Below are 144,179 nucleotides of genomic sequence, written 5' to 3'. Positions count from 1 at the left end.
ATTTATGCACACCTCATTCACCCGCCAGTGGGGCTCACCCTTCCGATGCTGTGAGCTGCAGGCTCCCGTCGGTAGCTGTGTGGGCCCTCACAGTTGGGAATCAAACTTGCTTATGCCTGGATGGCCAGTGGGGCTCACCCATCTGATGCCGTAGGCTGCAGGCTCCTGTCGAATGGGGCTCTTAGCCCCATTCGGTGGCTGGCTTACTCTTTCAATGCTGTGAGCTGCAGGCTCCCATCAGATGCCGTGTGCACCTTCCCGGTCAGGTGGTTGGAACACTCACTCCCTGTTCGACTGCTGGCGTGGCTCGTCCATCCGATGTTGTGAACTGCAGGCTCCCATCGGATACTGAATGAGCCCTCCCGGTTAAGCGACCAAGCTCCTCCCCGCAAACACCATTTTGCCACTTTGTTGCACACATTTTTTTGTGGATTACTTAATAAATTCCTGGCTGCTGTCCCAAGTTCATTGGCTTTTTTGGGGAATACTCTTTTACTCTATCTAATTATTTGTAAGTGTGAACTCGTGAAGTGATGTTTTATTAACAAAGTTTGGGAGGAGAACATTCAAATGATCTTCCCAATCAGCATAAGAGGAGGCTTATAAATATGTAGCTGACTCACCTATGTTCCTCAACAGTTTTTTCTGCATCCCTCCACCATCCTGTCTTCTTACACTCACCTGGTTACTATCCTAAGCAGAAATACAGGGGAGTACTCTGGGTTCGGGCCACATTCCGAGCTTGGAGCCCTCCCCCGAACAGCACGCCAAATACGCATGCTGTTTTACTCTATCTAATCATTTGTGTATACTCGAGAATACTCAGAATATGCCATAACGAAGGCAGCATGAACAAATGCGTAGTCTTTAGAGGGAACATCGCAACAAAGGTAAATATAGATCAGTTATTTTGCTGAGAACTTTCTTCAAAACTGGTCCATCCACAATTCATCCACAGGTAATTCTCAAAAACAGAGCACAAAACATCACTTAGCTGGGTATCACACTGAAACATTTTCCTTAAAGGCCCCGATATACTTCAAACAAAAGTTATTTTTCGTTCTTTGTTTAGAGGCAAAAAGAAGTTCGAAAAGGCTGAGCGACGGTATACTGTTTTCGAACATTTTGACACTCCCCCGCTGGTGGAGGTGGGGTGTAGATTGAGTATGTAAATTTGTGTCGCATGTATCCAAGGCAGGCATCACCTGAACACAACAAAAATGGCAGCGGTGAGAGAAGAACAGTTTCGTAAACATCTGGCAGTAGCATTGATCTATTCAATGCAAAGAAAAAGAACAAGAACAAGCAACGTAGGTGGTATGTGCGTCCACTTAACGAAAACAGAAAGAAAGATGGTGAGTTTGCCCTTTTTATTCAGCAAATGCGGAGCACAGATGAGGAAGTGCATTTTTTGTACTTCAGAATGTGCGCTGCACGGTTTGACGATCTCCTGAAAAGAGTATCACCTTATGTGAAACATGCTCAAACACACAGGATACCAATTTCCACTACAGAGAGACTGGCCTTGACACTACGCTTACTAGCATGTGGAGCCACGCAAAAAAGCGTGGCCGAAACATTCAAGATTGGACTGTGCACGGCCCCCAAGATAGTCGTGGAGATGTGCGAGGCCATTTGGGTAGCCCTCAAAGATGAGTTTGTGTCTGCACCCTCACAAACGCAATGGAAAACCATCTCGCAGGACTTTTGGAGGCTGTGGAATTTTCCGAACTGCATCGGAGCCATTGATGGAAAATATGTCTTGGTGAGAGCGCCAGCACGGAGCAGGAGTCTGTACTTTAATTATAAAGGGACACATTCTATTGTGCTTCTAGCTGTATGCGACGTGCAATACAAATTCACTATGGTGGACATTGGTGCTTATGGCCGTGAAAGTGATGGAGGTGTCTTTCAAGAGAGTTGTTTTGGAAGGGCCTTGTTGCAAGGACAGCTGGATTTGCCCAGACCAAAGGCCCTACCTGGGACAGAAACTGTGTGCCCTCATGTAATAGTTGGAGATGCAGCTTTCTCCCTGAATGTGAACCTGATGCGGACCTATCCAGGTATTGTAACCATAGTGATTTCATCTTGTATTATTATTGTTTAATATTGTTATTATCAGCATTGCTCATTAGTTAATAATACTGTTGTGTCAGTAAATGTGCTTTCTGGTGTAACTGAGCATATTATGTGTTCTATTAACAGGGAAGAATCTCACATCTGCACAGAGGGTGTACAACTACAGACACTGCCGAGCACGTCGGATAATAGAGAATGCCTTTAGCATTATGGCTTCCCGGTTCCAGATTCTTGGTTGCCCCATCGAGAGTTCTGTTGAAAAGGCAGTGTGTATTGTTCGTGGGGGCCTGGACAACTACCTGATATCAACAGATGCAAAAGCTGCATCTGAATATGTAACGCGGGTATGATGCAATTGACAGGTGACTCCTCATACGTCCCGGAGCCTTGGTTGCAAACATTTGGCATGTTGTAAGTACTCAAGTGAACGGTAACACTTTAGTATAGGGAACACATATAAACTATTAACTACAACTTTTCCTTCAATAACTCCTAATTTACTGCTTATTAATAGTTAGTAAGGTAGTTGTTAAGTTTAGGTATTGGGTAGGATTAAGAATGTAGAATAAGGTCATGCAGAATAAGGCATTAATTTATGCTTAATAAGCACTAATAAATAGCCAATATTCTAGTAATATGCATGCTAATAAGCAACTAGTTAAACTACCCTAAAATAAAGTGTTACCAAGTGAACAAAATATATAACACTGGCCTAGTGGTTTTTTGATATTTTACTGCAAAATTCTTTACATATTGCACCTTCAACAGCATATAGAACCATTACTTTAAAATCATTTGTAGAACACAATTTTCATACAGCTTTAAAAAAATTCAGGTACCATCACAAGGTTTTCTCCAGTTGTTCAGAGTAAAGTATCACATTTGCAATACAAAAGAAACATGCCATTTCCATAATCAGTCCTCTATGGAAAGTGTGAATGGCTCGTTGTCTGACAACTTTGGCATGGTGTATAAAACAAAAGAATGATTGGAGCCATCTCAGTAACACAAATGTGTTTTAATTATATGCATTTGAGTAAATTGTATTTGAGTAAATCTCATTTCCTTTAAGAATTTTGGTGTTACAGATATGTCAAGTAAAAATTTATCAAATAATATCTCAGTAGTCAGAACCCGTTTGTTACTTTATTTTACTTTTTATATTTTATGTGGTGTCATGATTTAGCCTTGATGAAAATCAAGGTTTATTATTGTGCTCTTTTGGTATTGCATTTATTGCAAATCTTAAATTTGCTTATTGTTATGTGGTGTATTGATTTACACTTGATAAAATCAAAGGTTTATTATTATATGTTCTTTTGATATTTCTTTTATGGCACAACTTACATTTGCTTATTGAAAGATCAATAACAACAGCAGCAGTACGGTGTAACAACATATTTACTTAAAAGAAAAAAATACAGAAACACCAAAAGTAAAAAAAAATTTCACACAAGAGAACATACAAATAATATACAGCCTAATGTGTTGTACCAGTCTCTTTCTCTTCCAGTAGCTGCATCTCAATGTCAAACATAACGTCTTGTAGACGTTTTTTGAAGATGGCACCGTGCCGTGTCAGTAGTTTGCGCATGAAGTCTGCGACAATCTGTGCATGACTATCAAAACTATCTGTTTTGTCTTTCTCAACTAAAGTCAGTAGCTCTCCAATGCCATCATCTGCACTATCCCTTCTCCTTTTCGTTTTGCTGCATGGCACAGAAGGTGGTGAGGATAGAGTTGACTGCATCGTTGAATTTGTAGCAGCTTTGCATGGAGTATTTGACCTCTGCGATACTGAAGTGCCAAAGTCATCCAGGGAAATCATTGAGCACTGCTCCTCTTCCTCACTGTCACTGGTGGGACCAGAGGATGATGATGGTGGGGCTGTGGATGGAGATGATGTGCATGAAAACAATTCATCAGCCACCACTTCTTTTTGAGAGTCATCACTTCCAACCTATAATACATAGATGAATAACGTTTTAGTGAAAGTAAATCAGACAAAATGAGCACTGCATTACTCAAGCACCAACAAGTGTGGATTTCGCAGAAATATCTAATAATGAACTTATTTGCTTTTTAGAAAAATAGTCTGTTCAAAACATAACTTCTACAATTTGCAAACTAGAAACAAACTAGCAGCATATCATTGAACAGCGTTTAGTTTACCTTTTCAAAAGATGGTATGTTGCACACAGTTTGTCGGTGTTGAACAAAAGGTTTGAGCCAGGACATCTCCAAAAACAGCCTGGGTACTTTGGTACTCGCCGCCTCATCTCCACTCTTTCCTTTCATTCTTTTCATGGCTTTGGTAAACTTGTCTCGGATGTTTCTCCACATTGCTTTGCATAACTCTGGGTCGTCGACACCAAGCATCATTGCAATTTCTTTCCAGGAATTAAATGCGTTCTCCGAATCTTTAAAGCCTCTCCGTGAGTGATCGTACAGGTGCGGATACATCTGTACCAGCTCAGCTATTCTACACTCCAATGTATTCATGTTGCTTGTAATTTGGTGGTGTTGTTGTTTTGGATGTTGTTCTCCTGTCTGACCTCCATGGAATAATGAACTGGAAAAAAAATCTCATGTCAAAGAAGGTGGAGCTCAAATACACCCACCGATAATCACTCAGTGGTAGCTTAAACGTGTTTAGGAGCCAGAGCGAACTTTCCCAAAAAGTTCGCTTTGGCAAGCCGTTTCGAACTCCCAAAACGAACTCAAAACAAACTTTGTTTCGTCCTGAATTTGTTCAAAATTACGTCATATCAGTTTGTTCTTTGATTACGTTTGAAGTATATCGGGGCCTTAAGGTTGTCTTTCCACAAAGAATCCATGGAAAATCCACAAAGTCAGAGACTGGCAAGAGTTTAAGAGAATATCCAACACTGTAAGGACATGAGGAGAGCAGAAGGTGAGTCTGTTTAGCTTACATAAGGCCAGACCATGACTGACTGGTTGTGCTGTGCTTAAATGTGAGCCCACATGCTCAGTTAATGAGCAGCAAGTGTGTCTAATTAACACTCTGGTGAATGAGAGCAGTGAGAGCAGGGCAGAGTGCATGTGACACCCAGAGGATGGAGATGAGAATGGAGTGATGTCTGCAGATCATTTAATGTGAGTCAAGAGGCAGGCAGCAGGACTAATTACATTTTGGTTTAACTTATTTCAGTACACCTATAATGTAACTGGAAAGATTTTTATTTGTCATTTAATATTTTTAAATGAGGGAAATGTCACAACATAACAGGGTGAACGGAATGTGCAGGGCCAAGATTTTATTATGTTGTTGTGAAACATATCACAGCAAATCCGAAATGAAATGTCTGATTATTGGCACAACAAGGTAAAAGCTATTTCAAATTTGGAAAAAATCAAAGAAAAAAAACATACAAGGACAAATTAGGAAATGGTCAGAGGAAGTATTTTTTAGTAATAGTTTCTTCCTAATCATTTGGAGAGAAGTTTCTTCAGACGTTATGCCATCAATTGCACCTATGAGTCAGCCAAGTAGCAAATTTTCTACAGGATCACTTCTAATAAAGATGCTTAAAACCCTTCAAAATTGACCTGAGGAGACAGAACCAAAATCAATACAGCAAACCAATATAAGCAATTAAAATTCTTGCTCTAAGTTCTGAGAGATGCAAAAAGGTGCAGAGATCTCAGGTCATAAAAACCTAAAGAAGTGCTGGTGGTCTCAAATGCAGCTACACGTGGTCTTTTCATGATTGGAGTGTAAGTTTGACATTTTAGTTTTGAATTTGCAATCTATATTATTTCTTGGAATGAAATAATTGTACCTGAATGTACAAAAAATATTGTTAGTCTCACTATACACAAAATTGTGTAGTGTTTTTGGTAACACTTTACAATACGGGTGCACTAATATGCATTTACTCATGCTTAACTAATGCACAGATAATCATTATTATTTAATGTATGACTCATGAAGAACTAAACCATTAATTAATGATTACTGCATCAGCAACTAATAATGTTTCTATATGATTAATAGATTAAGTAATATATGAATTGTTATTAATTAAATGTGTCATAATGTATTAATTCCTTAACCCTTTAAGACCGGATGGAGCGCCTGCGCTCCCATTTGCGTGTCTCTCTTTAAGAGCCAATAAAAACTAAACCCATATAAGTAGCACAAAAATTCTTTTTGCATACAAAACCAGAGACGAGACTTTACTTGTTCAGATTAAGCCTCCCACATGCTCCTGTTGCGTTGTTTTCACCCTCTAATGAGTCTGAGTAATATGCATTTACAACAAAAACAGCACAGCCGCTAACTGAATACAAATATGTAGATTTCACGTGCTCATAACTTCATGAAAAATGCACAGATCATAGAAAATGCTTTAAATCATTATTTAAAGCAGATTCTCATGATTAAAATGAACCCAAAATTAACATACTATATTGCATTGGTCACAAGATATTACTCACGGAATGATGTAACATACTTTGCTAAAAACATGTCTCTCATCTTTCTGGTATTCAGTATGTATCCAGTGTTCCCTGAACCATCCATGTTCGTTTTCCAACGTGGAATAACACAAAATAGATATCATTTTAAAGCTTAGAAACTCAGCTTTTTAATGCATCTAATCATTTTGAAAAACTCCTAACGAGTGCTGAGAAGTGCCTCTAAACCGGAGTTTACCGCCCATGGGCACCATCTGGCTGCCATGCAGCTCACATATAGGAGAGCATCACCAAAAAAGAATTTTTCTCCGATCTTATTGCCTTCCTGAGTTATTCCATGTCAAATAAAAAAAAAAAAAAAAGTTATAAAAAAAATTATAGATATTTTTTTTGTCTTTTATTAGCGGTTTCTCAGCATGAAAATGTCCAAATGTAATGTAATTTATATTTTCTGAAAATTTAAAAAGTGTTCTATTAAATGATACCTACCTGTTGACTCTCCTTGCTACAGTTTTGGAGTTATGAGTCTTTACTTTTGTGTATGTAGCTCAGAAAAAAAAAAAAAAAAAAACTCTAAATAAACCTTCAGGTCTTAAAGGGTTTATAACATTTTTTATTAACTAATAGTGTAAGTCAATGTGTTAAACCACAATGGTTTGAAGCCATGTACTTCAAATTCCAGTTGTCTGCTTTAATTAATCATTAACTAATGATTTGAAAATGTATCATGACTTTACTTGTTGAGACACATGACTATCAACTAATTGTTAAGTAATATGTCATTATAGTTGTGACATCTACACTAAGCCATGGATTTCAATTTCCAACCATCTACAACCGTGATTCCACTGCACCAGATAAACTGCCACATTCAGAACCTTGTTGTTCATGGCACAGGAATGTGTCAGGTTAAGCTTGAGGTCTAGGATTCAAAAGCAGAACACTGAGAACATGTGGCCGGGCACTGCTATTTCGTAACACTATGTCAAGACCGGACAAAGATAATAGAACCCATTATAATCAGTGATAGTGATTCTACACTGGATGCAGCACGACGCAACACAACACATCAAAACTTCACTTCTGTTATGAAGGACAAATGGACTTGCAATGGTCTGTCATGTCCAGTGTAAACAGTTGTTGCAGCATGGCTCGATAATGGTTACATCCAGTTCAAACACAGTGCAACATCAATCTGTATTTCAGATTCTGGTGTGCTGATATTTGTGTGCTGCCCAACTTACCCATCCTTCAAACATTCTCTTACATTACACTCACTGCATGTGCAACTGTCAAAACCCATTAATTACATATTACTTAACAATTAGTTAATAGTCATGTGCCTCAACAAGTAAAGTCATAACATGATACATATACAAAAATCATTAGTTAATGATTAATTAAAGCAGACAACTGGAAGTTGAAGTACATGGCTTCAACCCATTGTGGTAGTTAACACATTAATTTACACTTTTAGTTAATAAAATATGTTATTAAGGAATTAATACATCATGGCGCATTTAATTAATAGCAATTCATATATTAATTAATCTATTAATCATATAGACTCTTTATTAGTTGCTGATGCAGTAATCATTAATTAATGGTTTAGTTCTTCATGAGTCATACATTAAAATATGATTATCTGTGCATTAGTAAAGCATGAATTAATGCATATTAGTGCACCCTTATTGTAAAGTGTTACCATGTTTTTCAACATACAGTAGTTTCTTATTACCACTGTTATCACAGATGGCACCTGTCCTCAACTATGATAGACGCTATTACTGCTGTCTCAGTTAAAGTGTTATAGGACAGATGGTGAGTGGAGAAAGGCCTTAAAACAGCTAGATCTGCTTATTTTTCAGATCTCTTAGAAGAAAACAAAAACAACCCTTGGTATTTATTTAATACAGTGGCTAAATTAACATGAAATAAAGCTTTAACTCCTGATGTTTCCAAACAGCACAGTAATAATTACTTTATGAAATTCTTTACTTGCAAGATTGATAATATTAGAGAGAAAATTATAGCCATGTAACTGTCTACTACAGCATCGTGTCAGACAGTGCATAGTGTCCCTAAGGAAAAATTCCATTCCAAACTCATTAAATCATCAAAATCAACAACATGTATGCTAGACTCTATACCGACTAAGCTATTGAAAGAGATCCAGAGGTCATAGATCATCTTCTAAATATCGTTAATTCATCTCTGTCACTAGGATATGTACCGAAAACTTTTTACCTGGCTATTATTAAACCTCTTATTTAAAAACCACAACTTTATCCTAGAGAATTAGTCAGTTACAGGCCGATCTTGAATCTACCTTTTCTGTCAAAAATGCTAGAAAAGGCAGTATTGTCACAACTGCCAAGAAATACTATCTCTGAGGATTTCCAGTCAGGATTTAGACCGTACCATAGTACTGAGACTGCTCTCATTAGAGTTACAAATGATTTACTTTTTCATCGGAGCATGGTTGTATCTCTCTATTAATGTTACTGGATCATAGTGCTGCATTTGACATTATCGACCACAACATTCTTCTGAATAGACTCATAATTTATGTTGGCATTAGTGGAATTGCATTGACATGGTTCAAATCATATTTATCTGATCATTATTAGTTTGTAGCAGTAAATTAATAGATGTCATGCCGATCACAAGTTCAGTGTGGAGTACCGCAAGGCTCAGTACTAGGACCATTGCTTTTCACTCTGTACATGCTACCCTTGGGATATATCATTAGGAAGCATGACATTAGTTTTCACTGTTACGCTGATGATACTCAGCTCTATATTTCTTCACACCCTGACGAAACTTACCAATTAACAAAATTAATGGAATGCATAGCTGATATAAAAAATTGGATGACTAGTAATTTCCTATTAATAAATTCAGAAAAAAACAAAAAAAAAAACAAAAAAAAAAAACAGAGATTCTAATTATTGGACCAAAAACCTCCGCAGGTAACCTAGAATAACCTAGAATTCTGTCTACCACTTGATGGCTGCTCTGTTAAGTCTTTGTCGTCACTTAGGAACCTGGGTGTGCTCTTTGATACCAATCTTTCATTTGAAAGCCACGTTTCTAGCATCTGTAAAACTGCATTCTTCCATCGTAAAATATATATCTACACTACAACATATGCTCTCAATGACAAATGCGGAACAGTTAGTTCATGCGTTCATGACCTCAAGGCTAAATTACTGTAATGCTATACTGGGTGATTGCCCTGCATGCTTAATAAACAATCTACAGCTGGTCCAAAATGCAGCAGATAGAGTTCTTACTAGAACAAGGAAGTATGACCATATTAGCCCGGTTCTGTCAACACTGCAATGGCTCCCTATTAAACATTGTGTAGATTTTATTTCTATTTACTTTCAAAGCAGTAAATGGTTTAGCTCTCAAGTACCTGAGCAAGTTCTTAACGCATTATAGTCCTCCATGTCTATTGCGACCTCAGAATTATGGCCAGTTGATAATACCTAGAATATCAAAATCAACTGCAGGTGGCAGATCCTTTTCCTATTTAGCACCTAAAATTTGGAACAGTCTTCCTAGCATTGTTCAGGAAGCAGACACACTCTGTCAATTTAAATCTAGACTAAAAACCTGGCATACACATTATCAATGTATATTTTCACATCCATTAAAGGATTATTAAGCTGCATAAATTAGGTCAGCCGGAACCGAGAACACTTCCTATAACACCCAATGTACTCGTTACATCAGAAGAATAATGGAATCTACGCTAATATTAGTCTCTCTGTTTATCAAGGTTTACTGTAGTCAGCCGGATCCGGGCTGTGTCCAGACCAGAACAAGGACCTGCGCTCAAACACGAGCACAACACATTCCTGAAATGTCAGCTAGATTGTGTCAACTAGACCATCCCCTGTGAAGGCCTCATCGACATGACAGCCGGTGGCACAGATCCCCAACAAAGCCATTTCCATACCGACGTGATGAATCCAATCTTCAACCAAATGGAACTGGATTAAATATTTTGACTTTCCTGATCCCAGTCTGACTTATGACCTGTAATGCTGCCTGAATCATAATCATGCACTGTTCGTTGTTGGCCAGAGGACAACTGGCACCCTGACTGAGCCTGGTTTCTCCCAAGGTTTTTTTCTCCATTTTTGCCACCTGATGGAGTTTGGGTTCCTTGCCGCTGTCGTCTCTGGCTTGCTTAGTTGGTGACACTTGATAGTCAACAATGTTTTTGATCTGCCTGCATTGACACCATTGTATGCGGACTGAACTGAGCTGGACCATGACATCACTGTTTTCTCCAGAGCTGCTATATAGATAAATTAACTAAATTAATAACTAATGATTTTTACAATGGAATGAATCAATACTGAACTACTTGTCTTTAACATTTGAATCAATCAATGAATGAATCAATACTGAAATACTGGCCTTTAACATTTATTTGGTAACACTTTAGAATACTGATCCTTCATTAATGAACAACTACACAGGAACAAATGAGTAATGCATTATTAACACTCTAGTAACTACTATTAACTAACTAGAAACTCTGATTAATGAATCAGTATTCTAAAGTGAAAAACATGATAACTCTAGTAACTACTGAAGTCATTGTAAACTTTTGAGGTTTTTGTAAAGTGATTGTAGTAGGGCAGTCTAGGTACCGCCCTATTAAACGTGGTTGTCACCTGAATGACAGGTGCGACAGTCTATTGGCTGCCGTTCCGGGTGTATTTAAGGTGTAGTTTGTCACCTGGGTGCGCATCGTACAATCATTGTGTGTGGGTGTGTGCTCGCAGCTCTGCGGGAGGTATGTATCTAGCTGTTTGGCTAACATTGCTGCGAGTGTGTATGCACTATTTAAGTGTGTATATTTGTCATAGCCAGGTTATGGTCAGGATTGGTGCGACGTTGCTGTTGGGTACAGGCTGTCTTTCACCTCAGGTATGTTAATTCCAATGGATTAATGCTTGTTGTGGTGTGACTCGTGGTAACTTATGCTTCGATCGTATTGCAGTTTGTGTGTGCTCTGATGGAACGCCTGCATATTTGTCGTTCGTTGATTACAGATAAAGCTGTGAGTAACTGAACCCGTCTGTTTAGCGATCTACTTCTGGGTATGTATATTTAGTCCCTTGAGCATTATTGGGTTGGGGGGGGCCTTGACTGATTTTACTAACCTCTGTCTATTTTAGTGGGGCAATTGCTCGTGAGCACTTCGTTACTGTGGACTGCAGGGCAAATGCTCCTTAGACAACGTTAAGACTGCACTGTTTGTTCTGCTGCTATTTTGATGACTGTGTGACCATTTGTATTTGATTTATTACTTTCTGTTTTTGTTTTGTTGCTTTACACTCATGCTGGTGGTTTAGGTGAAGGGTGGCTAGTTCGAGCCATCATTTGAAGTGAGATGTGCCGTTAACGGTGCACGTTTAGCTCTACCTGTTACTGCCACCAGCAGTGTATTCGTTTTGTGTATTTTTCTCTTGTTTCCCTTGATCTGCGCTCTTCCGGCGTGGAAAAATATCTAATATCTTGTACCTGGGAAAATTAAGTGTTTTTTTGTTTTGTTGTTGTTTTGTTTAATGTTTTGATTTGAGTATTACTGAAAGCCCCTTCAGCTTTAAGTTTTTGTTCTTTATTAAATTGTTTTTGTGTTATGTATTCCATGTGATTTAACTTGAAACCTGATTATTTGCTGTTTTCATTTGTATTGTTTGCTCTATTTTTCCTTTCTGGTTTTGTTCTTTTCTTTAACCCCTTGTTGCTCTATGGCATGTCTGTTTATGAGCCTTTGGTATGAACCTAGTTGAGCATCTATACCTCCCTGTCTGACCCGTGTGGCCAGTAAATTGTTTATTGTCCTCCTTTATGGTTTAAACTTATTCTAATGTAAATTGTTGAATTGAATGTGTGTCGGATTAATTGCGTTTTTACATTCTTTACTTTTTTTTGTTTGTTTCAGGAGCTGAAGGCCCCCAGTGAGGGAAGCTAGCTGTCTTGGCCCTGTGGTGGTGGTGTTTCTCTCACAGAGTGTTGTTTGCCATTGACCATTGCATCTCCCTCACTTAGAGTGTGTGTGGTGTGAGTGTGAGTATTTGTGCGGAGCATATTTGGGTGAGAGGTGTGTCTTAGGATACTCACTGTGCAGCTAGCCGCCCTACTGGTAAGCCTCAGCCTGAAAGTGCCTTGTTTTCTTTATTTCTTTTCTTTTTGTCTGGTCAACAGTTTTTTTTACATTTTAACTAATTATTATTATTGTTGTGAAATAAAAGCATTTTTGTATTTATATCCACGTCTCTTGTGTTCAGTGGTAACGAACCTGTGTGCTCTATTTTGGGTATAAATTTCCCCGTTCACAGAAACGGGGTGGCGTAGTCTGCTCTATTTTGTTCTAGTTGTACACTAGTGTCAATTCTTGCCCTTTACTGCCCCGACACATATTGGATAGTAATAACACAAGAGTTACCACATAATTCTAAAGGAACTACTACTTATTTGGATCAGTATTCTAAAGTGAAGATCGTAATAACCCACTAGTAATTATTTAAGTGTTAACAAATACATCAGAAGGAATTACTGCACAAAACTGTACAAAAATGTACAAAAACCTCAAAAGTTTACAATGACTTCAGTAGTTACTAGAGAGTTATCATGTTTTTCATTTTAGAATACTGATCCAAATAATTAGTAATTCCTTCTTAAGTATTTGGTAATACTTCAGTCATTATTAGTGGGTTACCATTACATTTACTTTAGAATTAATTATACATTATGCATCATTCATGTTAATTATGAACCTGTATATAGTAGTTCTTAGTAGTTCTCTAGGAGGAATGAAAAAACAGTTACTGATTAGCTAATAGTGAACTACCACCTTCAATTGAGCACTATTACTTATTTATTCATTAATCAGAGTTTCTTGTTAGTTAATAGTAGTTACTAGAGTGTTAATAATGCATTACTCATTTGTTCCTGTGTAGTTATTCATTAACGAAGGATCAGTATTCTAAAGTGTTACCATTTATTCTTGTTTTCACACAGGCCCGGTTGCTTACCTTGCTCTCCGCAGTCCGAAATCTTTTACTTTTTACCACAGTTGTCGATGATGATTGTTGTTTTGAACTTTCTGGATTACAAGACACCATCTCAAGTTTAAATACATTCCAGCTGCTGTAAGAAGAGGCTACAAATGATGCGCCACCAGCATCCACACACGCAATATAGCCTACTAGCCAGGATGAAGCAAAGATAAACGTCAGCAAACTTGTATTTCCCGCAAAATTCTACCAGTACCAGACACATTATAAAACATTATTACAAGCTTACCGTTGTGAATTGAGCTAAAATAAGGAGAAAGTTTTGAACACTGATTGGTTATGTACTTGCTCAATAATTGATTTTGAATAATTTTAACCAAAAAAAAAAAGTTACAGACAGCAGCTTTAAGCTGAACAATGACACCATTTTCTTCTAGAGCTGCTGTACAGCCAAAATTATGTTCCCTCTTTCACTATAAAGTTGCTTTGACACAATCTGCATTGTAAAAAGTGATATATAAATAAAGGTCACTTGACTTGATTGACTTGGACTTGCCTCTCCAACAGAGAACCTGGGCTATATTAGAAATCTCACACATATCTCTCTATATGAGCTATTGTGAAAGACATTCTCTGGTTGATCTCTGATATGTCACAATCCTGCCTGAGCACCATTTCTAAAAAATGTTAGAAGGTGTTAAACATCAAGAGGTTTTGTGAAATGGGATGGGTGGGAAATTTCTTTTCATTAAAAACTATTTATGTGGCAATAATCTGGTCTGTACTTGATTATGGCAGTGTAGTATATGGTTCAGCCTCAAAAACCCTGTTAGAAAAACTTAGTAAAGTACAAGCTCAAGTTCTGAGACAGTGTTGTGGAGCAGTAAAGACAACACCCATCACAGCCCTGCAAGGAAAGATGCCACTAGAAATTAGAAGAAAACAATTAATGATCAATTACTGGGCTAACCTCAAACAATATAAAGAGGAACATCCTCTTTTTCTTAGGAACATCCTACAAAAATTGTCCTAGAAGGCAGAGAGAGAATGTAGACTTGTCATCAGCATTTTCAGTGTGCATTAGACCCAGTACATACAAATATTTACAGACAGTTCAAAAGATCCAGAATACCAGACAACTGGAGCTGCTTTTTTTTTTTTTTTTTTTTGGTCCCAGACCAGAAAATCGTTAGAGTAAAGCAATCATCATTTGGGAGTCTATGCAGTAGAAACAATGCCAATATTCCTGGCCTTGCAGTGGGTAGAGGAACATAAACCAGGAAATATGTTAATCTGTTCTGACTCTGTATCAGTCCTAAAGGGCTTGGGATCTTTCAACTCTAGCTGCCAAAATATCTTCTTTAGAATAATACAAGTACATTTAAGAATTGTCCAAAATGATATATCAGTGAGGCTTATGTGGCACATATAGGCATAGAGGGAAATGAGGAAGTGGACAAATGAGCAAAACAAGCCTAGATAAATAATAGAGATACAAGTTCCATTAAGCAAATCAGAAGTCAATGTATTAATCTGGAATAAAGCAATAGAAGAATGGCAAGTTCTCAGATTCAGTCATAGTTTTAGTTTTATCCTCAAAGACATTTAGTTTGCTTCTCTTTGTTTTTCTGTTTCCTGTGTTCCCTCTTCTTTTTAGTTGTCATGGTTACTCATTATATGATTAGTTAGATATCATCTGATCTGTATTATGTTCATCAGCCTGTGTATTTAGAACCTTCAGTGTCTTCTGTTTATTGTCTGGTATTGTTTGTGTGTTACACATTGTTGGCCAAAGCAGAAGACGGAGGTGTCATGGCTGCTTGGGAGCTCGATGGATGACTTGCGTCATCTGAAGGACAAAGAATCTGAGACAGTGTCGCTGCTTTATATAGGAAGTGAGCCCGCCCCTATTTCGCACACTTAAACGCCATTGGTCATTGTAGAGCAATGCTGTTATTCCTATGAGGCTTCAGTATTTTCGGAGAAAGGCATTTCCCCATATTGTCAGCTACTGCCGCAATGTTGAGTAAACCAAAATCTAAAGAGAACTAAGATCTAAATCTAAATAAAAGCCTACATTTTTGTTATTTTATGATAAACAATTTTTGTACTTTGTTAGGTTGCTAGTTGAAGTTCAATGTGCAATATGGATTTAAGCATAATTTAAGCACAGAGATCAAGTGGCCTGCAGTGGACATTTTTCCCCATGGCTGACTGAGGGGACATGATGGTTCATAAATAGGCCTTGGCTGACTGTGGTTGCCATGCGAGACCAACCATCTTTTAAGGGAAAATCATCTTGTCATAAAGCTGAGAGGTCCAGAGCAAGATGGAATGATATTGATAGGCATCCATCACATCCAAATGCCCATGGTAGATCAATGCTGGAATACTGTTACCCAGCAACAGAGCACCTAGTGTTGGAGATCAGGTGGTAATCCAGCTCTGTTCCAAACCCTCTTGAGCCACCTGTCAAGACAGCAAGGCACAGATACAACAGTGGTATTAGACATTATACTGATGCAGTATCATGCAAAAGCATATGTTTCATTCAGTTACCCATGGTTTTGTCAAAAAAGCCAAATTATTTGTCAAAAGTATAAACCATTTCGGTAACACTTTCTATGAAGACCATGCTTATAATGATTTATAGGCCCATTTATACTTACTTATAAGTAAGTATTACTATTCTATAAATATATTTATATATGAAGCCTCATTAAGATCTATACCGCATTATATATTTTTTTATAATTACTTATAAGCCATGCATTTGCTTTTTCAGTGTGCATGCTCATAATCCATTATGCACTGATTTATAAATGATCATATATAAAATAGTTCCAGAGATATTTGTTTGCTGTACAAATTAGTTATTAATTATGTCTCTAATGGCTAATGTTTGCATTAGAGGTCATGAATTTTCAAATTTTGATTTGTTAAAATCTATATCTCCTCAGCCATATGCATGGTATTGCTTATAGCAGTTTGGAATTATACTTTAAAAATATTGTTGCAGTGTTTTGCAAGTATGTAACATTAAAAAAGATACATTTTTTTCTCAACTGTTTGTATTAATGATTTCTGATTTTTTTTATTTATTTATTTTTTTTTATTACAGGAATTATTGTAATTATTGTAACTATATTATTAGTTACATTTACAAGTAAGCACGTATAATGAGCACATCTTCATGATTTCTTAACATTTGATTTAGGAAAATTGCATCCTATGTACTCACTTTACTTAAAGCCATCAATGATGCATTTATAGAGAATAGTAACAGTATTATTACTCACAATAAGTATTTATAAGAACACAACACAGCTATTAACAATATATTCACTAATTTGACAGAAATAAATCTGCATAAAAATACATTCATGGAACCATATGACTGACTAATTAATACTTATAAATCAGTGTATAATGGATTATGAGCATGAGCAATGAAAAAGCAAATGCGTTACTTATAATTCATTATATAAATAATATAAATGCAACTATAACTGTTCTTATAATGTGGTATAGGTCTTAATAAGTCTTTATAAATATGTTTATAAAATAGTAATACTTGCTTATAAATAAGTATAAATGGAGCTGTAATTCATTATAAGCATGGTCTTTATAGAAAGTGTTACCACCATTTCTTTAGGTGTAAAACTCAGTCCCCAGTCAACACACCTGTCAGCTATCACACTCATCAGTACCCCTCTTTATAAGCCAGCACCAAACACACATGCATTGTCTGGTCTCGTCTATGCCTAGGACTATCATCTTGGAATAGGCTTTTTTTCTGTGTGGTCTAGGACTAAGGCTTCCTGCATCCATTTGTACTACTTACCTGACTACTTACCTACAAGAGATTTACCTTCCTCAATTCAAGCTACAATCCTCGTCTGTCTTCCGTCATCCTCATACCTTCTTCATTCAGTCTGCACCAGTCGGCACCTGCAAATAAGAGACTGTGTTGCTTAAAGCTAAGTGTTTGTTTCAAATTCATGAACTCAATGATTTACCTGCATTGCTTGTTTCCTGCTCAATCCTGTCAATAAACACTCGAGTATTTGAAGTTACCTATTTTGTCCTCTTCTGTGTGCTGACACCAAATGGTTCAAGAAGCATGCAATTTACTTTTGGTATGCCTTTTTTGGGTGTTTTAGGCAAATTTTACAGGAATGCTAAGGGTTTAAGGTTACTGATCAAAATGTGCATTTACAATATCCAACTTTATATAAATGGTTTTATATAACTTTATTTTGCAATAAAACAAAAAATCAAGCAGTTGAGATTTGCTATATAGTATACTGTATATTGCTTTATGTGAGTGTACTGAATTTATGTGGATGAAATTGAATTTAATATATATGCAACTTCATATACAGAGCGATGCAATTAGCGTCTTGGATACGTACACTATATTGCCAAAAGTATTGGGACACCCCTCCAAATCATTGAATTCAAGGTGTTTAAGTCACTTCCATGGCCACAGGTGTATAAAATCAAGCACCTAGGCATGCAGACTGCTTCTACAAACATTTGTGAGAGAATGGGTCGCTCTCAGGAGCTCAGTGAATTCAAGCGTGATACCGTGATAGGTTGCCAACTGTGCTATAAGTCCATTCGTGAAATTTCCTCACTACTAAATATTCCATGGTCAACTGTTAGTGGTATCATAACAAAGTGGAAGCAATTGGGAACAACAGCAACTCAGCCACGAAGTGGTAGGCCACATAAAATTACAGAGCGGGGTCAGCGCATGCTGAGGCGCACAGTGCGCAGAAGTCACCAACTTTCTGCAGAGTCAATAGCTACAGACCTCCAAACTTCGTGTGGCCTTCAGATTAGCTCAAGAACAGTGTGTAGAGAGCTTCATGAAATAGGTTTCCATGGCCGAGCAGCTGCATCCAAGCCTTACATCACCAAGTGCAATGCAAAGCGTCAGATGAAGTGGTGTAAAGCACGCCGCCACTGGACTGTAGAGCAGTGGAGATGTGTTCTCTGGAGTGACGAATCATGCTTCTCTGTCTGGCAATCCAATGGATGAGTCTGGGTTTGGCGGTTGCCAGGAGAACGGTACTTGCCTGACTGCATTGTGCCAAGTGTAAAGTTTGGTGGAGGGGGGATGATTATGGTGTGGGGTTGTTTTTCAGGGGTTGGGCTTGGCCCCTTAGTTCCAGTGAAAGGCACTCTTAATGCTTTAGCATACCAAGACATTTTGGACAATTTCATGCTCCCAGCTTTGTGGGAACAGTTTGGGGATGGCCACTTTCTGTTTCAACTTGACTGCGCACCAGTACACAAAGCAAGGTCCATAAAGACATGGATGAGCGAGTTTGGTGTGGAGGAACTTGACTGGCCTGCACAGAGTCCTGACCTCAACCTGATAGAACACCTTTGGGATGAATTAGAGTGGAGATTGCGAGCCAGGCCTTCTTGTCCAACATCAGTGCCTGACCTCACAAATGCGCTTCTAGAAGAATGGTCAAAAATTCCCATAAACACACTCTTAAACCTTGTGGAAAGCCTTTCCAGAAGAGTTGAGGCTGTTATAGCTGCAAAGGGTGGGCCAACTCCATATTAAACCCTACGGATTAAGAATGGGATGTCATTAAAGTTCATGTGAACGTAAAGGCAGGTGTCCCAAAGCTTTTGGCAATATGGTGTATGTAACCTTGGTTCCCTGCAAAGGGTACGATACGCTGCCTCAAAACGCTGTGTGAATGCCTCTGCGTGATTGCGTCCAATGGCGTGATGGATTCAGTCCAATGGCATGATGGAACGTCATAGGCGGGTGACATCATCAACCATGAAACAAAAAGCATACCCAGACCAAACAGTGTTGGCTTCTGATAGGCTGAAGCAAGTTGATCACAAGTATGTCGGGAGTATGGCAGGGCGACGCAGCGTCTTGTTGCCTCTTCACTCACTGGGCAGTTAACTGGGTGATTTCTGCACCAAGAAGTGAAAATCTCCACTTCAAGGCATACACGAGTTTACTCTTGGATGGAGCTCTGGAGTGGAGGATGGTCTCAATAACCTCAGTTGAGAGACCTGAACTTATGAGCTGGGCCCCCTTAGAGGCTAAGCCCACAGTTTCCAAAACTCTGGACGGGGGTGAAGTATCGACCCCTTCGCCTGAGAGAGAAGGTCTCTCCTCATCAGAATCTCCAGAGGAGAGTCTTCGAGGAGAGACACAAAGTCCGAGAACCATACTCGAGCCAGTATGGGGCTATTAGCAGAAGACTGACCCGGTCCTGGCGGACTCTCTCCAGAACTCCTGGGAGCAGAGCAATCAAGGGGGAAAGCATTCAGACATAGCCTTGGCCATGTCTGTACCATAGCGTCCAGCCCAAGAGGAGCCGGATGATTAAAGGAGAACCACAGTGGACCATGTAGATGCGAACAGATCTACTTCCGCTCATCAGAAATTCTTCCACAGGAGCTCCACCACCTCGGGGTGAAGTCTCCATTCCCTGGGCCTCAGCCCCTACCTCGACAGGATGTCTGCTCCCTGATTTAACCCTCTGGAGTCTGAGGGGATTTTGGGGACCTGGAGAAGTTTTGAGATGCCCTGACATTTGTGCTTGTTCAGTTGCTCTTAAACATGTTAATGGCTAAAGTCTTATTACACTGTAAATTCAGCACGAACTTGGCTATCATAATATGTGAGCAACATATATGTACATGTTTGTATTTTTCAGAGAATGTGTATGCGGATTATTGAAAAAAAGAAAAAAAAAAAGAAATGTAAGTCACAGACTTTTGACTAATGGATCTTGCAGACTAAAGTTTTTGCTTCAAAACTGTATGAAAATCATCCTGCCTACTCATTCACATAAAACAATATATTGATCTAAATTTTGTCAGACACTTTTTGTTTAGAAAGAAAATATGCGTGGAGATGTAAATAATCCTGAATAATGGTATGATTCACACCTGAGGAGACAATGACCCACATAATGAGCTGCATAATGAACCTTTCAGTCAGGTATGTGAGAGGGAACTACAAGAAAGTATGTGAGGACAAAGCAGTTTATTTTGTAGTTTATTTAAAATATAGTTAACAATATACATGAGAGTCAAAGGCACATTTTGAGTACACCGTTATATCTGGGGAAAATCCTGTTCAAAGATATAAGTGAACATCACATACCTGGCATTTCAAGGTGTTTGGTGCTTCTATGCACTGGAGAAAAAGGAAAAAAAAAAAAAAAAAGGGGGGGGGGGGGGGAGGGAAGAAAAGAAAAGAAAAGAAAAGAAATAAACCTTTCCTGCTTCCAGTCAGTGATCTCATCATCATATTAATGCAGAATTTGTCCAATGTAGGCCAATATCTGGTCACCTAAGATTCTCAAATGTGCAAGATAAAAAATAAAACAACAAAAAAACATCTGTGAGCATGCTGATAACAGGATCATAGCAACTATTGATGTTAATATATTGTCCACTCTTAACAGAAAACATGATTTTTTTGTTTTGGTAACACTTTACAATAAGGTTCATTAGTTAAACATTAGTTAATGTATTAACTAACATGAACTAACCATGAGCAATACATTTGTTACTGTATTTACTAATGTTCGTTAGCATTAGTTAATGAAAATACAGTTGTTCATTGTTTGTTCATGTTAGTTCACAGTGCATTAACTAATGTTAACAAGATTTTAATAATTATTAGTATAAGTATTAGTAAATGTTGAAATTAATATTAACAAAGATTAATAAATGCTGTATAAGTGCAGTTCATTATTAGTTCATGTTAACTAATGTAGTTAACTAATGAACCTTATTGTAAAGTGTTACCATTTTTTTTAGGTCATGCATGCACATATTACTGCATGTGAATTTGTATAAGCCTATTATATTTTAAATTATATACAGTACCGGTCAAAAGATTGTACACATTACTATTTTTATTGTTTTTGAAATAAATTTAATGCTTAATAAGCTTGCATTTATTTGATCAAAAATACAGAGAAAAAAAAAAAAAAAAAAAAAAAAACAATATTCTGAAATATTATCACAATTTAAAATAATGGTTTTCTATTTTAATATACTTTAAAATATAATTTATTTCTGTGATGCAAAGCTGAATTTTCACCATTCATTGTGAACAAATGATGTGGACACTTCATATAGTGGCTATTTTACAGAAAACACTTAATAATCTGTCCAAAACATTCCAAATAAATCTTGTCTAAATATTCATATTACTTCTATGACATTTTATGTATTGTAGTATGCAGTGGTCGCGCCGACAATACCACCTCGGTTTTTTTCTTACCAGTACGAAAGTGACTCAAAATACTCTGTCAATTTTGGACACACAAATAAGAGTTTTACATCATTAAAAATTGTGGAATGTCTTCTTTTATTTGTGTACACTCACAGTAAAAACAAAATGTTGTGCTTTTTGCAAAATAAAGAAAACTAACATGATGCACGAGCTGAAGTCTCTTTCTCAATTACGTCCATTCTGATACTCTTTAGAAAATGAACTGTAACTTACACCGTGTCCTAACCAGACACGATGCGATAAGATTCCAGCGACAAGCAATTTGACTGTCCGCACTAGATGTGATGCGACAATGAGAAGCAATAAAATCGGCTGGTTAGGACAAAAACTCTGATTAACATGGAAAAGATACCTTTTATCGCTTGTCGCGGCGTCGCGTCTGGTTAGGACATGGTGTTAGTGAATACTAATCATACAAACATGAGACATATGTCTAAAGAAACATTGAAATGTCAGGTTTTAACTCTCAGGGGTTGGAAAATGCGCCAGCGCATTTTGCTGGATTTTCTTCATATAGCAGCAAAATCAACTTAAAATACTCTGTCATTGTTTGTCATACAGCTAAAAGTAATACATCACTTGAAAATACAGAATGTCTACTTTTATTTGTGTGCACTCACAGTAAAAACAAAATGTTGTGCTTTTTGCAAAATAAAGAAAACTAACATGATGCGTGATCTGCCGTCTCTTTCTCAATAAAGTCCATTCTGATAGTCGTTAGAAAATGAACTGTAACTTAGTGAATACTTATCACACACACACGGGACATGTCTGAAGAAACATTGAAATGTCAAGTTTTAAATAATGTAAGTCAAATAGAAAAATATTTACTGTTTATGTAATATGTAAGAAAAGAGAGAGATGTCAGTTGTTCATGAGTCACCTCATTATCTGCTAATACAGCCACGCCCACGGAGAATGTGCAGCATTCAAACGCAAATTCTGAGGCGATCCATGCAAACAGAGCCAACAACGCCCACGTCAACTCAAAAAAATGCATCAAGCTTAGTCAGATTCATGTACTTTTCATTATTTTGAGATGCGGTGAGGAATAATTCTAAAAGGATTTACCTCAGAGGAAGAGCGTGACTGGTTTCAATTACATTTCGAGGATCAACTAGATCAAGCCAAGGATTGTGAATGGTACGTTTTTTTTTTTTTTATTGTTAAGTTCTTTATTCTAATCGCGATATAATGTCTGTGAATTTTAAACCGCGAAAAGACTATTTAAATATGAATCCTACATGTTCTGTGTGTCTCTGTGTGAATGTTTATTTGTTTACACAGTAATGCCCTATTGGCTTTTCCCATACTGAGATGAGTGAAATCGACTGAATAATGTAATAAATACTGAAATAAAATGTGTTAGCAATGTATGAAACTGAACATTAACATTTATAGGCTCTATAATAATATTACTGTGAAATATCCTATAGTGCCACATCAATGAAGCTTTTGTTCACAGTGAATGATGAAAATTCAGCTTTGCATCACACAAATAAATTATATTTTAAAGTATATTAAAATAGAAAACCATTATTTTAAATTGTAAGTTAAATTTCAATATTGCTGTTTTTTCTGTATTTTTGATCAAATAATTGCAGGCTTAATGAGCATGAGACTTCTTTCAAAAACATTAAAAATAGTAATGTGTCCAATCTTTTGACCGGTACTGTATATAATTTAAAATATATCCAAAGCATTTGGACCAATGCTTTGGATCATTGTCCCGGTGAAACAACCAAACCTGGCATAACTTCAACCTCTTGACTGATTCTTGAACATTGTTCTTAAGAATCTTCTAATACTGGGTGAAATCCATACGACCCTCAACTTTGACAAGGTTTCCAGTATCTGTGCTTGCCACAGCCCTATAACATGATGGATCCTCCACCAAACTTTACAGTAGGAAGCAGGTTCTTCTCTTGGAATGCTGCACCATGCAAACCACTTCTGGTTGTGACCAAATAATTTTATCTTAGTTTCATCTGTCCACAGCACATTATTCCAAAATAATTCTGGCTTGTCCAGATGAGTCTTTGCATAACTCAAACGACTCTGCTTGTTGAAATAGACAGAAAAGGCCTTTTCCTCTTCACCCTTTCTTGTGCAAAGTGCGCTGGACTGTGGAAAGGTGACACCATCAGATGTTTCTGGAGCTCTTTAGAGGTGGTCTGTCTGTGACCAATCTAACTATTCTTCGCCTTTGCCTTTCAAATAATTTTCTTGGCCTACCACATCTTTCCTGTGGCCTTCCATTTTCGAACTATATTTCTGTCTGTGGAGACAGAGACCTTAAATCATTTTAATATCTTTTTGTATCCTTCCCCTGATTCATATTGACAAATTGTCATAGTTTTTGGGTCATTAGGGAGTTGTTTTGAGGTTCCCATGTTGCATGATTGGTTGCAACTTTGTTTGCAGAGTAACACCGTGTCCTAACCAGGCATTTAAACATTATTTAAAGTACCTACGGAGTGACTGAACCAATCTTTATCATAGAATACACTTGTTTGTTCGCACTGAGTTGACAGTTTGAACGTTCTTGTGCCCATTTATTTATTTTCAAGATCTGAGGTGAATTAGCTAGAGTTGTTTTCATTACAGCTAAAAAGCTGAGAACACAGAATGATATTCAAACGCACACTAGACACTTTTAACATTAAATAAAGCTCATAAACAGTACCTTATATTATTATTGCCATACTTTGTGTTGCTGTTCCAGCTGCGACTTCGCAGAGAAATAGAAACTGTTTCGAAAATAGAATTGTCGCTTGTCGCCGTCACGGCTGGTTAGGACAAAAACTCAGATTAACATGGAAAAGATACCTTTTATCGCGTGTCACGGCATCTCGTCGCATCTAGTTAGGACACGGTGTAAGTTTCATTGAGCAAATCAAATCAATTTTGTGACTCTCAATCAATCTGCATTAAGTGACTACAGGTAGTCAACAAAATTGAAAGGGTGCAAAAACTTTTGCATAGCATTTTTTTTTTTTTTTTTTTACATTCGATTTTTTTCACAGAACTGAATACAGCTACAATCATATTTTCTGTCTGAAAATCATCACATTATCCATTTTTCTTTAAAAAGTGAATGGCATATCACTACAATCTTTTCTTATAAAGACAGAGCAAATTATTATGCAGCCTCAGAGGAATGCCCAAACTTTTGCATGCAACTATAGATAGACAGACAGACAGACAGACACTGACAGTCGCTGTTGTGATGGTGCCAGGATCACCTCCCAGAGTCAATCTCCATGCAGAGACAATGGACTTTTCTAGTGTGATATCAAACTGATGTAACTGTGTTCTGCTGTAAGCCTCAGGCCATTACCATGAGAAAACTCAATTCTCTCAGACAGACTCAACCACTTTGAACACCTCCTAAGGCTACTAGCCCAAACTCATCATCACTGTCATTAGCACTCTGCATTGTGTGGCAATGAAACTAATGATGTGGTACGACATAGACACAATGTGTGCTACCTGGTGAGCTTATCTAAGGGAACTTCTGAGATACACAATACTTCACGAAGCTGTTTGTGTGGTTTCTGTACTCCCATAGCATCTAATCTCCTCTAATGTGCACTGTCTATTATTGCTTTATCTATTTAATTTACCCTCAGTCTTCAGTCAGTCCTGTAGCATAAAGATATGAGGCGAAGGGGGTACTCTCAGGCAGAGATGAGCAGTATTTTAATTAAATGTATTTAAAATATGTATTTAATTACTTTTGAGTATTTTGTAATTAGTATTTTCCATAAAAATAAATAAATAAATAAATAAACAAACAAACAAACAAACAAATAAATTTAATTTGTAATTAAATACTTTGAGTGTCACCATTCTGTTTAATTTTGTTCATGGACGTTCAGTTTGTTTTCATTTGTCACATGCTTCTTTGTTCAGTTTCCCTCCACTCATTATTACTTGGTTACCGTCATTATTAGTTCATATGTGTCAACTGTGCCTAAGTAATTATCCTTGTTGTGTTCACTGCTTAAGTTGTTCCTTCACCTGTACTCCTTGTCCGGTCACCGTTTTCACTGCCTGCCTGTTGTGGATTATCATTAAACTTTGCTTTGTGGAACTTTATTCATTGCCTTCGTCTGTATTCCTCTAAGCACCCGTGACAGAGAGAGACTGTATTTTGTATTTAAAATACTTTCTTTTTATTCTTGCATATAATAACTTTCATCACCAGCCTTAAAAGTAGGGTATTAGGGGACAGTGCCCCCCCACCCCCCTCAGCAGCATTTAGCTCACAGGAACACTATCTCTACAATGATAACTTTAAATACATTATCTTCAGAAATGTGAATTAGAAAGCAGACAGAGTGTGAGATCTGAGAAATCTGAGAGATGTCTGTCTCTCCATTGACTGCCTTTACAACGAACACTTTGACGCTTCAAAAAGATCATTAAGAGTTTGGAAAACTCAGTGAGCATAAGCAGAAGCTTAACCAAACATGGTTACATTCAATTAACCTGTTTGGCCAATGAACACTCAGTGTTAATTGTTTATTAATTTTGAAAAAATGTTAATTTCCAGGTTATGGGAAATAACATTCTTATTGTACAGTACTACTCAGAGCATGTAGTCAAGATCCGCATGATAAGGGACTCCAGTATATGAGCATGAAACACTGACAACTTTGCGTGTGAAATGAACAAGACTTTATTAACTAGACTAAACACTTAAACTACTCTAACATTCACACACATACATGCATATAGTTTACCAAGGGAAAGAGAGCGCTGAAGCAGAATACAGGAAAGCAAGAAGTTACAGCATTGTTTGAAATTCAGCAGATCAACAGTGCACCAGTCTGTATAGAGGGCACGACATCAGACCCATCTGGGTGATTCAGATAGGAGACCACTGAACCCCTGAAGTATGGGAGGAAGCGCCTCAGAGCTTTGAAGAGTGCCATCATTTCTAGGCAATTTATGTGCCAAGAACGATGATGGTCTTGCCACAGACCTCTCGTAAAGTGGCTGTATATGACTGCGCCCCAGCCCATGAGAGATGCGTCTGTCGAGACAATTTACCGGCAAAACGGTGCTCCCAACACTGGGCCTTGGGACAAAAAACTAAAGTTTTTCCCTATGGACAGGGAATGAAGGCACCTGCACATAACCCTGATCATACGGAACAACTTTTCCCTAGAGGAGAACCCCTTGGTTTTCAAACCACCACTGTTGGGGCCTCATGTGCAGAAGGCCAAAAGGTATTATGTTGGACGCAGCTGCCATGAGCCCCAGCATTCTTTTAAACTGCTTTACAGTGATGTTGTGGCCTAGCTTCACCCTGGAGACCATATGCAGTATGGAATCAAACGTGCAGGAGACATTTGTGCCCGCATCGTAGCCGAGTCCCATACCACTCCCAGGAACATAGTTCACTGGGTAGGCGTCAACACGCTCTTATCCGTGTTACATCTCAACCCCAAGCTTTGAATTTGAAGCGGAATACCGGCAGGGAGAATTCGAAAACGATTTCCATTTGTGCAGATGTGAGCACTGCTTGGCCGCAAGCCTTTTGGGGCGGACACTGCATCGTGCGTTGGCCGGAAACCGATGAGTCCCTAAGCGTATTGAACAGCGGGAAGCAAACATCGATTTCCTGGGGACTCCCCGAAGGGAAACTTTCGTTCTCGATCCCCTGAAGCGGAATACCGGCAGGGAGAAATCAAAAACGATTTCAGGTGTGCGGATGCAAGCACTGCTTGGCCGCAAGCCTTTGGGGTGGACACTGTAGCGTGCATTCACTTGAAACTGATGTGTCCTGAAGCGCACTTGACGGCGGGATACAAACATCAATTTCCTGAGGGCCCCGTGAGGGAGCAGATCTCAATTGCTCTCTCCCAAGGGGGACGGCCCTCAGAGGCCCAACCAGAGTTAGCTGAGGGGGCCAAGCTTTCTGAGGGGGAGCTCTAGAGGCAACTCTCTCCTGAATGGCAGCTGCACACAATGCACTCAGGCAGCCCCCTCAAGAACTGCCCATGCATGCTTAGAAGAAAAGTCAACAGGCGCGAGGCTGAAACACCTGAAAGCGCATGGCTGTATGCATCGAGATATTTCTGAATGAACACAGCCAGCCCCCTCCCTGACTGTACATGCCCCGCACCCAAAGAGTAATATACACCGATCGCATGTGTCACCTCCCCTAATTTCATAGGCAAGGTTTCCCCCGCGGCAACACTGAGCATATCCACATCCTCAGATGCAAACAGCTCAGCATCGGGCTCCCGCACCGGGTGGAAGAAGCCGCAGAGCGGGCTTCCGCGTCGAGAACGGGAGCATAGGAGTTGGCCGATGAGGGCTGAGAAAGCGCCGAAGTGGTCTCAAGCTCCTCTGCGATCGTCACGGCAGCAGACGCCGCACCACCTCGGTGGACGCGGGACCGAGCCGCAGGGAGCACTAGCAGGAAGACACACACTTTCAAATGTGCTTATTACTAACATTTCAAGTTACTACAAGACAAACAACACCAAATAGGACAGACAGTTTGACACAGAGCGCTTAATGAAGAGCAAAAGCTGACTCTGTTGTGTGCCGGCATCCCTTTGTAGCTTCCGTGTATGCCGTCACATGTTATGTCAAGACGCAACACCAATCAGGATTGGAATAGTTTCATTCAAGCTTCAGACGCGCTATGCTGAGGGCGTTCCCCAAATTGTCGTTACCGACGCAGTGTGAGTTCCCTCAAAAAGGGAACACAACACTCCCTTAGTCATTGTCTGATGTCATCTGATGCTACAGACTATACTTACTTTGCTACTTACCTGCATTATGTTACCATATACCCTGCTAGCTACTTTTGCCCAAGTCATCTTCCAGTCATCAAGTCATCCCTCGTCTCAGCGTGGTTTTTGTTGTGTGTGTGCTCCAGCGGTTCTGTAAGACAGACTCAAAGTTAACAATACAAAAGTCTATCTCATCTGCTAATGATCTCAAGTATCATCTCTTAGCTGTTTATGCATTTTGTTTTATATCTGCAAATATACCTACCTGTTTGAGTTTTACCTCAGTTCTGGTCATTGCATCCAAGGCTGAGCATGACAACAATATGTTAGCATCTACTGATTTGTGCATATACATTTCTGCATATCAAAAATGACCTAATTTAAGCAGGGCACACATGGTACGATTTGATTGTCAAACTGCACAAACATGAACCCTGCTGTAAGCCATGTCACAATGTAGGATCTCAGTTGTCAGTTATGTCAGACTTAAGGCAGTCAAGACACTTTGAAGACGGATGCACGCAAGAAGATGACGCAAGAAGGTGACGAATGTGGAGCATGTGGTGGTTTGTTGTTGACTCACCAATTGTGTCAAGTTCTGCGCTCCTATTAGTTTTTGATTTGACGGTTGTCGTAGGTCTGTGCCACAAAACTTCTGACACTGCCAGAATTTCATTGAAGGTAAAATTTGATCGCAATGGTCATTAATTGGCTGTCAGTGAACATGTCACACTAGCGAGGTCAAAATAATTTTTTAGGATTCACAAAAATTGTCTCAGACAGCTAAATGGTCAAAATCATACAGTGTGCAACTGGTTTTACTTGGATTTACCCTATATTCTGGTTCAATAAAGTATTTATATAACCTCATATTTTTCAAAAGGACAATTAATTAATGATTAAAAAGACAGTTTTTTCACAAACAGTGCTTTCTAAAAAAAAAAAGAATTGCTTTTGCAAAACAGAATTGTGCAATTATGCCTGAGTAATAGATCATACTATGGTGTCATAAAGAAAGACAAACGACAGGCTGATAGATAGATGGATTTATGCATGAATGAATTTGATGGTAAAATTTATAGATAGATGCAGTAAAATAACAAAGGTGATTAAAAGGATGCATTTACTGGCCGCCTTCACTGCTTCATGACAGTTTGGGAAGAAAAAGGGATACAAATGATCTAATTTGCAAATGCAGCATATCATAATAACAGTCTATCAAAATAGCTGACATAAAATGTAGAAGAATATCAAGCCTTACAAGCATATTTATCGCATGTGCAAACACATATTTACACAAACCACCTGTTGTACCTTCCTCCACAGCCGTTCTGTCATTTTACCGTAAATCATTGCACCATTTGTTTTTATTGAACAGGGTGGAAGCAATACATGCCTTTAACACTGTGCTATTGGCTGTAATTTTGTTTAATTAGCGATGGGGAACAAATACAAGGCTTTCGCTTGCATGCAAAGCGATGTGATTAACCACCAGCTTTGTTTAACAAAGACCTGTCAATCATGCCTTCCTTTGTCTGTACTGCTAATCGCCATTTCATTGTTGAGCAAACACAATTTCCCCTTTCCTAAATAAATAGATTATAAATAAGATGAATAATTCATCAACTGTTCCATGGTCAATTGCCATTTTCCTTGAAGCAGATGCCACATCATTATTAAAAGAACAAATGGGTCATTGCTCGAGTTCAAATATTAGAGCTTTTAAACAGACATTCTTTGTTTTTGCTCTATTCTTACATGGAAATGAGGGATCATCTGATATTCGGTGCAGTAACATCATGTTCTGTGGTTGTTTCCTATAATTCTCCGGAGTTTTATTCAAAATTGCACTAAATAAAAATGTTTTTCTTTAAACAGCAGGGCTGTCAGTTTGAGGCAAAGTATTATTATTTTTATTTTATTTATTTATTTTTTTGCAAAATACAAGACAAATAGTCTTGTGGAAGAAGTAAGCAATATATATATATATATTAGAGCTGCCAAAGTGTGAACAATAGGACCTTTGAATTGTGAATAAAGAAACATAAGATAATTCTTTTAGCAAAGACTGTTGCAGCAAAGACTCAAGACAGTACTATGTTATTAAGAAATATCAAACTAGGTAGTAATTATTGTAATAACACTTTGTAATTAAGCTCATGTTTTTATTTTTTTTTATTATTTATTTATTTATTTATTTATTATTATTATTTTTTTTTTTATAATAGGCCTACTGTTTTGACCTGGCTTCACCAATCAGGCCATAGCACCAATCAGCCTGCAGGAGTCAATCAGACGTCATTCCTGGACACACACATAAAGGCACTCCAGAACAACAGAAATAAAACCATATAGGTTGTAACACCTGGCTCCTTCGTCACTACCCATTGACCTGGTCCCTTCGTCTTCTAGCTTTTTCATCTCTGCTGGCTCCACCCGGCTCAATGGCTCTGCCCCTCTTCTGTATTGTCTGTTCAACCCATCCAACAGTGATCAAGGGACATCGGGCTGCATGACCATCAGGCTCCACTGTGGCTCGTTGTTCCCATGACTCCACCGTGATCCTTCATTCCTTCAACTCCACAGGAGTCCCTTGTCCCTCCGGCTCCTTGGTCAGGTGTCATCCTGGTCGTGCCCTGGACTTCTGGGCCTCCGGCTTTGCCTCAGCCCTCCACTGCTTTAACTCTACCAGGCTTCTCCTTCCCTCTGGCTCCTCCTTTATCTTTACGCCTACTGGTTCTGCCTAGGTCATTTGGGCGTCCAGTCCCCTGATCCTCTGGTTCCGCTTGTGTCCTCCATGCCTGCACTGTTTCCCTGGGCCTTCATACCTCCAGCTCTGCCTTGGTTTGGGCCCACCCAACTCCTCCTTGGCCTTCAGTTCCCCTGGCTTCAGCCTGGTCCACAGTTCTATGTGCACAGTTCTATCTTCGACCATCAACTCTCCAGAGTCATCAGGGGATATATGTCCACCAGTGTCGCAGAGACCTCCTCTGTGGTTCCTCCCTCCGCCAGCTCCTCCTTGGTTTCTTCCTCCTCTGGTTCCTCCTTGGACTCTTTTGGCCAGGGGTCTTGGCCCTCCTGCCCACCACAGTATGGATTATGATTTCAAATAAATGTTGTTCTTCAAACTGTCTGTTCTTCAAAGAATACTAAAAGAAAATAATAATTTCAACTAATAATAATAACATAATTAAGAAGAAAGGTTTCTTCAGTACCAAATCAGAATATTAGAATGGTATGTTAAAGTCCCCCTGTAGTCAATAATTCTATCCCTTAAAACTCGTCTGTGATCACCAAAATTTCCTGTGAAAAAATTTCTTCATGTCTAAAAATAGCTTGCATGTAACTCTACACCTTTGCCTCATTTATTATACGTGGATCTATGAATATGCTAATTAGCCCCGCCTCCACTCACTCACACGAGCGATCCACTTGGTGAACGGGCTAAATGCTGCATAATGGTATCGCTTTTTACAATGTCGGACACATAACGGTAATTAATACGATTAGGATTTTGCTTGAGTACATTATCAATCAGCTAATAATGTGTTGCTAATGGACTTTATGATTAAAATGAGCCCAAAAACATGTCTCACGTCTTTCCGGGATGCAATGTGTTATCCAATGTTCCCGGAACCGTCCCTGCTTGTTTTCCAATGTAGAATAACACAAAATAGGTATCATTGTAAAACTTAGAAACTCAGCTTTTCAACTGGCTGATTTTACATATTAAAGCACGATCGTTTCATTTTTTTTTTTTTGGATAATTTTTTAACGAGGATTTGTTGTCCAATGCTTGCATTAATTACAAACAAAGACTATAGGGACTTTGGTACAAAGTGCTAATAAAGTGTTTAATGGCAAACTCATGTTTCCTGTGGGCCTATATAGTTGTCAGCGGATAGACGAGGAAAACAGAGGTAAGTGATGTAAACAACAGCAGGTTTATTGAGTGCAGATGAAACAACAACACAACAGAGAAAGCGATCCAGGCAAGTGGGTTTAGATAAGGAAAGTCTTAGTTCAGGATGCAGTCTTTGTGTCTTTTCCAGGTGATCCAGGAACCAACGAGCATGGAGACAACAGAGAGTAGGGGATGAGGAGAGCCTGGACTGCTGGTAGGAACAACTGGTGAGTAGATAACAGGTAAGACGGTCATGGAGCTTGACATAAGAGTAGACAAGGACGTAGTGCATATCCATAGACAAGACCCAACCTCAAGTGAAGTGAGTGAGGACCTTATGAATGGTGCAGAAGATGAGTGGCAGCTGGTAGTGATCAGTGATTGGAAATGGATTGCAGGTGAGGAACCAGAGGGATGCTGGGAAGTGGAGTTCGGGGAAAGTGAGACAGACAGTGACGGTGACAATAGTTTTTAAAGGTTCATATTTTATATTAGAGGCCTAAATAAGTGTCAACGGGTATTAAAAATCCAATTATTTATTTATCAACCCCCGCATTGTGTTATAATCTGCGTGTACGAGTGAAAATAGATTCAATTTAACACTCACTCTATAGCCATACAGCTGCAACTATAAAAAAAAATCACGTGCACGTGTAAATTTGTGCAATATAACGTGAGGACTTGAAAAATACCAAGCACAGAAGTGAACATTCATTGCTTAAATTGAGCACATACATAATATAGATCGACATAATAACATCTGTTTTAGTAAAACAAAACAATAACAACAACAACAAAAAACATCTTGCATACACAATAAATGCAAATATGCATTTTTTCAGCATTGCAAGGTTTTTATTGTACGCACAAAAAAATATGGCCAGTGTGGGCTGTTGGTAGCCTATTATTGACTTATTTGTCACCGTGGTTTTGCTTTAAAATGTAAAATCAAACACACTTTCGGGTTTATCCGATGTTTTACTGAAATACAGTGAATTATCATCATTTGTGTAAAAAACCTGAGTTTGTGCTTATCCGCCGATCCTAATATAAATATGAAGAAGCCTAAATGATGTAAAAATACAGAGCCCTGTGTGACATGCAAAAAATATAGTCTAAAAAATATATCGTCCTATAGAAATATATCTCTCCTTTGCAATGCCATAATTCTATGCAATCCTAAAAGTGGCACTGACTTAGGCTATCTGCTGGATAAAATAATAAATACAATATAGCTAAATCTCAAACAGTGTATCATCAGCAACATATTTCGTGATATCGCCCAGCCCTAAAACTGCTCAGTATTAAAGCTTATAGACAATAACTTTTTGTAAAGCTGCTTTGAAACGATGGGTATTGAGCGTTATATAAATAAATTTGACTTCACTTCACTTGATGTAGTCTTGGCTCTATATATATGGCCATGAAAATTCGTTCCCCAGTTTTAGCAGTACAGCCTATTACACGGCGATTTTCTGGGGCTAAACAAAAAGGCTACCTTGGTTCCAAATGCTGTAACTTTTGATTACGTTATATCACCACAAAATTTGATCCAGATGCAAGTCACATGTAGTAGAGCTTCATCCAAAAAAAAAAAAAAAAAAAAAAAAAAATTTCTTCCTATCCTATTTCCTTCCTGAATTATGACATGTCAAATAAGAAAGATTTCTCTTGTTTGGTGGGTGTGTCAGAAATGTCAGCCCAATCAGCGGCAACATGTATATAAACCACGCGGTATTAAAGAGACAGCTTGCACAATGGGTATTAATGTAACATAAAAATACTATACATAATTATATATTTTGCTATTGTATTGTGAAGTGACACTTTCATAAACTTTTCTATACTCCTTTGATTATATAATGGTAAATATTACAATATCATAGCACAACAACAGTGATCAGCAATAATGATAAGCCTAATACTAACAATAAAAATAATAAGGTCATATAGATCATAACACAGTCTCGGAGGTAAGAAGTGGATTATCCTTCACCTGAAATGTTTGTCTTTTCATCCTAAAATGCGAGGCAAATGTTGAATCACAATAATTAGAATTTTACACAAATCCCTTCACTTGATTGGGGCTCTTTTATTCTGGACGGCAAGGGCAGTGACTGTAACATCGAGTGTATTTTGTATTTATACTGATTTCATCAGGCTCTGAAAAATTCTTCAAAAAGAACACAAAGAATGGCCTTCTCAGCTGCCATAGTTGCAACTCATGCGTCATTAGAACAGGGTGCTCAACGCACCACCGTTTCCGTTTAAAAAACGTTTTGTTGGGGCTGAACGCAGCCCTGTTTATCTGAATCTGTTGATTGTCACCATTGTTGACATTCATATGTGTCACAGTCACTAGCACATGCACTCCAATTCCCAGCATTCCTCCTGTTCCACACCTACACTCACTCCTCAATTACCTGCACCTGCAAGCCATCACCATTGTTATCATTCATCAGCATACCCTACTTAAGCTCTCTGTTCACTCCACTACATTGTCTGGTCTCGTCAAAGAGAAGCACCACAGACCCTGCCTGGTTTTGTACTGGAGTGCTTACCAATTATGCTCACATGAGAAACCTACCTGTTTGTTTCTGATTCGTCTGCCAACTTCTGTTTTCCCATGTTGCCTGTCTGGATCTGCTGCTCACCTGTCACCTGCACAGAAAACACTGTATCACCACCAGCTAAGTCTTCAGTCGACTATCATCTGACATTCATCCATACCTGTTGCATTCCAGCTCTGTTCTCCTGTCTTTGCAATAAAGACTTGTTGTTTCACTTCCCTCCCTTGCCTGTCCTCTTCTGTGCGTGACAATGTGATGATTCTTGGTGTCTTTATGTGTCAAAATGATTCAAACTTATTGTGCACACTGTTTAAAAATTCTTCAGGACTTTGCTGGAAGTCTTGCTTTAGTATTACAGGGTTGGTAGTGAGTATTTAAGAGTATTAATGATAAAACGCTTCTGTAAAACACTTACATAGACTTTGGGTGAAATCTGTGAACTAAACTACTTTGTGATGATATCACCATAACAAAAATAGTCAACATCACTTATGATTTTAGCCTCCTTTGCAACAAATAATTTGTTTTTCAACAATAAACACATTTTTATAGAAAGACAGAGAAAGCTAACATTAAGTAAAGCAAAATGGTGACTTCAAACGAAACATTTTCAATGAAACATCTAAACCTCTGTTAATTCTCAGTAAGAACTTCTGTAGATGTTATAAAGAGAAATCAAGTCAAACTAGTTTGTAATAAGTGAACCTGGTAATGCTGTTTGTGGAGTTTTAATGATTTAATGATTAGATTTAATGTCTTTTATCTTCAGTTAATTTTAAGGCTGTTGCTGGAAGTCCGTTGTAGTTCTTGGTTCGCTTTCCTTCTGTACTTCTTGTTAACAGCAGGTGTTCTCCATTAATGACACTCAGGGTAGGTTTACACAACAACGATGTACTAAATATGGAAAAGGTTTTTTTTTTTTCTTCTTTGTACACTTGACAACGTTATCAAAATGATCCCTGTTCACACAGATCTGCAAAAACTACTAATAATGCTTTATTATGCATGCCAGACAAGTAGTTGTCGATGTCTTTGTAAATAAAGACTACGCATCTGCGCACATATGCGTTATTTTACTAGCACTCACTGATGCCTATAGACTATGCTCTGCATGCATGTTTTAAGCATTTGCATCTAACCTGAAGTATACTTTGTGAATAATGTGTGAAAATGTTGCACCATAAGTCTTAGTGTAAGTTTGTTAGCTAACAGTTTAAACCAGGTAGAAAATAGAAGGCAGTAATCAAATGAATGTGTAAATTGATGTGGAATGGTTCTTTGTAGTGTCTGACTGATCTGTTGTTGATGATTCATAGTGAGTTAACAAACAGGAAGACATCTTCATGGTCTCTCTCTGTACAGTAGATGAGCTTGCCTTTCTCTCTTCCTCCCTTCAAAGAGTCTCTTTGTATCTAATAGCTTATGAGGTGAGTTTAATCCTACAGCTTCTCTGTTTGTAATGGTATTTCTTCTTTTCTTTATATTTATTTGTCTGTGTTACCATCCACTGATGATAAAAGACACCAACTTTAATATCTAAAATGATTAACAAAACAAGTTTAATTATCAAAACAAACTATTCTTCCACTACATATTCATCATAGTTCATTAATCTAAAAATTAGTGTGTGCCATTTTGCTTACATTTGGGATGAGGAGAGCTTTGTTGTCTCTGTGCTTTGTTTACGGACACTTTCCATGGGGGAAAAAAAATCCCAAATTAAATCTTTCAAATATCTCAATTGTTTTTTATAGACTAGAGTGAAATTATATGGAAAACAAATGGAGACTTTGTTACGTCCTTTGCGTCACGCTTCGCTCCCAGTAATCTGTCTAGAGATCCTAGAAGAGATTACAGATCTCAACAGTGTCTCAGATTTTCCAACATACTGATGTCTGCGAAGTCACAGATCTCCATAAACATTTCTAACAAGATCACAAAAATCTGATCTGGTATACATTTTATACATTTGCTGTAGCCTATGTCAACAATTGTCTCAATGTGTGTCTATTATTTTTCCCCTAAAGAAATTTAGAGCAACATCTGAGATTTAAGTTGATCATTAAAACATTTAGGAAGTGAACAAATTTTATTAAGTCTCCAGATGTATGCAAAAGCAACCTCTGAACAATAAGACTTTCCTCTAGGTAATAACTGATGTCCTTGAATCCTGACCATCCCCTCCATGCACACCAGATAATTTTCAGCTGTCAACCCTGCCAATTTTGCATGCACATATGATTGACACACTGCAGAATGTGGAGATTGCCCATGGAGAATGTATCACCGCCAATGAGAGCTTCTAGAGCATACAACACTGATATAACATCAAATGCATTCACACATGCCACAAGACATTCACAGTTAGTAAGGCTTAAAGAAAAGAAGAAAGAAGAGCGCAAACACAAGAGGACCGGCGGGTAATCTATGTAACCAGCTGGCAGGATTATTTATGCACATAAACAGTGCATTTCTCTGCCTCATAATTACTTTTTAAGAAGTGCACTTAAATAAATATTGCTAATTAGTATCATGTTTACGCATTCTTCACTTTATTTTAAAACTTTTACTCTGTCATTTTGCTTTTGGCCAGCAGCGCAGGCGTGTGTGATTAACCAGAGAGTTTAATTAGCTAGGCACCACTAAACAAAAAGTGCTTTTGTGAGAGATGGCGGAGAGGTCTAAAGCAACTAGTTTTTGGGGCAAGAAAGCTGCCCCTCTTAAAAAACATCAGAGAGCTAGTGTGAAGTGTGTATGGAACACTTAACAGATGATATGCATTTTCAAAAGAGGTAGGGGAGCAGATTACAGTTTATCTCGCTCTGCTTTGTGATGCAATTACAGTTTCACATGGATCGTGCAGAGGAACTGAGGTAGTGTTTGCTTACCAGTTCATGGAGGTAATAGAGTTTAAAGATGAATAGAGATCAAATGGTGTAAAATGTCACTTATCTGTCATCTCTGTTTATTTCTTCTACACAGACATTGAGCTGCATTAACTATGGAAAGTAATATTAATTTACCCCAGTTCAAGGCTGTGCTTTTAAGTAATGCCACACAGTATACAGCATCTTAAACTGATAACGTCAGACTGGCTCAAGAATGGTAATAATTTTTAACCCTCTATTGCAAATTGAAATCAGAGGTGAAAAAATAAGATGGGAAGAAAAAGTATATTTCATTGTTTTTGCATTTGCTCAAAAAACTCTTGTGATGGAAATGGAGGAACGCAATACTTTTGCAAAAGAACACAAAAGCATTCACTTATATATATTTTTTTCTCCCATGTCATTTTTTTTTCTTCCATTTCCATGTTCCCTTAGGGGCTCCATAGAGATCGAAATCCTTATTATTATTATTTTGTTAACTAGATAAGTTATTTTAATATTTGTGAAATTAAGTGAATTAATTTTATTAGAAATAGAACACTAAAAATGTCAAAGGAAAATCAAAGGAAAATACTATTAAATAATTTTATTACACTAAATGTTAGTCTAATACACTTTAAGATACAGCAAAACACACAGCAGACTTTTATCACTCAATGGCTGGATGTCTAGGTAGTCTCTGTAGAATAACATAAGTTTCATAGACAATTGGACAAGCTTTTGGGGCAGACCTGACCTGTTAAAAAACATGGTCTTCATCCCTCATTGTGCTACACTTCTTTCTGGAAATAAGGCACATAGTCTTAGCACGTCATCATTTTTAACTAAAAATGGGAAACTTTTTATATGTTTTGGTTGTTCTTTTACACGACAATGGCATTGGCAAAATTTATTTGATACAATGGTTAAATTAATGAGAAATAAAGCTTAAACATTTCAGACTTTTCCCAACAGCACAGAAGCAATGAATTTCTTTACTTACAAGATTGACAGCAACCGTCTGCTACAGTATCGCATCAGAAAATGCACAGACCCCGAGAAGCAATTACATTCATTATTTGCTAAAGGAGAGGGTGAACTAACCCTTCAATAAACATTTGTAAGTAGTTTATAAATACAGCTTTATTTTTTATTTATAAGCATATCAATGTGTTTAATAATTGTATCTGTATACTTTATTAATGAATTAAGTGTTACATTATTTACAAACCAGTTATTTAGGTTCATACGATCATTTCGAGAGTGTAAGTAATTAATAAATGTACATTTATATATCATATTATTTAGACATATAGCAGTAGTTACTCAGTGTGTTAATAAATGATTTATTAGCATGTATTCCTACTGTAATTCATGATTAATTCAGGTAGTTATAAAACATTTGGGGCCAGATTTACTAACAGCTTGTGCCAGCGCAAACCCTCTTTTGGCATTAAAAAAATACTTTAATAAAGTATTTACTAAAGACACGCAGTGCAAAATTAGCACTGAAAAAGCGTGGACTGAGTTCTTTTTCCGGCTGACCTTATTGCATATGCCTTTATAGGAGTTTCCCTTTCAGACGCAAAATTTATGGGAGGAGAGTATTTAAATGAATCATGCAACGCGATTTACTAATGTTTACGCTAGTCAATTTACTGGTATGTGTGCCATTATTTAATGCCCCCCAAAAAGCATGTCTTAACCCATATTGCAACAAGGTTGCAATTGTTGCTGCTAGGAGGAGACACCGCAGAGAACAGAGAGCGCATGGTAAATGGGAGAAAATATTTTCCACTTTAAAGGCTCAGTTTTCTTTTAAACATAAAAAGAAACAAACACAACACAAAGTGATACAGAACATAGAAATATTTATTTCAAGATGCAAAAAATGAAACTGTACTCAGCCATGAAACTGAAACAAGAAAACCTTCTTACAGCACAAAAATATGTTGCTTATTTGTTGCTTTTTGTTGCTTATTTTGTTGATGTATATTCATTTTTTATTATTATTATTATTATTTACAGTCAATCCAAAAATTATTCAGACATTTTTTTTATATTTTTGATATATTTTTACTAGTGGGTGCAAGACACCACAGTTCATTTATGTAAGTGAGGATAGCAAAATAAAGTAAACTATGACATATAATACCGAAAAATTCTTCATACAGTGGACTACCAGTAAAATTGATAAAAAAATTATTCAGACACTTTTACCTGACTATGTTTTGCTTAAGTGTTAACTGATATAATTAAGATAATTTTTTTTCTGACACCCACCTTTGACTCCGCCCTGGGGCCTCGTCCTGGCTGGTCTCTGGACCACCACCTGGCTCCTCCTGCTCCTGGCTCCTCCCACCTTCCACACCACCATGGACAGTTTCTTATTCCCCAGACTTTTCTTTTGTCTCACGCCCTCCTCCAGAACCCCCACGCTCCCTCCTCAGTCGGACTCTCCTACGGCGCGAGGACACGCCTTCCCGGGAGGGGGCGATATGTTACATGTATAGTCGGTGTCTCCCTCCTTCACTGTGTTTTTGGTTTAGTCCGTGACCTAGTTTCTCCCCAGTCTGTCTAAATAGTATGTCATTCACCTGTGCCTTGTTAATCACTCCTCATGTGCTCTGGTATATATTCTCCCTGTGTCTTTCAGTTCTTTGTTCGATCTCATCAATGTATACATGTGTTATGGTGTTTATTAAGAGTTTCCTGAGATTCGTCATTAAAGTTCCTGTTTCCTGTTATTCCTCATCTTCGTGAGCTTCATCTAATACGTAACAGTGACAGTGTACAGTTGTACAATATTTTTTGCATCTTGAAATAAATATTTCTATGTTCTGTATCACTCTGTTGTGTTTGTTTTCTTATTCTGTTTAGAAGATAACTATGCCTTTAAATCTCCTTTGTAAAAGCTTTACGAGGCATAAATAGTCCTCACTTTAGATGAGCTCACAAAAATAGTTAATTGACAACTACTAAATGTTTTATAACTACCTGAATTAATCATGAATTAAAGTATGTGTTAATAAAGCATTTATTAACACACTGAGTAACTATTACTATATGTCTAAATAATAAGATATATAAATATACATTTAAATAGTTTATTAATCATTTACTTACACTTTCTAAATTATGAACCACTGATAACTCCTAAATAACTGGTTTGTAAATGTAATACTTAATTTATAAATGATAAATTGATCATTAATAAAGTGAAAATGAAAATACAGTTATTAAACACATTATAGATATGCTTATAGATAGAGCAAAGAATTTATAGCTGTTTTTAAAAACTGTTTACTAATGTCTATTAATGTAGGGACAATGCTTTATAAATTATGAATGGACTATTTACTAATGCTTAACTAATGATTCCTAGCATGCAGTTTTTATAAAGTGTTACCGAAAAATATGAGCATAGTGTGTGATGTTGTTGAGGTATTTTCTGAATCTTTAGAGGAGACAAATGTGAGACCACCAGAATCTCTAGGAGAAAAATTTGAGCACAGTGTGTGATGTTATTGAGATCTCTTGTAAAACTTTAAAGGAGACCATTGTGAGACTGTTTTTGTCTCAGGAGACAAGTGTGAGAAGCACGAGACTCAAGCAGAAGTCTCTATTTGATGTTAAAGTAACCTCATTTTTGTCTAGGAGAAACATTTGAGATGTTAAAGAGATCTCACTTTTGATTTTTCTTTCTTATGGGTACAGATGACAAATGCAAGTACCTGGATCTTGATTTTAATGTTCTTGATTTTGAGGATGCATCGAATGCTGACTTGAAAGAATTGAATCATTATAATCATTAAAGGGGGTGAAATCTTTATTTTCTGGTGAGTTGTAGGTTGTTTTGGTAACACTTTAGTATAAGGAACACATATTAACTATTAACTACGAATTTTCCTTCAATAAACTCCTAATTTAGAGCTTATTAATAGTTAGTAAGGTAGTTGTTAAGTTTAGGTATTGGGTAGGATTAAGAATGTAGAATAAGGTCATGCAGAATAAGGCATTAATATGTGCTTAATAAGTACTAATAAATAGCCAATATTCTAGTAATATGCATGCTAATAAGCAACTAGTTAAAAGACCTTAAAATAAAGTGTTACCATTGTTTTTTAGATGTAATGTTAAAGTTTTTTTACATTTTACATTTTAGTTGCAAAAGTTATTTTACATTGATGTTAGTGGCAATTGTGTTGTCAAATGAGTTGTATCTTTGTATCTCCAGAGTTCATTTTAGTTGCACCCTTGATGTGAATAGACCTTTTGGCTGAAGTTTGTTTTACTTTTTAGGGCCCGAGCACTGATGGTGTGAGGACCCTATTGTAATTGCTCGGTCAACAATTCTTCTTCTCCGAATTAATTGCATTTTTGAGGGCCTAAACATGCTCGAAAACTCATGAAATGCACACGCGTCAGAAGTAGTGAAAATTTTCGTCTGATATGGGTTTCAGAATAAGGTGTGGCAAAATGGCTCGATAGCATCACCTACAAAATTTCAATTAAGCGCACTTTGCGGTATGTTTCACGTACAAGTATGAAATTCGGTAGACACATGTAACAGCCCAATACAAAAAATTCCCTGGAAGCAAAATATGAAAACCCAACAGGAAGTTAAATATTTTAAGTTACATTTTTTTAATTTTCTCTGGAAAATTTTTGCAGTTTTTGTGATATTTCCAGACATTGTACTTTAACAAACTCCTCCTAGAGCTTTAATCAGATCAACATCATGTTTGGTCAGTCTAATCTAAACACCTTTGGGACATTAAATTGTGTTAAATTAAAGAGTTGAAGGGTGTGTCCGTGGCGGCCTGACAAAATTCGATGTTTCGCCATGAAACAGGAAGTTGTTTTAACTCGGGCATACAATGTCCAAACTGCCCAAAACTTCACATGTTTGATAAGAGTCCTGGCCGGAAGACATCTACATGCACATATTCAGTGAGTCATAGCGCCACCTGTTGGCAACAGGAAATGGCATGCTTTACACTGTAATTCACTCCCTGAAACGCATTTAAATATGCCATGAAGTACCAAACAAGCTAGAAACACATTAAATCATGCAACACTTGGCTAAGTGCTAATGTATGCTATTAACGCCAAGAAACAGGAAGTTGTTGTAACTCAGGCATACAATGTCCAATCTGCCCCAAACTTCACATGTTTGAGAAGAGTCCTTCCCTGAACACATCTACATGACAATATTCAGTTATAGTAATAGCACCACCCACTGGCAACAGGAAGTGACATGTTTAACACTGTGATGCACTACTAGCGACATACTAAAATATGCAACTGAGTTCTAAACATGCTACAAACATTCTAAAACATGCTAGCAACACTTGAGTGCTAAAGTATTCTATTATCATCATGAAACAGGACGTTGTTGTAACTCAAGCATACAATGTCCAAATCTGCCTCAAACTTCACATGTTTGATAAGTGCCCTGGCCTGAAGACATCTACATGCCACCAGCTGGTAGCAGGAAGTGTGGTTAATACAAATGACTGATGTTTTCCTCCTATATTTATGTAATTAAATGCATAATGCCCACAGTGCTCTGTTTTCCTAAAGCCACCAGCTAGTGGTGGCATGTGTTCGAGGGCCCTTTCATCGCTGCTTGCAGTTTTAATTTATTTTGTTTGTGGTATGCACAGGTTCTAAAACCACTGAGGAATACTGACTATAGCACAGCAGTAATGAAAGATGTAACTCAATCATAACTCTCATAAGGTCACGATTTGGGAAAACTATTTCCTTTTAGAAAATTTGAAAAGGACTATCTGGATATCAATGATACATTAGACTTTGGAGAAGCCTCAGGAATTCTGAGTCACCTCTGAATGTTCCTTGTTTGCTGTGTTTGAGTTTAGATTAACCTTCTGGTTCAGTGTTGTGGCCCATGGGATTTCCTGTCTGTCTAAGAGGGTTGATTTCATTTGAACTCTGTGATGACTGTTTGTATTCCATTTCTTTTTAGATATTGTTTATGAGAGACGTTGTTACTGCAAGGTCTGAAAGATTGGTGCAGTCTGAAAGGTCAGACTCATGTGTTATGACATCCACATCTAATTCTAAAACACAACATTATTCATTGTTGATGCAGATATGTTATGCTATATTCATTTTAAGACAGTCAGGGAACTTATGGAAAGAATAAACATAATATGTAAAAGAAACATGCTAAACCAAAAACCTTTGTCTATTCAGTGGAAAACCCACACACAAACTTTTTCAAATGGTACTAGAAAAAAAAAAGCTTCATTTTCTTGTGCTTATTATGTGTGAAACAGAGTACAACAGGGTATGTTGCAACCCAAATAATGAAATTCTTTGTACTTTAAACTCAAGGGGCAACTTACTCATGGCAAAATCCTTCAAGCTTCAAGATATTGCTGCGATAAGAAAACAGAGTCATTGGAATGATACAACATTTAGAATAATATGTTTAATGTTTCAGTTTAATGTAGATTGTTGGCAATTATTTTCCTGCTATCTAGATTGATGTGCAGCTAGTGTCATTGCATTTTTATCAGCAAACAGAATAACCAGGACAACCGGTATAACTTTAGTATAGGGAACACATATAAACTATTAACTACGACTTTTCCCTCAATAAACTCCTAATTTACTGCTTGCCCTGCATATTTGACCATATGCACGGTTACTTCCTGGTTTTCGTTAAGCCAGCTTGGGCATTTCCGGTGATCTGTTAGCTATCATTCTGTACTTGCTGTATATCGACACAAAACCATCAATGGTTGACTTTTTAATGTTGTATTTATATTTTAATGCAATTATCACATCTGCTTATTTTTCCAATAACCCAGTTTTGTTGATGCAATGAAGACAAAGCTAATGGGAACGTTTGAATAAGAAACGCGGTGTCTGTAATAGACATGCACACGCAACATTTTTCCAGCCCTTCAAATGTTATTTTTAATGTGATGACCACAAACATTATTTGTTCATCCTTCTGACATTTTCCCCATTTGTAAAACCGAATGTTTCAAAATGTAGGAAATCCAACATTTGATGGAAAACACTTTTATTTAAAAAAAATAAAAAAATAAAAATGAATTACCACTATAACCAGCAGATGGCGATAGAGTAGCATTTATTTGCGCTGTCCCCTGCTGCTGAGATAACACCGCTCCAACTCCGGTGGTGGAGGCGTCCACTTCCACAACGAAGGGCAGGTCGGGATCAGGGTGGACGAGGAGTGGAGCGGTGGTGAAGGCTTCCTTCAGGGTGTTAAACGCGACGGTGGCAGCTGGAGTCCAGGACAGAGACTTGGGCTTGTGGCGGAGTAGGTTGGTGAGTGGACCGGTGATGGAGCTGTAGTTTTGGATGAAGCGGCGGTAGAAATTGGCAAAGCCGAGGAAACATTGGAGTTCTTTGATGGTTGATGGGGTAGGCCAGGTCCGGATGGCATCCACCTTCCTCTCGTCCATCCGGATGCCACTGCTATCGATGTTGTAACCAAGGAACTGCACTGAGGGCTGGTGGAAGGAGCACTTTTCAGCTTTTAGGAAGAGATGGAACTCCCTCAGGCATTTTAGGACCTCCGCAACGTGGTGGCGATGTTCGGCCAAGCTCCGGGAGTAGATGAGGATATCATCGATGTACACCAAGACGAACTTGTGGAGGAACTCCCGGAGCACCTCGTGGATGAAGTCCTGGAATACGGAGGGGGCGTTGACCAGGCCATATGGCATAACAAGGTACTCGTAGTGGCCGGTGGGTGTCACGAAGGCGGTCTTCCACTTGTCCCCCTCACGTATCCGGATGAGGTTGTAGGCGCTGCGAGGTCCAACTTGGTGAAGACAGTGGCACCACGGAGATGTTCCAGGGCAGCTGGGACGAGAGGAAGGGGGTAACGGAATTTAACTGTTATGTTGTTAAGGGCTCTGTAGTCGATGCAAGGCCGCAAGCCTCCGTCCTTTTTTTCCACAAAGAAGAAACTCGAAGCAGTAGGGGAAGTAGACGGGCAGATGTAACCTTGTTTCAGGGCCTCCTTGATGTATTCCTCCATGGCCTTCTCCTCCAGGATTGACAAGGGATAGATCTTTCCCCTAGGCACTGACTCACCCGGAAGCAGGTCGATGGCGCAGTCCCATGGCCGGTGTGGAGGCAGCTTGGAAGCTCGCTGAGGGCAGAAGACGTCTCTGAAGGGAACGTAACACGGTGGTACATCCACAGAGCGTTTCTCGATGGGGCTCTCGATGGACGTGGCACAGACAGAGAGGTGTTCAGGACGAGGAGACGGAGGAACTGGGAGCTCTGAGAAACAGCTGGAGAAACAGGTGTCACCCCACTTTAGGATCTCGCCGGTCTTCCAGGAGATGACTGGGTTGTGCTGCTCCAACCAGGGACGCCCTAGTATCACGTCAGCGGTGGATTCCTCCAGAACCAGCAGATGTAATTGCTCCACGTGGAGGATTCACACTTGCAACTAGATGGGCCCGACGCACCAATGTACAGATTTCCTGCTGAGAGGCTTTCCGGTCACTGAGTGGATCTGGTAGGTAGACGGCGTGGCCGTGGTCTTGAGCTTGAGTTAACAGCGGAGGGCGCCGGAGATGAAGTTGCCTGCTGACCCAGAATCGAGGAGTGTGACCACTGGAAGGGAAATGTCAGCAGCAGTAAGGTTTACAACAATGGTGAGTGGTTCCATCTTATTTATTGAGGGAATGATGGCACTCACCATGGCAGAAGCAGTGAGCCAGGAGTTTTCCAAGAGCATGGGTTCGTGGGCTGATTCTGGAGGCCTGACGGATTCTGGTCGGCGGGGAGCGATGTTGAACAGTGGCTGGCCCTGGTGTTCTTCGAGACATGACTGCATACGAGTGGCGAAGCGCGCGCATTGCAGGAGGAATCCGCTGCAATCCTCCGCCGATCCAGAGTAGGGCGCTGGTTTGGCCATGGGACTGGCGTGCATGGGCAGTGAAGGAGTGGTGATTGTGTTGACGGACGTGATCGCTGGTGGAGGTAAAGGAGGGTTGACGGTGAGTGCTCGGCGCAAGGCGTCAACAAGCTCTTGAAACGGATCTGGATGACTCATGCTGTTGTCTTATGGTCTTGGTCCGGTCTTCTGTTACAGTACAGAAGGGACGGAGACAGAAGATGGCAGAGATGGTTGTTTATTTGACAAACAGCAGAGTAAACAGACGTGCAGGTGAGTATAACGTGACTTGGCAGGTGAATGGTGAGATGAGGATGAATGATACTGACCTTTTGTGTTGAATAGGTGGAGACCCTGGAAGACGATGGAGGATGAACAATGCTGGAGACTGGAGACACTCACACACAGACTGGGAACACGAGGAGAGACTTGAAGACGCTGGAGACAGGTAAGTAGATCGCTGGGAGTCCTTGAGGTAAGCATGAAGGTATGTCTAGATGCGAACGAGACTGGACAGTGACTGAGTGTGTGTGAGTGTCTTTAGTACTGGTGGTGATGAGCGTGCTGATGAGGTGCAGGTGCATGTGATCAATATTCCGGAGATGGAGTGCGCTGTGATTGGTGGGTGTTGGAGCCTGGCGTGTCTGTGACAGTTGTTTAAATAAATGTTTTTTTGTTTTTTTTTTCTTTGGGAGCTGTTTATCAGAAATGTTTTTTGTGGGTTTTGATTTTTTATTTAGCTGTGCATAAGACACAGTTGGGTGAGTTTGAAGGGAAAGAGAACAACACAAAACAGATAATGACCTTTTGAGATTAGTTAATAGTGTATTTAGTATTTTCTATGTTTGATGAGGAGAATCAATTAATTCTGTGCCATCCAGTAATGTTTATGACAAAGCTGCAGTCAAAAGTTCAAACTATGATAATATTATTTAAATTTGTTTCAAAGTCAGAGTACATCTTATTCATTCTTGAAGTGGTTTGATTTGGTTTAGGCATAAATGTTTATTAATGCATTAACTATCACACATGTACTAACTTGTAGTTAAGGCTGCTGTTATTCATGCATGAATCCATAATGACTCCAGCCATAGTTAAGGATAGTTCTTCATTGGTTCATGATGCTTTCAATAATCATTAGTTCATGCTGAATTAAGTATTAATTTGGGTATTAGTACATGATTATTCATGTACCCTTATTGTAAAGTGTTACCAATGAATGTATTTATTTTTAACATAAAGAGGGCTTTTGTCTATAGGACATGTTTTGTCCCTTATCTCAAGAATCAGTGATATCTATTTAAATTACTTAAAATATATATATTTATAAGAATGAAACAATGCGTCATGCATCATTATGAAGACATATGAACCATACTGAATTTTGTATCAGTTGCATTTAATAAAGCAAGCAGGCATTTTTAACTTGTAATATTTACTGCATGTGTTATGGGTGTACAAAGTGTCTCTCTGCAACCATTATAGGCTGACTCATCCTGTTGGCACTCTGTGTGAATCTCTCATGATAAACAAACACCCTGCTCAATGGCGAGGAAAAAAAAAAGTAAACAGAAAGATGGATGTGCTCATAAATTGAGTTGTAAAGAAAATATTACCAAAATAATAATTCCATATGGGTGTGGTAAACCCATCACCAAGATTTATCTTCCTGTGAGCCTGTATGAAACAAAGGATGACATTTGGAGAAGTCATTTATTTCAACCTCAAATACTGTGGATTATATCATATCATATCATATCATATCATATTATATGGACTCATAAATATAAGATTATATGGATACAGCATTATTATAACTAAATATTCTTTTTAATGACTAATTATAACTCTCTCTATTGTTTTTTGTCTAGTCCAAGAGCGCGTGGCAAAATTAGAACGTAATATTGGAGTTATCTGTGTATATGTACATATGTGTATTTTTTTTAAATTTGTAAACAATCAACTGACTGACTTTCTAGACTCTCTCAAAGAGAGTGGGTTTTTTGGTGATAACATTGTTTTTTTTCCCTGAGGGATCCACCTCATATAGAAAAGAAAAATGGCATAAATTCTTTGGAAAATGAAATTTTAAGTGCTAGATCAAGTAGCAGAACATGTACAGTTAATTATCACAGGTGATTTTAATGCTAGAACTGGTCATGAATGTGATTGAGTGCGATTACTCTGAATATATAGCATGTGGTAGATATTACACTAATGATTATTTTCAATGGCATAGAAAATCAAAAGATAAGGTTGTCAACACTTTTGGTTGATTTCTTTTGGATATGTTTCACAGATAAACTGTTCATTTTGTAAATGGAAGAGCTGGAAAAGATACTGATGGTGACTTTACATTTGTGTCTGCAGCTGGATGCAGCAAGATTGATTATTTCATCATATCCAGTGAACTCTTTGTACATGTTAGAGATTTTGAGATTTTACATGTGGATATTTCTGATAATTTCCCGTTATTATACACCATGAAAGTAAATAGGGTTGAATCAAGGATTGTAATAAAAAAAGTCAGTCTTGCAAGACCCTAGATAAGATTTAAATGGGGAACCGATGGTGAGAGGCAATTTCTGCACAGGCTATCTCATTTATTGAATAATCGTTTTAGTAACTTTTTTACTGCAGTGGAAGAAAATTTCAATAGAACAGCTTTGATCTTGACAGACTGTTTACATGAAGCAGGCAGATTTTTGATCAATAAATTTACATCTAAAAGTAAACAACTAAGGTGGTGGGATGCAGATTGTTCATCTCAGGAAGTTGTAAAATATACTTTAAATCAGGTAATGTGCGCAACTTGAACAGTTATATCCTTGAGAGGCAAATGTAAAAAGTTATGTAATAGCAAGAAAAAAACAGTAAGACTTGATTTTCCTGCTAAGACAAAAACTGAGATCAAGCACCCTGCAATAAAGCAATAAAACTCATCTGGAGAGAAGATCTCAAAGAAATAGCATAGGACAATGCCTTGCCCTCACACATCTACAGTATGCAAAGCAAAACTGGCGAATTTGTGTCGTGAGATCCATGCAAACCCGGGGCGTGTGACTCTAAGCGATATGAGTCCGTAATGAACGAATAATTGAAAGTATGGGATACCCAGAATAATCAAATATCTAAATTAATACATAACCAATGATTAATTTCTAATTGGCAACACAACCTAAGAGTAATAATCTTTTGAAATTGGAGTCAGATTAAACGAGTGAAATTAAGTGAACTTCACAGGGGCGCTGAAAAGGCATACACGCGTTAACCTTCGCCCAGGCCGTCGGATTCCGTTTTTGGGCCGATGGGGGGTTTCCTACAAACTCAAATGTTATATGTTGCAGGATAACTTAAAAAGTTATGGAAGGTCTAATGCAGTCTAATAATATCATGGACGACAAGTTGTTAGAATATTTTACAAAATTTAATATAGATGTTGACTTATTTTTGTTATAAATCATTTTTTCATAAATCAAATTTTGTTGTAAATCGTGTGAATGCCCATGAAGCTGCAGTCTTAATGAAGTTGAAGTTTTGGATAGTAATATTACTTATGATGAGATCTTTAAAATTATTATATCAATGTGCAATGGAAAAGCCCCTGGTCCTGATGGTATTATTATTGAAATGCTGAAAGCAGCATCACATATGTTATGTCATATCATGCTCCATCTATATAACAAAATATTAGACAGGTGACTTCCCTGAGGCTTGGAGCAAGGCTGTGATTTACCCGTTTTATAAAAATGATGATAAAAACAATGTAGACAATTATAGAGGAATCGCATTGCTTAATGTACTTGGTAAAATTTTTACAAAGATTTTGAACAGAAGACTAGTATCTAATGTAGAAGTAAATAATATGTTTTATGAAGAACAAGCAGGTTACAGGTTAGGTTATTCCACAGTAGACTGTAATGTAGATTTTTACATTACACTCAGTCGTTCAGAAATATATTATGAAGTGAAAAGGATGTATTGTATATTTATTGATTTCTCCAAAGCTTTTGATAGTGTTCAACATAGTCTTTTGTATTACACTCTCATTAAGAATGGTATTGGTGGAAAAGTTTAGTGTACTGAAATCCAAGTATTCCAATTAAAGGATTAGTTCACTTTGAAATGAAAATTAGCCCAACCTTTACTCACCCTCAAGCCATCCTAGGTGTATATGACTTTCTTCTTTCTGATGAACAAAATTGAAGAAATATTATATATTTAACCCTATCACTGCCATTATAAAGCTCGGATGTGTCAGGATATTTATTATTATTTCTCTGACTGTCTTCATTAGAAACAAGAAAGTCAAATACACCTAGGATGGCTTGAGGGTGAGTAAAGGTTGGATTAATTTTTTATTTCAAAGTGAACTAATCCTTTAAATCATATGTGAAAGGAACTGATTGTTTAACAGAATGTTTTTGCTGTAGCATTGGTGTACGACAGGGCTGCATGTTGAGTCCACTTTATTCTTTTCCTAAATGAATATATAACAATGTTGACGGAGAACTGTAAAGGTAAATGTATTCAGATTAAAAGTATCACAGAAGTACAGACCTTGTGTAACAGAAATCCACTGGAGGCAAGTTGTAGAGAACCCAAGTGCAGTTTATTTAAATGAATCCAAAACATGAACAAAAGACACAGAGGCATGGCATCGCTTAACAAGACACATGGAACTCACCAACCAGTGGTACAAGGACAATGCATGTCAAAGAACAAGGCAAACATTAGGGCATAAAGGCACAGAGACTAATGACTAACAAGGGACACCTGTGAACAATCAACCCAATGAACCAATGACAACATAGGACACATGACAAGGGAGCACATGACATGATCACATAAGGGCAAGGGAAACACATGATAAGGGAGCACATGGCAAACAGGAACAAAACAATAGGCTTGTTCGACTTGATGCAGCGCCGCACAGACCGATCGGCGGCTGACTTGAAGCAGTGCATGCCGGTAGGAAATTTTTGTCCGACTTGAGACAGCGCCGATGTCATGTGACTGTGACATATGGCTTCAAAGTACCGCGAGAGCGATTCAAGATCAGCCACCTGAGTCAGCCAACGCAGTTTCTCAAGAGGAGCTGCACGAGCTCTGATGATGACACAGCTGTTTCACGATTGGCCGGATTCACCGCATGACAACGATCACGTGTGTTTCGTGTTTATTGTCACGCCTTTAGTTCAACTAATGCTCACAAATCTGTATTTTTATAACAGTTAAAGCTCTTTTCATGTAGTCGCGATGTTATATTGTGTCATGTTTATCAAAATAATACTGATTAAAAACATTAGTAAACATTATAAAACTACATTAGTTTTTATATAGTATATGCTTATATTGAACTTTATTCTTGTAAAAACAGATGCTGTAAGCAGTACATAAATTATTGAATGAAAATCTCTCTGAAACATCGGTGTATTAGTCAAATATTGCATTTTTTTCACTTCAGCTGTGATAAAGTATGCTAACGTAGCGTGAGCGTCACTACGAGAAGCAGAAAGTGTCCGACTTCACGTCTCCGCTTTCAGCTCCTCCCCGCCTGCACGCGGCTACTCTCGCCGATCGGTTATATCCAGCCGCAGCCTATGTCAAACACACCTAATGAGACATGACTAGAACATAAACAAGGGAGACACATGGCAAGTGAGCACATGGCAAACCACTAACATAGCAAAGAACATTACAAAATAAGAGACATGAAACTATAAACATTAAACAAAACCCAACACCATCTGTGACACCTTGTTATACGCTGATGATATGGCTAATATATCAGATACAATTGGAGGGTTACAGAAGGAAATTGAACAGCGGGAAATATTTGTTAGCCTTTACGGTATTGGTGGATTTGAGTAAAACAAAAGTTACGGTTTTTAGAAGAGGGGACTCTTTAAATAAGAATGAAAATTTTGCTGGTGAGCAGATTGAAGTGGTTAATTGTTATATGTGGTTTACACCAAAACTGTCATGGTGGAACGCAGACAACATTTAGCAAGCCAAGATAAGAAAGCAATGCTTTCTTTACTAAGGTTTATCCGTAAGCATAAAATTAGCTGTAATCAAGCTTTGTATTTGTTCAACCTCATAGTTGCTCGCATATTGTATTATTGTTCTGAGATATTGGGGCTATGAGCCATTGGAGTGTATTGAAAACATTCAGTTCCCTTTCGAAGGAATTCGCGCTGCAACGATGACGCTTTGGGAACGCATCTGCGTTATTGCGCCTGAAGCACGTGTGTCAACTAGTCTAATGGCGAGAGTGAACCAGTGAGGTCATCCAGTGAGGTCATGACCAGGAAAGCATAAAAGCACTTCCGGAATAGCCCGGAATAGCTCGCATTAGCTTCTGTGCCTCAGTAAGCGTTCTGTGTCATACTGTTTGTCTTATTTATTGTTTTCTGTCCCGATCTAGTACAGCACAATCAGATTTGTAAGAATGGCGAATAAGCAAACATTCAAGCAGTGTGTTCCTCCCTGCCCTTGTTTCCTAATGCGTGGGGATACACACGACTTGTGTGTTATGTGTTTGGGAGTGGACCATGCCCTGTCAGCCTTTGAGGGGGCTGACTGTGAGCATTGTGAGAGGCTGCCGCTTCACACACTCCGCTCCCACCTGTCACTCTTTGAGGAGGGTATTCAGGTTAGTGTTCCTCACGGTTCTGGCCCTGCTGCTGCCAAGGCAGCACGGAAGCTGAGATTGTGGGGTTTTTTCAAAAGGATCTCGCGGAGGGGTTAGCGACGGGCTCTGCCTTTTCTCTACCTTTACCCACGGGATCCAACACTCTCTCGCTGGAATTGGAGCCTGCTCTGCAGCTTCTTCCGCCCAGGGGGAGAGCCAGGTACTTCGTTTATCTGACTATGAGGGGTTATATATTATGAGAATTGAGGACCAGTGTATGAGGAGCTGGTGAAGGTGATTACTCACGCTGTGTCTAAGTTAAATATTGAATGGCCAGCCGAGAATATTGGCGCTCATTCAAAAAGCAAACTAGATGAGCATTTCTTGTCACCAAGCACTACACCTCCACCACAGGGCCTTCCCTTTTCCCCAGATTTACACAGTGGAATATTTAGATCATGGAATAAAACTTTCTCATCATGTGTTTTCAGCCCCCAAGTGCAAATATATTCAGATATAAGGGGGTTGAAAGAGAACAGTTATGGGTCGTTGCCTAGGATTGAGCAGAGGCTTGCTAGCTATCTTTCACCTAGTTCAGGATCATCCCTGAAGGTCCTGATGCTTCCCACTAAGCCTCTAAAAACATCAACGCTAGTGGGTAAAGCGTATACGGCGGTAGGTCTGCCACACTATGCATACTATGTCTATCTTGCAGGCGTATCAGGCTAACCCGCTGAGGGACTTGGATGATGGCGAGGGGTGGGGCCTGACATGATTTGAGAACTGCGTCAGGCTACAGATTTGTCTCTCAGTGCTACAAAGGAGACCGCTAGAGCTATTGGGCGGTCTATGGCAGCCCTAGTGGCCACTGTGAGGCATCTCTGGCTGAACCTGTCAGATATTAAGGATAAAGACAAGTATATTCTCCTTGATGCTCTGCTTTCACCACCTGGCCTTTTCGGCGACGCAGTAAATAATTTTGTCGAGAGGTTTCAGTAAACAGGCGGAAGCGTTCAACCGTCCCCAACCCTCTGGGGCTACTGGGCATGAGCAGCCCCAGCCATATAGCTCCTCACACAGGGCTCACCAAAATCGTGCCCCCCCTTAAAAACCGTGGGGCACAGGACGACACTCTCCGCAGAAGCTTCCTAAGCAGAAGACGGATCTGTGGAACGTTCTTCTCGCGAAGAAGGCTTCGGCTTAAAAGAAGTCCTGACGCCATCAGTGTCAGACTTCTGAGGGCAGCCCCCTCTAGGGTGGAGTGGTGTACACCTCATTATACGGTGCCCTCGGGGGCCGTTCTGCCAACCCCGCCACCCTCTGTGCACCCTCTGAACCTCTGACTCAAAGTCAAACACAAGAAACTGCGTCAGCGGTGCACCCTCTGAGGAGGGTCAAAAAGCAGTCAATTTGGGTGTTTCCTGCCAGTTCGCTTCAGGTCACTGAAGTGGCTGCTCTGAGTACACCAGAGGCCAACCTTGAGAGGCTGGTACCCTTAGTAGATTTTCTGGCAGATATATCTCAATGGGTCCTGCACATTATAGAAAAGGTTACAGAATCCAGTTCTCATCCACCATGTTTCAATGGGGTGCTACATAGTTATTTTTCTTGAACCTTAATAGATAATTAATAGTAGTTCTTCAGGAGGTATGACAGAATTCATTAGTTATTGATTAGCTAACTGTTACTTAACAAAATCATAAAATTCTATTACATACTGATTAGTTAACACATCTTCCTTAGTAGTCAACAGTAGTGACTTAAGTGTTAATGAAGAATTAACAATTAGTTCTTCAGTAATTCCTTATTAGTCATACAGTAAGTAAGAAACAGTATTCTAAAGTGTTACCCAAAAGGATTGTAAATATTTACTACACCAACACCTGTTTTGGGGGGAGAGGACTGGGTTATCAGATATCTTGAAGAGACACCACCCAAAGGGAGTCTTCTAACTGAGCGGGGCTTCCACGGAGATGCCGCAGGGCTGTGGACATCTGGCAGCGGCGTGGCTGGAGGACTGGATGAGCTCTGGGGTGATGGAGGTGGTAAGGATCTCAACGGAATGACGGTGAGTAAGACAGTCCATACAGTCATTAGTATTGTTCAGAAACAGTGATGATGATGAAGATACCGGGTGGGATAGAGTGGGAGTTGGTAATTCCTCACTGAAGTTGATCAGCCAAGAGCAGAGGAGCAGGGAGCAGGAAAACAGAACAAAGGAACACGTGATGAGAATGACAGCAAACTAAAAGTCCATGATAATGAAACTAAACAGAACATAACTGTGACAGCATAAGTGTGAACACGAGCAAAAAGTTGCTGGCTGCAGTTCAATTATCTGCCACCGGTGTCACTAAAAACAAGGGTTTCTACATATAGCCTCTTTAAGAATTCTTGATGTTTTTTTTTTTTTTTTTTTTTTTTACTTACAAAAATTAATCTTCATAAAGGCAGGTGGATTTATTATATTGCAGTGTGCAATACTTTAAATACGAAATCTAGACATTCAAGAGGTAATGCCAGAGCACGGGGATGCTGATGCTGTCTGGTGTCATGACTAATTGGTGACAGAATCATTAAAACACAAAAATCTTGTAGGAGCTTGCCAAAGGCAGACAAGCTTATTACTGTCTTGCCATTTCCCACCCTTCAACCAGCCAGATACAAATCTGTAATCAATAAAAGACAAAAGCGGTGGGTTTCAGGTCTCAGAAGACCTGAGTCTATTTATCAGACCTGACTGTTTTTTGTAATTCACACATAATGACATCTGATTCTGCGAGGAACTTTAATTCATCTGATATGTTGGGATGGTATGTATCTCAATTTACTATGATATTAAGTTGTAATGAGATGTGTTTCATTGCACCTTACAAATAAATAAATAAGTAAAATGACATGGCATATTCATTATACTACATTATATTATTTTTTCTGGTATAATTGCCATTCACACTGTATTGATTGATGCACACACATAATTGCATAACAGTGACAACTTAGAGCACTGCAGTGATAATGTATTTTTTTAGGTCAGCCAGGAAGTTAGCATCACCCTGCTTCCTTCAGATAATATCATGCACGCCTACCATGGCTCCTTCAGCAAAAATCCAGTAGGATCTTTCCATTGGCTTTTGGATTTTTGTAGAAAATAAGCTCTGTGACCAACAAATGTTTATGATTGTTATGCATTTTGTTCATTATAATATCTTCACAAATGAACACAACTTTAATTTTGAAGCCTAAGTACAATTGTTAGAAGTAAAAAAGATAAACATACTGTAAGCTATAAACTAATTGCTCGTTTCCACCGAGCGGTACGGTTTAGTACAGTTCAGTACGGTATGCAATTTTTGCCGTTTCCATTGTCAAAAGTTGTGAATGGTACCCTAATTCCGAACCGTACCGTACCACTTTTTTGGGACCCTTCCGTTGGGGTACCAAGCCCAATAGTACCAATAGTACCGGTACTAAAAGGGTGGAGCTACACTCACTGCAGAATGCTGATTGGTTGACACAGAATCGTCACTTGCGTGTGCTACAAGGGGAATGATAACACAAGAGGCACCACATAAATGTGGTTCAGGGAACGCATGCATTCATAATCTTCACTTCATGTAGGCTATATAACAAAACAAAATATAAAACATAACCCTGCCTATTTTCGTTTTCATTAAAAAAAAAGAAAAAAAAGAAACCTATTAATGTGTGGTTCAGGCTATATGTGCATATGTACTCTGATTATTTCCACTATATATCTAGCCTATAATAAAATGAAATAAGACAAAGCAACCCTGTCTCTTTTTGTTAAAAGTCAGTTTTAATTATCAATAATAGCCATTATAAAAGTAAAAAGTATAAAGTATACAAAGCAATTCAATAAGAAATAAAGACAAGCAAACAATTCAGTCAATGGTACAAAGTCAGAGCTCTAGTACAACGGTAAAGTTAAATAAATATATAAAGTTATGAAACTTCACCTTGCCCTCAGCCAAAACAACTTGCCCGGGAACAAATTATAAATTAATGAGACCAAAGATTGCCATTAGATATACACAAGACAAATGATATCTCATGTTTAACCACTACAGAGACATCTGAGCCAGCGGCAAATGTCAGAAGGACTAGCCGAGGTACGGCTGTTCTCGGCTGGGTACATTAGCACTGAGCGCCCGGGGCCAGTTGTTCAAAAAGTTTAATCTGGATCAGAAATACCTGGATTTGGAAATCCCATGTTTTGCTATCCAGGATCAGGTAATCCATCTTACTTTTGTGCTGGTTTTTCAAAGCAAAATTGAATTGGATCACCCTGATCCAGATACACACTTTCTAATATTACCAAATCTGGATTACTTGTGCTCTACGGAGCCCCTTAAGGGACATGGTGATAGAAAGAATATGAGACAGGGAAAAAAAAAAAAAAACAATGCTTCAATGCTTTTGCATTCTCTCAGAAAAATTCCACGTAGCGTTCACCCGAGAAACTTTGCATTCGCTTGCAAAGAACTTTTGACTGGTTCATCTCTTATGAACGTGCCAGTGTAGTTTACAAACAGTGATTAAAAGACACTTTGAATTAAAAATAATATTTTTGTTTGATATTTACAGCTGTTTGGGGATTATTTTACTGCACCAAAATCTCTTTTTTATTTTACAGTAGGTTACTGAAAGACTAAATATGTAGCCTAATGTCTAATTCATTACTTTAAAAGTTAACTAATCAAGAGCACAATAAAAAAACATGTGTGTGTATTTATATTAAGTGATAAAAATGTTGTATTTTTTTACCAGTTTTATTACATTTTTGTTCTTGAAATCCACCCTTCTGACGGGATCAGTATAATCCAGATTTTTTTGGATCAAAGGTATCCCAATCTTACTAAAAAGTCTGAACAACACAAATTGATGATTTTATCCAGATCAAAACCAAGATTGGATTTTGTGATCTAATCTGATTTCAGAATCCTTTTTTGCTTTTGAAAAACCCATTTTCAAGATTTGATCCAATCCGATAGCCGAAATCCGATCAGATTACTTTTGAACAACTGGCCCCTGGGCCCAGTTTTTCAAAAAATGTACTCTGGATCAAATTTATCCGGATTTCGAAATCCCAAATCCGGATTCATGTTTTGCTATCCAGGATCACCTGATCCAGCTTACTTTTATGCCAGTTTTTTTAAAGGAACATTGGATTGGATCACCGCGATACAAATACCAAATTTCAGGATTACCAAATCCTGTTTACCAGAGCCTTAAATGGAACCAACAGTGTAGCCTACTGGCTTAGCAAAGAACACCAGGTAGGCAAAATACCGTGGCCACAAATAGCCATTGTTTGTTTTAATTGTAAGAAACAGAAACACTGTAATAAACAAACATTTTACATTCCTTATTTTGTTATAATGTTAAATAACAAAACAAAAACAATACTATCCAATAGTCAAAAATCATTTACAGGACAGACACCAGCTCTTTCCATCTCTGCCTTTAAAAGAGGTATCTCCATCTGCACTTTTTTCTGCTGTAGTTGGGTTAGCAAGATTTGTTCTTTACCCAGTTCAATTTGTACTTCTGCTCTTTCGATTTCCCGTTTCAGAAGCAACTCACAGCTGTCACCATCCTGGTTTGTAGCTGAGGAACGTTTGTGTTTTCTTGTAGGAACGTCTTGGACTGTCTTCATTACATCCACTGGGGATCTATCTTCCTCTCAATCACTATAGTTAAGTCCAGGACAAACATTTGCTCTGCAGGAGAATTTTGCTCACATTCTTCTGAAGTCCTAGTCTCTGTAATTGTGGCCTCTCCATCTGCTTCTATGCCTTAAATGCCATGCAGAGCCTCTGATTTTTCTCCTCCTATGATATCAAGGACCATATCAGTGAACTCACCCCTCTTATATGGTTTGTTACCTGTTTGGGGGTTCTTGGCTTCAGTTAGGTCTTTCGTTGCCTTGGTCCTAAGGTTCTTCCATTGCAACAAAACTTGTTTTATGGTCCTCTTTTGGCCAGACTCCATGGCATTGACATGATTGGTTATGTCCTCCCAAATGTTGTGTTTTCCTTTTTTGGTCACTTCTCCACCCTTTGCTGAGCTGAAACCTCCTACTATCGAGGCAAAATTGGCCCGAACACCCTCCAGCAGTGCACAGGTTTCTGCCACAGTGAAATTAGGCCCTTTTGAGTCTAGGGTTCCAACTCTTTGGTGTAGCCAACACTGATCTTAAAAGCCTTGAGCATCATTGCTTTGGCTTGTACTCAATTAGGCTTACACCAATCAGCTCATTGCTGGTTAATGGGTGACACCATTTAAACACATCATGTCTTTGCACTCATTTCTCTTAGCCTACAGAGGGATCCACATGGCGGGTATTGTTCATCGTTACCGTAGGAGAAGGTACCATCAAAGGGTACATGCTGAGCATGCCAAACCACTCGAGCAATACACATCAGAAGAACTGTATGCACGTTTTCGCTTTGGGAGAGATGACATTAAGTACATTGCACATCTTGTCAGGCCAACACTCCAACACCAAACCCAAAGGAGTCATGCTTTATCTGTGGAGGAACAGTGCTTAATCGCTCTGCGCTTTTACTCATGTGGGATTTTCTACCAAGTAATTGGTGACAATATGGGAGTGAGAAAAGCAACCGTGAGTAATGTGGTGAAGGCTATGTCAGTAGCACTGGGCAGTCTGATCAATCAATTTGTTTCCTTTCCCAAGGATGACCAGACAGTTCAGACTAAGCACAAGTTTTTTTTCAAATGGGGAACATGCCTAGCACTATTGGTGCTATTGATCGTACTCATGCACATATCCAAGCACCTTGTGAAAGGGAGTGGGAGTATGTCAATCGAAAGGGGAGGCACAGCATCAACATCCAACTTGTGGGCAACGCCAACCTCATAATAACCAACTGTGTTGTGAAATGGCCAGGGTCTGTTCATGATGCACGTATTCTAAGAGAAAGTGCACTATACAGAGAGCTTCAATCCCACCGACCAAATGGCATAGTATTGGGAGACAGCGCGTATCCACTCCTACCATGGCTAATGACCCCTTTTTCAGTTGCAAACACACCTGAGCAGGCACGTTTAAACTCCTCACATTGCAAAACAAGATGTGCCATTGAACGCTTAAATGGAGTCCTGAAGAGATGGTTTGCGTGTCTTACCTACTTGCGAGTAAAACCCAAGGTGGCATGCAACATAATCCTTGCCTGTATTGTTTTGCATAACATCGCCACCAGGCGTCATGTCCTTCTTGATGACAATTTTGATGGACCTGAGCCTGATGTAGAACCAGAACAGCCGCCAATGTTCTTACCTAATGAAGGACACACTGGACATGCAATTAGAGATGCAATTGTGATAAATTACTTTTAACTAGGCTACTGAATATATTTGTTGTTTGTCATTGCCATTAATATACTGTGGAATTATAGAGCTGTGAGCAACAGTGACATTTATTTGACAGCTGATAGCATTGAGATTTTTTTTGTTTGTTTTTGTTGTTTACCATATCTCATTAGATGTGACATGGTTCATATATGCTTCAAATATGAAGAAATGTATATATCATCAGTAAATATTGATTTTGTGATCATTGACTGTATAATTGACTTGATTTTATTTGGTTCGAAAAAAACTGAATCCACCCTTCTGATGGGATCAGGATGAACCTGTTTTTTTTTGTTTTTTTTTGGATCAAATAGATTCCAAACCGAGTTCAAAGTTTTGAAAAACCCAAAGGGCAGGTTTGATCCAGTCAAATGTACATCAAATGTAAGATCAGATTACATGCTCTGATCTTAGTTCGGAATCCCTCTTTTGCTTTTGAAAAACCCATTTCCAAGATTTGATCCAATCCGTGATCCGAAATCCCACTGGATTACTTTTAAAAAAACTGGGCGCTGGATCTCTCAACTCCGACAACTGCATTCTTGTCTGAAAAACTTTTAAAACTACATTTCAAGACACAGTACCATACTGTACTGTACTGAACCATACCGCTCCGTGGAAACGAGCCATATCTACACCGTGGTCACACAACTTCAGTGTCACCATCACAAGGCTTCTTTCCCTAAAAGTCTGAGTTAGTTTGCAAGAGCACAATTATAAACAGTGAAGCTGTAAATGGCAATCATGATGCCATGATGAATCATAATATCAGAGCTCCATTGATCATGGCTTTTCAGAGATTGTATATTATAGGGAGATGAGAGGGTCTGTATCTCTTACCATTGGAGAAAGCATAACGGGTAACTTAATCACGTGCGGAGCTCGTCGGTCCATCTGGCCATCTGATCATTCTGATTGGCTGTTCAGCTACTGCCACCTGCTGGTACGGAAAGGCATTTCATCTTACGCAGGCGCAGAACGGACGTGCTACTTGGCCGTCGGCTGTCGAGCGTCGGCTTGGTGTGTCAGGGCAACTTTGGACCCAGACGCTGCCGACGTGAGCCAACCCCGCACTCTGCTTTTGTCGCCACTAGTTCGTCGGCGTCGGCTTAGTGTGTTCCTGCCTTTAGTCAACTCATAGTTCAAGTTTTAACTCCGAGTTGGTTGAACCTCGTTATTGAAACGGGCCCCAGGTTGTCATTTCAGCATGTTTCCAATAACAACGTCTGATGTTTATGTTTTACATGGCATGAGAAAGTCACATAAACCATGTAAAATATGATCTGAGCAGTCAGACTGAAATGGATTTCCAGAACGTTTTAAATAGGATTTAAAACCACATATGAATGTATCTATAAAAAATAAATAAATAAATAAACAGGGGTCTTTCTTTCTTAAAAACGTGAGGTAAATCCCTGTGTTACCACTGCATGGCTTCATTTGTTAGGTGGTCTGAAGCAAAACATAATAGCAGACAACAGAGTTTATTAAAATGAGGGCCAAAAATTAGTATTTATTTACCGGTGCGAAAAACTCGTCCATTGTGGCTTGCAGGTAAGGCAACGGCTTATTTGTTTCCACTAGATTCTCTTGTGTATTAATTATCAATTGGTCGTCACCCTATACAAAGCCCACACAACAATAAAGCAACCAGTAGGTAAGGCAATATTCTTTAACTTTGTTGGTTTTTGCAGTGCTGTCATGCAAGATATGTCTACAAATGTTTTAACCAAATTTGAGTATCCAGAAATATGATTTATGGAGTATTTTGTATGCTTGTACTGCTGTGTCATATTTCCTAATCTTCTTAAGATTGCACCCCATGTCTTTTTCATAAGTGTTTCCTTTTTCTCTTGTTTTAGGACAATTCTGGAGAAAATGGGACTGCTGAGGAAGGTCACTCCGTTGCAGGCAAAAAAATAAAATAAAATAAAATAATAAAAAAAAAAGACAACGTAAAAAAAATACAAAGTATGCAAATTATTAAAATTATTATATAATTTAATTAATATATAATTATAATTTGTAAATCAAACAAAGAAGAACTTGTTTTACACATTATTTTATTTTTATATAATTTATAATTTTCAAATGAAACTAATTTCTGTGTATTATTTTTATTTTTATTTTATGTTAAAATTTGTAAATGAAACATTAAAATGTCAATGCATGTTAAAATTTGTAAATGAAACAGAAAATTTTTTTGAACATTATTTATTTTTTCTTATGTAAGGTATAATTTGTAAACGATACAAAATAAGTTAATATTTTTGAAAAAAATATATAATATCTAATACAAAATCTAATATCTATGTCTAAAAAGTCAGTTTTTCATAAAAAGTACAATATTTGCCTCTGAGTGAAAATCTAAAGTACTTGTTACATCTGTCAGCTGCAGATGCAATTATTTACCAGCAGATGGCCGCCTTCTTTATTGTCACACTCTGTTATTCCCGGACTCTTAGTTTATCAGTTTCAGCTGTGTCATGTTTAAACCATGTAATTAACTCTCTCTATTTATACTCCTCTAGGCTTTGTATCATTATCAAGTCTTGTTTTGTGTTACTGACAGTTTTCTGAGTAGTCTTGTTGTTCCTGGTTCTGATATCTTCCTTGTCTTGGATTTGGACTGATAACTTGTGTTTTGATCCTCTGCCTGGTTTTTGGACTATGACTGTGGATTATATTTTCTCATTAAACTGCACATGGATCCTCACTCTCTGTGCTCAGTGCTGTCCTTTTTCTAACAGAAGACTTCATCAAATATGGATCCAGCAGTTGAGTTAGTCCGCATGCGCCAAGGTAATCGCACCCTCAAAGAGCACATTCAGATCTTCCTGGACATTGCAAATGTTTCTGAACTGCCAGATTGTGTTCTCATTGACTTTTTCTGTTACGGGCTTAACTTTCCACTCAAAGACAAGTTAATCCATGCTGCTCCTCAAGGGTCGTTCAGTGAATTTCTGGATTATGCATTGTTAAGTGGGTCCCCTTTCACTGTGGGAGTGGCTGACGGGGACGCTTCGCTTGAATAAATTTTTTTTTTTTTTTTTTTTTTTTTTTTTTTTTCCTTTTGGGGAGGGGGCTATGTGAGAAGCTCCGATGGCCACGGAGCTTGGCCAGCACTGTCCATCTGTACCCACTCTAATGCTAACGACCCCAGTGATTACAACGCTCACCAGTGCAGTCACGTCAGAACCTCTAGCCATCAGCGCAGCGATGCCTGAGCTCCCAGCAGTCAGGATCTCCAACCCAAAGCCTCTAGTTAAGGATGAGACCTTTCAGTCTTCAGCAATCACAGACACCATCCCTGTGTTCCCGGGAGTCGTTGAGGATGCCAAAGCCTTCCATCCATGTTGGGGCTTGATAATTAAATTGGCTGATCCACCTCTAAGAACAGTCAGAAAACCTGTCTTCCCAAAGCTACAATCCTTAAATATTCCTGCTGACACTTCTCTGGTCCCCGAGATCATTCTGCCGCCTTCTGTGCTTTCAGAGATGGCAGTGGTGTTTTTGGTGCGTTTGGGCGACGCTCGTCGACGCGGCTTTGAACAAGACTGTGGTGTGTTTGGTTGTGTGTGTGTGTGTGTGTTTTTTTTTTTTTTTTTTTTTTTTTTTTTTTTTTTTTTTAAAATCAGTGCCAGAACATGCTCCAGTCCACAAATCCTCTCCTCAGTCAGCCTGTTTGAGTTTATGAATCTGCTCCTGAGTGTGTTCCTGAACCCAAGTCTGTTTCTGAGTCTAAGAGTTGGTTCCTGTCAATGAGTCTGTGCACTCTGAACCTGCACCTGTCCACAAACCTGATACCCAGTCTACTCCTGAGGTCAATTCAGGTCTTGTACTTCCTTTTGAATATTGCCTTGAGTCTACATTGGTTAACTCTGCCACTCCAGTCACTAATGTGGATGTCAAGTCTGTATGCCTTGTCATTTTGAGAAGTCTACCTGGTCCTGGTTTACTGCTGATCCACCTTGGGAGATTCTGGTTCCATCTGCCTGGCTCTGGTGGTCGTCGGCTTCACCCTGGAGACCTTCTGTCTAGCGTGCTCTGCCATGGTCATCCGCTGTCCAACGTTCTCCGCCTTGGCCAACTTCGGCTTTACGATTTCCCCACATCCTGCTTGCTGGTCTCTGGCTCTCAGCTCTGCTTCTTCTCTTGTGTCTGTTTCTGCGCCATGGTCCTGGCTCACCTTCCCGCCCCCAGATCCGCCTCCCCTCCACCTCCCACCAGTTCTGTGTTGGAGCATCTGGAAGCCACTCCTTCAAGGAGGGGCTATGTTACGTCTGTCAGCTGTGGATGCAGTTATTTACCAGCAGATGGCAGCCTTCCTTATTGTCACACTCTTATTCCCGGACCCCATTTCCCAGAACTCTCTGCTCATTAGTTGATCAGTTTCAGCTGTGTCTTGTTTAAACCATGTAATTAACTCATGTCTATTTATACTCCTAGGCTTTGTATCAGCATGAAGTTTTGTTACTGGCAGTTGAATAGTCTTGTTGTTCCTGGTTCTGATATCTGCCTTGTCTTGGATTTGGACTGAACTTGTGTCTTGACCCTCTGCCTGGTTTTTGGACTATGACCGTGGACTGCATGTGGATCCTCACTCTCTGTGCTCAGTGCTGTCTTTTCATAACCGTACTTAAATTATATTTAAATTCAGAATAAGTGTTTTGTTATGTTCTACCACTGGTTCTTTGGAAAATGAAACTAACAATTGTCACAATATTAAACATTTATTTTTTTATTTTTTTTAATTAAAGTAAATTGAAACCCTTTAATTGCATTTAAAAGTGTAATCCATCGGTCTCAACATGAGTGCCGGTAACTGAATATCAAAGTGTGGTTTGAACACCCTGCCCACCAGCTGAACTGGAAGTTTTGATTGGTTTTGCACCTGAGCCAGACCTGTCAGTTATTGCCTGAAGCCAGGGCTCCAGCCCAGTAGTTAAAGTGCCTGTCAAGTGTATGGGATAACTATTGCATTATTCCAAATAAACAAAGAATTCAACAAATGTAAAGAGTTTCACAAAAATGAATAAAATTCACAAAAATTGAGATTTGCAAGTAAGTGTTTTATGTCACAAATACAACTCTGCCTGACATTCATTTGTACATCGATTCCTGTGCATTTGTGAAGGACTAAACTACTCAATTCATATGGATTAGTTTTATGATCTCTCCATGAACTTTTTGAAGCGTCAAAGTGTCAGTTGCATAGCTGTCAATGGAGGGACAGGAAGCTCTCAAAAAAGATCTTCATTTGTGTTCCGAAGATGAACGAAAGTCTTACCGGTTCAGAACATGAGGGTGAGTAATTAATGAGAGTTTTCATTTTGGGGGGAACTATCCCTTTAATTAAGCTGGGTACTTGCTAAAACAGGTCACTCACTTTTGGGAACATGAATAAAAATGAGAAAGTGAGTTCATAACTGTGTAATTTAGTTAAGTTGGATTCAGATCATTCCCACCAGAATGACATATTCAGGTCAATATTTGTGATCATATAGTAATAATAGTGATCATAATAGTAATCAGCCAATGTGTAGGAATGGATTCCTCTCATGTGACTCTTTTTTTTTCACTAATGTTGCTCATGGAACACAATAGAGCCAGTATCTGTGACATTTCTACTTTAATTAGTTATTTTTTTATTGGACTGCTAAAAGTGAATTAAATTTTCTTCAAATCTGAATTAAAAATAACTACTAACTACTCATTAGGATTGTACTAATTTTAAAAAGTTAATTGCTCCATGCTGTTTCGCTATTTTTAAAGTTATATGCAGTATATCCTGCTCAATCAGCAGTTTGGTAGTAATGCATTCTAAACATAGCCTGAGATTCTTCCATCCTTTTTGTTGGGTGTTTGACAGAGATGAAGCCAATGAAAAGGTGATTACATTGTTTAATCATATAAGGCACTTTCTCATATCACTTTGCTGTTGGCTCTAGTAATCCATCTCTCATCCAAATGACTTTTTAATGAACAGTCAGTGGTTCTGAATAAGTCCTTTGTTCTTCTGTTAGGCAAACGTCACAGAATAATATATGAACGTCATGAATAATATATGAAAGGCGAATGTTAACTGAATGTGGTTCTTAATCTAAATTTTGTGCAGTTCAATAACAATAAAAATGGTAAAGGGGTTTTTGTCATGATTAGTCTTTTATTTTTATTTATTTATTTTTTTTATTGTTATTTTTTGTAAGCTCTTTGTTTGAGTTTGGTTACTTTACACCAGTGGTTCTCAACCTTTTTTACCCCAAGGCCCCCTTCTTCTCTGAATCAATACTGCAAGGATCCCCCCTCCCACACTCAATGTTATTACTTTTAACAAAATAAATTCAAGATAGATTTAAAACTTCTGTTTTTTTTGTTTTTTTTTGTTTGTTTGTTTGTTTGTTTTTTTGTGCAAACATACTTCGCAAAATGTCACTGCACACATTCTTTACAGCTTAAAAAGTACTTACTCTGCTCAGTTATACAGTAACTTAAACAAATAAGCACAAGTCAGCCTGCCACACCAAATAAGACCACAGAGAAACACCAGACTACATTTAGCTACTATATGAATCCATTCAGAATTATTAAACACACCAAAATACAAATTAAAAATAAAAACATTCTTACAGTTTTTTTCAACTGCTTACACACAAAATCGTTACTTGTCACACAATTTCTGAAACCTGACACTCAAACAGCAGAACCACACACCAAATCTGCAAAACCATACACTAATTCTCGGCCTTCGACTTCGTTTTCGATTTCATAAAACACTTTTTGTAAAACACAACACACAATTCTCTGTGTAACACACAAAATTCTAACAGGAAGTATCTTGATTTCCTTTTCAAACACAACCAATCAAAATGCCACACTAATTCATCAGTGCCTCACACTAACTCCTCACATGTTCAAACACTCATTGCTTTACTTAACACCAACTCTCTCACACACACACACACACACACACACACACACACACACACACACACACACACACACACACACACACACACACACACGCGCGCGCTGGGTTTCCATGTTTTATGGGGACATTCCATAGGTGTAATGGTTTTTATACTGTATATTCTGTATATAAATGTCCCCAAAAAGTCAAAATGCACTGGTATTACTATACTTGTGAAGACATATGGTCCCCTACCAGGACACAAATACACACCATTCCTTTGGAATATTCACCTTTTTCAAAATTATGGTAGTTTTTTTTTTTTTTTTTTTTGTCCAACTACACATGGTTGATGTATTATATTTTCTTACGTACTGTGCAATACTGTATTCACAGCCACAAATGCTTACAGTAAAATAAATAAATAAATAAAAAATAGTTTTGAATAACTGTGTGTATATCCAAAAATATAATATTACGGCAAATGTGTTGGAAAAGTAAAACAAAAATGTTTGCTTTTAAGATGTGTTTGTGATATTTTGAATACAGTGCTTAATTTTGCAAGAGATGTGAGGCATTTTGCATTTTGTGTGCGCAATTCTTGGATTTGTGTGTAAAGTTTTGAAAAAAAAGAGGCAAAGTTTTGAAAATGTGTGTAAGCAGTTAAAAAAAAACGGTAATGTGTAGAAACTCAGGGAGCTGAAGGCGGGTCGATGTGAACAGTTCCTCTGTCAGAACAAGCATCCGTGTCTGTGTTTGGAGCATCTGATGCCCATGTGTACATAAACATCACTGATCCTCACAAACTTCTCCAAAGCACACTTCCTCGGCAAGCATCCATTATAAATTAATTATTTGACAACTATGCAAATATACTGAACTGTGTTCATGCAGAAATACGATGTTATAGTGATCAGTGAGCCGAGAGCACACATACATTACATGGTTTGTTTGCGTATCAATAATAACGGACTTGCGCATGCCTAATGTATGACTCCTGTGTGTCACTGTAATCGTCTTTACTTCATTACAATTGTCATCCATCAAAACTTTATTAGCAACACTGTTTTTTTTTATCCAACTGAGAGAGTTTGCGTATTCTGTTGTTCATGAAGCGGTTGGGTGTTTTGAGCCGCCGTTCAGACTGTATTTTCACACAGTGTGGTGAGAAATGGCTTGGAATGCTCCAAAATATGTACAACAGAGGTGGTGCTTTGGTAATTTTTTAATTTAACGTATTAATAATATAATTAATTAATTATATTACAGTTTTTTTCTTGATTGCTTAAACACTATAACCAGGCTTTTGAACTAAAATTTCAAAACCATAACACCATTCATCAAAAAGCACACCCATTTCCCTAAACAATAAACACTATTCCCTTGTTTTGACACATTGGGGTTGTCAGATTTGTTGAACTGTCACTGCAAACCTCTACACACAAATCCCTTCATTTCTCATTGCCTACACGATGTTGTCATTTAGAAAGCACTAGCATTCAATACTGTTCACTCAAGTCAGCACAACTTCAGCTCAATTAGCACACAATTACCCAGGTGGAAACACAGTAAAATTTATCACACACCAATCAGAACCTTCAATAGATTTGAAGAACAATGGATCCAGATTTTAGAACAATGGATCCAGAAAGACATGAAGGAAGAGGTCGAAGACACCGGAGAGGAGGCGGAGGAAGAGCAGTAGGGAGTGGAGGAAGAGGTGAAAGAAGAGGTGGAGGGGGAGGAGGAGAACAACGAGGAAGAGGAAAAGCAAGGTCAAGGGCAAGGAGACAAGCAGTCTCAGATGAAATTCGTGCCACTCTAGTTGACCATGTCTTTGTCCATGGTATGAGTATGAGGGAGGCTGGGCAATGAGTACAGCCTAATTTGAGTCGCTTCACTATTACTTTGATCACAAGAAGCTTCAGGGAGGAAAACAGGTAGGTGTACTTCAGACTGATCTCTACTGTAACCTGAGTGCTGTACTCTGTGCTGTTACAGCACATACATGTACTGTAGCTGATGCACTATACTACTGTAATAAAAAGAAATGCCTCACAAATAGACAGAGTTTCTGTATGCTTCCATTTTGTAAAAAGGATCTGTTACAGTTACAGTAATCAGTACTTCTGTTTCTGTAGGACACAAAAACAACCACCTGGTGGAGGCAGGCTAAGACTCTTGTCGGAGGAGCAAGAGAGGGAGCTGGTAAATATGGTCATTGCCATCAATGTAATCTGCATGCAAGAGATTCAAAAGGAGAGTGTCTGAAGATAATCACCAATTTTGAGGGATAAATGCCATCAGCCTCTTCACAATTGATCATATCCTCCGAAAGCACAGGTTTCGGATAAAGCGGGCCTACCGTGTCCCTTTCAAATGAAACTCTGACAAAGTGAACCCTCTTGTTTCAGGTTAGTCATTATTGGCCATCGGGCTATTGTGAATGTTCCTGGCCAGCGAGGAGGGAATGTCACTATGTATGCGGCCATCAGCCAAAGAGGGGTACTGCACCGCCATGCCATTCTTTTCAATTCAATTCAATTCACATTTATTTGTATAGCGCTTTTCACGATACATATCGTTTCAAAGCAGCTTTACAGAGAAAGCATATCAACATTACAATTTGGAGACTGCAGTTAGCTAATAATGTAATAATTTAGGCGATTAACATACAATCACTGTTAGCAATGTAATTGGAGGTAGAAGCACAGAGCTCCTGGAAAAATGAATTACATATTAACAATAATTAGGATTTATAGAATGTGAATGTGCGTGTTGATCCAGATGTTGCATCTTCTGAAGTCATCGCAGGAGTTGGCGCCGTCTCTTCCAAAGTTTTAGTCATCTGAGGTCTTCTTAAGAGGCTGGATCCAAACTGAAACTGATGTACTCTCTAGTCACCTCGGGACGGGCGTCCCGAGGTAAAACAGAAAAGCAAATGGAGAATAATTAGCATAGCTGCTGTTCATAACATTAAGCAAAGATAGTCATGTGCAATTGATCTGATATGAGATGGATTATGTGAATGCTTGGCTGAAGAGATGTGTCTTTAATCTAGATTTAAACTGGGTGAGCGAGTCTTGGACCCTGTAATACTATGCTCCTCCTTGGTTTCCTTGATGGTCTAAGAGAGTGTGTGTTCCAGCTTGACCAGAGGGAGCCAGCACAACCAGAGCAGCCTCACTACGTTGTTGTTTGGGATAACGTCAGCTTCCATTGCACTGTTCTGGTTTGTGACTGGTTTACCAATAACCTTACATCCGCGTTTACCTCCTCCAGGCCATGGAAGAAGCCTGCCTAGACATTTCAATTGATGCATGCCAGGGGTGGATCAGGCATGTAAGAGGATTTTACCCCCGCTGCTTTGCTAGGGCCAATATAGCCTGTGACTTTGATGAGATTCTCTGGCCTGTCCCACACCAAAGACGGGATGCTGGGGCAGATTATTTTTTTTATTTTTTTTTTTTTTTGTGTGTGTGTGTGTGTGTGTGTGTGTATTGTTCTGTACTGTACTGTACTGCATACACACATTTTCAAAACTTTACCTCTTTTTTTTCAAAACTTTACACACAAAATTGCACACAAAATGCCTCACATCTCTGGCAAAATGAAGCACTGCATTCAAAATATCACAAACACATCTCAAAAGCAAACATTTGTCTTACGTTGCAAACACCTTTGCCAGAATATTTTATTTTTGAATATATCGTATGCACAGAAGACACTTAAATGCTTGCCAGAAGACAAATTAAGTACAATATTCCTTGATCTTCAAATTCAAAAAGTCCCCCTTTATAAATTCAGCTTTTTTTTTTTTTTTTTTTATTGTCTTGTGGACTTTATGTAAACATCGTTTATGTAAAAAATCTTATTCAGGACAGTACTAAATAAAAAATAACATGTATATTGTATGATCACTTTATTTTGTTAAAATTATTCACATATTCAGATTCTGCAAGTGGTTCACAAACTTTCAAGCAGCACTGTATATAGGCAAGCAGAGACTTGGGCATGTAAACTCATATGTAGTCATTTTTAAAGTTTAATCTACTGATTCCAAATTTATATTTCATATTTTCTGTATACATTTATGTTCAATTTAGGCCCCGTCCACATGCAGCCAGATCTTTTCCTATTCAATCTTTTTTTTTCCTCGTCTCAAGAAATATCTGCGTACACACGAAACCGGCTCAAAACGATGTAGTATACATGCCAGACCTGTATGTGGCGCTGTAATTCTGCCACTGAGATACACTTAAAACAGAGAATAAGACTTGGAGCATGCGCATAAACCTTGCGTGCCCTATACAAACTTTAGTAAAGCTTAGAAATAACGCTTTATTTTGGCTCAGTAGCTTCTGCAGCACGAACACAAGCATCTAGAGTCTGCTATTGTTGTTGTTGTTGTTGTTGCTGTTTTGTGCTGTTAGCGGTGTCTGATTAGGGTCGACACGTGGGGTGATGACATCATCGTTTCACAAAATATACAGATAGGCTGTACACACGAAAATGCAAGGGTGTGGTTTTCAGATTTATCCACTCTGGGACCCAGATTCACCTTCTGAAAACGCCGGATTCGTCTGGACGAAACGCCTATCCGATATAAATTTTTTGCGTATACACCTAAACACGTCTCCGTGTGGACAGGGCCTCAAACTAAATGTTTAATAATGACTGTTTTTGCTTAAAATGCTCATGTGAAATGGATTAGAGGTGTAATTATATTAATCATATAAAATAATTATAATAAATAATCATCGCTAAAAGCCAGACAATTTTGTATTTTAAATATATATATATATATATATATATATATATACAGTGGGTACGGAAAGTATTCAGACCCCCTACATTTTTAACTCTTTGTTATATTGCAGCCATTTGCTAAAATCATTTAAGTTCATTTTTTTCCCTCATTAATGTACACACAGCACCTCATATTGACAGAAAAACACAGAATTGTTGACATTTTTGCAGATTTATTAAAAAAGAAAAACTGAAATATCACATGGTCCTAAGTATTCAGACCCTTTGCTGTGACACTCATATATTTAACTTAGGTGCTGTCCATTTCTTCTGATCATCCTTGAGATGGTTCTACACCTTCATTTGAGTCCAGCTGTGTTTGATTATACTGATTGGATTTGATTAGGAAAGCCACACACCTGTCTATATAAGACCTTACAGCTCACAGTGCATGTCAGAGCAAATGAGAATCATGAGGTCAAAGGAACTGCCTGAAGAGCTCAGAGACAGAATTGTGGCAAGGCACAGATCTGGCCAAGGTTACAAAAAAATTTCTGCTGCAATTAAGGTTCCTAAGAGCACAGTGGCCTCCATAATCCTTAAATGGAAGACGTCTGGGACGACCAGAACCCTTCCTAGAGCCAGCCGTCCGGCCAAACTGAGCTATCGGGGGAGAAGAGCCTTGGTGAGAGAGGTAAAGAAGAACCCAAAGATCACTGTGGCTGAGCTCCAGAGATGCAGTTGGGCGATGGGAGAAAGTTGTAGAAAGTCAACCATCACTGCAGCCCTCCACCAGTCGGGGCTTTATGGCAAAGTGGCCCGACGGAAGCCTCTCCTCAGTGCAAGACACATGAAAAAACACCCGAAGGACTCCAAGATGGTGAGAAATAAGATTCTCTGGTCTGATGAGACCAAGATAGAACTTTTTGGCCTTAATTCTAAGCGGTATGTGTGGAGAAAACCAGGCACTGCTCATCACCTGTCCAATACAGTCCCAACAGTGAAGCATGGTGGTGGCAGCATCATGCTGTGGGGGTGTTTTTCAGCTGCAGGGACAGGACGACTGGTTGCAATTGAGGGAAAAATGAATGCGGCCAAGTACAGGGATATCCTGGACGAAAACCTTCTCCAGAGTGCTCAGGACCTCAGACTGGGCCGAAGGTTTACCTTCCAACAAGACAATGACCCTAAGCACACAGCTAAAATAACGAAGGAGTGGCTTCACAACAACTCCGTGACTGTTCTTGAATGGCCCAGCCAGAGCCCTGACTTAAACCCAATTGAGCATCTCTGGAGAGACCTAAAAATGGCTGTCCACCAACGTTTACCATCCAACCTGACAGAACTGGAGAGGATCTGCAAGGAGGAATTGCAGAGGATCCCCAAATCCAGGTGTGAAAAACTTGTTGCATCTTTCCCAAAAAAGACTCATGGCTGTATTAGATCAAAAGGGTGCTTCTACTAAATACTGAGCAAAGGGTCTGAATACTTAGGACCATGTGATATTTCAGTTTTTTTTTTTAATAAATCTGCAAAAATGTCAACAATTCTGTGTTTTTCTGTCAATATGGGGTGCTGTGTGTACATTAATGAGGAAAAAAAAATGAACTTAAATGATTTTAGCAAATGGCTGCAATATAACAAAGAGTGAAAAATTTAAGGGGGTCTGAATACTTTCCGTACCCACTGTATATATATATATATATATATTACTATGTATTGACCTTTCATTTGGAGCAAGAACAAAATGGGGGAGTGACTTTATTGCATCAGAGATGTCACTTTGCTCACAGCTGATTGGACCAATTTCATTTAGCCATGGAACGCAAGTTACTATGGTGATAAACACAGCTAAAAGCCAATCCACTATCATGGTGCCTAAAACCCAGGGTTGGTGCAAACTAAACTGAAGCATACCTGGCTATCCACCTAAACTGGCTTCATGGTATAGGTCCCTGCTCTGGAGCATGTTTTATTCTGGGTTAGACATTGCAAACCAATATATCAGCTGTGAGCAAAGTGACATACTGTATATCTGATGCACTAAGCCACTCCCACTCTGACTTCAAATTAAAGCTGTTTATAGTGGAGAAAAAATTTGAGACAAAATTGTCAGTCTTTATTGTATTTGTATTCTATTAATTAATTATAATTATGTATAATTCATTCATAATAGAATTATAATATATTCATACAATTATTACATAGATTTGCAGTTACCATTTTGTGTGAGATATGTTGAATTTTAGGATAAAATCATACCCTAGGTCACATATTGTATCGACAACATCAAATAAATATTTACCATCTTATATTCTGCGTAACTGTAAAGTTTTTGTCAGTGTTTATTAAAAAAATATATATATTATCTATTATGATGACCCTTGTGTTCTACAAAGGGGATGGTTAGATCACGTTTAACAAACCATTTTTTCCCCCTTACAAAGCAAGTATAGACAGATAGATAGATAGATAGATAGATAGATAGATAGATAGATATCCTGTTTCATTAGCCTCTCTAAGCTGTTGTAGTTGAGCATCGTTCTGGGTCTGATGGAGGCATGTTGTGATTGATTAAGAATAAGTCAATACTGCCCAGAGCTAAAAAAAAAAAAAAAAATGATGAAAAAAAAGCTTAATGTGCTTGCAATTTTGTTAGTGTCCGTGACCTTCACGTCACCCAATAAGTCTTGACATGTGGTATGGGTCGATAAATAAGAAGCTTGCAGTGAGAGAGTTGGGAAAGACAAAATTAGAGTTCACTGACTGAACTATAGTCAAGATTTGAAAGGGTTGAAAAACACACCATTTAATTTTGCAGACCTCATTGTCCCTCAGTTGAGGTGAAACTTTGTAAAATCACAAATACATTTTCATTTAATTTTAAAAGCAAAGGCCTTGAATCATTTAGATAGAACCGACTTATCTTCAATGACACAATTCTAGTATTTGAACTGATTTTTATCAAAGTCTTCTCCATTAAATAAAAAATTATGGTAAAATGATGGCACACTAACTAAAGCATGCAATATTGCTTGCCATCAAAATAAACAGAATCACTCAATCGTGAACAAAGATGAATGTAATTTCAGAATTTCTGCCCTGCAAAATGTGAGTGAATATGTAGCTTATGATGACTGACCCTAAAAAGCCTTTTAACATTTATATATAAAAAAAACCCCCAAAAAACAAACAAACAAAAAAACACCCACAGCTCGGGTGCATTTCCACTCTTTTTCATTCCTCAAAAGCCTTCCTGAAATCTCCAGAAAATGCAAACAAGGTCGGCCTTTTGGATTTTTAAGCCCCTTGACAAAAGAAAACTCATTTTTGATCTTTTGTTCGGAGCTAAAAAGCAAGCAGCGTTTTTTTTCCAAACTGATTTAAAGGGTGTCTGTCTCATCTCTGGATCACTTTGTAGTTGATGAGACATGTTTGAAAGATTTAGCTACCTGAATGGGACCCTCAAAAGGCAATTTATTTTCCTGTGATTCGCAATTCGTCTTTTTTATAGCATCAGAATGAGTTTCAATACTTGATGAATGGGAATCACATTCTAATTTGCCCAAAGCTTGTTAGAAAGAGATAAAACTGTGCTTTGTGCCTTTAACAAACAACAACCTCAATAACAGGGCCAGAGGAGAGTTACAAACAGCTTGTGTTAAACTATTTTTCCATTATGTTCTTAAAATTTCATTTAAAAATCCTCTTTTAATGTCCTTAAAAAAACATAAACATAACATGTATGCTGTTTGGATGTACCTTTTCTCACACATTTAAACCTAGAAATGTATATGTAGGCCTACTTTGTATGTTTTATTCACAAATAAAATAAAGAAATGTAGTAGGATATACTTCAATAATATGTTTGTTTTTATGTTTATTTAATTTTAATTTATCTTAAAGTCCCGAGTACAGAAAAGCTAACATTTCCACCATCATATCATATGGGGTTGATTGAACCTGCTATACAAAGGCTAATTGTTTCAATTTAGCAAAGAAATATAATCCCTTGGTTTCAAAGACAAGGCTTAAGCCTAGTACCAGACTAAAATGCATGTTTGAGCTGTTCAAGCTTTCAGTTAAAATCAAACTTTATTTATTTATATCTACCTTTATACTTGAAATGTATTATAATATTATTATTTTAGTTTTTCATCCTTACAAATTCTTCTTACACTGTCGATTTTGATATTTTTTTTTTTACAGATAAAATAGTTATTAAAACAGTTGCATGCTTGTCGTTCTGTACTGGTCAGTGTTATTAATGTTACTGATATTGTAAATATGCAAATATGAATTTAGTCAAAATGTAAAGCATGATGTCTAGAAACCTGACCACCAAAGGTTAATTACCATTGTCGTGTAAACGTACCCTAAGACTACTATGGTAAGAGCCGTTAATTGTTGCTAGTTTCAGAGCTATCCATTTTAAGTTTCAGTTTACACTTTGTATGCTTTGAGCTGCTAATTATTTAGGTGGACTCAGCTGTGAAGCAATCAGTAGCTAACATTAATGAAGCGGCAGCCCTCATGTGAAGACTTTGGTTAAATATTTGCAAGTCTACCTGCGCGAGTCCACCAAGCAAGGACATCGATAAGGCATCACACGCTGCATTAAGTATCCCTTTATTTTCTCCCTTTCTACTTTCTTGTTCCCTGTGTGACAGGGCGGTACAGATTTTAAACACAAGTCCAAGTTCTTTTACTTGTTAAAATTTTGAATATGCCACCCTTAGGAATTTCACCCTGGCAAAATGTTAACAATACCCTAAAATTGGTACTCGTTCACATCTCTAATGGTAGGCAAGAAACATGAGTATAGTACAAAATACAAAACTTTATTTATATGCATTTTTTTAAAGAGAAAATAGATGATTTTTTTTTTTTTTTTAAATACCCCCACTGATAAATATGCAGCATCGGACAGCTCTGTTTCCAACAAAACAATCCTACAATAACAAAAAAAAAAAAAAAGAATAAATACAACACATCAAGAAACAGCAATTGAAATTTATACAACTCACAAAAACAGATACAAACAATACAAAAATATATACCAAGTCACAGAGCTCACTAATGGATGTGCAGCAGCTTGCAACTCCTGTTTTAAATAACAATACAATAACAATAAAAAAAAGAAAAGAATACAAGCGTGCAAAGGAACAACACTTCAAATAAAGACTAAAGTTTACACAACTCACAAAAAACAAAAAACAAAAAAAAAAAACAGGGCTGAGGTTCCCCACAGAAGGAGTGATCACCAGAATTAGTTTTCCAAAAACACACTCCCTGACACACCACTGTGCGCTTAGATCATGCAACTAAACACTCCAAAGTGTCACACGGCACATGCTAAAGAAGCACCACTACAACATGGAGACAAAAGAGCATTCATCCCGTACGTGGGACCCCAGCTCCTCAAGTAAATAAATAAAAAATATACTAAAAGTAAATAGACTATCAAAACATAACTAATTCAATTGCAGTTAGTTGGGTTCATACAGCTCTCAATCACCAACTCAATCTCAATCTCAAACAGATAACACTGATGGGCTAATCACAAAATATTCTCAATAAATTATACACAAAATAAAGTAATATGAAAACGCATAATACACACATTCAAAGTATAATAATTAGGGGTATCTGAGTCACATCAGCTAATCACTGGGGTGCCTCAAGGTTCAGTGCTTGATCCACTTCTGTTCTCCATTCAATTTCACTGGGAATGATCATAAAGGCACTGCTATGCCGATTACTTGCAGCTCTGTCTGTCATTTCAACCTGATGTTCCCAGTTCTTGACTTATATCTCTGTCTGACTTTCAGACATTTCTGCCTGGATGAAGGAGTGTCATCTACAGCTTAACCTTGCAAAGACGGAGCTCGTAATTCCTGCAGACCTGTCAGTTGAACACATCATCGATGTGCAACTGGGGTCCACAACACTAATGCTAATTAGGACAGCAAGGAACCTTGGGGTTATGTTTGATGACCAACTGAGTTTTCCACCCATATTTTTCATTGGTCATACAGGTTTGGTCTTTACAGCATCAGGAAAATCAGACCCTTCCTGTCAGAGTATGCAACACAACTTCTTGTCCAGGCTCTTGTCAGTCAGTGCAACTTAAGCTAAATCACTGCAGATGATCCAGAATGCAGCAGCACATTGGCTTGTATGAGATTTGATGGTATGATAACCTTAAGCAAAAATATCACGGTATCACGGTATTGCGGTTACAGCTCTAAAACAACCTTTTTTTTTTTTTTTTTTTTTTCAACTGAACAAATATATATATATATAATTGAATTATTTTTTACAAGAAAAAAAAGTTGCAGTCAAGTTGAGCCATGCATGTGATCAGCTAAATACAAAAAAAGAAGGTTTAATAGAGTTAAACATTAAAAAGTATTAATATAGTTATTATGATATGATATAAATCATTATTATTATTACTTTGTATTTTACAGAACAACAGTAAAATTACAATACTAACATTTATGGATGTCTTTATTTCTTGCTTTCAAACATTAAATCATTGAGCTTTTATTTTGACGGAAAACCACAAGGAGATCCAGGAAGACGTTTCTCTTTGACAACAGATTCATAAACGATTGTCATTATGGATGGTTGGTGCATGTTGCTTTCCCAAATGCAAATCATTATCGGCTTAAACACAGCACTTGCAGAGCCGCATTTTCTGTGAATCAAAGTTGAAAGTTGCGTTTTACTCCATGCAGCACATCAGACTATATATTTATATAATTACTGTAGCAAATTAGCTCAAAGGGGAAATATTAATAATTTTTCATAACTTTTATGATTTATTATGAATATTTGAATCAGTTAATCGGATTAACTTGATGTAGCTACATTAAAATTTACAATCAAATAATCAGTTCATCCTGTGAACCCTCAGTATTGATTATTAATTAATTCTAAGAAAAGGGTATTTTCCATGGCCACAAAAAAATAATTCTTTCTTAGCATTTACAGCGCTTAGAGCGTGTAACAAGATTGATCATTTATTTGCAGGCAGGGAGTCAGAACCAAATATGTATTGTGCACAAATTTTATTAACTAAATCACAAACACAACTAATCTAACGAACACAATCGCAAGTACATAGGTAAGATGACAGAATGAAGCTGGAAATGGAAACAGGGAATGAAGCTATGGAAAAGAATCAATAAACCATGAAAAGAACCATCAGCTTATTTCAAAACACCTTGTTAAGAGGATTTTACTGCTTATGCTAAAACCTCTGTTTAGTTAAAATATTCTATACTTGCATTGCTTTGCAGTAGAAGCAGTCTGTTGTTCTGAACAGGTTCTTGGTGATTCCATGAATCGATGGTGTTGAAGTTGCAATCGATATCTCCTGCATATCCCTTGTAGTGGGGAAAGAGTTCTCTCTCTCTTCTAGGTAAGCACATGGCTGGAGTGCAGGTTAAAGCCTGGCAGCCCGGCAGGCCACCCAGCAACCAGGAGATGTCTAGAGTCAGTCGAAGAAGCAAGAGAGACAGGCGGAGCTCTGTGTGGCTCTTTAAAGTCTGGGAGAAGTCATACCTCTTAGGGTTGACCTGACCAATGAGAAAGGTGGAATTTCCGAACGGGAAATTTCCTCTGTGGAGATTTTTATGGCTCTTAGTGTTTGAGCATGATTAAAATAGGCCTGGTGGGATTGTGTCTATTTGTACGCCAATTAATACAACAAACACACACTGCATTCTATGAGGAGGTGGCATACATGAAAGTTCAGTCCACAGTTAGGCAAATTGTCTATAAATGGAGACGACATGGTAGAAGTGGGCGCCCAGCCAATATCACTCCAAATGCACAACGCAGAATGCTCAATGAGGTGAAAAAGAACCCTAGAGTAACAGCTAAAGACTTGAAGGATTCATTGAAGCTGGTTAACATCTCTGTTCATGAGTCAACTATACATAAAACATTGAACAGGCATGGTATCCATGGAAGGACACCACAAAAGAAGCCATTGCTCTCCAAATAAAACATTGCAGACCACCTAAAGTTTGCCAAAGAACACCTTGACACTCCACAACACTACTGGGAAAATGTCTTGTGGACAGATGAAACAAAAATAGAATTGTTTGGGAAGAACATGCAGCACTATGTGTGGCCTAAAAAGAAAACACCATACCAACATGAAAAACATCATCCCAACATTGAAGTATGGTGGAGGGAGCATCATTTTTTGGGGCTACTTTGCTACCTCTAGACCTGGACGGCTTGCCATTGTGGAGGGGAAGATGAATTCCCAAGTTTATCAGGACATCCTACAGGATAATCTCAATGTGGCTGTCCGCAAGCTGAAGCTCAGAAGAAGCTGGGTGACATTGAAGTAAATCTACTACAGAATGGCTTCAGAGATATAAAATACACCTTTTGGAGTGGTCTAGTCAAAGCCCAAACCTCAGTCCAATAGAGATGCTGTGGAATGACCTCGAGAGCCATTCACACCAGACGTCCTAAGAATATGGGTGAGCTGAAGCAGTTCTGTAAGGAAGAATGGTCCAAAATTACTCCTGGACATTGCACAGGTCTAATTCACAGCTACAGGAAGCACTTGCTTGAGGTTATTGCTGCCAAAGGTGGTTCAACTAGTTATTAAAGCACTCAAAGTTTCACTTTCTTTTCCCACCATCTTTGTATGTTTAATGGGTGTGTTCAATAAAGACATGAAAGATTATGACTAGTTTGTGTGTTATCAGCTTAGACATATTGTGTTCTTTCATATTTGTGACTTTGGTGAAGATCAGATCACATTTCATGACCAATTTAAGCCTGAAAACCAGGAAATTGTAAATGGATCACTTTTTTTTTTTTTTTTTTGCCTTGCAACTGTATATATGCACGTTTAGCAATTACATGACTGCTACTTTCTCTGCATTTTGGTTGGAATTGGCCTTTTCGTACTTTGCTCAATGACAAATAATTGAACTGAATGTAATATGATGGCTGTGGATTTTAACTGAAATAGATTAATTAGTTGATTTCAGGGCTACACTTTCAAGTAGTTGGAGCAAACTAATTTTTTGAAAATTTGAAAAAGTTAATGTGTGTTTGTTACAAATTATTACTCAAATCAACTAGTTTGTTGGTTGAACATAATTAAATTCAAAGTTTTTAGAGTGTAGCAAAAGCATTGTAACGATGTTCAAGATTCATGGAAGAAGGAAGTGGGAACTGGTGAATGTTCAACATAAATTTAATGACCAAAATAAATAATCACAACAAAATGAAAGTAAAGTGGCAGCCCCTCATGGACAATTGCTGCTTCAGCTAAAATAAAACACCAACATAAAGTCCTGGTCCTCTCTCATCTTGCACTGTCATCACTCCTCCTTTTATCCTTCTGGAGCTCCTCCGTGGGACTCAAGACCAGGGTGGCGGGCAGGTGATGCTTATTAGCTCTCGCGCCACCAGCCTTGCTCCGTTCCCATGGCTCTTGGCCCGACCTGCTTGCCACAAGCAAAAATTTTATTCATGCACCATAAGACACCCAAGTAGACTTTTTTCCTATATTTAAACATGCTCATGTTGTATTTTGAAACTGCATAACAACAACATTTTGTGTGTGTATGTTCTTTATGGGAAAATGCTTATGCAATTTAGCTTATTGGGTTCATATTCTGGTAGCATGCTGGTATATAATATGCATCATCAAATCTTTTATTTAAAAAAACAAAACAATACAACAACAACAGTGTAGTTTACGGCAGAAACGGTGACAAACGATCGTGGCAGCTGCCTGTGACTCTTGGCCTGAACTCTGGCAGCTGATACATAAAAAAAATTGATAATAATAATAATAATCCTGTGGGATTTAGCTTATTGGGTTCATATTCTGGTAGCATGCTGGTATATAATATGCATCATCAAATCTTTTATTTACAACAAAAACAAAAAAAACAGTGTAGTTTACGGCAGAAATGGCGACAAACGATCGTGGCAGCTGCCTGTGACTCCTGGCACGAACTCTGGCAGCTGATACATAAAAAAACCATTAATAATAGTAATAATAATCTTGTGGGAACTTTGCCTCATTATTTTAATACACCACCGCACGCCACTGTGAACAGTGTAGTTTTTACAGAGCAAACAGCAGAAACAGCGAAACCGAGACCGCGGCAGCTGTCACGAACTCTGGCAGCACTGGAAGTGGCCCTGCGACCTGCCGCTGCCAGGATTTGCGCTTGCTCTCTCTCTCATCGCGTCTCACGGGAGAGGCTACTCGCGCCACTTGCCTAACATCACGTGACTCATGCTCTGCGCTGCGACTGCAGCTCGTGCTGTATGGAACAGACGCGCGTCACTTCATAACTGTAGGGCCATTGTCCGACTTAACTAAATTTATTCTAGAAATGTCTTTTTCACACTAGGATACTTGAAGGGCCAGAACAAATTAGCTCGGGGGCCGGATTCGGCCCGTGGGCCGCCAGTTGAATAGCCCTGTACTACAGTATAGGCTCTAGAGGCCTCATGGATAGTAAAGTATCCATCGTATGCACACTTCAGAATCTCGATGGAAGCAGTATGTCATCTGGGTACTTTTTGCCTAATCTTTTATGAGTATGCATTCAGACATACTTCTTTTGTCACATACTGTTTTTCACCTACTATATAGTAGGAAAGTATGCGATTTTTGGATACAGCCTAAATGTAAATGCTTAACTTTTTAAAGCAGGGGACTAATAAGCCCTTAATTGTCAATTAAAGCCTTTACAGTGCAGTGCTTTTACATAAAAATGGCATCATTAAATTAACAGCTCACAGGATATCAGTATATTTAAAGTGTTTGTGCTCTGTCTCTTACAGCACTTTTTTCTTCTTCAAACAACCTTTCAGATACACAATAAGACCCACTAATATTTTGCTGTGATCTGAACTTGCACCTTTTCTTTTGTATGTATGAATTTATATCTGTATATATCAAAAACTTTAAAACAACTCTGACCATTTTTTCACCCAAGTGATCTATTGTGCTCTCACATACATAAATACAAAAAAGCTGCTATAGCACCAGTGAAGTTCTTTTAAAGAATGAAAAAACACACTCATTTCTCATCTAAGCTGTCTGAAAGACATTGCCACCCTTTTGTAAGTGCAATCAATATTTCTGCTCTCAGCATGCCTTTGTCACCTCTCTTTTGAGGAGTTCTGCAAAAATTTCTCTACCGAAAACATTTGCAATAATGTCAGTTTTGTTAGACAGCACTTCAAGTGATATTTCTTTCTCCAACTTCAGTGACAAATATTTGCGGTGCCATTTCTTCCTATTGTAGTGACATGCCAAGGTGAGATTGAAGCCGCAGCTGTGCTGCACCACATAATAGCTCAGTAAACAGACAGTGAGCTCCAACTTTGCCTTTCATGGTCCTTCAGACTTGGCTTATTAAAGCAAAGGGGATTTCATTTTTGTTGGCAACATCTTGACTCTAAGGCCACAAATACCAAAGAGGGTAATAAAACAGACTGCTCCTTGCCACCTAAAAGAACAAGGAAAGAAGAGTTTCGTCTTAAAAGAGCTGCAAATGTGAACCTAACCTGGCAAGGTTTCATCTTCGATTTTCACATTTTTTTAAACAGTTGATAACTGTTTTTCAGGGTTTTCTTAAATGTTTATGTTACATAAAACAAGTCTGAATCATGTATGCAATCACACCAATTCTATTGGCAGATGACAAGTCAGATGACCTCAAGTGTTACGTACACCATAAAACACCATAAAATGTCAGCTGCGTAATCATGTCCACAGATTTGATATATGTGGACGGAGAAAGTTAGGAACTAAGCAGTTTAGGAGATATGTGTCACCGTCTCTTTCACTTTATTTTGAGTGATGACATACACAGTCTTTGTGTAATGTGTCTCGGAGTGCAGCACGCACAGTCAGCTCTCGAGGGAGCTGCCTGTGTACACTGTGGGAACTTTAAGATGAAGAAACTCCGCTCCTGTTTGTCTCTCTTCTTGAAGGAAGAAAGTCAAGCACCCGCACCCGTGGCTCAGGTCCCGTGTTTGCTGAAGCAACACATAGACTGCGGTCATGGGGTTCGCAGGTTATTCGGCAGAACTAGAGTCGGAACAGACCCCTCTTTCTCTCTCTTTTCCCCGTTGAGAAGCAAATTAAGGTTGCTGAGTAATTTCTTTTGATCTGCATGAAGATCAGCATGTTACTGGCTGCATTTAGCTCTGAGAAGTTAGATGTAGAGCAATGTGATGTTTCCACAGATAAAGAAACACACACACTCCTTCATTTTGTCTCATATGGGGAGTTAAATGATGTTTTAACCTGTGCTTTGGCCAGACTGAGTTTGGATTGGCCCATGAATGAACAAAAGATATCTCACAATAAATTAGACAAGCACCCCCTACAGACAGCTTCCCTTCTTCTGGGATCTCCATGACAAGTTGTCTTGATAATGGATCTTGTCGACCATAGAAAAAAGTTGCAGAATTCAATTTTACAGGTATTCACCGTGCTTCAACGATGTGCTCCCCACCCTAGTGAATGCCAGGAGGCTCTTTTTTTTTAACACAAGAAAAGCAGTCTCTTTTCGACAAAGGGGCCATAGAGAGAATTCCCCTTCCCTTTTGAGTCCAGCTTTTACAGTTCCCAATATGGATGGGTGTTGTGTCTGATTTTGGATTTATGTTATCTGAACCATACTCTGAGTAGATAGAGGTTCAAGATATTACACACATAATGCTCCAAATCAGCCCAAGAGACAGGTTTGTCACAATAATTTTAAAACACACATATTTTCATATTCAAATTCTACTCAATCACAGAAGATTTCTTAGTTTTGCTTTGTGGGAGTGAAGCATACCTGTTCCTTTCTTGTAACCTGGCATTGTCAACTCGCACCTTAATGAAGTACATGGACGCAGCCCTGGCTCCATTGTGACCCCAGGGCATCTGTGTGGTGAATTATTTTGACGACTGGCTAATCTTAGCTCAGGCTTAAGTGGTCTAACACCGAGCTGCTGTTCTTGCTCACTTAAGGTATCTACTGTAGGTCTCAGATTAAATCTCAAGTAAAGTGTACTTTCTCTGAGACATAGGACACTTTTCTGGGAGTTTCAGTGGAGACAACCCCAAGTTTTGGCTCAGGGTATCCTACTGAGGATGTGTTGCTGTTGAACAATGATTGCAATGGACACCCCTCTTTATAGGCTGGGGTGCACTCTTTGAAGTTTACCTAGCCCATGGACTTGGAAATGATGGTGGTAATTCTGGCCCTGAAGTACTTTCTTCCAGACCTGAGGAGCTACCACATGATTGTTAGGACAGAAAACATGTTGGTGGTTTCATATATAAATCACCAAAGTGGGTTGTGTTCACGTTCCCTGTTCAGACTGGTGTAGAATGAGAGCGAAGTAGATCTGTTCGCCTTGGTCGAGTCGACACACTGTCTAGTCTGTTTCTCTCTCACAGTTCCAGCACCCTAGGGGTTGGATATGATGCACAGAAATGGCCGAGGCTGCATCTGTATGCCTTTCCCTAGATAACTCTGCTCCTGGGAGTTCTGGCAAGGGTACGGCAAGACACAGTGTGCCTGTTACTCGTAGCTCCGTTTTGGCCAATTTGAACTCGAACTTAGCATCTCTCCTGAAAGGCTCTTCTAGGGAGATTACAATCAGGAGTGACCTTCTTAGCTTCTGCTCAATATGGCACCCTCGACCCAAGATATGGGTCCCAAGAAGGGGACCCACTCCTGAATTTTGGTCTCCTAACGGAGGTTGTTAAGGCCATTTTGAATGCTAAAGCTCTCTCCACAAGGTAATTGTAAGGTCTGAAGTAGTGTGTCTTCACATTGTGGTGTGAACGGCACGACTTAGACAAGAGTGGCTTACAGCAGGGCTGGCCCCTGCAACACAAAGTGTAAGTGGCAGCTGTTGCTGCAGGGCATGTGCCAATTGATGGCACTTCATTAGAGAGGCATTCCCTAGTATCTGGTCATGCTGATGGTGTTCCCCAGTGACAACTCCATGACGCAACATTGAAGTTCCACTTTCGAAAAGGGGCTTGTCCAAGATGTAGGACCACAGTATGAAGTGGTGAAAAGAATTTTCATAAACAGGCAGAAGGTGTTGGAATAACTCTTCCCTATTTTGGATTAGGGCTGTCTGGTCGGAACAGTTGAGAAAATTGGGAAGTGAGACAGTGAGTTTATGCACACATTTAGACGTGAGTGAGAGACACCAGGTCCTTGGTACAGGCTGGTGTCTTAACGAAAGCCATCAGAGGCAGATGGTTGGTGATAACTTCACTCCGTTGAGGGGTCAGAGGAACACTAAAAGCCATCAGAGGCCGAAGGCGTTGAAATAACTCCTCCCTATTAAAGGGTAGGAGGTCAGTAGTAAGCCGAAGTTGCTACTAGTATGTCTCGCGAACCAAAAATCTATGACTCTTCTTTTCAGACAGGAGAGCCCTGAATTTAGTGATTCAGGTAGTCAGGAATAGTATTTTAGCCTTCAGTTAAATACGATTGTTATTTTTATTTCTTATGCATGGTATTTTGGTTTCTTCCGCACATGTTGTGATTATTTTATTGTTATTTTAATTCATTTTCAATGTAAAACACTTTGAATTACCATTGTGTATGAAATGTGCTATATAAACAAGCTAGCCTTGCCTTGCTTAAGCGAATGAATGGTAATAATCAGCAATATGCGTTCACATTAGGGATGTGCCTGAAGCAGAATACCTTGTTCTGAAAGACACAGATAATTCTACTGAATAATATAGAAAAATATCCGGCATAAACAGTCACTGCTTGTGTTTGCTGGATAACAGGTGAGCCAGCGGATAGCACAATATTATAGTTTACATAAATCTCTAACATCACTACACAATGATGAGTGTGTGAAGTGAATAAGCGTAAATGATATGAATTAATTAAACACGACCACAAATCAAATGGCCATGTTGCCATCTCCATGCATCTTTCAGAAATCAGAGCCTGCCAAGAGTAATATCAACTAAAATAGCCTATCTCATCATAGACATCTTCTACTTTTTGATATGTATTAAATTGTTTTAAACCTTGTACAATATGATACACAAATGAGTGTAAACTTTATGAATGAAATAATGAAAGCACAATCGCAAATCAATAGCCATTTTGCCGTCTCTGCAGAGCTTTGATTAGAGTAATATCAACTGAATCTGAATCATACACATTTTCTACTACTTGGTATGTCTAAATATTTTAAATCTTGTACAGTTTGATACATGATTTTTGGTCTCACTCTCTCCTGTATTCTTTATAATTTGTTCAGATTTGCATTTGAAAGCATAGTAAAAGCTATTTTCAACCACAGAATGTTTTCTTTCAACTTCCATCTTCTCTAAACAGCTATTTTATTTAGAGTTTTTGAGGTTGTGAAAGTTTGTCCTGACGTAACAGAAAGTTCCTCTGGAAAACAAAGAATAATTTTATTTAACATTCTGGGCCAGATTTACTAACAGCTTGAGCAATCACAAACCCTCTTTTGGCTACTGTCGGGATTTACTAAAGACATGCAGTGCAAAATTAGCACTGAAAAGGCGTGGACTGAGTTGTTTAACGTCCAGGCAGTGTGAGACTCCACAAATCTAATTACCAGTGTTGTGGCTAAACACCAAGGGCCCGTTCACGATGCATTCATTTTTCGGAATACAGCACACTTTTCCAGAAAATGAGGGATGGAGAGTATGGTGATGGCTGGCTATTACGTAAGTCCAACATGTTTTTGCTATTGTTTTTCTTACAACACATTAGGTGTTAATGTTTTATTAAGAGCCTCACTCTCTCTTATGCTGAAGGTGATCATGCTTTGAAGCAGTTGAAGAGCAGAGGGATGGAGATGCAGATGTTGGGCCAAACCCTGTACACATGCAGACTGGGGATGGACGACAGACTCGGGATGTCTTAATAAGAACCCATTTTTTTCCAAAAAGGATGTTAGTAAGATTTTTTTTATTTATTTTTTTTTTTATTCTTTATTCTTTTAGAATTGTTGTTTTCTCTGTAATGTGTGATGTTTGTGTTGACTTTTTGAAAATTTGTGCTGGTCTATTAATTTAGGTTAAGATTACTTAAGATTACTTACTTCATTTAATAAACTCTTACATTCACAGAAGCATCATGGCATGTCATCGTTTACACGCAAAAAAAAAAAAATAATGTTCAGATTTCCCCTTTGATTTTCCTGGTTCAGGACCAGGGACAGTACATGATGTTCCCCTCGATTGCGTTTTAAACACACAAACCGTAGAATAAATGTGGTCATGTTTGGCTAGAAAAACAGTGTTGTGGAAGCGAGATTTCAATTGTGTGCTATTTCATGAGTTCACACATACAAATAATCAGACAGAGTAAATAGTATGTGTATTTGGCATGTTGTCCGAGGAGAGGGCTCCGAGCTCGGTATTTGGCCCAAACCCAGAGTACTTTCCCCGTATTTCTGGTTGGGAAAGTGACCAGGCGAGTGTGAGGAGACGGGGTGGTGGATGGATGCTGAAAACTGTCGAGAAACATAGGTGAGTCGACTGCATATATATAGCAACGAGCAGGTTGGACATTGCAATTTTGAAGTATTTTACTAGAATTATTACATTTCTCTACTAACACCTCCAATTCTTCAGCAGAAAACTTCTCTTTCCGCTGCCTTTCCTTGGTCTGTGTTGCCATGCTGTTTCCTGAGAAAAAAAATATGTGTAATATCTGCATATATATGTCTACGTGTTTGTCAGATTACGTGTAACAAGCTGTCGACCTGCACCTGATGAGCATCAACTCTGCTTATTTGCGACCCAATGCTCATTTGCGCTGCTCTTGGTAGATTGTGTTGGTCATTATGTAAATGATTTGACTGCGTCTGTGTTCTTTTCTTTAATTTGCGCGTCAGCAGTAGATCATGCGCAAAACTTGCCACTCCCATTTGTGGAATTGTGCTCTCACGCTAATTTGCCCCGTTTAGTAAATCTTGCCCTTACTATTGTTTTAATTACGGAAAGGCCCCCCAAGCCGGGACTTGAACCTGGGTCGCCCAAAGCACAACCGCACTACATGTTGGACAACTGCCTATGAGGCTATCAGCTCCAACATTTAAAATATATTTAAAGAAATGTTATAATTGTTATAAAAATACTATTTTTTATGAGTTATACAAGGTGTATTTGTTAAATGATAACTATGAAGGAAACAGAATTACATTTAAAATGGGTTTCTCAAGTAATTTTGCTAACTTCCAGTTGAAGCCCAACCGGTTTTGTCTGCATGCAGATACAGATGAGAATAATTTTGAAATTGTTACAGATACAGATGCATATACAGATACTGGCACAGCTGCACACCCCTAGTTCACATATGGCTTTATTTTAGTGTTTCAGTGTGACATGCCACAAACTGAGTTGTTAGAGTGGCATTCTAGTGGCATAATTATGCAATAGCATAAACTGCTGATTTTTTTTTTTTTTTTTTTTTTTTTTTTTTATAAACAAACCGTCCAAATTTGTTAATTGAAACAAACCATCCGTAACAACCTGTTTGCGGAAATAAATCAAACTTCCATCCACTATTAGCTGTCCAGAGGCAAATTAATGAAGAGCGCTGTTGACTTGAAAAAGGCTCTTAAAGAGGAGTTGATTCCCCTTTGTCGATGGACAAGGGATGCACCGATGTATCGGCCAATAACTGGAATTGGCCTATAAAAGCAATTATCTTCACTATTGTAGTGGTTTTCAACCCTGGTCCTGGACTACCCACAACACTGCACATTTTTGATGTCTCTCTTATCTGACACACCCATCTGAAGTCTTGGGCTGCATCCAAAACAGCATACTTCCCTACTATATAGAAAAAAAACAGTAGGCAAAAGAATACCCAGATAGCATGCAATCATTGAAACAATGTTGAATCAGTGTTAATGCTTCAACACCAATTGCATTGAATTAATGTTACAAAGTGATGTTACTTCAGTATCACTCTTTCACCCTCAGTTAATGTTGAAGCAATGTTAAGATTTAAACCACAAATCAATGGTAATATTATTGATTTAACATTACAAAGTGATATATATATATATATATATATATATATATATATATATATTTTTTTTTTTTTTTTTGTTGTTTTTTTTTTTTTTTTACTGTTAAAACAATATTGAGATTTAAAAAAAAACAAAAAAAAAAAACAATGATAATATTGAATCAACATTATGAAGTGATATTGGTTCAATATCACATTTGCACCCACATTTAATGCTGAAACAATGGTAAACAAAAAAATAATAATAAGAAAAAATAAATGGTACTGCTATTGAATCAACATTACACTATGATTGATTCTATATCACTGATGTTGAATCAGTATTGAAATTAACAAAAATAATCAATGGTAATATTGTTGAATCCACATTGCACTATGATTGATTCTACATCGCTGATGTTGAAGCAATATTGAAATTAACAAAAAATAATCAATGGTAATATTGTTAAATCAACATTACAATATGATTGATTTTTACATCTCTGCTGTTGAATCAACACTGAAATTAAAAATAATTTGGTAATATTGTTTGATCAGTGTTACCATGTGATGTTGATTCTACACTTCAATGGTGAGTCAACAAATTCCTGACCATTTCAAAGTTTGGGGAAAACCTTTTAAAATATAAATGACACCTTTCCAGCAGTTGAGTATATATATATATATATGTATATATATTAGGGGTGTGACAAGACAGATAGCTCACAAGATGAGACATAAGATGGAGTTTACGAGAACGAGACGAGATGAGATTTTTTACACACTGTTTTTAAGAAAGCCTCTATGAAATATATGGATGGAAAAAATAGTCTGCATGTGCATTTTGAAATGTTTTATCTAATCAAATCGAATGAATGTCATTTCAGTTCTACTTCTGAGTATGAATTATCATATCCAGTAAAAGACAACAATACTCAAGCACTGTAAAAGGTTTTGCCACAAACTCAACTGACTGGCTTCTCTCCTGTATGATTTAATATGAGTCTCTGCAGACCTTACTGTAGGCTACATGATTTTTATCTTTTGACCTCCTAACTGAACTCCTTTCCACAAATTGATCATAGAAATAAAAACAGTATAAAAAAGGTAACACTTTACAATAAGAGCTCATTTGTTAATATTAGTTAATGTATTAACTAACATGAACTAACAATGAACAATATATTTGCTACAGTATTTATTAATCTTTGTTAATGTTAGTTAATAAAAATACAGTCATTCATTGTTAGTTCATGTTAGTTCACAGTGCATTAACTAATGCTAACAAATACAACTTTTGATTTTAAATGTATTAGTAAATGTTGAAATTAACATTAAGATTAATAAATGGTGTAGAAGTATTGCTCTTTCGTAGTTCATGTAACTAAAGTAGTTAACTAATGTTAACTAATGAAACCTTATTGTAAAGTGTTACCATTAAATTAATAACACTTTTCTCTTAATCTTATTAAGTGCAAACAATAAGTGCAACCATAATCAAAGTACTCAATATTCAAAGTGCAAATAGAGACCAAATATTTCTTCAAGCATTATACAGAGCTGAGAAATGGTTACAACATCATAGCCCAACCAAAGATAGCTTTCGTATTGGGAGATATTTGCATGCATCTGGGAGCCGCTTTCAAAATGCGGCGTATTGAAAACGCATTTGAATATGTGCTCACGTTTACGTTCATGATCACGCGTACTCTGTGAATAGGGAGCAGCGGCGACCGTTATCCACCTGAATTAAATTGTTTTTATTTCTATAAAAAAGCAAAATGACAGTGGAGGCATAATGTAAACGTAGCTTTGGCATATTCTATCCTAATTTCACCCTCACACTCAGTCTGGCAATATCACGAGACAGCGAACGCCTCGACGAGAAATCTCGTCACATTTTAATCTTGTGAGATCACACCCCTTATAAATAAATAAATTAATTAATTAATAAATTAATAAATAAATAAATAAATAATGGCGAGCAAACAACATTTCAAAAAGTGTGTTCATCCCTGCCCACGCTATATCATGGGTGGGGATACACATTTGATGTGTGTTGTTTGTTTGGGAGCACAGCATTCTCAGTCAGCCCTTTGAAGGGGCTGATTGTGAGCACTTTGAGTGGCTACCGTTGAGAATGCTGTGCTCCCGCCGGGCGCTCTTGGAGGAGGATGCCCTGGCTCAAGTTCCTCGTGGCAGTTCAGGTCGTGGGGTTCGCAAATGGATCTGACAGAGGTGTTAGAGACAGGCGCTGCCCTTTCACTGCCTCTACCTGTCAGGTCCAGTGCCTCATCTCAGTGTTTGGAAGGACGCTCTGCGGTTACTTCCTCCCTGAGTGAGGCACTGCTACTGCATATATCTAGTTCTGAGGAACTGGATGTTGTTAGTATCAAGGCAGGAGAAAGTGAAGACTCATCACTTCATTCTCCTGCAATTTAAGGAGCTTGTGGAGGTGATCACTCATGCGGTCGCTAAATTAAACATAGAGTGACCAGCTGATAAACAAGAGACTAGGCAGAGAATCAAGCTAGATGAACGCCTCCTGCCTTCACATGCTCAACCTCCACGCTGGTGGTTACTGTTCTTTCCCAACCTTCACACCGAGGCGTCAAGGTCATGGAAAAGACCAGTTTCATACCGTGTCTTTAGCCCTTAGACGTCCACTTATTCTAACATCCATGGATTTAAACATCACGGTTATGGAGCGATGTCCAAGGCTGAAGAGACGCTTGTGAGCCATCTCTCCCCTGAGCCAGCCTTGTCCCTTAACCCTCAGAGCCCAGTAAACGCGCCGGCACGTTCTGCTGGATTTTTTTCCTCATGACAGCAGAAACAACTGAAAAAAAAAACTCCATAATTTGTGGCCTTACAGATTAGTGTAAGACATCATTATAAAATATAAAGGGTCCACTTTTATTTGTGCACACTCACAATAACAACATAACCTTTTGTTTTTGTAAAGTAAAGAAAATAAACACTGCGCTTTCAGCTGTCTCTGTCTCTGTGAGAAACTTTCTGAAACACATCTGAATTATGAACTGAAACTCAGCCAATACTTATCACACAGACATGAGAGATATGTCATTAGAAAGCTTGAAGTGTCTAAACACTAGTTAAAAACAAATATTTTCTGTTTATGTAATCCGTATGAAACCAACGAGAGGTACAAAGCGTCAGCTTCATCATACCTTTGCTTTTCACAGAGTTTGGAAAACTTTCCAGACAGAAGAGTTTACCTTGAATTTACTTCAGAAGAAGAAGAACCCGATTAATATCCAGCGGAGGTAAGTCATATATTCCCACTTACATTAGTTAATGTGTTTACTGTGAAATACCGTGTTTGTGAATATCTGCTCAAACGTATATGTTTATATTGTGCTAAGTAAACAATAATGTTTCTTAGAGTAAATGGTCTCTGTTAGCGCTGTGAGTTTGAGTCACAATGTGCATTTAAAAAGCAAAATGTGATCACTTCATAAGTGTTTGAAATAATTTTCATGTGGGATCTGAAGTGGCTTCTTATTACAGAATGAGGCAGACAGTATATTATTTTGAAGTATTCTAATAAATTAATGCAATGTCAATTAGAGTTGCATAATAAATATACATTATTCTTATGAAAATATCCAAAATGGCTTGAAGAACACAGATAAACCATATACTCTCGCAGACTGTGTGTATTGTCTTCATATATGTAATCAGTCAAAGCATTTCTATCTTCTTTTTATTCAGCTACAGTGATAGTCATATTATGGATATCCTTGAATTTTATAATAAAATTATTATTATTATTATTATTATTATTATTATTATTATTATTATTTTATGCAGCCCTACAAGTAGGCACAACAAACCTGGTGTTCTTTACATTTTTGGTGAATTTTAAATCACAATTTTAACCAGAAAAATCACAATTAGATGCAGTGCTAGTTGCTTCTGATATCAGCATCTTCACAGTTGTTTTGTTGTTGTTGTTTTTTTTGGGTTTTTTTTTTACAGGAACCAGGTGCCACTGATGAGTCGTGCTGAAACTGATGAGAGCGCTGTACCAACATCAGCAAGCTGTACTACTGAAACATGGTAAAAAGAAACATGGGTAAAAAAAAAAAAGCCACCTTGGAAATGACAGGTATGTTGAACAGGAACTGTTTCAGGAATGGTACAAAGGTGTGTGACTGTTCAAGTCTCTGGCTGTGTCCGACCCCCTATACCCTTAAATAGGGCACTATTTGAGGGGACAGCCATTTGTAGTGGTGTCCGAAACCATAGTGGACGATGTTGAGTGCACTCATTCAATCCCACAATGCACCGCAATAACGAGTGTACAACCGATGGACGCTCAATGGCTAGAGAATACCCATAATGCACTGTGAGAGTCGCGCGCTGAATGAATTCCCGCGTCTCGCCAGGAGATGGCGCCCGCAGCTGACTCAATCATCCATTAATTTTCCAAACCGCGCTGGTCCAGCATTATCATACAGGTATAAATTCCTTTTTAATTGATCATTAAATCGTTTAAAAGGTTTGAACATGCTAGTACAACATAAATATTCATTACTACTGGAGCTGCCAGTTTGCTACATTTCAAAAGATTATTAAACAACAGCATAAACTATGCGAAATCGGCAGCCCTTCCGGTGCACTCAGTGTCCGAATTCACTCACTCGTTTCATTCACTCCTTCTAGTGGACTATATTATGTAGGGAATAGTGAATGAGGGTATAGGAGGCGATTTCGAACACAGCATCTGTCTTTAGATCAGTGTGCTCAATAATGTGCCTTTTTGGTCTTTGTTATGTATTTTTTGATTATGTTGTGCGGTAAATAAAATACAATCAAAGAGCCATTCTTTTAAATCTCCTCACATTCTTCGTTCTAGTTCCCTCACAGTCCCATTCAGCTGACAGGGCCATTAGAGGAGGGTTTTTGCCTTCCCAGGTGTGAAACACATCATTATTCATGATCGTTCACACTCTCGCCGCAAACAGCCTTCTGACACAAAACATATCTTGAATCTTGAATCGCTCTCTAGGGAAGCTCAAATTCAAAATGCTTACTCTCAAGCAAATCATGTCACAAATCAGGTCCGAGGACTGGTTTGTCACAGTAGATCTCAAGGACGCATACAGGGGCAAAGCGTACCAATATCAAGTTCTTCCTTTCGGCCTAGCTTTATCACCTCACACTTTCACGAAGTGTGTGGATGCAGCTCTAGCTCCGCTGTGACTCCAGGGCATCCACATACTAAACTATATCGAGGATTGGTTTATTCTAGCTCAATCGGAGCATCTGGTGGTTCAACATCTAGATGTCGTTCTTGCTCACATAGGAAAATTGGGGTTGAGGTTGAATGCAAAGAAAAGTGTGCTTTCTCCAGCTCAGAGGACAACTTTTCTCTGTGTGGTATGGGATTCAACGACGATGCAGGCATGCCTGTCTCCTGCTCATATCGCTTCAATTCTCTCAGCCGTAAAAGAGCTAAAGCTAGGCCAGTCACTCACTCTCAAACAGTTTGAGAGATTGTTAGGTCTGATGGAAGCTGTGTCCAATGTGATACCTTTTGGCCTGTTGAGACCTTTGCAGTGGTGGCTCAAGACCAAGGGGTTTTCCCAGAGGGGAAACCCACTACGCATGATCAAGGTCACGCGGCAATGCCTTTGTGCCTTTGTCATGTGGAAAGAACCTTGGTTTCTTTCCCAAGGACCAGTGCTGGGAGCTCCTTGTCGTCGCATCACGCTAATGACAGATGCATCCCTCATGGGCTGGGGGGCGATCATGAGTGGTGGCTCAGCTCAAGTTCTGTGGTGGGACTATCATCTCTCGTGGCACATAAATTGCCTAGAAATGCTGGCCATGTTTCAGGCACTGAAACACTTCCTTACAGACCTAAGAGGCCATCATGTGCTTCTATGTACAGACAACACTTCAGTGGTCTCTTACTTAAACCATCAGGGGGGTCTGCGGTCGCGCCCCTTATACAAGCTGGCTCACCAGATCCTCCTGTGGGCCCAATGAAAGCTGCTCTCTCTGAGGGCAGTTTACATCCCGGATATTTAAATCAGGAAGCAGGCATGCTGTCGAGACAGGGGCCCAGTTACAGTTTTTTTTACAGACGCTAGGACACATTTCTCAATACTTAGGTCACTTTTGCAAAACTCTTCACGCAGTGAGCACAACAGAAGTCTATGTGGGCTAAACTGAGGATCAATTATCATTGCTTTGGCACAAAATGTATTCAATGACTACATCTCTCAAATTTCATGAATTCTTTTCTCACTCAGACACAACAACTGCAAAAACTCTTTGTACATACAGGCCAATTTGCACATGCTTACATACTGTTTTCAAAACTGTTAAACTTAAGTTCAAAACAATAACATAATACAAAACTGAATAAGACAGAAATTTGCTACATTTCTACAGTAATATAGTTATGAAATATATTCTGAATCTAAAAAATCAAATACTATCAAAACAATTAGATGAAACTGAACACCTACACAAGCATTACAGTTTTTTACAATCGCTAGGACACATTTCTCAATACTTAGGTCACTTTTTCAAAACTCTTCACACAGTTCTCCTAACCAACTTTCATCTTGGCACAGAGGTTAACTTCACATTCAAAATGCACCAAATTTACCAAAACACTTCATACATGTCTCAAATCAACTCATTCTTCCAGAACACTAGCAAAGGTTTTCACTGAGCAAACACACTTTGTCACTCATAAAACATCGACCTAAAAACACTAACATCAGTTAGCATTATACAATGTTTTCTTTTTTAAAATTTCTTTACAAAACAAGAATGACACTCTCTACTGCTTATAATTCACTGCAGTTTATGTTACATAGTCCATGTTTACATTACAGAACAAAATTATTCCTAAGTTTCCCCTTTTGAATTGATGGTAATGAAATTGAAAGACTAATGCTTGTGTAGGTGTTCAGTTTCATCTAATTGTTTTGATAGTATTTGATTTTTTAGATTCAGAATATATTTCATAACTATATTACTGTAGAAATGTAGCAAATTTCTGTCTTATTCAGTTTTGTATTATGTTATTGTTTTAAACTTAAGTTTAACAGTTTTGAAAACAGTATGTAAGCATGTGCAAATTGGCCTGTACGTACAAAGAGTTTTGGCAGTTGTTGTGTCTGAGTGAGAAAAGAATTCATGAAATTTGAGAGATGTAGTCATTGAATGCATTTTGTGCCAAAGCAATGATAACTGATCCTCAGTTTAGCCCACATAGACTTCTGTTGTGCTCACTGTGTGAAGAGTTTTGCAAAAGTGACCTAAGTATTGAGAAATGTGTCCTAGCGTCTGTAAAAAAACTGTAGTCTTTCAATTTCATTACCATCAATTCAAAAGGGGAAACTTAGGAATAATTTTGTTCTGTAATGTAAACATGGACCATGTAACATAAACTGCAGTGAATTATAAGCACTAGAGAGTGTCATTCTTGTTTTGTAAAGAAATTTAAAAAAAGAAAACATTGTATAATGCTAACTGATGTTAGTGTTTTTAGGTCGATGTTTTATGAGTGACAAAGTGTGTTTGCTCAGTGAAAACCTTTGCTAGTGTTCTGGAAGAATAAGTTGATTTGAGACATGTATGAAGTGTTTTGGTAGATTTGGTGCATTTTGAATGTGAAGTTAACCTCTGTGCCAAGATGAAAGTTGGTTAGGAGAACTGTGTGAAGAGTTTTGAAAAAGTGACCTAAGTATTGAGAAATATGTCCTAGTGATTGTAAAAAAACTGTAATAGAGACGTCACCCAGAAGTGGTGGAGCTCCTGTGGACAAAGTTCGGACGAGCGGAAATAGAACTATTCAAATCTCTAGAGACATCCACTGTGGTTCTCCCTTTCTCATCCAGCTCTTCTTGGGCTGGAAGCTATGGTACAGACATGGCTGAGGCTACATCTGTACGCTTTCCCCCCAACCGCTCTGCTCTTGGGAGTTCTGGAAAGAGTTCGCTGGGACGGGGTCAGTCTTCTGCTAATAGTCCCGTACCGGCCAGCCCGAGTATGGTTTTCGGACTTGTGTCTCTCCTCGATGGCTCTTCTCTGGAGATTCCGATTAGGAGGGACCTTCTTTCTCAGGCAAAGAGGTCAATACTTCACCCCCATCCAGAGTTGTGGAAAACGTGGGCTTGGCCACTGAGGGGGCCCAGCTCATAAGTTTAGGTCTCATAACTGAGGTTGTTGAGACCATCCTCCACTCCAGAGCTCCATCCACGAGGAAACTCTATGCCTTGAAGTGGAGGTTATTCACTTCTTGGTGCAGAAATAACCAGTTGGACCAAGTAAACTGGCCAGTGGGTGCAGTGCTGGAGTTCCTGCAGGAGCGATTCTCTGCAGGGTTATCCCCCTCCACAATAAAGGTGTATGTCGCGGCCTTAGCAGCTTACCACACTCCTTTGGGTGGTGTATCTTTGGCGAGACAGCTTCTAATTACCTGTTTTTTTTTCATGGTACTTTGAGACTTACAGCTGCAGTCTGCATGAGGGTGCCGGCCTGGGACATGGCCATTGTATTAGAATGCCTTTTGTAGTGATCAGCAGGCAAACATGAAGGCAGACTCCCCTCATCACATCAGTAGTACCCTTTCATCTGCTATGATGAAAAGACAGGACTCTAAACCTCACACCTCTAAAAGAAGTTCCACAAACAAGGAACTAGGTGGGCTAGGAGATAAGCCTGCAAAGACAATTGCCAGGTACCATTCGTGGAAAGTAAGAATGATGACATTAGCATGTCATTGAGCATAGCCACAGACTAATCCTATCACCATTTTCCCCATTGTTCACCCCAGTCCCTCAGTCCTGAGACCTGAGGTGCGAACGGCCACTGACTCCACTCTCCAAACAGGTTTTGCCATGTGGCTTGAAGCCACAAAAGATGTATTTTCTATATAAATATGGAAAGCAATGGACAAAATTGAGCATATCTTCTCCATTTCTATTAACAGAACTGTATATACTGAGTGCTGTTTGTGTACATGCAAAATATACAAACTTACCTATTAAGGTATACGTGAATGCATAGGTAAAAGTTCAACATAAGCCAATGATGTTTGGTATTTATGTTTTCAGCACGATGCCTAGTGTAATCTGAAATTGGTTTGGAAAAGTGAATTATGCATAGAAAAAACAAACAAACAAAAAAAAACTTAAAGACTTTGTTCTAAACATGAACTTTAAGCTGTGCAAATGAACCTCATGCAAGAGAGGGGCCATCCAGTGGCCACCTCTGACAGCATCAGCCAATCAAAACACTGGATCAGAAAGGTGCCAATTTGCATTTCAAGAGAGATTGTTACAGTCCCAGTTCAAGGTTCCAGTCCAAAGATGAGCTAAGCTAAGTTCAACTCCACATAGTTGTGAAGTTGCTCTCTCAAAACTCTGAAGGTCTAAAGTGAGAAACCAGGAAGTTCTGCAAGAAGCAAATTTGGGAAGTTTGAAAACTGCAACAGAAACAATGACGACAAGCTTAGCCCCCATCTTCAAAATATCTTCAGCACCAACTTCAAAATCTTCTCATCAGAGATCCTCCAGATCTGCATGTTCAAGGCTGCCTGGATCTGCACTAACTTCAGAATCTAAATATCCTTCAGTCTGCATGTTCCAGATAATAAGGATCATCTGCACAGACATCAGAACCCTCAACTTCAAGGCTTCTTAGTCTGCGTGTTCCATGAAAAAGGACCTTCTTTGTGTTTCAGGAGTTCAACGTTCAAGTATCCCGTGTTCAAGGCTGTGAAACGGATTCCAACTCCTTTCGTCCCACTGCCCAGCTCAATCAGTGGAGATGTCACCCTTGGATTCAGCATGACCAAGCAGATGTAAATTTCACTTACCAAACCTCTTTCCAGAGACCTTGGCATTAGTGTATATTATCAGTATATGATTATCTAATTTGCATTAGATTTTGCATAGCTGATATCAGATAATAACAAATCATCTCTTGATTTATTTGTTCAATTCAGAATAAGGTTTACCTTATTTCTTCTAGAGAAACGCCTCAGGTTACGACTGTAACCATAGTTCCCTAAGAAGGGAAAGAGACGCTGCGTCAATGATGCTTTGGGAACGCCTCTGCGTGATTGTGTCTGAAGCACGTGTGTGAACTAGTCCAATGGCGAGAGTGAACGTCACATGCGGGTGACGTCACGACCAGGAAGGCATAAAAGCACATCTGGAATGACTGCCGTTAGCTTCAATTAGTCGAAGCAAATTGATCACAGGGATGAAGGAAGTATGGCAGGGCAACGCAGCTTCTCGTTCCCTTCTCAGGGAACTATGGTTACAGTCGTAACCTAAGACTTTCCCTTTCGAGGGAACTCGTGCTGCGTCAGTGACGCTTTGGGAATGATAATGCCAAAAGTGCCTGTCCGTATAACTACTGAGAGCAAAAACTAAGACACGAGCACCTGTGAACCCGGTGCAGCACCCAGGTACAGGTTGTAAAACCTTACGAATGTGAGCGGAGAGGACCAGCTTGCCGCATAGAAAATCCTATAGGGATGCCTCTTTATATATTAAGGCTTTCTAAGCCACCATACTCCTATCCTGGCCTTAAAGCACCACAGAGGAAACGTGACCAATGGGTTACAGTATGTAAGGGGATGACCCTGTGGGAAAACAAACAAGCAGTACCTCTAGCACTGTACCAATAAGGCAGTTAACTGGGTCCCACAGTCAAGATCTGCACCATAAAGTGAAACACTTCAATGCATACTGTTTCCTCATGGAGGGAGCTTTGCAGTGAAGTATGGTCTCCACAACCTCAGTTGAGAGACCAAAGTCTATGAGCTGGGCCCCCTCAGAGGCCAAACCCACAGGTTCCATATCTCTGGGTGGGGGTGAAGTGTCACGCCTCCCACTTGAGACAGAAGGACCCTCCTGAACAGAATCTCCAAGGGAGAGCTGTTGAGGAGGGACACTATGTCCGAGAACCATAGTCAGCTCGGCCAGTACGGTGCTACTAGTGGTAGACTTGTTCCATCCCGGTAGACCTTCTCCAGAAGAAGCCACAGCGCGGGCTTCCAATCCCAGAGAGAGTGCGCTGGATATCCCAGATGAAGGCAGAGAAAAGGCGGTGCCCGTCTCTAACTCCTCTGCGAGATCCATTTGCAAACCCCGGATGTGCTTTTATACTTTCCTGGTCGTGACGTTCACTCTCGCCATTTGACTAGTTGACACACATGCTTCAGACGCAATCACGCAGAGGCATTCCCAAAGCGTCATTGACGCAACGCGAGTTCCCTCGAAAGGGAACTACAGTTTATCTTTCGATAAGATTAACTTGTAACAGCCATAGTAACATCCAACTCATTCACTTGCATTAATCAAGCTTTTTGCACTTTACCCATCAGTATTTGTTAGTTACACTTGTCTATCCTTTGTTAATAAAATCCTATCATTACACTTGTGTCTTGCTTGTGTTGATAATACAGTAAGAGGCTCTAAAAGTTAACAATATCAAGTCAAGTCATCTTCATTTATATAGTGCTTTTTACAATACAGATTGTTTCAAAGCAGTTTCACAGTGATAACAGGAAAATAAATGGACAGAGATTATTATCGAGCTAAAGTAAGTTCCCTTTCGAAAGGGAACTCAACTCTGCGTTCCAAAACGCTATGGGGAACGCCTCCGTGTTAACCGGTGTCTGAAAACAATATCAACTCACGACAATCCTATTGGCCGGAGACAGCCTATGACGTCATCATAGCGCGACCCGGAAGTATATAAGGAGCGACTAGTGAGCGACTAGTGAACCAGTCAGTATCTTTTGCTCCACTCTCTTCTGGTCTTTTCCTCAAGAGGAGAAGGACCGGCAGCTGCACCTAATGGTTCGGGTCTTACTCTTGCTGAGGCAGAGTAGAGACTAGATCAAGGGGTTTTCAGCTGGAGCTTGTTGAAGAGTTGAAGGGGTGAAATTCCCCGCGACCTTCGACGGCTGATGGGAGAGAGCTGGGTGATTATGATGATGTGTTGTCTATGACATCGTTAGATTCAGCAGCAGTTGCTCTTCTTGTTCTAAGCCAAACAAGAGAGCAGGAGATGGCTGATGAGGATGAAGATGGTGAGCCTCCTGAATCCTCAAAGCCACCCTGCCCCCGCGTATGTACAGCTTTGTGAGACTATGGAACGCGCCTCTGGCAGAATGCAGCTGCCATTGGAGCAGGTTAAGAAAGAAACCGCTCGCGGATGGTTCGTCGAACGGTTCCTTTTTTGCCATAATTCTCCAGCCACCGTAAGCTTTCCATTCCTTCTTGATCTTCATACTGAGATCGAGAAGGCATGGAAGGACCTGTATTCAGCTCGCATTCATCAACATCAGTAGGTTAATTCGCTGATGTTGATGGAGTGAATATGGGTACACGTCGACGCTATCTCGCGATATAGGTAGGCTCCAATGCTCTATACGCGGCAGCAGGTCAGGCAGGTGTTGTTTACACACAATGTCTGTTTGTAAGCATATCAGTTAGACCTGCTGAAATTGGCTTGGTAGGTTTCTTTATATTTATAATCAGTTTCCTGTATAGGATGCGGACTAGGGCCCTGAAGTTCCATTAGGTTGGCTGGTACGATATATTATTAGAGTAATACTTTGTTTGTCCCCTTTTTTGGATGTGTTGGCTTCAGATAATTAACTCTCTGGAGTCGGGAAATGCCCGGCGCGTTTTGCAGGATTTTTTTCACATTGCAGCAAAACAGACTTAAAATACTCTGTCATTTTTTGTCATAGAGACATAAGTAATATATCAATTGAAACTATAGAATATCTTCTTTTATTTGTGTACACTCAGAGTAAAAACAAAATGTTGTGCTTTTTGCAAAATAAAGAAAACTAACATGATGCGTGATCTGTTGTCTCCCTCTGAACAAAGTCCAATCTGATAGTTCTCAGAAAATGAACTGTAACTTAGTGAATACTAATCACAAAAAAATTAGACTTATGTCTAAAGAAATGTTGGAATGTCAGGTTTTAAATCGTGTAAGTCAAATTGAAAACAAATATTCTCTGTTTATGTAATCTGTATGAAAACAGAGCCATGTCAGACACCCGTGATTCAGCTCATTATCCGCTAATGCGGCCATGCCCACGGAGTTAGCGCTATTCAGATGCAAATTCTGAGGCAATACATGTATACATCGTCGCAATCGTGTATTTATTGTTTTCAAAAGTGTTTATCAGCATGTTATAGGCATGGTTAGCAATCTCTGGAAGCCTCTGTTAGTTCCTGGAATGTCACATGGCCTGTTCTTCTTTAGAGTAATTTGTGGACTAAAGGTGCACAGAGCGCCCTCCGGCTGCAAGTATGAATTGAAAACACAGTATCCAGCGCTCATAGTGATGACAATAAATATTGAATAAATATTACTCCTCTGTATAGAAAATTGACATAAACATATGAGAATCCATCAATATTTCTCCAAATGTGCATGCTTTTAAGCTAAAAGCCTATATGAAATGCCATAGAGGTAACATGACTGTTCAGACGCTTTGCATCACAGAAATACATTATATTTTAAAGTATATAATAGAATACCATTATTTTAAATTGTAATAATATTTCAAAGGATTGGTGTTTTTTTCTGGATGTTTGATATACAGCATGATGAGCTTGAGACATGATCAAAGAGGGTTTTTTCACATAGCCTACCTGACTGAAAGAGCTCATTATTATGCAGGTTATTAGCTCATTATGTGGATCTTTTGTCTTCTCAGGTGTGAATCACAGCATTATTCATGAAGATTCACGCCTCCACGCATACTGTGTTTCTTGACAAAAAGTGTCTTCGAAAATGTAAATCTCTCTATTGTTTTATATGAACGAGTAGGCAGGATAATTTTTTACATCATTTTGAAGCAAAAATTCTATTCTGCAACCTCCAATACCCAGAAGTCTTGTGAACACAGATTTAATTTTTTTTTTTGGCCTTATTTCAGTGACTTAAGTTTTTTGTTTTTTCAATAACCACGCATAAACGTTATTCCTTCAGAAATACAAACATGTATATACATGTTGTTTACATATTATGGTAGCCAGTTCGTGCTGAATACAGTGTAATGACACTTTTGCCATTAATATGTTTATGAACAACTGAAAAAAGCACAAATGTCAGGGCATGTCAAAACTTCTCCAGGGCCCCAAAACAGCCTCAGACTCCAGAGGGTTAAGCCACCATTCATATGTATTCAGATATCGGCGGTAACTAAGCCGCACTGTTAGCCACCTTTTGGTTAATTAGCTTTCTCCTCTGGTAAATGCCAGAGTTTTGAGATTAGCTTTCACTAACTTCAGATAGATCTATGTTTAGAGTCGGCCTTACAGGCTGCCTGACATTGTGTGCTTTAGAGGCTGTTGTTTCTTAGCTCCAGGCAGATCTATGCTTATGTGTTGGTCTTATAGGCCCACAGCTATAGCTGGCCTAGGCTAGAACTAGGGTTTAGGCGGTCTGCTAGTAGCATTTACACCCTTTTTATACTACCCCTGTTATGTGAGTGTAGTTTTCCTAGTTCTGGCCTCCTCTTATCAGAGTTGTCAGGCCAAGGCCCATTGTCCCTTCGGTGTAGGTGCAAAATAGATAGCAGCTAAGGTAGTAGACTATTGTCTCCCTGTCTCCCTGGTGCCGTTGTCTCAGGCGGTGTAGGCCCCTTTTCACTATGTGAATAGAAACTTTATTGCTGTGGCCCTGCTCCCCCAGAACTATCTAGTGGTACTACTTTTAGTTCAGTTTTTCCCCTGAACCCCTTGAACTATGTTCAAGCTTGAGTGATTTAGTTGTTTGAAGTAGTCTTCAGACGAGAAGATACTGACTGGTTCTCTAGGTGCTTCTTATATACTTCCGCGTCGCACTATGATGACGTCATAAGCTGTCGCCGGCCAATAGGATTGTTGTGAGTTGATATTGTTTTCAGACACCGGTTCAGGCGGAGGCGTTCCCCATAGCGTTTTCGAAAGCAGAGTCTTGTTCTCTGTTCTCAGGGAACCATGGTTACATACGTAACCTGAGACGTTTTTGATTGAGTCATTTCCGTTGTAAAAATCGTTAATTATTAACTTAGGAGCCCCTTAAATGACACCTTTTTGATGTGTTCTTGCCGTTCATGTACGTGTTAATCTATAGGTATGCGTGTTTGAATGTGTATGTGCGCAGACACTTAGTCTTTCTTTACAAAGAAAGTCAATATCTCACAAATCCTTCAGACTGGTCAGATGACAAACCTCCTCCAATTTAGATAATTGTAATTCAGTCAACAATCTTCCATGATTGTTCTTTATTGTCAAGGTGAAATTCCTTGGCTGGTGCCCCATAATATAGGAAGAAATCATCTGACACTCTCACACTCACCAAAAACTCAATATTAATACTAAATATTAATATTAATATTTAAAACCATAAATCACTACATTTGTGGTGCCCTTGTGTGAGGCTAATCCAAAATCACTATTGAGGAAGTTTCTCACACTGAAAACTGCTTTTCTCCTCGCTTTCTCATCTCTCAAAAGAAATGGAGACATTCAAGCCCTCTCGGTTTCTCCATTGTGCCTGGAATTTGTGCCTGGTATGGTAAAGGAATTTCTTCACCTTAGACTGGACTATGTTCAGAAGGTTCCTACTAATAGTGTAAGACCAATCATACTGCCTTTCGTCCTCCTCCTTTCAGGATGTCAGACCAAGAGAAACTAAATCTGCTCTGCCCATTTAGGGCTTTAGATGCTTATGTCCACAGAGACACTGCACTGTGGAGAAAGTCTGAACAACTGTTCATTTGATTTGGTTCACCCAGGAAGTGGTTCTAAGCAAAAAATGAGCAAGTGGGTGGTCAAGGCCATCTTACTTGCTTATGAGGCCGGTCAGCCTTCACCTTTGGCTGTAATGGCCCAAAAAGGGGAAAAAAAGGGAAAACCTGAAACAAAAATATGAAGTAAGATAATTTTGTTACTTCTAATACAGAAATCAAATGATATTGTGCTATTAAAATGACTGCTTTTGTGTTATGTTTGTGCATTTTTGTAGGATCTGAAATGTCCGCAGACTGGTGGATGAGGAGCTCACAGCAGCATTCTGGAAATGACCATGGATGAGGTAATTGGGGGCAGACCATATATATATATATATATATATATATATATATATATAAACAAACAAACAGTTTCCTGACTCTCAGAAGCATCATCAAGTAATATTGTGAAGCTGAAGCTGCTGAAAGCTGGGCCGGGATTCATTGACTGATATTGTTTGAACAGAGGCCAGCAGGACAAACTTGACCAAAATCACTTTTTGTGTTCAGAAAAGAAAAAGAAAAAGAAAAAGAAAAAGAAAAAACACAGAGGGATCAAACAATATGAAGGCATGTAAATAATGACTGAATTTATATGTTTGGGTGACTAACCTTTTAAGACCCCAAACTGTTGACTAATGAGCTGATGAGTAGAATTAGGTGTGTTTGATTAGGGAGAAATCTAAACTTTGCTGTGCTTTGAGTACTCCAGGACCAGGGTTGGGAAACACTGCACTCGTCCGATTGTTTTAAGCTGATGATCAGGGCCAATTGTAATCTGGCAATCAAAAGCAGGCAGAAAAATGTGTCAGACTGCAACTCATACTGTGAGTGAAGAAAATGTCTCCTGTGTAGTATTTAGGTCTGTCAAAGTTAACATGATAACAACGCATTAACACAATCTCACTTTAAAGTGTAACTTTGCCGATTTTCAACCTGTTTGTTACAATGTTGGTAGTATGTAAATGAACAATGTTTACTCTTTCTCTGTTACTTGGACCAAGACATTCCTTTTTATTTGTCAGCAAAAGTCACCCGGATAATGCGTTTTGACAGCTCCAGGGCTTCCATGAAAACTAGATTGTACTTGGACTGTCAGATTGACAGAGGGTTATTAACAAAATGGTTATTGTAAGAGTAGGTTTGTCACTGAAAATTGTATCATATTTTGTCTACTCTTTAAACAGCATTATGGTAAAAATACTAGGGCAACTTCTTACCTGTTCGCGATGACGTTTTGATTTGGGGAGTTGGTTGGAACTGATGGAACATTTCTTTTAGTTTTTTTTCCCCTTCCATTTGGCCTAAAACACTGTTCTTTTTCATCCAATTTGAAAGGGTTGACTACAAACACAGAGGTTTTTCAATTTTCTCTTGCGGTGTCCTCTCCATATTTACGATTCTTTGCAGCCTTTAAACACTGCCTACAACACTGGAATCATTCACTGGATCATTCACTGAAAAGCGAACATAACTCACTCCCACTCTTTGAATTCTAGCACCCGGGATCAATACAAGTTGACACCATTATACTAAAAGTTTGCTAAGAAGTATTTCCTACTAAAGTAATGTGGTATTTGACTCTGGTCAAGACTATCCATAGCAGACTTGGAGTGGCATTATGGGTGTTGAAGTTTTCCTAACTTTTTGGCAAAAAGGAAGACCACAGGTTTGTTTTTTTTGTTTTTTTTGTTGTTGTTTTTTGTTTTTTTTCTCTAATCAGGTGGCACGATTAAATTTTTTTAAACGTGTTGTTGCAGCAAGATAAAATAAAGAGCTGGATTTAGTCACAGCAGTATGTCGATTTATTATCATACTTAAAAGAAACAAAATACTCAGGAATATCAAATGTTAAACACTTGAACAGAATAACCAACAATATAATGACAAGAATGGACAAAGTCTGAATGAAAACCAAGGCTATAAATACAAAGGCAAACTAATCAACAAAACTAACATCAGGTGCAACATATAATCAAATAAATGAAACATCAAATTAACTCAAACACAGGAAACAGAATTAAACGTGCAAAACCCACTTAAAACAAACAAAAGACCAGATCACCTGTGACATGCACAGGCAGCCAAGTTTTAATAGGGGCTTTCGCACCGGAGGAACCTTTTCATAGTTCCTAGAACTATTGGCTGAAGTACCCAGATTTTGCCTGTGTTCGCACTGCAGGAACTAGGAACGATTTTAGTTCTAGGAACTCCTTTTGGGGGAACTAAATTAGCTCTTACTTCAGAGTAGGGTCTAAACCAGCACTATAGGAACTATCAGTGACGTAAGTGTACGTTGATTGGTCAAACGCATGTCAAACACCGGTATTTTTAAAAAGCTGTGTAAACATATTTACTTCACGACAGAGATGGGCACTCAAGTTAGTGACTTGGACTCGAGTCGCACACGAGTCGCATTTTAACAGACTTCAGACTTGGACTCGGACTCAACCTGAAATGACTTCAGACTTGACTCGACTCGGCACAAAAGACTCGGAATATTTTAAAAACGACTGAAGTCTTTTACCCTTAACTACTGATATAATAAGTAAAGAATTTGTGTTGTGTTTAAATGGTTTTATAATATCTGCGTCACATATATTTCCTTACGTGTCGCGGTAGATTGGACTCTTGTCATAGAATTTGATTACATATGTCCGTGCGCGTAAACTCCAAAATGTCATAATAAGAGTCCCATGCAACATGACGGGAGCCACCGTGCCATATGTTCTTTTGTTTGGGTTTATTATCACGTCAGATCAGCTAGATGCACAGAATGTGGGAAAACAATTAAAGACACCGGAACAACCTCATCACATTTTATGAGACATCGCATCCACAAAGGTTAATCACATTAACTCACACAACTAGTTATTATACTGTGGTGTAGCTGCATGGCTTATTTGAATTGCCAGCCTGTTAAAATATGAAAAAAAAAAAAAAAAAAAAAATCTAGACTTTAACCTAGCACCACGTTTTATCAATCTTTTCGTATTATTTGCAGCTTTTCTATTTGTGTCCATAAGAGAGAGATAGAAAGAGATGTTAATCCATTTATTACTTAAAGCTCATATTTTAACATATCACAATCAGCATGTGTAGAGTTTTCAATTGACATTCTTAAACATTCCGAGGTTTGATATTTTCTGATAATGACTGTCGTCAATAACAACGAAGCTGTATAACAAACCGCTGTATAACAAACCGTGACTCACTGGCGCCATCTTGCGTCAACTTAGCGACTGTATTGAAAATGACTACTCGTGTTGCCAGGACGACTGTTTTGTACATTGTTACTTTACAATCCATTACAAACTGGATGTACATTATCCCTTACATCATAGGACCTTAATTTCAAATAAAACAGATTATAGAAAGTTCATATTATTTTGTCTATATAATACAACTAGGATAAAAAATAGGATTTGATTATGAGAATTTTTTTTTTTTAATGACTCGAGACTCGACTCGGACTCGTGACAAAAGACTCCAGACTTGACTCAGACTCCAGTGATAAAGACTGCAGACTTGACTCGGACTCCAGCTTAAACACTTCAGATTTGACTCAGACTCCAGATAAAAGACTCGTGAACATCTCTGCTTCACGACCATGAAAAACAGTGATAACGGCATTTACCTGTTGTCTGCAGGGTTGTGTTCTTTTCTCCACCTCGATGATATGTAATACTGAAAGCTGTCGTAAGAGATTTTGTCTCTTAGCCGCTTCAGAGGTCCTATTCCCGGTGCGAATGTAACCAAGGAAATAGCCCGGGGGAGAAATTAGTTCTCTGGGAACTATCCTAGTTGCTAGTTCCTAGAACAGAGTTCCTAGAACAGTTCGATGCGAAAGCACCTAATGATAGCCCATTTTGCTAGCAGTCTAGTACCCCTTTAATTCAGGTTCTATTTGACCCTATGAGTCACCCGTTATTTTTTTTTTTTTTTTTTGCTTTCCTACTTCTGTTAAGTCTCAGCTTTCAAATTTGGTCTATTTTATCACAAAATTTAAACAATAAATGCTGTTTTGACACTTAATTGTGACGTAACAGATCGCTGTAGTGCCTCAGAACAAGTGGCAGTGAAGAGCACAAGTCATCTCTTCTGATTTACTGCAAGTAATACTGAAAGAAACAGTACAACTTAGTAAAATGTATAATCTCTTATGCAATCACTCAGTCAGTGTTTCACCCACGGAAAGACATCAATAACACAGATTGTGAACATGTCACTTAAAGTTGCATTTAGCTCAGAAAAGTTATCCAATGTTCACAGGTCATTATTTAGTTAGGGAAAAAAAAAAAATAAATAAAAAATAAAAAAACACTACAGATGAGCTTATTTACTGTTTATGTAAATCTGTCATCAGTCAAGTTTTTATGACAACTACCTTAAGTGCAATTGAAATATTTTTATAATTTTTTTTAAATTATTATTATGCCTGAAAACAAATAGCAGCTGAATATAATAGTTTGGGCTCTGTTTTTATATTCCCTGTAGAGTTTACAGTATTAGTTTTAGTATTTTATTAGTTTTATTATTAGTATTTTATTTTAACAAAAATGATGTAGGCCTACCTGAAATATTTACAAATGAATGAATATTGGATAGACTAGATTATCGTACTATCTATACTGTAGCTTTAAAATTCAACAGCGTAAGTAAATTCAAATTGTAAAGTACAAAAGCAGCATTGGCAGATGTGATCTAGAATAATCAGTATCAGCATAAAAAAAATAGTATTGGTGCATCCCTAATTCCTAATTCCTTAATTTGGAATCGACTTTCAATTTCCAACAGCTCAGAATCAAAGAATTGATTCTTTCAAAATCAATTAAGCCTTTACATTCATTTAAGACATTTAAAATTGTGCTTACATTTACAAATACAGTCACTATCTGGGTTGCACGAGTTAGTGCACTCTCAGTGGTGGGTTGTGTCAGGAAGGACATCTGCCTAAAACCTCTGCAAGTGGCTATAAATACTTTTCTTACACCTAAAAGCAATTACTTGTTTTGTACACCAAAACAAAAATTTCAACTACAAAACAAACAATGGTTGATAATACTGTAAGTAATAAGTGTTTTACAGCGAAAATGCCATGACAGATCCAATATTTGATATGTGTTTTTTCTAATTAGTAATGCTAAAAAGTAGGCTTACATAGCTTTATAAATTACACAAAAAGTGCTGATCTTTTGACAAGCAATCATAGCAGCTCTCTGGTTCGTATGTGTGAACAATGACTAATCTACCACCAACCTTTGAGGTCATGGAGAACTATTCACCTGTTCAACAATGCACATTGATTACTTATTACTCAAAACCCCCTGAGCTCCAAACAACTGAAACAGTATTGTGCCATTACGAAACAGTATTTAAAACTTTGGAACAGCTGACTCCTGCTGTGGCAAAGAGAAAGCAATGATTGATGGGAGAATTAAACTTTTTTTTTTTTTTTTTTCTTCATATAATCTAAAAATGTGCTTCACATGGTAATATTAAAATGATTAAAACGAACTGGTTTCATTCAGCTCTAAAATATTATTTAATTTGACTGAATTAACTTGACTACATTGTTACCCATGATTTGTTATCATAATGGTCACATGATCAATTATGAAGGTGATAACTTGGTAACAACATTACTCATTAAAACAGCTCAGTCACTGTGTGCAGAATTAATTGACAAGTTGATTTTCTGATCATATTTTTGATCGCCGCATGTCCAAGAGAATGCTATACTGGCGGCAAATGCCCAGCGAAGCAGGACATTCTAAGCGCTTAACGTGAAAAATGCTTAATGTGGCTTAATGTACTACTAAGACAGTGATATTGGAGGAGCAAATTCAGTACACACCTTATAAATAAAGCATATAGGCTATATACAGATAAGCAGATGAACCCACGTTATGAACGCAATTAATTACACGTTAAGCATTTTCTTAGAAAATAACACACCGTTATAAAGAAAATGCTTAATGCATAAGACAGTAATATTAAAAGACCAATAAAGCTATGTAGACAAGCACGTTAAGTTGAATTTGAAGGCAACACGCTTACATGTTCAGCACGATTTCCACTTATAGAAAACAGTTAGCAACGCTTAACGTAAAAAAATTGTTCTTCCACTTTGTTAACGTTGGCGTTGTCTTAGCAATAGATGCAGTTGATGACAAGAAAATATGCGAGAAAATAGTTTCTCCCTGGTTGTTGTTTTAGTAGGATTAGGCCACGTTAAGCGTTAATGTCCCAGCGATGCGGCCGTAATGCATTGCTTTCAATGAGAATTGAGAAACATTTCATGTCAAACCTCCAATGAGGCAAAGGGCATGGGAATTTTGTCTTCATGAAAATTACATATTGGGATACAATTTTGTCATCATGTCATACAGTATGTTGGGGTATTTTCAATTTGATCAGCAGGACATCAGCGTAGGCTATAGCTTTTAAAGCAAATCCTATTCCTAAACGATTTCTCGATATAAAACAATATAAAACACCTAACAGCCAGACAAAAAAGTCACAGTCACATGTAGTTTTGGCCTTTATTCATATAAAACAGAGTGAAAAGCAAAGTGACAGGATCAAGCGGGAACTTGATAATGTGTTGGGGCACTAAACAAGAAAGGTTTAGAAATGGTCATGTTTAGGTTAAAATATAAATGTAAAAAAAAAATAATAATAATAATAATTAAACAAATTAGAATTAAAATTAATTAATGTTTAATTAATTACTCTTTTTTAGGCATTTTGATGCAAGTCATCGACACCAGAGGAACAAGCACCAGAGGGCAAAAACACTAGAAATTAAATTTAGCATTTTTACATATTAAAAAAACAAGTTGTATATCATTTATATTACTTTTAATAAAATAATAATCTTGCATAAGGACAATTAGCTTGTATCTGCTAATTCTATTCATCAGTGTTTAAAAAAAAAAAAAAAAAAGAAAAGAAACCACATTTTTCCTTTCTGGTTTAAAAAAGGAAAAAGAAATGGATGCAAAAGTACACGGACCTGGACCCTATACCTTTATTATTATTATTATTATTATTATTATTATTATTATTTTAATTACTATGGAAATATGAAATTATTTTTTAATGAAATTATACTCTAAATAAGAAACTAAATGAAATTATTTTTTAATGAAATTATACTCTAAATAAGAAACTAAAACTGCCAGTAGGTGGCAGTAAATGTTAATATAAATGTTAATTAATACATTTTAATTAATGCATTAACTATCAAACATGTAATAACATGTAGTTAAGGCTGCCATTATTCATGTGTGAATCCAAAATGACGGTCATAGCTATGGATAGCTCTTCATTGATGCATGATTAGTTCATGCTTTCAATAATCATTAGTTCATACTGAATTAAGTATCAATTCAGGTATTTATACATAATTATTCATGTGCACTTATTGTGAAGTGTTACAGATAAAACTTGCTCATTTTGTGGTCTTGTTGAAGACACAGATGCCCATTTATTTTGTGATTGTAGTATAACCAATACATTTGGGGTTGATTTAAGTTAACCCAAAAAATAACATATTTTTAACACTACTAATATGACCCACAGTTCTATCCTTAAAGAGATGCATTTTTAGTCTAGATTTAAACTGATAGAGTGTGTCTGCTTCCCGAACAATGCTAGGAAGACTGTTCCAAAGTTTAGGTGCCAAATAGGAAAAGGATCTACCACCTGCTGTTGATTTTGATATTCTAGGTATTATCAACTGGCCAGAATGCTAAGATCGCAATAGACATGTAAGACTATAATGTATTAAGAGCTTGCTCAAGTACTGGGGAGCTAAACCATTTAGTGCTTTGTAAGTAATTAGCAAGATTTTAAAATCTATACAATGTTTAATAGGGAGCCAATGCAGTGTTAACAGAACTGGGCTAATATGGTCATACTTCCTGGTTCTAGTAAGAACTCTAGCTGCTGCATTTTGGACCAGCTGTAGTTTGTTTATTAAGTGTGCAGGGCAACCACCCAGTAGAGCATTACAAGTCATGAACTTGTGTTCCGCATTTGTCATTGAGAGCATATGTTGTAGTTTAGATGTATTTTTAAGATAGAAGAATGTGGTTTTACAGATGCTAGAAATGTGGATTTTCAAATGAAAGATTGGTATCAAAGAGCACACCCAGGTTCCTAATTGATGACGAAGAGTTAACAGAGCATCCATCAAGTGTTAGACAGTATTCTCGGTTATTACATGCAGAGGTTTTTGTTCCAAGTATCTCTGTTTTTGTTTTTTTTGTTTTTCTCAATTTAGTAAAAGGAAATTACTAGTCATATTACTACTACATATTACTAATTACAGTTAATTTTGTGAATTGGTAGGCTTCGTAAGGGAGCAAAGAAATACAGAGTATCATCAACGTAATAGTGAAAACTAATGACATGCTTCCTAATGATAGCATGCACAGGGTGAAAAGCAACTAGTACTGAGCCTTGCGGTACTCCACACTGAACTTGTGATCGGTATGACATCTCTTCATTTACTGCTACAAACTAATAACGATCAGATAAATATGATTTGAACCATGCCAATGCAACTCCACTAATACCAACATAATGTTCGAGTCTATTCAAAAGAATGTTGTGATCGATAGTGTCAAATGCAGCACTAAGATCCAGTAACACTAACAGGGTGATACAACCACGATCTGATGATAAAAGCAGATCATTTGTAACTCTATTGAGAGCAGTCTTAGTACTATGGTACAGTCTAAATTCTGACTAGAAATCCTCGCAGATACCATTTACTTCTAAAAAGGAACATAGTTGTAATGATTCTGCCTATTCTAGTAAGGTAGATTCGAGATCAGCCTGTAATTGACTAATTCTCTAGGATCAAGTTTGAATAAAATGAAAACTAAAAGACTTTAAAATCACATGAGCCAATATTTTATTTACAATAGAACATAGATAACATAACAAATGTTTAAACTGAGAAATGTTATACTTTTATCCACTAAATGAGCACATTTCAAATTTGATGCCTGCTACAGGTTTCAAAAAAGTTGGCACATGGGCAACAAATGGCTGAAAAAGCAAGAAATTTGGAAAAGATTCAGCTAGGAGAACATCTAGCAAATAATTAAGTTCATTGATATCAGGTTTACTGGATGCCCATGGTCTTCGGGCCCTCAGACGACACTGCATCACTCATCGGCATGATTGTGTCAATTACATTACTAAATGTTGGAAATCACGGACGCCGTGTCCTCTGGGCTAAAGAGGAGGGAGAACTTCCAGCGTGTCATCAGGATTCAGTCCAGAAGCCAGCATCTCCGATGGTATGGGGGTGCATAAGTGCATACGATATGGGCAGTTTTCATGTTTTGGAAGGCACTATGAATGCTGAAAGGTATATAAAGGTTTCCAGATGATGTCTATTTCAGGGAAGGCCTTGTATATTTTAGCAGGACAATGCAAAACCACATGCTGCAGCTATTACAACAGCATGGCTTTGTCGTAGAAGAGTCCGGGTGCTGAATTGGCCTGCCTGCAGTCCAGATCTTTCACCTATAGAGAACATTTGGCGCATCATTAAATTAAAAATACAAACTCTACAAACTCAGACGACTACAAACTCTTCAGCAGCTGGACACCTATATCAGGCAAGAATGGGACCAAATTCCAACACCAAAACTCCAGAAACTCATTACCTTGATGCCCAAACGATGTTTTGAAAAGAAGAGATGCCACACCATGGTAAACATGCCCTCATCCCAACTATTTTGAGACATGTAGTAGGCATCAAATTTGAAATTAGCTTATTTTGTGCATAAAATTGTAAAATTTCTCTGTTTAAACATTTGTTATGTTATCTATGTTCTATTGTGAATAAAATATTGGCTCAAATGATTTGAAAGTCTTTTAGTTTTCATTTCATTCAAATTTAAAGGGGTGGTTCATTGCGATTTCACTTTTTTTAACTTTAGTTAGTGTGTAGTTAATGTTGCTGCTTGAGCATAAACCGTATCTGCAAAGTTACAGTGCTGAGAGTTCAATGCAAACGGAGATATTGTCTTTTAAAGTTATGGCAGTTTAATGCCTACAATTATGACCGGTTTGGACTACAACTAGCTTCTTCCCGGGTTGGTGAACCCTGCAATGAACATAAACCCTGCCCCCGGGAACACGCAACAAAGTGAGCGAGGCCATGTCGCGCGGCATTATTGAAGAGGATGAGTTGTCTACAATGGACGTGAGCAGCGCGACGTGGCGAGTCAAAAAATAATAGAACCATTATAATCAGTGATATTGTCTGCACTGGATGCAGCGCAGAAGACAGCTTACAGAATATACACGAGTTCAATGCTGGATTTGCACAAAGGCTATTACTGAAACATGAAGCAGTTCCCACTTTAAAAGCAGAAGCTGCTGTTTATGAGCCCCAAACTGTAAGTATGTCTTATTGTTTGTACACGTCTTTTAAATGTATAGTTCTGTTGATATTGTTTGGTTGCTTATAAAATGCTTATAAAAGTTATAGCAGTGATGTCCTCAATAAGCCACACGATTTGACACTTCATTCATGGGTCTACGACAAATGGTGCAGGACGAGTTACGCCCCAAAATTTATATGGAATAAAGAAGAAGAAGAAGAAGAATATGTGAGATAGTAATAGTATGCTTCGCCTTTCAGGCAAGCACCACTAATGAGTTTATATAGTAGATCAGCAAGTTGGCTTTTTCAAGCCACCTTAATTAAACATGCAAAAGTTCTGATATGATTTGTCTGTGTTTCCTTTTTTACATCACAAACACCAGTTGTTTTAACAGGGGTGTGTAGACTTTTATATATCCACTGTGTATATAAATAGGCAGCGGCTATTTACACTAAGTGCAAATAGAAAGATGTAAATAGAAAGATGTAAATAAAGTGTAAATAGATGGATGCTATTTACACTAAGTGAAAATAGCATATTTTCTTAGTGATAGACACTATTTACACTAAGTGCAAATAGCAGTATATTCTATTTACACTAGGTGAAAATAGTGATTCTGTTTACACCATGTAAAAGTACCACTTCTTTGCAATAAGAGTAAATAGTAATTAGATGCTATCTATACTTTATATTGGCAGATACTGTTTGTACCTCAATATTGTTGTACATTAACAGGATGCAATAATATCATAGAGTGTAAATGATTACATTTATTTATTAAAATTATTAAATGGATGATGCCTTATTGGGAGAATAAAAAACCCTCCCTACAACTTCCCCTAACCCTACCCAATAAACACTTTTAATATTTTTTTAACAATTGTTTTTTTTTTAACAAAAAAAAAAAATGAGTGGCCCAACCAGACACTGGTGGGCGGAGCTAGTGTAAATAGCATTTGCCAACAAGGGACGCTATTTGCACTTAGTATAAATAGACACTCCGCTCCAATATAAGCATACTATTATATACAATATATACAATTACATTATAACTTGTTTATTATTATATGTATTATTTTTCAATGATTTCATATAATTCAAATAATATATAAATTAATAATGAGATTTTGTTTGCATAGTACAATAAACTAAAAATGTGCTTAATTGTCAAAATAATGCAACATTTATTATTATAATAATTATTATTATTATGGTGTGAAATATAACTCAGACATTTCTTTTCATGAGTTTTCTAATTCTTTCTATCCCTTTATTATTCTCTAAGCTCTGTTTTGTGTGTCTACCAATCTGCCAAGAAGGCTTTGACAAAATCCTAAATCTTGTAAGGAATGGGAATGAGAAAAATGGTAATTTATAACATGGATGCAGAGCAGATGGGGAGAGAGAGAGAGAGAGAGAGAGAGAGAGAGAGAGAGAGAGAGAGAGAGAGAGAGAAAGAAATGGAGATGCAAGGTGTTTTGCCAAAGGAAACACCATTTGTTGTTGTTACTCAGCCTGAAAGCATTTAATAGGTCCTCATTTTGGAAATAAACCACTTAGACATATTTTAGGAAGCTATTTTGTGCAGGCAATAGCAGAAAAACAGCAGAAGAAAGATAAATATTTCAATATGTTATCATGCTAAGCTAACACCAAACCTTAGACTATTTTGAATCACTCTGCCCTTAAAGTACTGTATATCATTGACACTGATGCACTGCTCAAAAAAACTCCATGAGGAATTGGATTTTCCCCTTTCACTGATGTACTGCTACAGTTTCACTTTAAATTGTTATGTAATTTGACACCACTAAATTGTATGCAAATTACAGAGACACTTCAAAAAATATTTAAGGACTTTCATGTGACATTGTCCCCTTGGAATTATAAGGTTCTATCTGACATTTTTGTCAAAATTGAGTTATTCACACAATCTTATTCTGTGACAACTTATTTACATTATGTGAGGTTTTTGGTAATGTTGAGTACATTTAGGGACTTTTATTTAGAAAACAAAAAGGTTCTATCTACAAAGTCCAGTGGAATGCAAAAGCTTTTAAGCTCAATATCTCAGAACTGCTCAGAATGCAGGTAGAACCTTATAATTCCAAAGGGGACGATATTACATTTATAAATGCAACACAAATTGAGAACACTTAAAATTCACTTAATTCCTAAACTTAATGTTTCCAAGCTAAGGCCAATATTCACAAATCAATGAAAACTTAAACAAATAATGAGGACCCTAGAGAAAAAACAAAACAAACAAACAAACAAAAAAACAAACAAACAAACAAAAACCAGTAAAAGCGAAAAAAGACAAGTGGTGGAGGAGTGGGTAAGATGAGCGATAAACAAGAAAGGTGTGAAAATGGAGGCGGTAAGAAGAGATGATGGGAAGGAAATAACAGAGGATGTAGGAAGAGTTAGAGGAGGAGTGAGAGAAGCAATGAAAAAGTTCAGGAAAGAGCAAAAAGAGTTAAAATGTTGTGAGCAGAGAGGAAGAGGACAGCATGGTGGAACAAGAGAGTGGAGAGGACACAAATGAGATGAGAAGCTCTCACTCAATTAAGCATGTTATGAGTCAGTGCTTTTTGAACAAAGAGTACAGCCTAATGTGAGAAGATCTACAGCGGTATCAATAAAAAATAAATAAATAAATAAATAAAAAAGACAACCTGCCGTGAGAGGTTTGAAAATCACCAATGTGATGGCCTTTTTTTCTTAGATGCAAAGCTTGACAGTGGTTACAACAGCAAGTTGATTTCATACATTTGATAAACATGGTCTTTCAATAGTTATGTGTCTATAGATTCTTACCGTACATACTTACCGTATGTTGAACCAAAACATTTAAAGAGAAGTAATTTCTTGACAATTAGAAGTGTTATATAGCCCACTGAATCATTCTCAGACTTAATGCTGACAACAATGGAACCACTTGGGAGAGAACTGTCAGGAGACTTAGAGGACAGTGGCACAAGAAGATTACCAAATCATTGTTTTAAGTGTGAAAATACAGCAAAAGTAACACAGAAATTCAAAAACAATGGACTTGTGACAAGGCCCCTGAAATAATCAGGCCTTCATTTTAAGCTTTCATTTAGTGATGAGGATTTTTTTTGCTAGACAAAGAGCAGGAGAAATACCAAGCGAGTGTCTCAGAGCCAGCAAAAGCTATGAAAAGAGTGACTGTTTATCTCGATCCAGCCTACAGAAATTACATGCATGGTTGTTGTTCTCAATGGAACTACCTACTGTAGCCAAAGCACAATAAAGTCAGTTAGCCAAAGCCCATATTTACAAAATATAGATTCTGGGAATCAATACTCTAGTCTCATGAGACCAAATCAATCATTTTGGATCTAACAGCATCCAAAATGTTATGGTGTTGAAAGAGGAGGAGTACAGTGAGAAGTGCCTGGTTCCCACAGTAAAGTTCAGTGGTAGTAAAGCTCTTATATAGGGATGTATGAATGCTGAAGGTGTGAGGGAGTTGTGCTTTATCAATGCTGTCATAAATTCCCACACCACTGTGTAATTTAATACACAAACTTAAAACAGAAGACGTTACCCTTTCCTCATTCCCTGCGTTGTTGGGTATTTTTTTCAACATGACAATGAGGATATGCATTCTGCCAAGGTGAAAAACCTTCTGTGGACATGTATTGCACTCAATCTTAACATTCTTGAGCGCCTGTGGGGGATTCTGTAGAGACAAGTTGAGCAACACTCCCCATTAAAGATCAGGGCATTTAAAGAGCTCATCATCCAGGAGTTAAACAGGACAGATGTGACAATTTGTCATGAACTTGTACACTCCGTGCCAGAAGGGTCAGAGCAGTATATTCAAAATTATGGAGGGCATACTACATAATTATGGAGGGCAAGTACTAGAATATTATACATTTGTTGAATTAAATCTAGGGTGTACTCATTTCTGCAATCCTTAATTTAAACAAAATTGGCTAATTTACATATTTTATGGCTATTAATTACATATATTTCTCAGTTTTTATTATGTATATGTTTAATACATTTTAGTTTTGCCATCTTTCCATGAATTGTATTAGTGATCATAAAGAAAATACATCTTTTGTATTTCTTCAGAGCTGGTGTACTCATTTATGCTATGCACTGTAGGTATAAATGCCCTGTTTTTAATCTGGTTTTATCTAAACATTTTTTTTTTAACAACAGGAGACTGTCAATAACACAAGTTTAGTAAAAGTCAATGACTGGGAGACTTGGATATTTTATTGAAAATCAGCCACGGGTAAATTTTACCCTGTGGCAGTTCTAGTGTTAAATAACCCACGGTTGAGTTTGTCCATATTTGACCCAGCAGTGGCTTGCAAAACTACCCAAATTGGGTTATTTTTCAACCCAATAGTTTTTAGAGTTTAAAATGACTATTGAAATTTAAAAGTGACTTTTCTATTGGTTTATTAAATTTGTAACTTTAATTAAATCATTTCACAAGTTCACATAATCATTTAGGCTTTGTATTAAATGTACTTCAGGCAAGTCTTCTCTGGAACTACTGAGTTTCCTACAATAAAATAGAATAGAAATAGAGGTGGAAATGGGATGCTGGAGGGATGCTTACACTGAGGTAAGTTTAGCCTTCCATTGTGATTGACAGGTTTAGATGAACATGCTCCTTTATTAACTTAATTTAGAACTCCATTTTGGAGTCATAAAAATATAGTAATTTCCCAGCTGTGTATTTCCTGTAGTACTCTTTTGCTGCCCTTTACTTTGGTTCAGTCCAGTTCCAGACAGTGTTTGTCTATTATTATTATTATTATTATTATTATTATTAATAATAATAATATTTAAATAGAGACAGTTCGGTACAATTTTACATTCTGAAGTGTTGAATCGAAAGTGATTAAACACTTCATCAAATGTCCGTGTTAATATTCTGTCTGCCTTGTAAAATGCAACACAATTTGTCCTCGGAATGTTATGGTATCCACCAAAGTTTGTGAATATTGTGTTCACATTTCAATTAGTCACTTAAAATTATTATTTTACAATAATTTAAAAATGTATCATTTTGTTTTAAAACTTGTCATTATAACTTGTCATTATAACTTTAATAACTTTATAACTATAAATTATTAATTATGTTATTTTGGGTAATCAAGAATTCTTCCAATCACCAGTTAATGCTGCAGTGTCCTTTAACCTGCATTCCTGCTAGCATGTCAGCTGTTTCTCACTCAACACAATTGCTTATGGCAACTTCAAAGATGAACACCAGCTGCTACTGAATTGCTAAGCTTATAGCATGCACTCCAAATAAAAGGAGGAAGAATTCCAAAGAATATGAGGTGGTTTTTGATGCATACTAATGTTGCTTGAATAGAAAAACTGGGATGGAGCAAAAACTTAATGGAGAAAGGGACTTTTCAGTTTGTAAAACAAGTGCTGCTTCAAAATAACACCAGAAACACTCCCTGGGGTCCCAAAGCAGTGATACTGCCTGCCTTGGGTTTTCTTTAAACACTTCCAAAGAGCAGCTGGGCCAGTACGATAAGACTTCAGCCAATAAGAGAGAGATAGATATAAAGAAGTATAAAAAAGAGAAGTTAAATGAGAAATGCTAGCAGAGCTATGTGACATGTGAGACTCTCTTTTAAAGCTAGACAGTAGCAGTCAGAATGGGAAGTTGAGCTGTGTCATAGGGTGTTCAATTTACATGTGCCCAGTGGTAAGTGAATTAGGGAGGAAGGATGGGGAAACTTGAAGCACTGGGTGATTGGTATTTTGACTGGCAAAACGTTCTGGCTCTTTTATTTGACTTGACATCTTCAGATATTAGGCTCCAGTGTAGCCCCCTTATCCTATTACCAATGTACTCAAAGCAAAAGTGTTGATAAGGGCCTGTATTTGTTATACTAATTGATCCTATGTACAGCTTTCTTCTGACAAGAATGTACTCCTAACGGGTTAGCAGTTTTTGTATTATTCACACCTAGTACAGATCTAGTAATACCTTACAACATGGTATTAATGATTTTAAAAATTTCTTCAATGATAAAATTGAGACAATCAGAAAAAAAGAAAAAAAAAAAAAAAGAGAAAAACAATTACCATAGAATCTGACAAGATTTTGTCTAATAGTATCTCCTATGAACAACTTCAGTCATTTTATGTTATCAGAAAAGAAGAGATAACCCCAGAAAAGAGCAGGGATTAACATGGTTTAGGATGGGGGGAATCACATTATGAAATAAATGTTTTTCTCCAAAACACGGCCACAATTGTTGGCACCCTTTTATTCAACACTTTTTGCAACCTCCTTTTGCCAAGATAACAGCTTTGAGTTTTCACCTATAGGCCTTTATCACACTTCAGCGTTCAAAAAGCGGAAGCTTCAAGTATTAATTACAAATTACAAATGACTTATTTCTAGCTTCTGACCAAGGCTGTATCTCAATACTAGTGTTACTAGGCCCCACTGATTGCGAGATTGTGTCAGTTTTCACGTTCCTGCAGGAACTGCTGGATGGTGGGTGCGCCCCCTCCACGCTCAGAGTGTATGTGGCAGCCATTGTGGCGAATCATGCTCCAATGTTTGGCCAATCGATTGGGAAACACAACCTGGTCATCAGGTTTTTCAGAGAGCTCAGGAGGTTAAATCCCTGTCCTTGCTCGGTTCTGTCATGGGACCTCTCCACTGTGCTAAGGGCTCTCCGAGGCCCTCCCTTTCAGCCACTGAAGTCAGCTGACCTTCGGTCCCTCTCGCTCAAGACTGCCCTCCTGCTGGCTTAAGCATCAGTCAAACAAGTTGGGGAAGGCTCTATCTGTGGAAACTTCCTGCCTGGAATTCAGTCCTAACGACAGTAAAGTGGTCCTTAGGCCAAAAAAAAGTTATGTGCCAAAAGTGCTTTCTACCCCATCTAGAATGCAGGTGATTGTTTGTTTCGGCAATCAGAGCAGACAAGCCGAATTCCTTATTCGGAAGGCACGGATAATGGCTTCAAAACGAATAACGGAAAACGAATAATTCTACCAAATAATATTCGGCTGAGGCTGAAACAGTCACTCCTCATATTTGCTGGATAACTGTGGAGCCAGGAGATCATAGCGTGATACATAAACCTCTAAAATCACTAGGCAATAATGAGTGTGTGAAGTGAATGCGTGTAAACTTTATGAATAAAATGAGCGCAAATCAAATAGCCATGTTGCTGTTGCCTCTCCGTGCGTCTATCTGAAATCAGAGCTTGACAGGAGTAATATCGACTAAAATACTACATAATACACATGCTCTACTGTTTAATATGTATACATAATTGATGTAAACCTTGCACGATATGAATGCATGGAATTAGCATGGCACAATCGCAAATCAAATAGCCGTGCTCCGTCTTGCGCGTCTCTCAGAAACAGACCAGCTCTCTGTCAAGATAATCAACTAAGATACATAAAATTTTCTATAGGTCTACACGTTTGCTCCTTTATCTGTTGCTGGTTTGAGTGGCACAAGCACATTTGTTTAGTGAAGTTCAAAAGAGACTTGCTTATGGTAAAGAGAAAGTTTTGCCTAATCATGCGCATTGAATTCATTCTGTTGTGAATGACAATCACTAAATCACTAAACGTTTACCATGAAATCACTCTGCTTGTATAAATTTATTTATTTATAAGAAATTATTGGCTAGCTTTATGTTTTAGAAACTGAATAGGGGGGAAATAGTCTGGAAATCAGACTCTGTTTTCTTTTCCCCATACTTTCCAGACCTGTAAATTACTTAGATCAAATTTCATAAATGTATAAGCTGCGTAGGAACCGGTGAGTCAGGGGAAAGCACGATATTACATAAACCTCTAAAATCACTATGCATTGAGTGTGTGAAGTGAATGAGTGTAAATTCTATGAATGAACTGAGCGCAGATCAAGTAGCCGCGTTCCTGTTTTCTTTATCTGTTTATTTGTTGGATCACGAAAGGCCCCCGAGCTGGGATTCAAACTCATGTTGTCCAAAGCACAACTGCATTATACATCTAGAAACACTGCCATCGAGGCTATCAGCTCAGACAGTTAGAAGATATTTAAATAAATGTTATAATAATAATAATAATAATAAAGTATATTTTGTCAGTTATACAAGGCATATTTTAGTGATACCTACAAAGAAAAACAGATAGGCTGTAATACCAATGGTCTTCTTAAGTAATTGTACAAACTTCTGGGTAAAGTCCCGCCCACTTCCGGTTTTATCCGAATACAGATACAGATATAAATAATTTTGAAATTGTTACAAAAGTGTGAATATTGTACAGCTCCACTGCACACTTCTAGTGTGTGTGTGTTATATGTATTGGGGGTCTCCACAATGTGTCTGTTGCCACATTGCCCTTTGTGCATAGCATGAGGTCAATCTATTCTAGGAGATCTTTGAAGTCACTTAGGAACCATGAGGACGTTCCTGCTTAGCCTCTGCAAAGCAACTAAAATGACAATGGGGACAATTTGGTACAGACTCACTGGAACCAGGTCTGTGATTTACATGAAGTCAAAAGCCTCGCTGAGGCCTAGAGCTGACTCGATCTTCTAGATTCAGCCCAGACTCTACACCTATTTGTAACAATGTCATTGTAAAAAAAAAAAAAAAAAAAAAAAAAAAAAAGTAGCATCAATGTAGCTAGCTACTTTTTGATAGTAACTTGTAGTATAGCTAACTACTTTTTCAGAAGGGTAGCTTGAATGCAACTTAACTTTAACTTACAAGTAGCTTGTAGCTTGTCAAGCTACAGTTTCAGAGTAGCTTCCCTAATTCCCCAACACTGATTTTTGGAGCAGTTTGGATGACTTTTCTGTGTTGGTACTGGAAATAAAATTATTCAGTTGACATTTTAAAGTGCAAAATGAAATGTCGTGGTAATTTCACAAGTTTACAACATCTCAGTATTACCCGCAAAGAAACAATGCAAGCAGCAATCCATTGATTTTGTGCTGTTTAGGGGGGGAAAAAGTGCACTGTTGATATTATGCCTACAGATCACACCACAGGTGTAGCAAAAGACTCTTTGTTCATGCAATGCTAGTTCATTTAATAACTGGCTTTGTGTTAATCACAAAAAATAATATCTATGGAGGTTGTGCACACTAGAAGATCTGACAGTTCTATTCACAAAGGTTTGCAAGGTTGGTGGCATGTTTAAAATGTGTATTTACTGAATGAATACTGAACAAAGTATTATGCTTTTGCCTTTCTATTGTTAGATAGAACTGTTAAACAAAGACATTAAACTAAAAAGGACAGAGGATGGAAGCCCCTGAGCATCTGCGCTTCTCAATGCTGTCAAAATAAAAGTCCAGTTTCTGACACTTATTGGCTGATGCGATTAAAAACAAACTAATATTGGCTGACATATATAACGGTAGACCAAATATTGGCCTTGCTGATATATCAGTCAAACACTAATTTAAATTAGTTAAGAACTTACTCAAAACAAGTTTATTATTATTATTATTATTATTATTATTATTATTATTAAATTACTCTGTCTGTTGCTACTGAAACTAGAGGATTGAAGAGAATTGATTTGCATGTGTATAGATTTAAATGGCAAGGGTGAGTGCATTGTGCATTAACGTATTACCACTGTTACATTCATTGAGTGTTACAAGGACTCTAGTAATACATTATTTTATCAACTATTTTGTTACTGATTACATCACACACTCAGCAACAACGTAACAAAATCAACGACAGCATAAGTTGTCGGAAGAATTAACTTTACAATAAGTTTGGATGTGATTCTTCTAAGCATATGCTGACAGCAGATGGCTGCAATGATATTGGACAGCAAACAAACAATTTGTCATTCAGATGTCAGAATGCCAGTGGCTTTGCAATTCTTCTGAGGTTCCAACTTGTTTGTTCATTTTGTCAACACACACACACACACACACACACACACACACAGGAAAAACGGAAAAGGGAGTCTTATCTGAGTACTCTGTTCCCGTTCTCGTTTGAACCCAAGGGTAAATGAAAGTGCAAGACCAGCAAGCATGACATGACACACTGTCACACATGCCACATTCCTGCATTTACACTGAGTCAAACCCCTAAAGACACACCATAGCTTTTTTTTTCTTTTTCTTTTTTTTTTTTCCTAAAAAGGGAAATTAAGCTTTTGATCCAGGCATGCCAAAGGCCAGTCTAGTTTTCCAGATAATCCCAGATTCAAGTCTCTCAGAATCAATTAAACTTGGACATGCAACATTGCCTATATTTTCAAAGCATCATTTTAAAAAAAGTTGTATTTATTTTTATTTATTTATTTATTTTAACACAAGGAGCAGTGGGAAAACAAGAAGTTGATCATTAATGACTTTTCAAAATGAAATTTAATTCATAAACTGTTCTTGTATGTAATTTATTTCAGGATCATCAATCATTTAAATATTTAGAGCAATCAATTAGTTAAAAAATATTGAATTAATTATATAATCCAGTTAATCATAATTAATTGTATTTATCAATATTCACTGAGAAAAGCTCCTAAATGAAGATAATAAAGCTGCATGACATTATTGCAGCAGAAAAGTAAAGAATTGCACATACCAAAAAAAAAAGGGTTTTGTTAATATGTTAGTTTTATTTAACTATTAAACATATTGATATCATAATAATCATATAAAATCAGGCCACAAAAAAATCCATAAACTAATTACACATAAACATGCTTTTATTAAAGGTGGGATAAGTAGATTTTGAAAAACACTGTTGGACATTGTTGATATTTGAAATCAGCCCAAACAAACCCACCCTTCTCTTCATTGCTCCGCCTCCAAAACTCACACTCCAATCTTAACCACCCTGCTCCGAGTTGGTCTCGAACTCCAGCCTGATCGCTGCTGGCAGGCGAGGTGAGTCCACTAACAATGACGCTAAACACCGCTTTCTCTAGCGACCGTCGGTGTGCAGTAGTTTAACTGCAAAACTCTCATTATCTGGCCACTGTTACACACACAATGCGAGAGGATATCTGTTTATCACAGCTGACGCGTAACAAAATGCTTCACGAAAAATAAAGCGCAGTTGATGAACGAACGACAAGGAAGCACAAAAAATGAACATACAGTACACAAAAGTAAATACAAAGTGTTCGTTGTTAGTTGTCAACAGCACAGCAGCACCAGACAATCAAAACCCAGTGTTACCCACATGTGAAGCAGAATGAGAGCAGCCTCTGCATCTGTTTTCAGGCCTTCCCACTTAGCTCTCTCCAGCGCTAGAAAGCTTTTCTAATATAAACGCGGGTCCTAAAGCACTTGCCCAGTCATAAACCTATATTCCAGTGATATTCTTTTGAGCTCCTTTGTATTGTGTCTCATCTCTCGTTCTGCAGTTTTTTTTCTTTTTTCTTTTTTCAAATCTCCCTCTTGCACGTTCTCTCTCCTCGACCGTCATACGCCCCTTAATGCTGATTGGATTTTTGAAAATTACCTTTCATGCTGTGCATAATGTAGCTGTATGTGAATGTAAACAGTCTGCAAAGTTGTAAAGCTGAAAGTGCATCATAAATTAAGTTATTGTCTCTCAAAGAAGAGTCGACTCTGAACCGCTTAAACGAGTTGCTTGTAATTCAAATCCCATTTCCACGAAGTTCACACGTCACAAGTTAATACATTTGCATAATGCCTGCCTACGTTCTGCATGGACATCCCATGAAAACTTGAACCCCTCTAAAACGCTGTAGCGTTTGTTCAAAATACATAGTTTTGTTTTTTAGCTCTATTGTGTATGTCTCCGGCTAACCGGCTAACTCACGTTATTACTGTCTTACTGAAATGCTTCTGCTAATCAGCTGTGGGGCCACTATTACCTAAAATTGTGTCCATTATTTACATGAATTGTGGGTGTTCTAAAGCATAACTGGTCACATATAGCATGTGTAGACATGATATAAAATTTATGCAGTTCAAAGATGTTTGATAAGCCTGTTTAAAATTGTTTGGAACAATTTGATACAGTTTATTTGTGTCTCTGTGGTTTTTCTGTGTCATTCATAGGTCACTCAGAGAAACAGGCCTGCATTGTCTCTCTGTCTCTTTTGATCTGGAGATTTATTTTTATCTTCTGGTGGCTTAAATTGTGTTGTCTTTTCGACCATTTGGTTTCTACAAATGGCTTAAAGTTTGCCACCTTTCTCTCAGTCAGGAAGCATGTGTGCCATAAAAGTACTTTGCAGGGGGTTGTTGATAGAATCACTGGAGTCGCTTAGGGCCTGCAATGTTGATTTGGGTTTCTGGAATTATGATTTGAAAGAATCATCTGAATGATTCATTTGTCTGGTTCGTCCACGGTTCCCACAACTTCAACTAGTTAGCGAGGACTAGCATCTTAACATCCTATCACAATACAGATAGGGCTCCACTCCATTGTAATAATACAAATGCAGAGAGAAGAAGTTTGTTGTTACAGTTTGTTTTACAGTTATGTAAGCGAGCCAAGCCCACAACTATGTTGTAAACTCCTACGTTAGCCGAGCACAAACATGAATAGCTAATAATGCATTACACTTTGTAAACAAAAGTCGTGCTCCATCCTTGTTCATTACTCCAAGTAATAAGACAGACAAGCTGCATTAATCAACACATTTTTAGACCATATTGAACTCACATCTGAATAGCAGAACTACAGAAACGTGAGTTAGCCGGTTAGCAGAAGACAGGGTGTACATTACACAACATAACTTACAAAACTATGAATTTTGAACGATCGCTAGAAAATATAAACATCAGTTATTAATCATACTTACAGGTTGAGATTCAGAGGAGCAAGCAGGTCCAAATAAACTGGGCATTGATCCATATTTTAAGACCAAGCAATTTGTGAATCCTGTGTTAAACTCCCTGCGGTTTGAGAAGCAGTCATCAGTAAAATGACGGGAACACAATTTAGGATTGTACTGCTGTGGTATTGTTGAAAAAATGAATCTTCTCTGGTGTCTGCGCACGCAATAAAAATGAATCTTCCTTGGTGTCTGCGCATGCAATAAGTGGGCGGGCAATATGCTATTTTTTTGTTGTGACATCACAGGGAAACGGCTTGGGATTCGTTTTACAAAACGACTCGTTTAATTGACTCGGAGTCGACTCTTACTTTTGAGAGACAATAACTTTATATACTTTGCACTTTCAGATGTAAAACTTTGCAGGATGATTTCATTCACTTAGAGCTATGTTACACACTACATGAAAGGTAATTTAAAAAAAAAATAATCCATAATAGGGGCACTTTAACTTTTTCACATGAATGTATATCATGAAAAAATGAAAGTGTTTTTGACCTTCGATGTTTGTAAACCTGTTGTAGAAGACCTCCTAAACAAAATTAGGAACTTTTCAAATAGCATAATGGGGCACTTTAATACAAACATGTAATACTGACATTCAGATAGACTACCATTAGACCATGCGTTAATTTTGGAAAAGCTTTTCAGTGCAGGAGAGATGTTAGAGAGTGGGAAGGCATGTGCCCTCCAACATTTATCAATTTCTGTAATTCATCAGTTGGACTCTTGTCTTTAAATCTAGCACACAGTAAAATATTGAATTGATGCTTCCGGTACAAGGAAAACAGACATCATGGTTGCTTTTGTGTTCCATTAACTGTACAACTGTACTTTTTTTTATAATAAAATATTTAAAACTACAGGGACTCTTATGTCTGTGAAGTAATGTACAAGTGATTGGAATCCCTGGCAGTGTAAATCTTTATATGTAATAAATCTGCCTTTGTGCAGTGTGGGGCTGTCACAAGGAGCTGGGGGGAAATACAAAACCAAGTTTAATTTTACTTTTAAGAAGTTTGCATGACAAAGTCCAAGATGATTGACTTCCTCTTGGGAGTATCATGGTCAGTGTTCCTACTAGCAGGCTGGAGATACAAAATACAGATAAAGTCAATATGAAATTTGACTTTCTCGGTACACATTTCTGATCTTAATTTGCTTACAGTGCCTTCTGGAGAGGAAAAAAAAAAGTCTTTGAAATCTTTCATCAAAGACAAAAATACAGTGTGGGGACTGTCACTTGATGCACACACATAATGTATCACATATCTGATTTTTGCCAGTGTGGTGAACATTTTTTAATTGCTGGGGGAGGCACGGGGCGCCCGCGCAAGAAAAAAACAAAACAAATTTGTGATTGGGTTTTTAACCACTCATTTGCATGTAACGTCAATGATATCATGTCACTGTGTGGGTCAATTAACCTGGTCGGGAGGGACTCAGAGTGAGCGCCCGGAGAAGAACTCTCACTCAAAATGACGAGAAGAAGGCCTGGTTTAAGAGACGTCTGTAGGGAGAGTGGGATAAGTTCTAAATCAACACTAAATTATGGTAAGAAAAAAGGCCTAAGCCACCGGAGTCCAATTTAGGAAAAATAAAGAAAAAGGAAGAGGGGAAACGTGCAAAACATAAAGGCATGTATGCAGCTATTACTCGTCACGTTATAATATTAGGCAAATAATAAAACAGGTTAATATAGGGCCTATCTCTGTTAAACCATGTTGCTTGCTATGCTATTACACATTGGGCAACAATATCCCTTTTTCTGTCCAACTAGCTTAGATAATCAGACAGTAAAATGCGATTTTGTAACACAATGCAACTTTGTAAAAAATTTTTAATAATTTAATTATATACACAATATTGCCAAAAGTTTTGAGAAGCCTGCCTTTACGTGCACATGAACTTTAATGACATCCCATTCTTAATCCATAGGGTTTAATATGGAGTTGGCCCTCCCTTTGCAGCTATAACGGCTTCAGCTTTTCTATCTACAATTGGCTGTCTGTATTAAATGATAATCAAACAACAAAAGAAAAGCTTTAATAAGGTCTATATTTATAAATCTATATTTAATTTATACAGTTATGACTATGCAGAGTTATTTTATAGTTGATTATTCAAACTGAGACTCATCCATCGGATTGCCAGACAGAGAAGCGTGATTTGTCACTCCAGAGAACACGTCTCCACTGCTCTAGAGTCCAGTGGCGGGGGGCTTTACACCACTGCATCTGACACTTTGCATTGCACTTGATGATGTAAGGCTTGGATGCAGCTGCTCGGCCGTGGAAACCCATTCCATGAAGCTCTCTACGCACTGTTCTTGAGCTAATCTGAAGGCCACACGAAGTTTGGAGGTCTGTAGCTATTGACTCTGCAGAAAGTTGGCGACTTCTGCGCACTGTGCGCCTCAGCATGCGCTGAGGCTCTGTGATTTTATGTGGCCTACCACTTTGTGGCTGAGTTGCTGTTGTTCCCAATTGCTTCCACTTTGTTATAATACCACTAACAGTTCACCGTGGAATATTTAGTATTGAGTACATTTAAAAAATTGACTTATTGCACAGGTGGCAACCTATCACGGTACCACGCTTGAATTCACTGAGCTCCTGAGAGCGACCCATTCTTTCACAAATGTTTTTAGAAGCAGTCTGCATGCCTAGGTGCTTGATTTTATACACCTGTGGCCATGGAATTGATTGGAACACCTGAATTCAATGATTTGGAGGGGTGTCCCAATACTTTTGGCAATATAGTGTACATTTATATAAAATAGCAACATTTTATGCAAAATCCACTTTAAAAAAAAAAAAAAAAAAAATCTACATTTCTTAAATTCATTCATGGTGATAGACATGAAAAATGTGCCTTGGTTTAATGGACGATTGCTGCCATCTACTGGAAAGCAAACACTTTTAAAATTAAAATGACATGAATTTTTAACTGCAGTCACTAGATGGCTACAGAGGATTAATGGTTTTTCATTTAGGCCTAAATTTATGTTTAGACATTATAAAATCATTATTATAACAATAAAAATGACTCTATATCAAAGTTTAGCATTTTTCTAAAAAGTATAGTGTTCTAAAGTATAATTTGGTGGGGTGTCAGAAGGGATGGTTCGCCCAGGGTGCAATACAAGCAAGAACCGCCACTGGTTTCAGTAAAGGATTCAGTCTCTCCAAGCCCCTCCTTTCCGAGAGCATTCTCTGCACTGATTAGACTGGAATTGCTGACAACTTATTTAGACAGTTAAGAATCAATTCTTTCTTTTAGGAGACAATAACTTTATTTCTGTCATGATAACTCTCTTAGTGTTTGGCATGGCAATGAGTATGACAATGTTGATATGTTTGGTCTTGGCGGAATAAATCTGCTACGCTGCTGCTGCTGTAGGTGTAATGAATTGGTGGTGTTGGTTGTTGTGGCAAGCACTGAGCAACAACGAGAGAAGATCCAAGTGCAGTTTATTAACACAATCCAAAGTCGTAGTCCATTAAACAGGCGGAAGGTCAGAGCACAGTAAATCAGTCCAAACAAACAAACAAGACCAGAAGGCAAAACAGGAATGGGAAAACCAGGATATGGGCAGATATCAAAGACCAGGAACATAGAAACAAGGGAAATGCTCAGTAAAGCTGTGAAACATGAGACAATACTTCGCAAAGAGACAAACAATAGAACAAGGTTATATAGGGAGAGAGACACAGGGATAACGAGGTAATGGGAAACTGCTGCACATGATTACACAGATGACATACAAAGCATTGTGGTAACTGAGTCCATGATGTGTGTAGTGTCAATGGAAACAGTGCCCTCTGCTGGCGTGCAAGGGCACTTGCAGCTAGTGGATGTGACAGTAGGTTATTGCTGCTGCTGCTTTAGAGCAAGTACGAGACTTGCTACTACCAATACATACATGACACGCTGCTGTGAGCAAGTAAGACATGCTGCTGTTGTACTTTATAGCGTACATGAATTACCCATAGCAGATCTATACAGGTGGAGCTGGGGAAGGTGGAGGGATTCTGAAAGTGCACTGCTAAGGCAAATGCTACCCAAGTATTTCAAGGTTGAGCATGCGAGCACTTTGGCCACTGATACAGCAGGAACCAATCAGCTGTGCCCTATAGATAACGATGCAATCACGAGCAGGTTGAGTAAAAGGACCGATTAGCCTGTGCCATCTAGAGTTTCATGACAGAACTTTGCATTTCTGTTATGACAAATCTCAGAGTGTTTGGCATGATAATGGGTATGATAATGTTGATATGTTTGGTCTTGGCAGAATCTACTACGCTGCAGCTGCTTTTATTGCTGCAGCTGCTGTAGGTTATTGCTGCTGCTGCAGAGTAAGTATTGCCAATACATACACGCTGCTGCTGTACAATATAGCCTACATGAATTACCCCAACAGAGCAGGTGACATGATATTTGAACAATACAATCCAAGTGTACTGCACGTCAGAAAATTTACCCAAAAAAATATGGTAGCAACATTTTAGGTTTTATGGATTTAACTTAAATGTACAGTAAAATACCATATTTCATTGACTGATATAATGTTAATTTACCATTCTATTGAAGAACTAATATCTATTTTGTACCTTTATAATACATTGACAACCACCAAACACTGTGGTGATGAGAGTCACATTATGAATCAAAGTTCCCATTCAGTCGATCACGTTCAACGTACGTCGGACAGACCGACGAATAGGAATCTCGCTAGAGAGGCCAATCTACTTCAAGTGTAACTACGAGCCAATGCACATTGGCATGCAATCATATGCATCAGCTGCTCGCCTTGCAGCGCAGGTATATAATGAGCAGCAGGTGCGTTGCATCTTCAGCTTTTCGCTTCGGAGCCGAACCTTCATGGTGTCTACGGAATGTGTGACGGAAACGAGCCTCTTTTTTTCTCGACTGCTCTTTTGTTGGTGCAGGCGGACAGCACTGCAGCGGGGTCGATCTCTCTCTTTTTTTTTTCTTTTTTTCTTATTATTTGTTTGCCTGTTTGAGCAACACCTTCCAAGAAAGCCGTTCTCATGGCTGGTAAACGGTGCGCTGTTGAGCGCTGAAAAGCTGTTTTGACAGCTGGTAAGAGAGCGGCTTCAAAGAGAGAGTGCACACGACAGGCTGCACTTTCCCTATCTGTGCTGCAGCGGCCATTCCTCTGCGTGCTTCAGCACTTAAAAAGAGTTCAGTCCCTAAAAGAGCTTACACAAGTAGATTCGCGTCTTTTTAAAGATGTCGTTCTACTTGTGTGTTTCTGGATGCGGTCGTTACCTGTCACCGTGGGATGGTCACCAACGCTGTATCGCGTGCCTGGGCTTAAGCCATGCTGAGGCGGCGTTTGTGGACGAGTCATGTACCCATTGTGGGAAGATGACCGTCTCGGAGTTGCGATCTAGACTCCAGTTCCTGCAAGGGGCGGAATCCCGGTGCCGCTGCCTCGCTCCAATCCTCCTCAGAGGGTTGCTTCGGGCAGCGGTGCTGGTGATCTGAGGATCACGGTGAGCGCGCTTCCTTCGGGGAACCAACCCCCTAGGAACCCTCATCCCTCCTGCACTCCGCAGCCAGTAGAGCTGCCGGGGGAGTGCGGTGGACCACCCCAGAGGTGTGTACCATCCGTATCCTTCGGAGATCCCCAAGATGATAGGATGTCGATCGCTGCATCGGAGGGTGAGCCTGACACTTCGGAGGATGATGATTCGGCGCAGCTGCCTCCTTCGGGGGTGACAACTGTGCCCGATTCGGACCCAGAAATGATGGCTATGCTTGCCCGGGCCGCCAACAGGGTTGGGCTCGTGTGGAATCCTCCACCGTGTCCCGAACCCTCGAGGCTGGATGATTGGTTTCTCGGGGTGGCCAGGGCTGGTTCTCAGCCCCTCACCCCAGTTCCTTTGTTCCCGGAGGTGCATGAAGAGCTCACTGGCACGTGGACGGCACCTTTTACTGCCCGAAACCGTGTGGGTGGGTCCTCCTCCCTCACCACCCTTGATGGCGGGGCGGCTAAGGGTTATACGCACATACCCCCTGTCGAACGGGTCGTTGCTATGCAACTGTGCCCTAACTCCACCTGGCGGGGGGAGCCGTCTCTTCCTTCCCGGGCCTGTAAGTACTCATCGGATCTTACTGGCAAGGCTTATCAGGCCAGTGGGGAAGCCGCCTCTGCCCTGCACGCTATGGCGTTGCTGCAGGTCCATCAGGCCAAGGCACTGAAGGACCTGCACGAGCGTGGTCATGATCAACAAGTTCTCCAGGAACTTCGTGCCGCGATGGACCTCATGCTTCGTGCGACGAAGGTCACGGCGAGCTCAGTGGGTCGTGCGATGTCCACATTAGTGGCCCAGGAACTCCATCTCTGGCTGTGTCTTGTGGACATGAGGGATACCGACAAAGTCAGGTTCCTTAATTCCCCCGTGTCCCAGACCGGCCTCTTCGGCGACGCGGTCGAGAACTTCGCCCAGCAGTTCTCGGCTGTACAGAAGCAGTCTGAGGCCATCAGCCATATCCTGCCGAGGTGGTTAGCTGCTGCACCTCCACCGCCCGCAGCTCCTCAGGCTGCTCGTCGCTCCCGCGCCACAGCAGCAGCCTTCATCCAAGCGGTGCCGTGGAGCCGGTCGCGGGCAGGGTGCCCAGCCCGTCCAGCCCGCCCCCAAGAAGAAGGGTGGCAAGGCCAAGTCCAAGAGACCCTAGGACGGGCGACCCGGAGATGGATGGGACTGCTCTTCGGGAGATGGTGACCGCACCAGAGAATCTTTTGTTTCCTTTTGTTTCTGTTCCGCCGCTGGCCCAACAGACAGCGGTACCCAAATTCTCAATAAAAGAGCAGTTTCCTTCATCTCCGGGTCTGAAGAGGGCTCAGAGAGCAGTGGGAGGGCAAGAACCTCACCACTCTCATCCCCCTCATCTGTCGCCAGCGGACAGCAGCGAGCAGCGGGCAACCAAAGCCTTAACCCCTCCCTATGTCCATCCGTGGAACCAGGTAAGTGTTGCACACCACACTGTGACACTGCTTCGGGCCGCCTCGCAAAGAGAGCCCCCTGGGCCGCGTCCCTGGGTTCCACCTCGCTGCCCCACTGCGGGTACGCCTGTGGTCCCTTTGGTCCCGCTTGTACGGTCTCTGAGAGCCTGGTTAGCACTCCCCAGTCCGTCTCGCTGGCTCATTCGGACCATCAGGCTCGGCTATGCGATTCAGTTCTCCCGGCGTCCCTCCAAGTTCAGGGGCGTCCACTTCACTGCAGTGAAGGATGTCGATGCCCATGTCTTGCATGCGGAGATCGCGGTCCTACTGGCGAAGGACGCGATAGAGCCGGTCCCTCCAGCCGATATGAGGTCAGGGTTCTACAGTCCCTACTTCATTGTACCCAAGAAAAGCGGTGGGTTACGACCGATCTTGGACCTGCGAGTTTTGAATCGGAGCCTTCACAAGCTACCGTTCAAAATGCTCATGCAGAGCAAAGAGCAAACTCTCCCCTGTGCAGAGGATCTCTTTTCTCAGTATGGAGTTGGATTCAGTCGAACAGATAGCACGCCTCACAGAGGAACGTGCTCAGTCGGTGTTGAACTGCCTGAATACGTTCCACGGCAGGACAGCGGTTCCACTGAAATTTTTTCAGAGGCTCCTGGGGCATATGGCAGCCGCAGCGGCAGTAAACCCGGTCTGCTTCATATGAGACCGCTTCAACACTGGCTTCACGACCGAGTCCCTAGATGGGCGTGGCAACGCGGCACATTCCGGGTGGCAATCACTCAGGAGTGCCACCAAGCCTTCAGCCCGTGGTCGGACCCCTTGTTTCTTCGGGTTGGAGTGCCCCTAGAGCAAGTGTCCCGGCATGCTGTGGTATTCACAGATGCCTCTGCCACCGGCTGGGGTGCCACGTACAACGGGCATGCAGTGTCAGGGGTGTGGACGGGCCCCCATCTGCATTGGCACATCAACTGCCTCGAGTTGCTAGCGGTACGCCTTGCTCTGAGCCGCCTCAAAGGGCCGCTACGGGGCAAGCATGTACTGGTCCGTACGGACAACACTGCGACCGTTGCGTACATCAACCGTCAAGGTGGTCTACGCTCCCGTCGCATGTCGCAACTTGCCCGCCATCTCCTCCTCTGGAGTCAGAAGCATCTGAGGTCGCTTCATGCCATTCATGTCCCCGGTGTGCTCAACTGTGTGGCCGACGAGCTATCACGAGCTGCGCTGCCAGGAGAGTGGCGACTCCACCCCCAGGTGGTCCAGCTGATCTGGAGAGAGTTCGGAGAGGCTCAGGTAGACCTGTTTGCCTCACCAGAAACCTCCCATTGCCAGTTGTTTTACTCCCTGTCCGAGGGAACACTCGGAACAGATGCACTGGCACACAGCTGGCCCCGGGGCCTTTGCAAATATGCGTTTCTCCCAGTGAGCCTACTTGCACAGACCCTGTGCAAAGTCAGGGAGGACAAGGAGCAGGTCCTGCTAGTTGCGCCCTATTGGCCCAACCGGACCTGGTTCCCAGAACTCTCACTCCTCACGACAGCCCCTCCTTGGCTCATTCCTCTGAGGAAGGACCTTCTTTCTCAGAGACAGGGCACTCTGTGGCACCCGCGTCCAGACCTCTGGAAACTCCATGTCTGGTCCCTGGACAGGACGCGGAGGTTCTAGGTGACTTACCCCCCGAGGTACTTAACACCATCACTTCGGCACGTGCACCGTCTACGAGACGGGCTTACGCCTTGAAGTGGAACCTGTTCGTCGAGTGTTCTTCTTGTCGAGAAGATCCCCGAAGATGCTCGATCGGAGTCGTGCTTTCCTTCTTGCAGCAAGGGTTGGAGCGTAGGCTGTCCCCCTCCACCCTCAAAGTGCCCTGCCCGCTCAGGTTGCATGTGCACTCCACGAGAGGTGTCGCATCTTCCTGGGCGCTGGCTTGTGGCGCCTCGCTATCAGACATCTGTAGAGCTGCGGGCTGGGCGACACCTAACACTTTCGCTAGGTTCTATAGCCTTCGTGTCGAGCTGGTCTCCTCCTGTGTTCTCACCTCAGGTCAGAGGCACGGAGAGGCCCCGGCTTAGTGTCGGCTTGCTGCGCTTACATGCGCTTTTACTCCAGAGAGTCTCTACAAGGCAGACCCTGTTGAGTCCTCCGATCTCCCTTCGGCTGCCGACGTGGCGGAGCGTCTGGCGCTAGGCCTATACTCTGTTGTATCCTTGAGAACCAGGTTTAGGCTGGATACCATATGTGTGACCCTACAGGGATCCCATACGTCTAGCTCCACGGTTGCTCCTAAACGAAGCCTGTGTCTTTCCCTCTGGGAGAACCCACCTCTCATCGAGTTGGAGTCACCCCAGTTCTTCCATATGTAGCACAGCCCTATGGGTTAGTCCATATGTACTTCTCCACATAACTCCTTCGGGGAAGGATGTGGCTTCCGCAGCATTCCTTTCCCAGTGAAGGGGTACGTTTTCCCAGTGTTATCCAATAGTCTCACTGAATGGGTTTTGGGGAACGGCAGTGATCGACACTCTCTGTGTTAGCCCTGTCCCACCGTCCTTAGGCAAGGGGGTTCAGGTGGCTTACAACAGAGCGCTGGAAGGGGGCAGCCCCAGTGGCACTTTGGTAGGGATTCCTATTCATCGGTCTGTCCAACGTACGTCGAACGTGACTGACTGAATGGGAACGTCTCGGTTACAAAGGTAACCCTCGTTCCCTGAAGGATGGAACGGAGACGTACATCCCGTCGCCACAGTCACTGTACCCCGCTGATGCTGCCGCCTATCCGGTTCTTCTCCTCAGTGAAAACCTGAAGATGCAACGCACCTGCTGCTCATTATATACCCGCGCTGCGAGGCGAGCAGCAGATGCATATGATTGCATGCCAATGTGCATTGGCTCGTTGTGGTTACACTCGAAGTAGATTGGCCTCTCTAGCGAGATTCCTATTCGTCGGTCTGTCCGACGTACGTCTCTGTTCCCTCCTTCAGGGAACGAGGGTTACCTTTGTAACCGAGACATTCATCACAAGTAACTTTTTCACCAGCCGAGAAGGTATATACTAATATATAGAAGGTGCACAGTGTCATTCACACAAACACTAAACACCATCATGGTAACACACATGACATTTAAAAAAATGCAATAAACATTAATTTAACAACATTAACATAAAACCCTAATGTACATTACTGATTAGAAAAAAAAAAAAAAAAGAAAAAAGAAAATTAGAAAAACTAAGAAGAAATATACATATTTAAACAAAAAAAAAACAAAAAAACATCAAATGTGAAGTGTCACACAGGGGATTCTGGGAACGTCAACTTACTTTTTTTTACTGTAAATTATACAATGACTTATACAATGATTATACAATGTTTCACTTCCAGCAACTGTAAATTTAATTTAGTATTTTACTGTAAAATTACATTAAATGTACAGTTAGATCTATTACAGTTATTCACCATATAAAGTACAGAAATTTTCTGTTAACCAATTAACAGTTTTTCACAGCAGCATTTTTAGTCTTTTACCATTAAAATCATGATCATGTTTTACAGTGCAGAGTTAAAAGGCACTGTCAGTGTGACCGCCCTCTCTTGCTCCTCCGACTGACTTTCTTCTCCTGATTGCTCTGCGTGGCCTCTCTGGCCCAGAGCCGGCAGGCCTTAACCTGCACTCCAGCCATGTGCTTACCCAGGACAGAGAGAGAACGCTCTTCCAACTACAAGAGTCAAACTAACCATGCAAGTTCATCATCATTTCTTCATTCAACACAGAAGAAATCGACTGCAACTTCAACACCATCGTTCCCCAAAATCATCAAGACCCTGTTCAGAACAACAGACTGCTTCCACTGGAAAGGCTATGCAAGTATCGAATATTTTAACTAAACAGAGGTTTAAGATAAGCAATAAAATCCTCTTAACGAGGTGTTTTGAAATCAGAGACTGGTGGTTCTTTTCATGGATTAATGACTCTTTTCCATAGCTTCATTCCCTGTTCCCATTCCCGGCTTCATTCTGTCACTTTCATTTCATCCATGTATGTGTGATTGTGTGTCTGTGTTTGTTTAGGTTAGTTGTGTTCGTGATTTAGTTATTAAAACTTGTGCACAGTACATATTTTCTTTGGTCATGAAAAAAAATACCCTTTTCTTAGAATTCAATTTAATCCAATTAACTGTTCCAACTATTCATAATTAATCATAAGTTATGATTAATTATTAATATTTTTCCTTTCAGCTAATTTGCTACATGCGTTACTATTTGGCATATCATATCTCTGTCCCATACCAGAGGTGTAAAGAGTACCTGAAAACCATACTTGAGTAAAAGTACAGATACAGTGGGTACGGAAAGTATTCAGACCCCCTTAAATTTTTCACTCTTTGTTATATTGCAGCCATTTGCTAAAATCATTTAAGTTCATTTTTTTTTCCTCATTAATGTACACACAGCACCCCATATTAACAGAAAAACACAGAATTGTTGACATTTTTGCAGATTTATTAAAAAAGAAAAACTGAAATATCACATGGTCCTAAGTATTCAGACCCTTTGCTCAGTATTTAGTAGAAGCACCCTTTTGATCTAATACAGCCATGAGTCTTTTTGGGAAAAATGCAACAAGTTTTTCACACCTGGATTTGGGGATCCTCTGCCATTCCTCCTTGCAGATCCTTTCCAGTTCTGTCAGGTTGGATGGTAAACGTTGGTAGACAGCCATTTTTAGGTCTCTCCAGAGATGCTCAATTGGGTTTAAGTCAGGGCTCTGGCTGGGCCATTCAAGAACAGTCACGGAGTTGTTGTGAAGCCACTCCTTCGTTATTTTAGCTGTGTGCTTAGGGTCACTGTCTTGTTGGAAGGTAAACCTTCGGCCCAGTCTGAGGTCCTGAGCACTCTGGAGAAGGTTTTCGTCCAGGATATCCCTGTACTTGGCCGCAATTCATCTTTCCCTCGATTGCAACCAGTCATCCTGTCCCTGCAGCTGAAAAACACCCCCACAGTATGATGCTGCCACCACCATGCTTCACTGTTGGGACTGTATTGGACAGGTGATGAGCAGTGCCTGGTTTTCTCCACACATACCGAATTAAGGCCAAAAAGTTCTATCTTGGTCTCATCAGACCAGAGAATCTTATTTCTCACCATCTTAGCAAACTCCATGCGGGCTTTCATGTGTCTTGCACTGAGGAGAGGCTTCCGTCGGGCCACTCTGCCATAAAGCCCCAACTGGTGGAGGGCTGCAGTGATGGTTGACTTTCTACAACTTTCTCCCATCTCCCAACTGCATCTCTGGAGCTCAGCCACAGTGATCTTTGGGTTCTTCTTTACCTCTCTCACCAAGGCTCTTCTCCCCCGATAGCTCAGTTTGGCCGGACGGCCAGCTCTAGGAAGGGTTCTGGTCGTCCCAAACGTCTTCCATTTAAGGATTATGGAGGCCACTGTGCTCTTAGGAACCTTAAGTGCAGCAGAAATTTTTTTGTAACCTTGGCCAGATCTGTGCCTTGCCACAATTCTGTCTCTGAGCTCTTCAGGCAGTTCTTTTGACCTCATGATTCTCATTTGCTCTGACATGCACTGTGAGCTGTAAGGTCTTATATAGACAGGTGTGTGGCTTTCCTAATCAAGTCCAATCAGTATAATCAAACACTGCTGGACTCAAATGAAGGTGTAGAACCATCTCAAGGATGATCAGAAGAAATGGACAGCACCTGAGTTAAATATGAGTGTCACAGCAAAGGGTCTGTATACTTAGGACCATGTGATATTTCAGTTTTTCTTTTTTAATAAATCTGCAAAAATGTCAACAATTCTGTGTTTTTCTGTCAATATGGGGTGCTGTGTGTACATTAATGAGGGAAAAAAAATGAACTTAAATGATTTAACAAATGGCTGCAATATAACAAAGAGTGAAAAATTTAAGGGGGTCTGAATACTTTCCGTACCCACTGTACCTTACATTGAAAACGACTCCACTACAAGTTGCAAGTAACCAATTCCAATTCGACTTGAGTAAAAGTCTTACAGTATCTGATTTTAACAGTACTTAAGTATTTTACTCATGCTGAATGTAGGCTCAGAGATGCACTAGTCCTCAACACCTGAGAGACATGCCAGTGAAAATAAGAAACAATTGATTTGTAAGATGAGAAATCAAGTTTATTTTCTAAAATCGAAATAAAACTGAATGCCTCAATATTGCAATAAATCAAGGTCGACACAAAAACCTTTTAAACGTCTACAAACTCTCAAGTCTCAGTTAAGCTCAAGTGCACAAAAAGGTTATAAGTAAACCAATATCCTTAAAAAAGGTCTTGTCAATATAGCAGATAAATAAAACAATATTAAGTAAAATTAAAAAGTCAAAGTCTACTGTATGTGCTGATTTGAGCCTCATCACCAGCTGCAGTCATTTCCTCATCTAATAAATCAAACACCTGCGATCAGCAACTACCTGCTAATGCACTCATATTCACGTAAAGTAGCCTTGTTGACAAGTTTGGGTGAGTAAAGGCTATATAGTATAGATATAGTACCTTCAATGCCCTTAGATGGCGATATCGCTTCTTTATATCAGAAACAAACTGCTGCAGAAAAAGTTAGGTGCCATGAAAAATGTAATGTGTAATTGCATTACTCATCACAAATGTAGTGGAGTAAAAAGTGCATTTACTTGTTCAAAAATGTAGTCAAGTAGAGACTAAAAGTTGCCAATATCTTTGATACTCAGTACAACTACAAAGTAGCCAAAAAGATACGTAAGTACAGTAACTAATTACATTTACTCAAATACTTTACACCTCTGTCCCATACAATGATAATGTCAATCAATACAATTTGAGAGTGAAACCCACATTATGCCCCTTTCTAGTGTGCAACCGACTGTCTGTCCTTACGTCAGCTTAAACACTTATTCAATGAATAACATTTAGCCGTGAGAGTGTGCAAAACCGCTCACTCATCTCAGCCCGCAGCGATCTCAGAAAGTGCTGCTACATCAATGAGCTGTCCGCGCTGCAGTGAGTCTCTTATTACACTCTTGTTGTTAAAGCAAATACCTTGGCGCTTTGAGCAGTGAGTGATTCTGACTGATAATGAACAATGCTGATAGCCACCGCTCATGATCAACAAACATGTCTGTGATCGGCCACACATAGAAGCTGCCTTGGCACATTCTAGGTAAGTTGAAATGATAATTATCATTCTACGTGATGTCTACTAATAAGCGGACAATAAAGTATCCAACATTAGCATAAATTGCTGTTCACCTTGTAGTTATGAAATAGTATATGCCCAATATAATTCTGCTGAATGCAGCTGCTCACATACTTCTTATGTGAATAAAGTGAATACATTGTTTGCATTTTAAATCATGATGATGTTCACATGCTCATGCTGACACACAACTCATCTCACTCAATTTGGCAGACATAATGTCTACCTAGAGCTCTTACTGACTGATTTTAGGTGAAAAATCAGATCTATTGGAGACGTTCAACATATTATTTAGGCACCGAGAGAAAACCACAGAGAAA

At 38.8% G+C, this 144,179-nt stretch overlaps 1 protein-coding gene, 1 long non-coding RNA gene and 1 pseudogene across 2 annotated transcripts; 1 reads left to right on the top strand and 2 right to left on the bottom strand.

The window, feature by feature from the left end:
* Positions 1-3,559: 3,559 nt before the first annotated feature.
* si:ch73-59f11.3 (MADF domain-containing protein) lies at positions 3,560-4,581 on the bottom strand. The gene is made up of 2 exons (XM_051873256.1): positions 4,252-4,581; positions 3,560-4,039 (listed from the first exon to the last, which is right to left on the bottom strand). Exons 1-2 carry the CDS (start codon positions 4,579-4,581, stop codon positions 3,560-3,562), a joined length of 810 nt encoding a protein of 269 aa, XP_051729216.1.
* A 46,909-nt stretch (positions 4,582-51,490) lies between these two features.
* On the bottom strand, positions 51,491-129,874 carry LOC127500783 (uncharacterized). Its single transcript, XR_007926422.1, has 3 exons — positions 129,631-129,874; positions 61,753-61,849; positions 51,491-55,679 (listed from the first exon to the last, which is right to left on the bottom strand). It is a non-coding gene; the product is annotated as an uncharacterized LOC127500783 (long non-coding RNA).
* LOC127500774 (putative nuclease HARBI1) lies at positions 59,047-61,568 on the top strand (annotated as a pseudogene).
* Positions 129,875-144,179: the final 14,305 nt, after the last annotated feature.

The sequence above is a fragment of the Ctenopharyngodon idella genome, chromosome 19 (genome assembly GCF_019924925.1).
Source record: "Ctenopharyngodon idella isolate HZGC_01 chromosome 19, HZGC01, whole genome shotgun sequence".
NCBI classification, from domain to species: Eukaryota; Metazoa; Chordata; class Actinopteri; order Cypriniformes; family Xenocyprididae; genus Ctenopharyngodon; species Ctenopharyngodon idella.
This window is presented reverse-complemented; position numbering and strand designations above follow the sequence as displayed.

Excerpts from the sequence above, each read along its gene's own strand:
- si:ch73-59f11.3 (XM_051873256.1), bottom strand. The coding sequence starts at position 4,581 with ATGAATACATTGGAGTGTAGAATAGCTGAGCTGGTACAGATGTATCCG. Across the intron at positions 4,040-4,251 it reads ACATACCATCTTTTGAAAAG|GTTGGAAGTGATGACTCTCA; the intron begins GTAAACTAAACG and ends TATGTATTATAG.